This window comes from Hermetia illucens, chromosome 1 (assembly GCF_905115235.1).
Source record: "Hermetia illucens chromosome 1, iHerIll2.2.curated.20191125, whole genome shotgun sequence".
NCBI lineage: Eukaryota > Metazoa > Arthropoda > Insecta > Diptera > Stratiomyidae > Hermetia > Hermetia illucens.
Genome location: NC_051849.1, coordinates 73,066,709 through 73,210,887, shown reverse-complemented (window position 1 = coordinate 73,210,887; position 144,179 = coordinate 73,066,709). Strand labels below are relative to the sequence as shown.

Genomic DNA, 144,179 nt, shown 5'->3' with positions numbered 1-144,179 from the left:
AGGCGTCGTCGTGGTCGCGTGATTGTTCGAAATATTTCGTATAAATCCACGGAGGAGGCTCTCCGAAAGCACTTTTCGCAATACGGGAATATAAACGAAGTTAATATTTTAAAACGACCAGACGGGAAGCTGGTGGGGTGCGCCTTCATCCAATTCGAGAAGGTAAACGAGGCGGCCAAAGCGATTTTGAAGGCAACCAACAAAGAATTCCTGGGACGTCCAGTGTACGTGGACTGGGCCGTGGGCAAGGATCAATTCAATAAACAGAAGGAAGCTAAAGTAAAGGATGAGCCGAAAGTTGAGAAAGAAGACGGAATGGAAGAGGACGTGAAGAGCGAGCCCGAGGAAGAGCCGGACAGTGAAGCGGAAGTCAAAAGTGAGGCTGAAGATGAATCTGTAGGCGAGTCCGACGAGGATATGGAAGCCTCTGGGGAGGAAGACCATGATTCTGGCGAAGAGGACGGAGAAGGATCCGATGAAGAAGATGAAAAGAAATCCAAAATCAAAATAGAGGATGATGGAGAAAAGAAACCCAAACGTATTTCAAATGATGTCAACGAAGGTTGTACAGTCTTCATCAAGAACGTTCCTTTTGACGCGACCGTTGACGACTTACGAAAGTGCTGTCGGAAGTATGGACCCCTATACTACGCCCTAATTAACACCGACCCCGTTTCCGGCCACTCGAAAGGAACTGGTTTCGTAAAGTTCAAAGCGAAAGAGTCAGCGGACATGTGTTTAGCCGCCGGGGAAGAATTCGTACTGTTGGACACGATCATGGAGCCAATGCCCGCACTAAGCAGAGAGGAGCTTCGCAACCAGAAAGATGCTACCAAGCGAAAGGATCCAAGCGATTCCAGGAATTTGTATCTAGTCAAGGAAGGTCTGATCATGGCCGGGTCCAAGGCGGCTGAAGGCGTATCAGCTTCTGATATGAATAAAAGGCACAAATTAGAACAGACTAAAACACAGATTTTGAAGAACTTGAACAGGTTCGTGTCTAGAAACCGCCTCTCTGTGCATAACCTTCCATTACACTATGACGATGAGAAACTCCGAAAAATGGTAATCAGATTCACGGGATTCACACCTCATGAGTGCCGGGTCATGCGTGAAAACAGATCTTCACCCGGATTTCCGCAAGGCAAGCCAAAGGGCTTTGGATTTATATCATTCAAAACTCACGAAGACGCACTGAAAGCGCTCAGAAAGCTGAATAACAATCCAACGGTGTTCTCTCCCCAAGCAGTAAGTAACCACGAATAATTTTGCGTCAAGTTGCCCACAAACTAATTGATTTTATATTTACAGCGTCCCATCGTCGGCTTCAGCATAGAAGATCGATCGGTCCACAAAATCAAGCAGAGGCGCACACAGAAATCGCGCGAAAACAACCCCACATACAAAGAGAAACTAGAGAAACTGAAAGCCAGGAGAAGCAAAAAGAAATCTGAGAAGAAAGACGACAAATCCAAAGTCCAAAACAACATTAACAAGAAGGCGACCTCCGAAAAGGTTCCCAAAGCAGATGATAAAGAATTTGAGAGCTACGTGGGAACTGCTGCGATGCCAGGGGCGGTTGTAAAGATGCGTTCCAGCCGGAAAATCAAGGAACAGGCCAAGGTCCATCTGAAGCGAGTGTCCGACCAGAAGAGGAAAGAGAAACAACGCAAGGAGAAACTTTTGCATCGTATTGAACGGAAACAGATTGAGAGACCGAAAAAGGGCAAGAAGAAGGTTGACAAGGATCAGTTCTCGCAATTAGTCAATAAGTACAAGCGATTGTTGGATAAAAGAAATGAGGCTTCGGCTCCTGGAAAGGCCGGGAAGAGATCCAAGTGGTACGCAGATTAGGAATTTAAAGTGAGATAGGAAGTTTATGTGATTTTCGTTGGTTTTGTAAATAAAGTTTATTATTTCGAATGCGATGCATTTTTTGCCACGAGTTGCGATGGTTTGGTCGATTGGATGGCACTTTCCAGCAATTATCGATGGGTGGTTGCACCCAGATTGGAGATTTTGCGTTTGTAATGAGTAACGGGAATCCGAAGTCTTGCCAAATATGACAAGGTTTTCGATTGTTCCTTAGTGCTTCTACTGATCATTGCAATAAGGACACTCGAAGCCCTATCAGCACTATCACGGACACCAATTTACATTAACTGGCCTAATTCCACTTCATCCCTTATATACGGCTGTCAAACATTCTAGTAGTGAACTATTATTCTCTATCCTTGGCATTTTTGGAAAATGCCCTAAGAAGTCCTTCAGTTCGAAGCAGTTCACGGAGGAATGTGATACAGCTGAACTTGTAAATGAAATTGCTATTTTTTAATACTCTTTTTTTACATATTTCTCTCAGAATTTTATGTTAATAAATTAAAAACCGCCGTATTGAAGCAAGAGGTAAGTAACCTCAACAGTTTTCCAGGAGAAAAAAACAACAAGTCAATGAGAAGAAGCCGTCACGAAGGGAACGACGAGTCAGCCAAAACCAACACCATTTGCTCGTACGCAGCCATTTTCCTTTGTCTCCTGTTTAGCATCCTTTAGCACCTCCATATATCGGGCTAATATGAAACGCTAGGTATTTATGGGTTGCTATGAAAACAACTGATACTACGGGAATTTTTGCAGCCAACTCCCGGTCAATTTCTTGTGCTGATGGCGTACGATCGACGTAAATGTGGGCATACCATTTCGGGATGTGATCATCATGGGCACTTATTCAGATAAGAAGCAACGTCAGATCACTGTTAGTGAGCTGCCTGTTGGTCGTGATAAGAATATTTTAATACGTTTATTAGAAAAAAACGGAATGAGAACATGTCTGTATGACGCTACGAACTAAATCAAATAAATATTTATGTTTTTCCCTCATTTTCCTTTTATATTTAATTTTGGAGCTCTGGGAGGAAGGTTTAAACTTTTCTTAGTTTTATTTCCTCGTGTTGCTAATTTTAAGTTATTTTGACTATTATTTTTATATTTTACTCTTATGTTACTTCCATTTTCCTTTTCTCCCTACCTAAAAATAGATGGTGTGGTGGCCAGTGGTAGGTTAATGATAGAATCCATCGAAAACTGCCCGCAAACATTAACAGGTGTCCACAATGGTGTATTTCTGCATGGTTTAAAGCAGACTTTGAGAGTCCCAGGTCATCAATCTCTTGACTTCAAATTTCTTTAATTTCCCGAGCCACTAGCTTATAGTTCACCTTCTTCTCCACATATTTCCGTTCAATGTTGCCATTATCTGAGATATCAACATCAATAATATATGCGAAGCGACCCGTCTTGTCAACTAACTGTACGTCAGGTTTGTTGTGTGGTGTATGGCGATCAGTCAGAACTTGCCGGTTCCAATACATACAACTATCGAGTGTTACAAGCGGCTCATATCTGCAAACCGGATATGTCCGCGTGATCAGCCCATGTTTGCATGCAAGGTTTTGATGATTCACCTCGCATACAGCATTATGCCTGTTCGTATATTGCACCGGGGATTGGCATGTGGCTCGTGATGACCTTTGCGGATGGCTTGGATTCGACACTTGTCTAATCCAAACTCCATCCGAATATCACGGCTGAAGATGTCTATTATTCGCAACAGACTTCTAAGATGGTCGTCAGTACCAGCATACAACTTGATGTCATCTAAGTACACCCCGTGTGTCAGCTCCTACTTAGTATGTAGGCCATATTTGATTACTAAAACATGCCCTCTAGCATCATTCACTAGACATGAAAGGGGTTCAGTGTGATGCAAAACCAAAGGAAACTTAATGAATCCTTTTGGTAGGTGTCTCTACGTTTATGGATAGGCTCTGAGGTATTAGCAGATAAACGCACTGATAAGGTAACATGCCACCCTTCTATGATTGTTGGCAAAAACTTTATTAGTTTAGAAAATGCGACACAGACATAGGACATCCATTAGCCAGGTATGCGGTACGCTATCGAAAGCCTTGGCATAATCGATATAGCAACTAAAGAAGTTTCTTTGGTCTCTAGTTGCTTGTCCTGCAACTACCGAGTCGACATTGAGTTGCTCATTGCAACCCCTTGACCCGACTCGGCAGCCTTTCTGCTTCTCGGACAGAACGTTATTGGTCTCGAGTTGCGCATTGACCCTACCAATAGTAATGGTCGTTATGAATTTGTAGAGGCTTGGTTAGCAAGTAATCGGTATTGTATCCACGAGGTCCTGCACCATGTCCTTTTTAGGGTCAAGTTAGGTAATTCCCGTAGTGAAGAAGGATGGAAATTCCTCCGGCCGACCAATGACTTGATGGTAAATTTTGTATACCAGAAATTCTGCACCCGATCCAGTTTTTCAAGCTGTTTATGGCTCTTCCAACCTCACCTTCGGCAACATTTGCAAAAACAGGTCAGGCGTAGTGGCGTGCGGGTACCGGCGGTGATCCATTCAGCATGCTCACCAGCAGGCGGGTAACCTCCAAAATCCACCCCAATATTCTTTCGCTTCCGTCACCGAAAACTGTACTGTCTGGACGCTTTGTTGAGATTCGTTGAGTAATCTGAAAAAAAAATTTGCTGGTTCCTTCTGTACGTTGCATTGAACACGTCTGAAGTGACTTTCGGCATACCGTCATAACGGACTGCATACGACAGAAAGTTTCTGCTTTAGTGTGTCCAGAATTTCAACTACGTGTATTTCATTGGGGATTGCATAGTTCCTGTAAACCCTCTGCACTTTATTTTGCACTAATCTGCTAGTATTACCAGTGCTGATTTGAATCAGCTTTAATGAGACACGCCAATGTTTCAGACGAATTTTCCATGGTGGATTTATTCGGTCGCTCAAACCAATAACGCGAAAACAAATCTTCTGACCGTACAATCTGAAAGCCACAACTGCACCACAATATACAAGTGATTGTAGTCGCAGCAGTGTGCAGTGGCTATGCAAAGGATCCATTTTGCAAGAACTTCATACACGCTCTTTGGAATTCGTCCCGAACCTCAGCGAAGACTTCAGCTAGACAGTGAAGAAGAGAACTTCGGCGGGTACTGCAACTGTTGCCTGCAGTGTGGCATGGTATTGTTGATGCTGCCGTCTCTGCCCCCATCGACTCTTTGTCACCGGTTTTCCCGATGACCTCAAGTTGAACACGCTCCCTGATGATACCCGGGTTGTGTTGCTGCTAGTAATAAAGCGGTATTTGTCTGCGAAACGCTCGACGAATCTCTGGTTCAACAAGGGGCGGTAAGATGTTTTGCCCACCCCTGCCGTTATTTCGTCCATATTTGATTACTAAAACATGCTCTCTAGCATCATTCACTAGACATAAAAGGGGTTCAGTGTGATGCAAAACCAAAGGAGACTTAATGAATCCTTTTGGTAGGTGTCTCTACGTTTATGGATAGGCTCTGAGGTATTAGCAAATAAACGCACTGATAAGGTAACATGCCACCCTTCCATGATTGTTGGCAAAAACTTTATTAGTTTGGAAAATGCGACACAGACATAGGACATCCATTAGCCAGGTATGCGGTACGCTATCGAAAGCCTTGGCTACCGTTATTTCGTAGTAGAAGCGGATGATGAAGAGGCTCATTTACTCAGTCCACTTCATCCACTGCCTAGGCGAACCTGGTGACGTTGTCGCCACAGATTGTTGCGAAACGATTGCGGCAGGCGAAGCAATACTTGTGGTCATCGTAGCGCCTAGACGTCGAACCACTCCACGATTAGCAGTTTCAACACCATGCTGTCCATTACGGAAGTCCGACCCAGTCACAAAGTCAAACGAATCTCGTCGGTTATCCGAAGCGGACTTTAAAATGTTCCTTCTTCTCATTTTTGGGTTTGCATTTTATACCTAACTGCCAAGTGTGATGATAATTTGCAAAACTGCAAAGCTCCAGTACTTTCCCCACCTACCCACAGAGACACTGCGGTGGCGTACAGACTACAGCTGCCCATCCCTCCTCCTTTCATAACCGTGCTTGGGATCGTTTAATTATTACTTTTCGATAGTTTTATTTATTTATTCTTAATTATATTTATTTCTTTTCTTGAATTTACAATGAATTATAACACCATGAATTCTAACTAAATCTTTCTAATTTGAGGACTTCCTCTTCCCTTATTTCTTTCAAACAACGCAACTCTCATGTGTGCATATATATCAAAGACATAAATATTGCGCTCATCTTAAATAAACAAACGCTGTCCATTACGGCATTCTAATGCACCCGTATATATGTACGCATCCAAATTGATCTAGCTCATCAATACTCATTTCCACTTTACTCCGTGCAAAAAAGCACGTGCGGAAATGAAAAACCGTTGGTAACCAGGTATATACATGTTTATTATGTTGGTTACTACCCGCAAGCTTTATTAAATATGTATATACATACAAATATCTCTCTCTATTAATTGACACTGATATGCAAATAACTAAAAACGCCAAAAAAGGAAACCTAAAACATCCCCATGGACCCCGCCGTTCATATAAGTTCACTTCATATAATGATGACGTCTTAAACGTCTTAAAGTGCAATAAATTTACGTGAAAGTCAAAACTTTGGCCTTCTATAACTTTGTTAATAATAGTTGGATTTCATTCAAACAAACAAATATCGGAATCGGATGTATTCTGAGGTCTGATTTCATAGGGATACGTTACTATGATTTTTTCAGAATTATAATTTTACGTTTTGGGGCACACTTTTTGAGCCCCCACTCCTCTATGTTTCACCCAATGTCAGAAAGATAATTTTTGAAAAGTATTAATCAAAACCATGCATATGTTTGGAGAAAGCCAAATGAAGAATTTGAAGAAAACGATTTACAGTCAGCAGTTAAACATTGAGGTGATCTATGATGGTTTGGGAGTCTATATCAGCCGCTGGGCCAGTAAATCTGCATTTCATTGACGGGTTCATGATCCAACATAAGTATCTACAGATTCTAAAGCAAAATGTTGCTAATAGCGTCCAGAAATTAGACATAGCCGAGTGTGTCAGCTTTTACCAAGTAACGAAGTGAAACATAAAACTGTAAATGCTCAACTGTTGCCCGCATTTTCTTAATCCATCTCAATCTCCAGAAAAATTAAAAAAGCAACTCGATTTCTAACACGAAAGACTTAAAGAATGCAATCAAATACGAATGGGGATGGATTGGCCCTTCTTATTGAAAAAAACTGGTGCGCCCGAAGCCAAATAGACTGCAAGTTGTCAGAGCAAGTAAAGAGACCAACAAAATATTAAAATCTAATAAAATTCTGTCATAACAATTCATATATAAGTAGAACTTTCGAATGTTTGAGTTTCATTCTATAAATAAAAATCGGTCGTCTACACTGTTTCCTTATACTTTTAATGCTCTTGTATAACAAAATCCCTGCGTGTCTTCGTTTGTGACTAAATCTACATAAATCAGAATTTTTAATGACTGACCCCAGTGGAACAGACCCTATCACTGTAATTGTCGATAGCTAAGCGACTCAAGTATCTCATTTAATTTCTCTCAGTCAACGGTGGGCTGCGCCTTGAAACTACATCACGCAGCAGCGCAGTCTAAATGAAGCGTCGTAAATAACGATGCTTTCAAGGATTAGGACAGCAAAGAACCAGAAGAAACACTTGAAACGTACAACTTCATTCTATAAATTTATTCTCTAACAATCAACAATATTCAGCTTTTATCACGAACCAGCATGTTGTGCAGTTCCGAAGGAGACTTGAAATAATCAACGAGCAACAAAATTTTCTGTCTCCTAACATTGTACCAAGAGTCCTTCCATGGAAGAATCCCATACGGTCTCGCAGCCGCTACATCTCCTTTTTCGAAACGCAGTCGTCGCGTGCTAAAAGGAATCTGCCCCTCCATAACTGCAATATACCTTGAAAGAAGGAGCGTTATGAGCAATATCTGGAAATCGAAGGGCGATTGAACCTTACTGTTTTTCGTTTCGGTAAATCCTGTAAGGATACCGCATGACAATATATCGCATCCCGACGCTGATAAGTATAAAGCCGGCAGCGAAGTACTTGATGTCAGACTTATCGGCAGCCAAGGAGCTGGTGTCGAAGTGGAAAGGAGCTTGCAATTCGCCGGCACCGTAGATTGCAATATAAACAGCCAAACCTCCAACTATCACCGCACTCAGGCTCGTGATGTGATGCGCTATTTTGAAGTAAATCTTCATCGGAGCGCGGTAGATAATGTGGAACCCTTCTGGAATATTATCCTTCTGCAAAAGTCGAGCTTCCTTGAAGACTCGTGAGCCGATCTTCGTAACATTGGAACTTTGTCGAGGCGCTGAAGGGCTGAAATGACTTAGAATCAATGAATTTCCTAAAAGAATTGATGAAGCAAGTACCTTAAAACTTGTCTGAAGGTGCCTACATTGTGACCGAACAGAGTTTGTCTTACAACATTAGTAGAAGACCTCAATTGCGCTAGCAAAAACATTAGAGTAGGCTAGTCGGGGTAATGTTGGCTGAAATATAACCTCGAATAGAACTGTCATTTTTAATGTATGGTGGATTCGGTGGGTTTATCTTTCAATTCACCAGATTGCTGTTTTCGGGGGTTCCCCTTGGGGTATTCAATTCAACTATATAACTGCCAATTTGCTCTCCATCAAATAATAATAGTTAATAAACAAACTTCCTTTTCCATTCTTGAAATTGATTAGAAAGTGCACATTTTTCGACTGATTCGACAGCAAACTATTTCATTATACGAGTTTCAAGTCATTATTTCACAAATATCTGCATCAATTTTATCATCGTATAAAAAAATCTTAGAGCGCCAATTTGTAACTTGTGATGCCTAAGCCAAAGCAAACCTCCTTAAAATTGTTGATTATATACTAAGTGCGCTGAGGATGAATTTCAGGACATCCTTTTTTACCTTAAGATGAACTTATGATTCATTTACGGTTAATTTGTCCTTATGCGAACAATACTAAATTTGCAAATACTCGTATGCATATTTCGGCGACTACTTGTCGCCTTCTTCAGTGCTTAGGTTTGGATCCAAGCCTAAAGTAAAGTAAAAGTTTTAGATTTTTTATTCACACCAATCTGGATTTGTGTAGATTTAACTGAGGATGTGTATCTGGTGGAGGTGAATATTAACAAGAGCGAGGGAGTTTACAGAGCTAGAACGGTGTACGGAATGATTGGATTGCATAAGATAAGGGCTTGTAGTCGAGAGTGGTAATTACCATAGGAATTGTCTGTTAGATGGGATTATATGGGTACGGATGCATGATCTGTCTTTAGTTAGGAATTTCATTTTTCTATTTCGCTAGCCTTTAGCCTTTGTTCTGTTTGGAGGCAGGGTCACCTAAATTTCTCAAATCATTATCTAGCATATCAAGCGATTGTGACATGAAAACTTGCATTAAAGATTTTATTAGGAATACTTTAGGCACCAGGGCAATTAGCAAAATATGTTTTGAGCATTGGTTAAAGTGTTTTGAGACCTAGTTCTGCATATTCGTTTATGTGTATATCATAATGCAAAATTATACTCATATACTCATAGCGTTGCATCGACTCATATCTGCGGCACAACATTGGAACAACAATGGAATTGTGGATTACTATTTTTGCGAAAAATTCAGACTACATCGTAATCTATTATTCTCCTCAAAATTTGATGTCGTCTAAGACAACGTCGGAGTTCATTTTCATTATTGTGTATTGTATAAAGTAATTTCTCACAAAAAAATACAATCGGGTTTTCGATAGTGAACCCTTCGTGGGGATCTCTCTTAAGATTGTGGATTTTAATTTAAATTAAGAATATATTTTTAGCATGTGTCATTAATTAAAAAAAGTACAGTGACAGAAAAATAACAAAGGAAGTTACCGTAAAAATCATAGCATGGCTTAAAATGTTGCTTCTTATTAGTAATTCAACAGAGCAAGAGCAAGAGCAAAACAGCAACAGAAAATGCCCTATTCGCGGTACACATTCCTTGAAATACATTTTGAAATATGCGCTCAAAAACGAAATTAATTTTTCAATGGCCCGTCATACGTCCTGTGCCTGTTTCATGGGGGTCGGTAGTCAAAAATTTAGTTTTATTTAGATTCAATCTAAGACCGTGTTGCATGAGGCGATCATTCCATTTTTGGACAAGTTGTCAGGTCCTGTTGCTTTCCTCGATTTCATTCGTTTTATTGCCTTCTTGACTCCAGTTGGGCTGACAGGTGGAACTGGTCCATATGTCGGCATTGATTGTGGATTGCATTGCAATCACAACCATGTTGTATGATCCTTTTGGACGTTATTATAGCACCTTCGGGGTTGCCAACGCTCCCACCGCCAGCTCAGCGCTCTTGATGTAGGGGAACTTTGGTCCCACGCGAGAATTTTCATCTGTAATCCATTTCAGTCCTAGCGTTCCCAGCACCGATTTTCAAGATGTTTTGTTTTCGTGAAATTTAATTTTTCTGATCATCAGGAAATAAATTTTATTAAATAAAAATGCTAATTTCTTTGCTCGGATAGCTGAGTGGTTAGAGCACAAGGCTGTCGTCCGGAAGGTCGCGGTTCAAATCTCGTTGGCGACAGTGGGATTTGTATCATATGTCAAATCAGGGTAATAATCTCGGGCGCGCGTAATGCTGACCACATTGCCTTCTTCAGTATACTGTAGTGTACCGTTACGGTCTTGAATGAAGTGCTCTAACACACTTCAAGGCCCTGATCCAATATGGATTGTTGTGCCAACGATTATTATTTCGAGTTATCACAATCTCGGTAGATGCCGGATTTTACCTAATCCGTCAAGTACTCCCCGCAACATCGGGCACGTATGCAGAATGGTGTACTTCTGCATGGTTTGAACCAGAGTGTCCCAGGACATCAAGGGAAGCCGTCAGGGATTTAGGTACAATACCTGTAGCTGACAATATTATGGGAACTACAACCACCCGCTCGAGACACCAAATTTCTTTGATTGATGGGAGATAGCAACATCAATAATATACGCGAAGCGACCCGTCTTGTCAACTAACAGTACGTCAGGCTTGTTATGTGCGGTATCGCGATCAGTCAGAATTTGCCGGTCCCAATACATGCTGTAAGCAGAACTATCAAGTACTGCTTTCGGCTCATATCGGTAAACCGGACATGTCCCCGTGATCAGCCCATGCTTGTATGCAAGGTTTCGATGGATAACCTTACATACAGCATTATGCCTGGTGATGTATTGCACCGGTGCCATAATAGTACAGCCAGAAATGAGATGGTCCAACGTCTCTAACGCCGAACCACACATTCTGCACTGGTCGTTCTCCACCCGTTCTTTCATGATGAGCTTTTTATAAGCTCGGGTGGCGACCACGCTATCCTGAATGGCACACGTGAACCCCTCCGTCTCAGCAAAGAGCTCCCCAGCACACAGCCATTTGTTCGACAAATGCAAATCGACAAATGGCTGCCAAAGGCAATTCACATTGCCTTTGACTTCGATTCATCGATCCGCTCTTGGTCCGACTTCACCCCACTCAGAGGATTAAAAGATCGATCCTTCCAGTTAAGTGGAGTCAGCCCACAGTCTGCCTTACAGACAGCCGCATGCAAGGGACTCGCCTGCTCTTTGCTGTAAAAATAAGCGCGCAGCGAGTCGACTTGACGATGATGTTGTGCCGCCACGTCAACCACGCCCGTACCTCCGATGTCACGAGGCAGGTTCATCCGCTCCACGGCAGACTTTGGGTGATGCATTCGGAATTTGGACATAGTTGTCCGTATCCGCCGCTGGACGTTTTCCAGATCGGTCTTCGTCCACGGCAATATTCCGAATGCATAAGCCAGTGAAGGGATGGCGAATACATTCAACGCGCTTATTTTATTCTTCCCCGAGAGATGCGATTTCAGCACCAGCTTTACACGTCGCAGGAATTCGGACAGCAGAGCTTCTTTCAGATCACCAACTCGAGCATGGGTTCCTTGCAGAATTCCTAGGTACTTGTAGAAGTCTGTCTCGGTCATAGCTTCGATGTGGAGGTCACCAATGCTATGTCCGGCATGTGGCTCGTGATGACCTTTGCGGATGGCTTGGATTCGACATTTGTCTAATCCAAACTCCATCCGAATATCACGGCTGAACATGTCTATTATTCGCAACAGACTTCTAAGATGGTCGTCAGTACCAGCATACAGCTTGATGTCATCTAAGTACATCAAGTGTGTCAGTTCGCACTTAGCATGTAGGCCATACTTTATTGCAAAACCATGCCCACTAGCATCATTCAGTAGCCCTGAAAGGGCTTACAAAACCAAAGGGGACTCAACGAATCCAAATGGAAGATGCCCCTCCGTATACGGATGGGCTCTGAGGTAGTAGCACCCTCAGATATACGGACTGATAAGGTGATATGCCACCCTTCCATGACTGTCGCCAAAAACTTTATTAGTTTCGGATTAATGCGATACAGATATAGGATTAGCCAGGTGTGCGGAACGCTATCAAAAGCCTTGGCATAATCGATATAGCAACTGAAGAGGTTTCTTTGGCCTCTAGTTGCTTGTCCTACAACTACCAAGTCGATAATGAGTTGCTTTTTGCAACCCCTTGACCCAACTCGGCAGCCCTTCTGCTCCTCGGACAGAATGTTGTTTGTCTCGAGGTGCGCATTCATCCTTCCACCAATAATGGACGTGATGAATTTATAGAGGGTTGGTAAGCAAGTGATCGGTCTTGTGTCTGCGGGGTCCTGCACCGTGTCCTTCTTAGGGATAAGGTAGGTAATCCCCGCAGTGAGGAAAGGTGGAAATTCCTCCGGCCGACTCATGACCTCATTTATACTGCGTGCCAACCGACTGTGTATGCTGGTAAATTTCTTATACCAGAAATTCTGCACCCGATCCAGACCTGGGCCCCTCCAGTTCTTCGAGATGTTTATGGCTCGTCGAACTTCCTCTTCGGTAACATCCGCAAAATTCATGCCAGGTGTATTGGCATGGCGGGTGCCTTCGGCGGTGATCCACTCAGCATGCTCAGCATGCTGGGCAGGTAACCCCCAAAGTCCACCCCAATACTCTTTCGCTTCCGTCACCGAGAACTGTATTGTCTGGGCGCTCTGTTGGGATTCGTTGAGAGATCTGAAAAAGCTCCGCTGGTTCCTCGCGTATGTTGCATTCTGGACACGTCTGGAATAACTTTCGCCATACCGTCGTAACCGACTGCATATGACAGAAAGTTTTTGTTTTAGTGTGTCCAGAATTTCAACAACGGGTGTCTCACAGGGGATGGCATAGTTCCGGTAAACCCTCTGCACTTTATTTATCACCCGTCGGCTGGCACTGCCAGCGCTGATCTGAATCAGTCTAGCAATGTCCTGCCTTAGTGAGCCTTATAATAATAATTTATTATTTCCGAGTTATCACAATCTCGGCAGATGCCGGATTTTACCTAATACTAGCACTAAGTGCCAAGCATTTAGGCTCGGACGATCCTACTTACTTAAAAACTAAAGGGGCACTGGTGGTGGTGGCCGGTGTAGGTCAGTGGGAGAATCCGTCGAGTACCCCCCGCAACATCGAGCACGTATGCAGAATGGTGTACTTCTGCATGGTTTGAACCAGACTGTGCGAAAGTCCCAGGACATCAAGGGAAGCCGTCAGGGATTTAGGTACAATACCTGTAGCTGACAATATTATGGGATCTACGACCACCCGCTCGAGACGCCAAATTTCTTTGATTTCACGAGCCAATTGCTCATAGTTCACCTTCTTCTCCACGTATTTCCGTTCAATGTTGCTATTATGGGGTATAGCAACATCAATAATATACGCGGAGCGACCCGTCTTGTCAACTAGCAGTACGTCAGGCTTGTTGTGTGCGGTATGGCGATCAGTCAGAACTTGCCGGTCCCAATACATGCTGTAAGCAGAACTATCAAGTACTGCTTGCGGCTCATATCGGTAAACCGGACATGTTCCCATGATCAGCCCATGCTTATATGCAAGGTTTTGATGGATAACCTTACATACAGCATTATGCCTGGTGATGTATTGCACCGGTGCCATAACAGTACAGCCAGAAATGAGATGGTCCAACGTCTCTAACGCCGAACCACACATTCTGCACTGGTCGTTCTCCACCCGTTCTTTCACGATGAGCTTTTTATAAGCTCGGGTGGCGACCACGCCATCCTGAATGGCACACATAAACCCCTCCGTCTCAGCAAAGAGCTCCCCAGCACACAGCCATCTGTTCGACAGATGCAAATCGACAAATGGCTGCCAAAGACAATTCACATGTTTACCGTGCATTGCCTTCGACTTCCATTCATCGATCCGCTCTTGGTCCGACTTCACGCCACTCAGAGGATTAAAAGATCGATCCTTCAAGTTAAGCGGAGTCAGTCCACAGTCTGCCTTACAGACAGCCGCATGCAAGGGACTCGCCTGCTCTTTGCTGTAAAAATAAGCGCGCAGCGAGTCGACTTGACGATGATGTTGTGCCGCCACGTCAACCACGCCTCTACCTCCGATGTCACGAGGCAGGTTCATCCGCTCCACGGCAGACTTTGGGTGATGCATTCGGAATTTGGACATAGTTGTCCGTATCCGCCGCTGGACGTTTTCCAGATCGGTCTTCGTCCACGGCAATATTCCGAATGCATAAGCCAGTGAAGGGATGGCGAATACATTCAACGCGCTTATTTTATTCTTCCCCGAGAGATGCGATTTCAGCACCAGCTTTACACGTCGCAGGAATTCGGACAGCAGAGCTTCTTTCAGATCACCAACTCGAGCATGGGTTCCTTGCAGAATTCCTAGGTACTTGTAGAAGTCTGTCTCGGTCATAGCTTCGATGTGGAGGTCACCAATGCTATGTCCGGCATGTGGCTCGTGATGACCTTTGCGGATGGCTTGGATTCGACATTTGTCTAATCCAAACTCCATCCGAATATCACGGCTGAACATGTCTATTATTCGCAACAGACTTCTAAGATGGTCGTCAGTACCAGCATACAGCTTGATGTCATTTAAGTACATCAAGTGTGTCAGTTCGCACTTAGCACGTAGGCCATACTTTATTGCAAAACCATGCCCTCTAGCATCATTCAGTAGCCATGAAAGGGGGTTCAGTGCCATACAAAACCAAAGGGGACTCAATGAATCCCCCTGGAAGATGCCCCTCCGTATACGGATGGGCTCTGAGGTATTAGCACCCTCAGATGTACGGACTGATAAGGTGGCATGCCACCCTTCCATGACTGTCGCCAAAAACTTTATTAGTTTCGGATCAATGCGATACAGATGTAGGATATCGATTAGCCAGGTATGCGGAACGCTGTCAAAAGCCTTGGCATAATCGATATAGCAACTGAAGAGGTTTCTCTGTCCTCTAGTTGCTTGTCCTACAACTACAGAGTCGATAATGAGTTGCTTTTTGCAACCCCTTGACCCAACTCGGCAGCCCTTCTGCTCCTCGGACAGAATGTTGTTGGTCTCGAGGTGCGCATTGATCCTTCCACCAATAATGGACGTGATGAATTTGTAGAGGGTTGGTAAGCAAGTCATCGGTCTTGTGTCTGCGGGGTTCTGCACCGTGTCCTTCTTAGGGATAAGGTAGGTAATCCCCGCAGTGAGGAAAGGTGGAAATTCCTCCGGTCGACTCATGACCTCATTTATACTGCGTGCCAACCGACTGTGTACGCTGGTAAATTTCTTATACCAGAAATTCTGCACCCGATCCAGACCTGGGCCCCTCCATTTCTTCGAGCTGTTTATGGCTCGTCGAACTTCCTCTTCGGTAACATCCGCAAAATTCATGCCAGGTGTATTGGCATGGCGGGTGCCTTCGGCGGTGATCCACTCAGCATGCTCAGCATGCTGGGCAGGTAACCCCCAAAGTCCACCCCAATACTCTTTCGCTTCCGTCACCGAGAACTGTATTGTCTGGGCGCTCTGTTGGGATTCGTTGAGAGATCTGAAAAAGCTCCGCTGGTTCCTCGCGTATGTTGCATTCTGGACACATCTGGAATAACTTTCGCCATACCGTCGTAACCGACTGCATATGACAGAAAGTTTCTGTTTTAGTGTGTCCAGAATTTCAACAACGGGTGTCTCACAGGGGATGGCATAGTTCCGGTAAACCCTCTGCACTTTATTTCTCACCCGTTGGCTGGCACTGCCAGTGCTGATCTGAATCAGTCTAGCAATGTCCTACCTTAGTGAGTCCCGCCGACGTTCCAGACGAATTTTCCATGGTGGATCTCTTTTGTCACTCAAACCAATAACACGAAAGCGAATCTTCTGACCGTGCAATCTAATAGCCGCAACTGCACCACAATACACAAGTGATTGTAGTTGCAGCAGCGACATATCAGCACAAAGTCGAGATGCAATCTCATCATTGATTTGAGATAGAATTCCCGGAGTTGCTGGAGATGCATAGAGCCTGGGAATACCCGGTCTATGCAAAGGATCCATATCCGAGAATTCTATACACGCTCTTTGGAATTCGTCCCGAACCTCAGCAGAAACCTCCGCTGGACGGTGGAGAAGAGTGCTTCGGCGAGTACTGAACCTGTTGCCTGCAGTGCGGCGTGGTGTTGTTGATGCCGCCGCCTCTGCATCTATCGATTGTGTCGCTGCGAGTAATAAAGCGGTACTGGTCTGCGACTCGCTGCACAGTCACGTGTGCGAATTGCGGGAAACGCTCGACGAATCTCTGGTGCAACAAGGGGCGGTAAGATGTTGTACCCGCCCCCGCCGTTATTTCGTAGTAGGAGCGGATGATGAAGAGGTTCATTTCTTCAGTCCATTTCATCCGTTTCCTACGCGAACCTGCTGAAGTGGTCGCCACAGATTGTGGCGAAACAGCTGCAGCAGGCGGAGCTGTGCTCCTGGTCGTCGTGGCGCCTAGACGTCGAACCGCCCCACGACTAGCGGTTTCGACGCCGTGCTGTCCATTACGAGAGCCCGACCCAGTCACCAAGTCAGACGACTCCCGCCGGTTATTCGTACCGGACCTCAAATTTCTCCTTCTTCTCATTGTTGGTGGTGCATTTTATCCCTAGCTGCCAGGTGTTGAGATAGCTTCCTTAGTGAGTAATCTGCAAGACTGCAAAGTTCCTGCACTTTCCTCACCTACCCCCTGAGACGCTGCGGTGGCGTACAGCCATTCAGACTGAAGCTATCAATCCCTCCTCCTTTCACAACCGGGCTTGGGACCGGCTTCGGCGGAGTTATTTATTATTATTATTAATTCTTTTTTCCTTATAAACTTGAATTAAACATCTATTCCCTTAGTTTGTTTTTTCGTACAGGAAAATTGTCTTCAAATTATGATAAAACTTTAAATAATTACTCAGTAAATTGCAGAGCTTCCCAAACTCGATTTCGTGGTGAGAATCACCTAATGGGATTATTCACAATCGGTGGTTTCTCTCCGTCAAACAGTCTTTTTGCAGTGTGCTTCTAATGTCGGCCATCGCGCCATTAAATTTGGATGCTTGACATTTCGATACGTCATAAGTTGTTTGTTATCGGTTCCTGCCGCCGTTTGTGTACATTTTGCTTGTTGTTAATTTCTTCACTCATACTCTTCAAAAATGAGTGTCGAATTAGGGAATGGGTTTAGGGTCGCTACCCCGGAGAATATTCCACTGATCACCAGTGAAATGGTTTTCACATTCATCACAAAATTGGCTCAAGCAAACGCGTCCGCTGCATCCCTGTAGGCCATTCACGGATGATTTGAATTTCAGGTTGAATTCAATATGTTTTTTGCATATTTGCAGGGCGGATGTTGGCGATTTCGTGGTAGAAAGTGTCCAAATCCGTCGTCGAGGCATTTGCATTATAAAAGGCACAATCGGGGCGCCTGGTGCTGAGGAAAAAGCCAAGAACAACACGGCGCTTCACATAAACGAAAAGAAACCGGAAGTTGTCTCGGCACTTTGTGAGGAATGCCCGGCGAGTGATAGTGGTAGGAGTTGCTGAGCAAAGCGTTCGTTTGTGTGTAACCAAAATATAATCATTTCAGGCAGCTGCCCACACGGAATCGCCTTCCTCTTCTGGATGCACCGGAAGAGCGTCGACTGCAAAACCCCAAAAGAAAATGATGTGTGGTCTCCGGAGGCAGAAGTGGACATCGGTGTCGCCCAAATCAAAGACCTTTACTATCCGGAAACGGCCGAATACATCGACGAATCCGACATTGTAACTGAGGAGAAGGGGGAAGAGTTCCTAAACGAACTCCTCGATCAGATGGAGAAGAATCTGATGGTCGACAGCGATTTCTACCGCCACTGCAAAACAGTTATTGAGGAGTTCGAGCCAATCTACATCCACCACACGATGCTCGACGTGGCCCGCTACAAAGTCACGAACTACAAGAGCTTCCTCTTCCACATGGAAGGTATCAGCAAATCGGGTCTATTCGAACGTTTGCAGCGGGAAACGGTGGACAGCTACAAATCCCGGATGTGGATGGAAGCTCAGTATTGTCGCATTCGCTGCTCCCTTGTCTACCAAATCATCACTCGCAAAGACCAAAGCGAGGACGAGGAGATTCTCAACATGATTTTCGGACAAGGACGTGATGCTCGCATCGAGGATCGTCAGATACTGAAGGCGAACAAGCGGCAAATGCTGAAGCAGACAGTGAAGTTGCACAATAAACCGTACGAGGAATGCGGTCTACTCCTGAGCTCCTTATATCCGTACTTATGTGCCTCCCCCGACGCCATCAGCGATGACTTCATTATCGAGATCAAATCGCCCAAGACAGATGAAGAGTTCGAGGCGTACCTGGAAGGGTCTGGCACGATTTCGCCCAAGTACATGGCCCAGATTCAAATGCAAATGTACATTGCCAATGTCCAGAAAGCCTTGTACTGCGTGTTGAGTCCCTCGTTCGAGACGACCGGCGCGTTGCATTTTGTATGGATTGCGGCCGATCCACAGCAGGCCTACTCGCTTGTGAGCGTTGTCGAGGATTACTGGAAGAATGTCGTGTTCCCAAGAATTTTGAATATTTATGGTGAGGAATAAAATGGATTTAGCTTTTGTAGAGGAAATTAGAGGTTGCGTTTTATTTCAATTTGTTTTTGTTGTTCACGGAGAAAGGATTTTTCCAAACCTAACGTTTGACTAGTGGATTCGTTGGCTTCAAGCCATCGCTGTTTTGGATTGTCTCCGGGTCGTTTTCCGTCGATTAGGATGCTCAGCCAATTCTCACGAGCGAATTCTAATCTAACAGATTACATGAGAGTGTTACTTTCGCTATTTCTCGATGGTTCTGACGTTATAATGATCCGGGTGGTTCAGATCTGCGAGTATCTAAAGCCAGCTCAAGCGAAATATCGCCGAGCTTGCTTGGAGCTAGCCAATTCGGAAATGCGGTCTGGGTTTCGGAAGTTGGGAAAGATATGAAAGATGGGCAAAATACGCAAAAACCCGTAATGGTCACTCTCCACAACGTTAAAAAGTTATGGCGCTTCAAAGTGAGTTTCTTTTATGTCAACTTGATAAAGATTTCACCGGGGTTGAAGCGGGGAGACCTCCATAGCACCGATTTAATTATATAAATGCGGTTAAAGGATAATATAGTTCCCAGGGTGAAATCACAGTCGGAGCACAAAATCTGAGAAACGCTTACGCTCTGCGACCAAATCTTACTTCTACCTGCTTCTGGTGATTGGTGGGAGTTCTTTCTTTACGTAAAACTGCAGACAAAGAAGGATAAAGATAGTGAAACGAATCTCATTTCGGGTATGGTATCGAAATTTTGCTTTAAAGTTTTTAACAGCAGAGTAGGGACGGAGCCAGTATTCAGGTGATATCTCGGATTGTATTAAATTAACAATGACAGCGGACTATGGATCATCCAACTATCATTCTTACACAAAATAGTTGCAAGTACCTGGTTTGCGCGGAAAGGGATCTGCAAACAAATGTGCGTCTATGCAGATGGGACCACTTTTCACCAAATTAATCAAGTACTAATTGAACGCCATCACCACTCAACCTTCACGAATGTTAGACATGAAGTATGACAAGAACGGTACCTTGCTTACTGATCGACGAGCAGATTTCAAGGGATGAAATTGTTCATCCTCCAATTTCATAAGTACTGGCGGCATTTGGAGCAATTCTACTTGTTAGCGGCAATGAAGTCGAGGAAGTAGCCAAAAAAAAGCTGCTTTCGAGCAACTAGTTCAAAAATGGACCTTATGAATAGGTCTTAGATTGAATCTGATTCATCTGGTCGTAATGAAGCAGGCACTATTACTGTCAGTAGTAGTGACCTACCCAGAACTGAGCGATTTAAGCACCTCAGATCAATGCTATCAGCTAATTGTGTACCGCATTATGAAATTGCTTCATGCGTTAGTTCCACAACTGGCGGTCTTGGCGATCGAAAAACGGCAGTGTCGTCTATCCTGTCGCCCTCTATAATTCTGACTGTTGACCGAATATAAAAGACAACGAATGGCTCCTACTAATGGAGATGAAGATGTTGCGTTAGACTAGTGGCGTAACATGATCACATCCGAAATGACGATATCCGCCATCGATGTGGTGTTGCACCGAACGTGGAAAAATTGCCAGGGAGGCGTCCTCGAAGGTATGGTTACGTAATTTGCGCTAATGAGAATTCACTTGCCAAGATTAGTCTGAACATCGAAGTCGATGAGAAAGGACCAAAAGGCCGGTAGAAACAACGTTGGCTTGATACGCTGGATTTGGTGATTTTAAAGCTTTGTGGCTGTATCCAGATCAGGACTTCGATAGAGTAAAATGGTGCAACTGATTAAGACGAACCGACCGTGTGAACAAGGGCTGAAGAAGAAAAAGAAGAAGATCGTCTAGAGAAAACCTCCCTCATAAGCAACATTGCATTGAACGTATAATCAAGGGAAAAACTTGACCCGAATACCAAGCCAAGACAGTGGTATTCTGGTGAAATCGTGAAAGAGAAAAAATAGAGAATTTAATCGTTTCGATTCTTTTCATCGTTGAAAAACTGTGTAATTAAGAGAATATAGTTATATCGAAATGATCATTGCAATAGAATTATCAATATATCTCAGGAATATATATGACGAACTGGTTCGAATTAAAGTTTTCGCCTATGTTCTTCCAATGGTATGTAAAACCTTTTCCTGGGATGATTTTCCGCATTATTTTTGCGTATAACTTAAACGGTAGTCGCATAATTTGGTTATTTCTGTGAATTTTAACTCATTCTCTGTACTGAATAATTTGTCATGCCGATATGACGTCACACCAGCGTTCTTTTTGGGCTGTTTTTAGAGATTTTTAAATTTACACGTTTTGCAATCGATTTTCACCGTTAAAAGTGATTTAAAAATTCGGAAAAAAGTGGTATCATTAGGAAGCTGCATTCTATTGATTTCAATCTTGGCATAGAAGAAATTGAACCCTTTTTATGTAAACACAAAACCTTATTAAAATCGGTTTACTGTCTTTCTGTCCGTCTGTCTGTCTGTCCGTCACACGTATTTTTCTCGAAGACGGTTATAGCGATTGGCACCAAATTTGGTAGAAAGGTGGGATATACACAGTGAGTTACATCCTTTTACGTCGAATTTACATGCAAAAGGGGGTGTACATTTTTTTTTCATCAAATATAGTCATGTGGGGTATCAAAGTAAAGGTCTCGGTTAGTACTTTTCGAAGTCGGTCTTAATTTTGACATTTGTTGAAAAGGTGGGGAGTGCGGGAGGTTGAAAGTGTTCATTTCTTTAACGAATCTATTCTCAGAAACTACCCAACCGAAAAATCTGGAAAAAATCAAGAGGCTGCCATTATATGGTACCTAGGTTCCGAAATACCCTCCATACCGATACCTGTTCAAATAAAGTTAATAATAGTACATTACTATAATTTTTAGCGGCTCCAAAACCCCTCTTAGGTTTATCCTAAGCGCAAAGCGTCATATAGGCTGTAATATAGAGCATGATCTTCTCAAGTTTGGTGGAAATCGCACTATTACTAACAAAGTTATAATAGATCAAAGTTGTTGCTTCTTTGCAAATTCAAGACTATGAATGTCAATATCACCCGAAAGTGGGTACTCTCACATAATATATGCATATATTACGTGCTACGTACCAAGGAATACACAAAACCGTTCGTACCTGAAGCATCCTGCTTCCGGTTTCCCGACTTGTTTACTATGGCATCGGAGATTCCATTTCCCTTTGCAGTGCAATAACTTATATGGATTAGGTGAGAGTCACAAAATCATCAAGAGTGGAGAGCTATTTCATATGTCTTCAAGTCGATGTGTGGGTCCGCACCGGAGCCTGAAAACGAAACAAACATGGAACATCGTGCGTACCTGTCGCAACTAAATATTCCGGACCCAAGTGTGGCGATCGATCACATGCTCAATCGATGCTTCTCCTCCCTCAGATGTCCATGAGGCGCGGCCTTTTGGGTTCCCACCCTTCCTCAGGCCATAATTTTGGAGGATGCGACCTTTTAATATGAGTTTAGCGGGTTAAAGAAGGGGGAAAAAGAGTTCTCAAATGGAAGAACTAAATTCATTTACTGTATTTCAAAAATTCTAGCAAAAATGGCAAAATATAAACAGAAAGAAAACCAAGAATAATCATTAATTTTAATAAAAATTGATAAGAGGACCAAACTTAAAATAATAGAAGGAAAAAAATATGAGGAAGCCTAAGAATAAACTGAAACGAGTAACGTGAAAATAAATAAAAATAGGAAGATACAAACATGGCCAACAAAATTGGAAGTAAGAAGTGAAGGCTCCTTCTCCCCGACCTCTTGGCTATTTCGATTTTTTGTTACGCTTTCCATTAACAATGAGAAGTAGTAAACTGTCTAACCACTTTATATTCGAATTAGAAAAATTAGAGCAGAATACATTTAATTTCCGATAGTGATAAGTCTTTAGAATCATCAACAACCGTATTACTTTCCGTTAAACATGTTGATGACCCTGAGAACATCGTAGCAGATGGATGCACTAACCTTCAATCTGCGCGACCCTACATCCTGCGGTTCGGCAATGTCGAAGTCCTCAAGACCTTGCTCAGCTTCCGATCGCCGTTGAATCCTATTAATATCCCGTCGATATCATCCAAAAAGAATTCCGTTTTGACTTTCCTCGAAATTCAAGAAAAAGATAAAACAACGATGCCCCTTCAACCGCGATCCCGAACAAACTCCTAAAAATAAAATTTCGGTCGGATTAGTAAGAAGCTCTTAAAAATCAAACACCCACCTCCTTTTTTTCCGACACATGGAATGTATTAAATTTTCTACGCGAGCAGAAAATCTCAAGAACTTCAATTTTTTCTTTGGGTGAATTATTAACATTTCTATATAAAAGTAAATATATTTAAATTTATTTAGAAGGATTTTAGGCTTTAGTGAGAATTGTGGTGGGAAATAGGGCATTGAATTTTACGATGATTACCCTCCTTTCAATTCCCAGAGAGAAATGGATCCTGGAAATGTCGGCGAGAATCGGGGTCGTAGTTGTAAACACCGGATCCACGCCAACATTCCAGTGCCCACGTTGGGAAGGAAGCATCTTTGACGTAACTTTTCGCTGGAATATCTGCTACCACCCATTGCGAAAATTACTGACCTACGGAAGGAGTGTCATGAGCTCTGCCGTTTGATACAACGTCTACACGCCTGCGAGAAGGCATGCGCTACAAAGGCAGAGTGCGGAGGAGACTGGTAGAATCTAGTTAGCGAAGACTATGCCAGGCACATTAAATACTTATTCCTTGTGTCGAGCTCTCTCTCTTGGATTTTGATGGCTTATTTGAGAGACCACTCCCTGCTCTATGAGACGCAGAAGGGGGTAGAGATTACCTCAGGAGAGGTATATGAATCCATCCTAGAACCGCATATCTGGAGCGTTTCCTACAATAGTCTGCTAAGACCCATCCCAGGAGAGTTGCGTCCGCCCGTTAAGGAGGGGGCGCACTGTTGAACAGGCGCAAAGCAGACTTGGCATGATGTTGCGACGGGTATGCAGCTCATGGTTTCAGCTTCGCGCTGGAAAAAAGTTGAAGTAGTTACCTTGACCAGAAAGAGAATCCTGACCCTGAGAACCATATCAATCGGCAAGTGACTATAGAGTCGAAATCAGCGGTTAAATACCTTGGTTTATTTCAAGAGGAACTTCTTCGAGCAAATCTGACAATTAGCGGACGTTTTGCTCTACTTCGCGAAGGTATGAAGTGATGCCCTTGTCAAGGAAGCGTATCGTAAGTGGTTTGCTTAAGTGCAGAGACGGTGAGCTTTGTGAGTGACGTTTGCTTATCGATTTGTCTCAGAACTTACACTATGGACGCAAAGTTCTCATTGCATTGCAATGCGTTTAGTCAAAAGTCCCTTCCATGTCCGTGTGCTCGCATTTCAGAGTAGTGTCCTACATTTTTGGAACCAAGGAGTGAAGAGCAGACTCACAGGGTCTTCCGCGTTGGCAAGCACGATGTTTATGTTTACTTATTCTTGGTTGAAAGTCAATCTTTATCATATACCCTACTGTGGAAAATAGCATTGTTCTGCAAGCCCCGTAATATTGTGTAGGGTGAATGGTATTAAAATGAGGATTTCCTCCGTGTCTCTTCTTTGTTTTGTTGTCTGTATTCCTTTTTTTCTTATTTGAATTTTTTTTATAATATTCTTAGTCAAGTAGTACTTCTCATCAGACCAGTTTTTTTTTAACGGTAAGATTCAATGCTCAATAATGGAATGGTTTTAGGTAATATGCATACCTTGCCCTCTCTTTTTCTTCCGGATATCGTTGTTTTTTCAATTATCGGAATAGGTACAATCCCAGAGTATCTAAATTTATCAAGTGTAGTTCCTTTAAATTAAAATGTAAATCTGATTAATGCTTTTTTTCTTGATGTGCTGATAGCGAAAGTAATCTGTTTACAAAGCCTTTATAGAGCGTTTGGGTAAAGCGATGATAACTAAAATTAATAATCTGAAACCTTTTCATTTTTGCTTTACTAAACAAAATTTTATTCTTATCATTTCGGAGACTACTTGTCGCTTTCCTCAATGCTAAGGTTCGAGAAGATTTCGGATTTTTAAGGGGTCATTCTATAATTAAGAATGAAGCCAATAAACGGCTTTAGAAAGTTTTACTGTGGAATATTTTGGTGTGTGAAAAAATGAAACGAAAATGGTTGGTTGTAAATTGTTGTCGATTCTGCTTTGATAGTTATAGGAATTCATGAATAAAAGTCGTCAATTCTTACCAGAGGAAAGTGTTGTATTCGCTTCACTATTCTCTCACAGATAAAAAATGCTTACAATTAGGAAACAATCTCATCACTACCTTCTAATTAGAATAATAACAAAAAAGGTCAACCTATACAGAAGTTTCAATTTCATTCATATGAGACTAGATACACACATGAATATATTTCGTCAAACAAAAAGGAAAAGAGAAAATATTAACTAAAAACAAAAAAATACAAAGAATTGAAAGAAATATGTAGGAATGAAAGATGGATCTTTAATCTACGATGAAGTTTATATAGTTTTGTTCCAGATTTCCTTCTATTGTTTTCCAATACGAATGTAGTTGATAATGAACGAATAACGAGCGTACCTAGTCGACAGGTAAATTACTGAACTTCACTTTCCTCAAATACAATGTGTTTAGTCCATGATAAGAATAGTAAACAAATTTAAACACACTCTATTTTTACAAAAAAAAGTTCGCAGTATAAATCATGGGAAAAAAGTTTTTTTTTAAATCTAGGTATATCAAGACGCATTTTGAGATTTTTCTCATAAAAGATTTAAAAATAATGAATAAACGTTGGCCTGGACTTCATAAAATATTTGACTTTAATAAAAACGTTAAATAATTTTGATGCACTTAATATTCATGACAACCACTACATTTGCTTACAACTATTTAGTCCTATGAAAAGTGTATCCTTATCGTAAAGTTACGTAACGATGTTCCAAATTAATGGAGTGAAGTCCAATTCAAAAATCATCGTCATCACTTTCTGGATTCATGGCGTTGAACAAATCATCCAGTTCATCCTTTTTCTCACTGGCTATATCTCTTAACCGTAACTTGGGAGCTTTCATTTCTGATGAGTCGGTCCGTTGCAGAGTCCTTATATCAGGCTGTGAAGAGAAATACAATTGAGCGATGTTATCGTATGGGAGAAAAACATGGATTCAGATAAAGAACAATTTTTGACCTAGTAAGTAACAGAAGATTGTGCCTTAAATCTTGTTGGTGGCAGATATGTGATAGGCTGGATGCCAAATATAAACCGAATGTGCATCAAAATCAAGCGCGGTAAGCAAGATGGAAGCGCGATTGATTACTGATATTCAAGCAGTGTTTGCCAAAGCAGAGCCTACCATCGAAAGTTACACCAAGGTCTTGGATGAGCTCCGGTATGATAAAGAGTGATTGCCAAGATAGTAAGAAAACAAGGGAAACGCTTATTTATACAGCACAAGCGAACGACAATATCACAATGAGGGGCAGTAGACCGACGTTTTATCAAGCCACGTTGTTCTTCAGCTATAAGGCGGTCAAAGTAGCAGGTAACCAGTCGTTGACATACCTCTCAGGAATTGGAACAGGAACGTTAAAACGCGGCGAGTATATGACCCACATTTTTGTGTTTAGAGATAATGAAACCATCTTCCACAGGATAGAAAAATTATAACCTTCAAGGCTTTGAAAATTATACAGGAGGGAATGATTTGCTTGGATTTTTAGCAAAACGAGGAAGCGGAAGTCAGGAGTCGAAACAACAAAAGTCTGGCAACATCAGGGCTGCAGGGAGGTTGTGCAATTGTTGAGAGCTTCCAACTAGTCACAACAATAGACAAAACTGGAGTGGGATGAGCTTTTTACTATTTGGTATTAATAACGGGACCTTAGATATTGTTAAATATGAATTACCATTGTTTATATTTTGCTATTATTATCCAAGAAGCTTTTAAGAAAATTTTTAAATATCCTTTTGTGTTTTTCCCATATACACTTTCATTTGACGTGCAGTTTGTTTGCGTTTGAATGCCACTTTTGAATTTATACCATTTGTGTGTGTGTTTGAGGTGGGGAAGAGGCAACGCCTCTGAGAACTCAGACCCTTAGTTGTTAATCGAACCCCATTCCCTCTTCTAACAGAATATCCGGGATTCGTTTATGTATCGCAGTATTTCCATTAGTGGATATGATGCTACCCGATGCAGTTGTAGAACATCACCACCAAAAATCTGATGTCTGATGCGTATATAGGCAGGGCATTCTCATAGAAAATGTTCCGTGAATTCCGCTTCCTCATTACACGATGGACACGTGTCATCTTGGAGAATTCCTATTCTGAACATATGCCTAGCTAGTGGATTATGGCCCGTCAGAATGTCCACAAAACTTCTGCAAATTTTCCTGTTTTGCGACAGGATAAGCTTTGCAGTAAGTTTGTTTGGTTCTGACAGGGAAAATTTGGTGTTTTTAGCAGCATTAAGGCTCAGCCACCTGTTATTAGGAAAGCTTGTTCCCAGTTTTTGAAAGCAGCATTAGTCAATGCTACTGACACCCCGATTGCTGGTTCTGGTCCGACCATGGGGGAAATTAAACCTTCTTTTGCAAATATCCGAGATTTAATTTCGGTCTACACCACAATGACCGGGTACCCAAAGTAATTCCACCGTATTGAATCTAGAAACAGAATTTAATCGATTTCTACATTTCCGAATGACTTTTCAAGTGATCAAAGGGCTGCTCAACGGGCTCAATGCAGCTAGGCTATCGCTGCCGATTGCGTTGCGCCTGCGCTTCAACCGCTCGTCAATCATCCAGGTTACCGCCCTTAGGGTCGCTTAGTCTGAAAGACCGTTGTATATTATCCCAGGGGAAAATCCCACTTCTCGTTTCTATTCGAGAGGTAGAATTCTGCTCTAGAACCCTGTTCTGTTTTTGAGCCAACGTTGTGGAAGACGTCAGTATATCCTGACACGCATTCTTTTAATTCAACCCAGTTTTCTTTGCGTTTCAAGATCATCATATCTTCTACCAAACAGTTGTATGGTGATCCGAGAATTGGACGGCATTGCAAAAACTAGATTCAGTTCTCCCAATGCTCTGTGCCGTCCACGTCCATTGTTTCCCCATAGATCTAATCGAATTAGTCTATGAGCTGAGCTATGAGTTCTCATTGCAGTGCTCTGGATAAACAAATCCAAGGGCTGTAAATTGAGTAATGCATTCAGAGCTGCGCCAGATGTCGTGCTCATGGCACCGGTGGTATCCAGACACACAGTTCTTTGCAGTGTAGCTAGTTTAGAGTGAAAATTCTTGTGTTTAACCTTAACCTTAACAAAGGTCTGCTTACACAGCCCATAATCTGTGAGAGCCCTTTTCATCTTTATCTCTACATGTTTGTTCAAGCTTCTTGTCTAGAATAACTCCCAGATATTTCACTTCTTCGAAGAGTTGGAGGGATGTACCCTTCATCTCAAGAAGGCAAAGACCATTCAGTTTCCTGCTTTTTGTAAATAATACCGTACCATACCATTTTATTTTGATTTACTGAAAGTCCATGCCTGAGACACCGACTGTCAATCAAATCAACGGCGCGTTGTGTATTTCTACACACCATTCCGACATCTCGACCAACAAACAGCAGAGCCAAGTCATCCGCATAAGCTTGAACGTGTATTGACAGATTTTGCAGTTCGCATAGTAGTGAGTTGATCAGCATACTCCACAGAAGTGGCGAACATACCCATCGCGTATTCGCCTTTCAGAATTGTGTCCTCTGTTTTTGAAACTAAAGAATGAAGAGCAAACTCACAGGACTTGGAGTTGGTAAGTATGCTGGTTTTCATTTGGTGGGTGAGATCTTAGCGCCTTCTCGCGAATGTGGCGCTCAACCAATCTCTCCGGATATTTCAGCGAAAATGATGTTAAGCTGATTTGGCTGAAGTTCTTTGTATTTGAATAGTCATCTTTCCCAGGCTTTGGTGTGAAGACTACCTCCACTTTCTGCCAAGAGGAAGGTACGTAGTCCAGAGCAGGACATCCTCGAAAAATATTTCTCAGAATTTGCTTTAGCATTGCTTGGAAGCTGCCATCCATGCGAGGTGCTTTGAAGTGTTCGAATGATGGTATAGTAGCTCTTGCCTTTTCATTGGTAACAACCGCTCGCGCAGTTTCGAAATTCTTCTTGCAACACTTTCGTGTTGAAATGTTGGCAGAAACCTCCAATTCTCTTCTTCCCACTTCTGAGACCTGTTCTCCCGGGTGGTGTACTTCTAAGACAGTCTGTATAGACTCAACTCTGGAGTTCGTGAAAGTACCATTCGGTTTTCTAAGAGAGTCCAGCTTGACTGACTCATTCTTATTAACGACTCTGCACAGCCTAGAAGTCTCCCTTTCATCTTCCAGTTTCTCACAGTATGTTCTAAAAGAGTCCCGTTTCGGAAGTTTTATGAGCCTCTTGTATTCACACTGTGAAATTTAATCAGTCTTCATCCTTAGTGCTTTTGCTTTGTTCCCCCATGGAACCGTTTTACCGCGTTGGCCCCGGAAAATAGGAAAGCCTCTTCAAAGCACTCTAAAAGTGTGCGGTTCAGAGTTTCCAATTGATCTTCTATCGCCAAACGAGTCAGTCGCCTATGGAGCTCAACTTTGTCGCCAAGAAGTTCACTGAACTTTGTCCAATCCGTTTTCTAGGATTCCAACTTTGTATTACAGACTGTTAGCCTGCATTATTCAGACTAAATTCTATATAACAGGGATCTGAGAGGGAGACTTCATCTAGCACTCCCCAGTTTCTAATCAACTTTAACAACTTTGAAATGCAGATTACTACTTTGTCGCCAAGAAGTTCAATGCATTTTGTTCAATTCATTTTCCTAGGATTCCGTCTTTGTATCACACGCTCGGCTATCGGTCTCGAGGATGTTGGCTCTTGAACCAGAAATATATAAGGACAGTCCTGAAACTTTACCAGCCTTGTCGTCAGTAGATAGGAAGGGGCTTTGGCATGCTGCAGGTTAATTTAACTAACTCTTGTTTGTAGACATAAGTGTAGTCTAATACGAAACACGCAGCTAAACTGACAAGTCTACTGCGTTCAGTGTGGATCTCACAACTGAAAGTTTCGCTTTCTTGCACCCAATTTCTCTGGGTATTGCACACTTAGTAATTTAGCAACGCCCATATTCTCATTCCCAAGAAACTTCGCCTTCTTTCGCAATGCTTTTTGTTGTCGTCTGCTGGGCCTTTCTAGGTTCACGGTGTGCAAGCTGCATTGATCTGTTTCCACATATCGGAATTGGATCAGTTGCGTCCACAGCACCAGACTTAATTTGCAGATTAGTCCAGTCGATGGCTGGGTCTTGTATAACGACGCCAATCCATCCCGTTACGATACTGACCAATGCGAATAGCTTAGGAGGAAATTTTTCCTAGTTGTAAGAGCTTGCATTATCGCAAGGCATTAAGCTTCACTTTTAATCGGTAGGGGTATACCGTAAAATGTTATGGCTAAACTTCGTCGAGGAAAGCACGAGTGATGGGCTCAGGCAGTGTTACTCCTCCTTCAATGGTGTGTGAACCTAGTTAATCTTGAAGAGGGTCTCGGAGCTGCCACAGTTGAAAAGTGTCTTCATTTGGCTTCCAGAGAAAGAGCTTAAGGACACGGAGATTCTGGAGCAACGTAGGGTTCAGAATAATTTCTACATTTTGACCTGGATGCTGCTAGGCTGCAAAGCAGAGGAAAGCCTATAGTTCGGGAACTTTCCTTACTACCGGCGCTCTAGAACCGGATATTAAGGAGGTTCGGAGACAAACGGGCTGTTGGCTCTACTAAGTGCTGGCTTGGAACCGTCACGTTATAATTGTCGGTTCCTAAGACCAGTAAAGGAACCTGCAGCCAACGGAACGTCTGAAGCATAGATGACATGGTATAACCCATATAAGCGGCACTTCATTAATCAGTCGTCGAATTAATGGCTACAAGACATTTAAATACCTCATACGGGGACCATGGGTTGTTGATGTGGAAATCAGGGGCCTAAACTTGATGAAAATGGAAGTTCTGCATGAGGATTTCAAAAGACATCCAGCCTATTTTGGTTGACGTCTTGTATAATGGTAACAGTACAACGGTCAAACTAACCATAAAAAAACCAAAAGGGAGATAAGGAGATTCTTTGGGGCTCGGTTTACTTCCCTCATGACGTGAATGAAGTTCCCAGTGGAATATTTATTAGAGCTATCCAATCTGGAGATAATAGCAGGATATGATATTAACGTCAACCATATATGTTGGGGAAGTTCTAATCTCAGCACCAGAGAATCGAGACTGTTAAAGTATCTGTTGGAACTGAATTGCAGGTCCTCAACTTGGGTAAATTAACTCTATTTCTTCAATGGGGTCAGTTGGGAGGTCATCGACATGATGGAGGCATCCCCCGTCACGGCAGCTCCTGTCGGAAAGTGAAGAGTATCAAACGATATCATGCTCTAGGATCAGGACCTCCAACCCCTCCATTTTGGAATCTGCGGAAACAGATTCTGCGAAGTACAAACCAGAGTTGAGCACTGGTATTACGATCCCTGGGAAGCGCATTAGATCCATTGTTGGAATTGATACAACAACCCAAATGATCACAAGTAGTATGGGAGAAGGTTTCAAAGAGAGCCGTCCACCCAATACGCTAAAGAAGATGAAAACACTATGGTGGGCTTGGCAAGACACGGGAGAATGACAAGGGTATTCCTCAACCGAGCTCTGAAGTTCGCTCGAATCGGAACAAAGAGGCTCAGATAGTTTCAAAAAGAGCATAAGGTTGGCTAAATGAACATCACTGGGAGGCTTTTGAGAAAAAACTAACTTGCTTGAGGCAGCTTCGAAGTGTCGAAGTGAATCCTTGGATTTTGCACGATACATTAATAGCGCTAGATACACTTTTGCCGCCTTTTCTAGAATCTGGAAATGTAGTTACATCAACAAGATCAAGTTGAGACGTGTTCCATGCTAGAATTCTTTCTGTATTGCTATAAGGATATAGCACAAGGAAAGTCACCCCACTGTCATTTGAAGGCTCCAAGCCTTCGTCAACTTCTATCTTCGTCATATCATCAGGGTGCGTCGGCCTGATACTATTAGGTGGTCACTTCACTGTAGGTAACATGCTTATCGGAGGTAGCATTTCACTAGCTGGCGGTAAAAATTGAGAAGACTATGTCGGAAAAGGAATACGCCTTAGACGATCCTCCATGCTGGAGTGAAGAAAAAAATCCACATATTAGTCGGACAGAAGTCTATAGAGACAAGATGTCCTCCTTCTGTTATGGCACCTTGTTATAACTCCTGGAGGACACAAGGGACTTCGTGCAAGCATTTCCGGACGATCTAGCCACAATAATTATTGGCAAGTCTGCGGACACAGTATGTGCCTGAGTGCAATTCTGCAGGTAATACACAGCCGGTGCCTCCGTAAAGCACCCATGGCCAACGTTAGGACGACTGCATACAATATAACTAGGTTTACTACGAACATTCGGTGGGGTAGCTACATGCGCGAAACTATCTTAAAACTACCCTCGATCAATTCGGGGATGAAATCGAAAGCAGCTAACGGCCATTGGCGCATAAAGGGGCGACCAATCATACATGTCATGGGTCTAACTAGAAACTCCTGCGCAAACATCAGTTTGCTCTGGCTCCTGTCCACCATATGATTTCTACAGTAATCACCAAAAGAGAAGACTGGTTGGTAGATGACCGCAAGTCTTTTGGGAGACATGATAATTGTCTTTACCCAGATGCAGTCATGGAAAACGGATGGAGTTCAAGGATGCTTTCTGAAAAACCTATTATGGAACACGCCCGACATCCTAGGAAAATAATCACCAGACGGAGATATGTCTTTTCATTGGCAACAGAAGAATGTCTGCGAAAAAAATGGCGAGATCACACTATTCCAGCTTGTTCCACCCATCAAGCAGCGTTACCACCAGTAACACCGTAACAACTGTCACTTGTTACTGCTGAAATCTGGCGTCTAGAGTGAGACTTTTTTCAAGAAAGGGGTTAGGAAAACACTAGTATAGCTTTTAACGGGACACTGTCATTTTAATTACCACTTGCGAAAAATTGGGGCGGCGTTCTCTGTAGTCAATGTGTGGCGAAATCGCCCTGAATTTCATATTCGGCTGGACCACCTCTACAGATTATAGACAAATATACTTCAGAAAGGTTTGCTAGAACGAAGTAAGTGCAGACTATGATTGAAAAAGAGATTATCAGATTCGCGAAAGTAGTCGAATTTGCGATTTTAAGGGGTAGTAAAAAGGGGCCAAACCAAATTCCTGAGTGCTTGGAGCTGTAGCTCTTCCAAATTTCTGCAGTAAAAAATAATTACCTTTTCCTCTTTCTCTTCAAGTTCCTTTTCACGATTACGATCCCAATTCCTTGGGCCGAAACTATCACGATCATCCTCATCAGCTTCATCATGATCATCCTGAAGATAGCTGAAATCATCTATTGAATTCATTCTGTCGTACATCAATTCAGGAGCTGGAAAAATTGATTTTTAATCATTATGACGGTCGATTAATGCCTTGACAGATATTTGTGCTTACGTATCTCATCATCTTCCTCATCATTCGACTCTGGATAGAAATCATCACAGAAAACATCAATTGGTTCATCTTTTATTTGTGTTCCTAACAAATCAGCTTCGTCCATGTACTCATCCATATCATCATCTTTTTCAGTTTTGATATTTACAATTGGTCCATTGCCAAGTGGAGGTGTAGGTAACTCTCGATCTTCACCAAACTCGCTTGAATCATCTGAAATATGAAAACATTTCCAGGTAAAATAATGATTAAAGATTTTAACAATTTCATTAATTCAACGACCAACTTTACTCACCATCTTTGTCCAGAAGTCGCCGCATCAGCCTAGCTGCCTCTCTGGAGACATTTTCCTTCGAATCGACGGTTGCATCATCGTCGGTCCTGGACTTCTTCTGCAAAACTCCATCATCTTTGACAATCTCACAATCGCTATCATTATTTTTCGCTTTCTTTGGATTTGGCGTTTTCGAATCACCCGGCAATCCAATATTTCCCTTTGTTCGTCTAAACCGCACAACCAAATTCCTTTTGTCCAGCATTAAATTGATAGTTTTCTTGTACGCTTCCATCGCTTCCTCTACTGTTGCGTACTGGATAAATGCATAGCGAGTATATTTCATTTTTTGCGCGAAACCAACGTCAATGTACGTTGCAGTGGGGAAATTCTCTTTGATTTCCGCGACTGTTATGTGAGGTGGAAGATTTCCCACATATAGAGTGTACGGGTCAATGCCGTCGGGACTCGTCTGAAAATATAAAATTGTGTGATACGTCAGTATTTGCTGTACTGAAGCATTACTTCCTGTTCGGGCTTACCGATTTATTTTGCTGCTTTATATGTTTTTCCTCAGCCTTGAGAAAGCCTGTACCAAATGGAATTTTACAAATTTCCTCACACACTTTTGAAATATCAGCTCCTGGCCTTAATTTGACGAAACAAGAACGTGCTTTGTAGGGAATCTGAAAATGAACTGATTCAATCTCCGGAGAGAATCCTTTGACCATGTATGAGTTCAGTTCTGGATCCGGAAACCGTATGACAAGTGTTGGAGCAGTTGCAGTGCATTGATTTTCGAGCGCCAGCACTTTATCAGCATCTTCACGACACCAGGCACGTTTTCGAGTGTAGCGCGAGGACATCGGTTTGCGTTTCGGCTTCTTATGCACTTGAACTTGGTGAGGGTCTGAATTCACTAAAAAAGATAGAAAAATCCATGTAAATTAATTGGAAATAGTGAAGCCTGTAATCTTAGTTACTTTTCAATTCAGCAACGTTTCAACGTGTGTTTAGAGTTCTTCCATTAAAATTTATAAACAAGAGATAAACTCGCCTGAACAAACAAAAGAAACATATGAATGTTTTGTTTGTTATCGCATGGCAAGCGTTGGCTGTGAGAAATTATTGGCGCTAGGAGTGGCGGTGAGCATAAGACGGGACCGCGGAACAACGAGTTTTGCGTCGTGCTCGGCGTCATCCAGTCGTCGGCCCCCTTGGGAGAGTAGGTTCCACTGCATGGAATTACCAGCAATGGGATTGTCGCCCCTTCTTATCCATTGCGATTTCCGCCTTATGATGATCTTCACGATGGCCAGAGTTTCGGGTAACAGTGGAGGTCACTTTCAATGGGTTACTCCCATATAGCAACGCAGGAAGGACATTAGCACAGAGCAGTCTTTTCTTGATCTTGGTATTGAGATAACTGCCGTTTCCAGATTTTAGACAAGGCAACGAAGGTGGATCTAGAGCCGTTAATGCATCGGGCAACAGTTAGCTGGGGCCAACGTCGGCAGATTAATTGGCCTTCGATGATCTCTCGATTAATGCAAATATGGAGTTCGTGATGACTCGTCAGACATAGGACCTTGGTTTTGTTTGTGGTTATCTTCAGTCCAACTCTGCGTACTCTTTTGGCCAAGGCCCATGACTTGGTGAGAGAGCAAACATACATCATCAACATACTTGAAATATTTGAGGAAAGATGTCTTTGTCAATTGAACTCTTTCAGGCCCTTCAGACAAATTAGTCTGAAGAACGTCACTGATAACAAGAGCAAATAATATTAATGACAGGATGCAATCCTGACTGACTCTGCTTTGGACTTCAAAATCGTCTAAGAGTTTGCCAACGATGCAGCACGTGTCATTTTGTGCCATATAGCGACATATAGCTTTAATAATAGCTGTTAGTTTCTCGGGAATGCTCATCATGCGTAGAGCACACCAGATACACTCCCTGTTATCGGGATTATCGAGCGCTTTCGAAATCGATAAGGGCGAGTGAAGCGAAGACCTGAGCTCCGCACACTGTTCTAAAATGATCTGCATAGTATTGGTGTGGTCAATGCGGGACTATCCAGAGCGGAATTAGCCTGCTCTCTGTCGATCAACTTTTCGAGGTGTTCCTTAATGCGTTGCAAGATTATTTTAGACATACTCATTGTGACAGCAAGGAGCACGTAGATACCCCACAAATTATCGCACTTAAAACGAGTGTTCTTCTTTTGAATCTTAACAATCATCTCCTTCTTCCATTCTCAGGGAAAGGCCAGAGTTCCTAGGATTACGGATTAAGTAGAACTTGAATACCTTTGCAGAGGGATCATCGAGACCAGCAACTCTACTCTGTTTGATGGCCAAGATGATTTCTCTCCTGTTACGGTGACTAACCATTTCATTCCCTGATCAGTGCTAAAACAAATTCTCTTTTGGTACGGCACACATTACGTTCAATTTTTCGGGATTATGCACGGTATCGGATTTCGAGCGCGTCACACTTGTAGTGGCCAGTTGAGTATTCAATCCCTTCCGTTCATCGATTCTCTTCAATGACTCTGCTGTCAGTCAAATCTTATGACTTCCCTTCGGAACGTGGCCGACGACTTGAATAGAACCCGAGAAAAGAACACCTTTGATTGCTGCTCAATGTTCATCAATATTCTCCTACGGCTTACTCAGGATGTGTGTTGTTCTCTCAGCAAGATAGTTTCCCCAACTGTCGAACGACAGCTGGGTCATGTAAATGGTCGGTGTTGAACTTGCTTTAGCAATTTTCATTTTCTTTTACGGCCAGTGGATAGCCAGGATAGCTGAGTGGTCAGAGCACAAGGCTGTCATACGGAAGGTCGCGGTTCTAATCCCACTGCTGGCAGTGGAATTTATAGCGTGGTTTGACGTCGGATATCAGTCGACTCCGCTTTGAGTTAGTACCTGAATAAATTCAGGGTAATAATCTCGGGCAAGTGCAATGCTGATCACATTGCTTCCTATAGAGTACTGCAATCCTATACTGTTACGGTCTTGAATGGAGTGCTCTAACACACGTCAAGACCCTGATCTAATTGGATTGTTATACTAACAATTATTATTATTATTACTGTTACTCAAAGTACAATTAACAAGTAACAATTCCCTCTGCTACCAGCGAGATTTGAACCACGACCTTCTGCTGCGGCAGCCCAGCGTTCTAACCACTTGAGCTATCCGGGTCCCTTTTGATGAGATTCTTAACAGCGAAGACAGGAATTCCATCACCACCCGGTGCTTTACGATTTTTCCATCTTTTAATTATAGTTGTTAAGTCTCTGGACTTAGCGGGACGACAATCGTTAATCTCAACATTTTTTAGTACTCTTTGAATGGCTTGTTGGACAATCTTTTCATTGATTGAAGACATCCTGCTGGTAGTCAATGTATGAGCTTCCATAAAGGTTTTCTCAACATTAGAGTAGCTCAAGCTGTTTGAATGATTTCCAGTTTACAAAAGGATTCAACAAAATTCTTCTCAAAAGAAATGAGCAAGGGAGGTACTTGGGTAACCCTCTTTCGCTTGAACAGTCTATATAGCCTCCAGAATCTGGCTGAACCCTTTTGTAAACTGGAAATCATTTCGTTCCCTTTGGAGTTCTTCTGCGCTGGTATTCTTTTATTGATTTCGAAATATAACTTATTTATTCTACTCTTAATTGCCGCGTCTCGATTTCTTTGCTACTGTCATCTCAATTTATTTCGCTCACACATAATGTTTCGTGTGTAAGATTCTAGCTTAAAGAAACATGATCCCTGATCTTCATAAACTTTGCGTCTCGTTTTTTGAAGTACTTGAGTAATACTGTCTGTAAATGTTGCTACCATATTATCTATTTGTTTAGTTTCGTCGACGTTCAGTCTTCGAAATTCTTGCCAATTTGTGTCTTTGAAGGAGCGTTTTGTTTTGGGGAGAGGGGGGGATTGAAGGAGGGCATTTTTCCTTGTTGCCGGAAAGTGACCAGAATCGCGCTGATCAGCAAAGGTAGAGGAGATCCGGAGCTCCCGGAGTCTGCATACCGCCCGCTGTGTATGCTTGAAAGTGTTCGAGAAGCTTATCAGGAGTAGACTCGCTGAAGCGATCCACACTTCCGGGGGCTTATCTCCAAGGCAGTTCGGGTTCAGAACAGGGAAATCCCAGTGGGTGTTATTATGGCGGTCGTGGATGCGGTTCATCGACCCGAGGCACACAGCCACCGATCTCGACGGATAGTGCTCCTCATAATGCTTGATGTCAGAAATGCCTTCAATTCCGTAAGATGGATAGATTAGAAAATTCATTCCAAGTGCCAAGCTATCTCTTGCGGATATTGAGGGATTATCTGAAAGACCGATCCCTAATCTATGAGACGCTAGTGGGCCGGAGGAGGATGAAAATTACGTCGGAAGTGGCACAGGGATCCATTCTAGGGCTGGACTTCTGGAACGCTTCCTATGATAGTCTGCTGAGGCTCGATATGCCCCAAGAGTTGCGCCTGGTCGGGTATGCAGACGACGTTGTGGCACTTGTTGTCGGGCGCACTGTTGAACAGGAGCAAAGTGGACTTGGCATATTGATGCGACGGGTAAGCGGATGGATGACTTAAGAGAGCTAGTTGCCCGCGAAGAACTTCAACGCACCCTTACCGAGTGGCAACTCTCTTGGGAAATAAGCCAAGGGGCAGATGGGCTGCGAGACACATCGATAATTTAGACCCGTGGCTGCACCGAACGTACGGTGAGGTTGATTACTTCTTTACACAACTTCTAAGCGGGCATGGAGGTTTTCAGTCTTACCTGCACGGAATTGGAAAGGCACGATCTCCTGATTGTGTGTTCTGCAATGGAGTGACGGACGACGCTGAACACACCTTTTTCTCTTGCGAGAGGTGGCGCGGCTTTCGTCAGCAGCTTTATGCAGACAAAGGAGAGCTCTCTTCAGACAACATTGCCAGAGAGATGCTGAAGAGCGCTAGCAGCTGGAATTGTGTTGCGTATTATGTTTGGACTCTTCTTATTCCGAAGAAGATTGAACTCAACCGGAGGAGGGACTGGATGGTAAGGAGTTCCCTGAACTAACAACTCCCTTCCTCCCTTCCACCCTGTTGGTGAAAGGGATTTCCTGACTTGAAGGCTCCCAAGGACACGAAAGCGGGAGGGTTCGCCCAAAGTAATGTGTCAAACGGTTCCAGGCTAGTTCTCTGATGATAGGGAGGTGTTTAGTTGGTAGTCCGACAGCGTACTGTTGGGAGTCCAACACTCTGTGTAAACGCATTCACTTACCCTACTCCCAAAAAAGTGCACTTGACTTGTGATATGTTCACGTTGCCGTTCAATTTCAATTTATTTTTATTTTATTTTTTATTTTTATTTAATTAACGGACAACAAACAGAAAGAATTCCAATTAATTATTGTCCTCAGGAGGAGGAGAAAGCAAAAAACTTATCCTACGTTTAAAACTACTTAAAGTAGGGAAGTTAAAAGGACCAAGCTGTTTTGCATTATAATTTCGGCAAAGCCTGGGAATCGGGGAATGAAAATAGACTTCGAGCTCCGCGAAAGGCACATTGAAAATATCTGCGTTACGTGTGTTATAAGACGCAGGACGGCAGGTGATCTCGTCAGCGGCGGAGCAGTCCATCAGGCCCGAGGAAAGTTTAAAGAATGTGCATAGATCCAGATAGGATCTACGCTGTTGTAGGAAGGGAAGGTTTAGAAAGCGGAGGCGGGAGGGGTAATCCACACGAGGGAAGCTTTTCTTAAAGAAGAGAGAACGGGTGAATTTACGTTGTACATTTTCAAGGGCAGGACAATCACAGTTACGAGTGGGTGACCAGATCACGGAGCAATACTCGAGGGTATTCCTCACAAGGGAATTGAAGAGAGCTGTTGGATGGAGTCAAAATCAGAGGAGGAGCGAAGAATAAAGCCTGACAATTTTGCTGCTCGATTGATCACATCGAGGCAATGGGTGTCAAAGCGGAGCTTATTGTCGAAAGTGACTCCGAGGTCTTGAGTGGAATTTAAGCAGGATAAGGAATGTCCGTTAAGCGAGTAGGAGAAAGAAGTGGGTGAGGATTTTAGGGAGTAGCACATAGAGTGACACTTTCTGACGTTAAGCGCTAAACCATTAGTCGAGCACCAACGAACCAGAGTATCCAGGTTATTCTGAAGGGAAACACAGTCCATAGGCGACGATATAGCGGAAAACAGCTTAAGGTCGTCTGCATAGAGCAAACAGGGACAAGTAAGGAGGGAAGGAAGGTCGTTAATATAAAATAAAAATAGCAAAGGACCCAGAATAGACCCCTGTGGGACGCCAGAAGAGGGGGAGAAGGAGCGGGAAGTACAGCCGTCAAAAGAGACGCGGCAGGATCGGTTGGAAAGGTAAGAGGCAAGCCATAAAACAAGTGGTATGGGAACGTTTAGGGACGAGAGTTTGGATAGAAGTATCTTGTGATTTACAGTGTCGAAGTCTTTCGCGAAGTCAGTGTAAATGGTATGCACTTCTTGCCGTGAATTTAGACATTTGGCGACAAAGTTGGTAAAGTCAAGCAGGTTGGAAGCCGTGTTGTTGAAAAGCCAGGAGGAGAGGAGGGAAATGGGACGGTAATTCTCGGCAAGCGGACGATCGCCACTTTTGTGAATGGGGATAATGAGAGCCTCTTTCCACAAGCTGGGAAAATGATTCTCTTCAAGGCTTTTGTTGAAAATAAGAGATAGGGGAAGGAAGATGGACTTACCAGTTTTGATCAAAAAGAGGTTTGGAAGACCATCGTATCCAGGTCCGACCTTGGCATCAAGTTCGCCAATGAGGTATTCGACAAGGATAGGAGTAAGAAGGGGAATGGTGGGCGATGCGGGGCAGGCTACATCTACTATCGGGAGGGATTCGGAGGAAGGAGGAGGAACATAGACTGACGAAAAGTAGCGGCAGAGTAAATCACAAGATCGTTGGGGGGAGTTAGCTGAGAAGCCAGAGAATTTAATGGAAGGAGGGGATAACTGGGCGGGGCAGCGGGAGTTGCGAATGTGGGACCAGAAAGGTTTCAGATTTCCGCGTTTTAGTGAGTCTTCCACGCTGGACAAATATTCGTGTCTGGACTTACGTATTAAAGATTTGACCGAGGAACGAAGGGATTTGAAAAAAACTAAGTCAGCAACATTTCTAGAAGACAGGAACTTCTTTCTCGCAGTCTGTTTTTGACGTAGTTTTTTGTGAATTTCAGTGGTGAACCAGACGGGGTAAGAGCGTAAGCACTTAGGAGAGGAGGGAACGTAACAAGGAAGAAGATCAGATAAAATGGTATAGAAAGTGTTGAGTGCTTGGTCACATGTAAATGGAGAGAGCAGGGGGACCCAGTTGATTGACGCCAGGGCTGAGTTCAGACCTTCGAAGTTCGCCTTACGAAAGTTGAACTTGGTAGGCTTGCGAGCGACAGGAGAGTGGAGTCGGGATATCTGAACATCGAACTCGAGAGCAGGATGATGGGCGTCAGGGGCAACGTAAGACGGAGCATGAAGCGATTGGGAAAGATAACGTACAGGAAGGTTAGAGAGGACAAGGTCAAGAGTGCGATCTAAGTGGTTTCTAGAAATGTTAAATTGGAGGGCCCCACAGGTGTACATGAAAGTGGATAGAGGAAGGGAAGGGTGGGTCGAGTTATTAGGGAGGGAGGGAAGGCCAGGTGTAACGGGCCAGGAGAGCATAGGAAGATTAAAGTCACCACAGAGGATGAAAGGAAGTGAGGGAAACAAAACGGTTAGGGCCTCTGATAATCTGTCGAAGAAATCCTCGTACAGAGAAGGCGGGCTTAGGCAGGGAAAATATACATACGATATGATAAAGGGACATACGTTTGGCGGAAGGACACGTATGGTAACAGAATCGTAGGAGGAGGAGGAGGAGGAAAAGATGATTTCGGCACGGAGAGGGGACTTAACAGCTACTAGGGCACCTCCGCCAGTTGTCTTGCCAAGCGCAACGCAGTCTCTGTCACAACGAAACACAGAGTAACCTTCGAGGAGCTCAGAATCTAAAATCCCTACATCCAGCCAGGTTTCAGAAATGCAGATGACATGATGTTGGAATGCTAAGGCAGACAGTTTGAAATCCGACAGCTTGGTCCTTAGACCCCTTACATTTTGATAAAACAGCGTATAGTTATTGGTATCATTCAAGTTCGGCGAGGCAGGCGGGCGGGCCGGAAATTTTCACGAATCTTAGACCTCTGATAAGGCTTAACGAAGACCCCCTGTGGCCAAAAGGAGGATTGGACGATAGCATTGAAGTCATGGGGATATGTCACTTTGAAGGAAGCTATCACTCGGTCAGGAGAGCCATCCTTCGTCAGCTTCACACAGGAAAGAGGTGACAAAGTTGAGTTGCTTTTGCTTCTGATATAGGCCAGAATTTCGTCGGGCGTAGTGGAGTACGCTAGCCTTGACACGAACAGCTGTTTCGGTGGCGAGGCGACGTTCAATTGGGGGCCGCTCGGACGACATGTGGTCGGAAGGGCCTGCGGTTCAGTGGTGGCGGGCGTCGATGATACACAGGAGGAAGCGTGCGGTGGTGCTAATGTAGCGACTGTAGGATAAACGCCAGAACTTCGTTGCGCATCCGATGTTGCGTAGGGAACTTGTCCCTCGGATGGAGGATTTTTCAGTAGGCTAGCGGACGTCATCGGGTTGATACCATCTTTTATGGACACACTGGAATTAAGCGAGGCAGATAGAGGCAGAGAATTAGAATTAGTCGACCGGGGCGACTTAGGTATGGCGCCAGTTTTGTTGGCTGCAGTCGCCGGCGAGGTATAAACAGAGCCAGTCAGCGGCATCTCAGGAGCTGAGACGACACTGGTGTTCGATAAAGCAGCAGCTTGCGGGGGCAGAATTGTCGGCGATTTTGAAACTGCAAGTTGAATCGATGCCAAAGTCGCTCCCTCTCTCCCTTGTTGGGATCCGATGCAGATTTTCGCATCGGTTAAAAGGACACGTGAATTTTTATATAATCCCACGTGGGAGATCAAAGCGCTCAAACGACCCGGCGGGTTATCAGTGAAGAGCTTAGTCAGCATAGGGTCCAGTTACCAATAGATGTATTGGCTAGAGGGTGGAAATCGCAGCTCTTAGATCACGAATTAAGAAAGGTCGACAGCTGAATTGTTGTCTATAAAATGCAATGGAGTCCACTATCCTAGAGTGGTTGACGAGTGGGTCGCCTTAGAAACACAGGAAATGGTTTTTGGGAAGCCTTGGAGGGAGCTGAGGTACATTTCGTCTAACCGGCAACGAAGGCGTGTAGGGGTAGTTGACCATCTATGCGATATTGACCATGGTCAAGGGACTGACGATTTGATACTAAACATTCAGATCGCCAATTATCGAGAGTGCAAAATAAAGAAAATGAACTCTAGGGATTGGCAAATTTGTATGAATTAACTGGAAATGCGAATAATCGGGATTCCACTGTATTTGCAAAGCCATGATAATGCCAATGTAGGGATATCACCTTATCAACAATGAAAAAGGAAATTACGAAACGGAGTTAGATACTTTGTAGGTACATCATGCTCGACAGGTTTGAATGGAGAGATATATTGTTAAACAAAAAAAGGACATGTGTCGACACCTCAAAGTTCTCCCCATTAGAGAAAGTTTAATCCTTCAACCAGAAGTCTCCGAGCTCGGAGCGGAAATTGATGATTGAAATTAAGAAGATTCATTCTTCTCCTGTTTACAAAATTTCAAACAAGTTAAAGGGCTCAGAAGTCCAAGAAATATATAAGCGTCATGTGTGTGTGTAGATCTTTTATTCCAGGTGCAGACTTATGACGTCTGACTTGAAAGCTGTCCTGGGCCTCATTAATTCTTCCTAATTACGTAAACAAATCTTACCTGCGTTCGATGAGGTTTCACCTTCTCCGTTCATGTTTTGGGGACGAGCAGCCGTATCCTGTGCAGGGTTTGCGTTGTTGCCAGAGTTCTGCCGAGTGGGTCCTTTGAAACCGTTGCGTCCGCCTCGTGGGTACACGCAACGGCCACGTCTTGCTGCATTATCGGGTGGTGGAGGTGGAGGCATTTTGACCACTGGTTTAGGCAGTGGTGGCGGCGGCTGCCCAGGATTAAAATTTGCTGGCAATTGCCCGCCAGAAGGCGGAGGAGGAGGAGGCGACTGCATCATCATCGCCGGCGGAGTGCTGGAAGTCTGGGGGTACGGCCACGAGTTGTAGAAATACGCAGGGTTGGGGACGACCCATTGCTCAGGAGAGTTGTAATTCCCGTACGGATAGTACCCGGTATTCATTTGTGAGTTGAACATGTTTCCATTGTTCTGTGGAGGTGGTACATTCTGTACATTTGGCGGCGGCACTTTAAACTGATTTGGCGAGTTGTGGCCTATTGCTCCACCGAACGGTGGCGTTGGTTGGCTCATTTTACTAAAAGAGAAATTATAATGAGGCCGAGCAGTGGATCAGTCGTGAACTTTCCGCGGTGATCTATTTATAGCTATTCAGAAGTCATTTTCAGGAAAACACTTGAGCAAAGTAAATACTTTAACATTTTGGCGCGCGCAGAACGTACGCAACAATGTTTTTGGCGTTTACTTGTGCAATATAAACTCACAGCGAATAGCCGAGAACAACACAGACAGTGAGTGTTTTCGTCACTGAAAAATAGAAAATGTCAATATAAATCCGCTGACATAACTTACGAAAACGCAACGAAGTGTTCGTGTACATGATATTATCTGACCACTAACTACAGTTTGCTGTCATTTAGAAAGCTTCTCAAACTGTCGACGGGAGTCTTTTTATTGAAAACATCACGAATTAGATTTGAAATTAATGTGAAAAATGTAGTTAGAATAATTTCATTTTTATTCTCTATTTGGAAGTATATTTTTCTTTCAAAAAAAGGTTACAAAATTAAGATTTTGTGGTTCCAAAATTAAAATTCAAATACGTGATGAGGGTAGAAGGTAAGGACCTTTAAGGGAGAAACCAGATTAGATTTTCGGAATCGAGTTTCGTCTTAACTTGGGTGTGATGAGGGTAAAGTGTAGCAAGGATTCTAATGTATGAATGAAGATGGAAATATTATAAAAACCACGATGTAAAAATGTCCGGATAGCTGAGTGGTTAGAGCGCAAGGCTGTCGTACGGAAGGTCGCGGTTCAAATCTCACTGGTGGCAGTGGAATTTGTATCGTGATTTGACGTCGGACACCAGTCGACTCAGCTGTGAATGAGTACCTGAGTAAAATCAGGGTAATAATCTCGGGCGAGCGCAATGCTGACCACATTGCCTCCTAGTGTACCGTTAGTGTCTTGAATGAAGTGCTCTAACACACTTCAAGGCCCTGATCCAACATGGATTGTTGTGCCAACGATTATTATTATTACGATGTAAAAAAAAAGGAGTCCGGAAACTGGAAGTTTAGACGCTTTAAGTATGAATAGTTTGGTACGTAGCCCGTAATGTGTATGTCAAATTACTCACTTTAGTGTGATATTAACATTTAGTATTTCGGGTTGCAGTAAATTTACATGGAAAAGATAACTTTGAGCTACTGTAACTTTATTAATAATACTACGGTTTCGATCAAACTTGGGGATATAATGTTTCATACTATAGTCTATATTAATGCATGGACAACGCAACATATAGAGGCAGCTTCATGATTTTTTTCCGATATTTAGGTTGGGTGGTTTCAGAGAATGGGTCCGTTAAAGAAGTCATCATTTTCGACCCCTCCCACTCCTCGCCTTCACAACAAATGTCAAAATTAAGACTGGCTATGGATGGTACTAATTGACATCTTTGATTTGATTTGATACCCAACTTAAATATATTCGGTGAAAAAAAAATTTTCACACCTCCCACTTTTGCATGCATGAGGACGGTCCTTAAACTCAACGTAGAAAGATGTAATTTACTACATTTATAGGCGTTCAACGTTTCTGCCTTCTCACCAAATTTTGTGTCAATCGGTATAGCCATTTTTGAGAAAAGTGCGTGTGACAAACAAACAGACAGACAGATGGACAGACAGACAGGCAGATAGGCATTGAACTGATTTTAATAAGATTGTGTTTTACAAACAAAACCGACTTGGATAAGTCGGAATACCGGAAGTTTGGCGCTTCAGGGATAGATATTCATATCTCATCTCATATATTAATAATAATAATCGTTGGTGCAACAATCTATATTGGATCAGGGCCTTGAAGTTTGTTAGAGCACTTCTTCCATGACAGTAATGGTACACTATAGGATTACAGTACCCCATAGGCAATATAGCAATGCGCTCGCCTGAGACTATTGGTATCCGATGTCAAATCACGATACAAATTCCACTGCCACCAGTTAGATTTGAACGGTGACCTTCCGTGCGACAGCTTTGTGCTCTAACCACTCCGCTACCCGAACACTCCAAACAAAATATGCGTATGTACATACAAATTAAAAACATAAATGTTGTGCACAAAATGGATCTAACGGATATTCACGGATTTCCACTTTACACGCTAGTCGTCGGGCGGTTCCGCGTCTAAGCGTCACGATGGCCAGGAGCATTGCTCCGCCCGCTGCAGCGGATGAAGTGGTCTGAGCAATTGAACCTCTTCATCATCCGCTCTTACTAAGGAAAAACGGCGGGGGTGGATACAACATTTTACCGCCCCTTGTTGCACCAGAGATTCGTCGAGTGTTCCCGCAAATCCCCCATGTAACTGTGCTGTATGTAACTGTTGCAGGCCTGGATCGGGTGCAGAACTTCTGGTACAAAAAATTCAGTACACATGTTCGGTTGATACACAACATAAATCAGGTCACGATTCGGCCGGAGGAATTTTCAAATTTGGCGTCCTTCCTTCTGAAGGATTTAGACGCCACAGAAGAGCCTAACGAGGTGTTCGCATTGGAAAATTTCTGGAGACTAAGTTTTCTTCCATTGTATGGACAACACAGGTAGTCTGTGTTGATGAAGTAAGTTTCACGCACTTCCTCCAGGTATGACGTGGATGAGCTACTAAGCTTTACACTTCGAGCGTCTGTAGCCATAGCAACCCACTTTGCCGCGCCAAAAATAAGAATTTCAATATCGTAGAAATAATATCCGGCTTCGTACCATGGGTGTTCTGCATATCCCAAAGTAAAGACCATGGAGCAGCAGGTTCCCAGTTTGCATGAAATAATAATAATAATTCTGTTAAAAGAAATTGCATTGCCCCTTAAAAGAACTGATTACTGGTATACCTATAAACTATAGTACTTTTAAACCGGCAGAAACTTTATTATGTTCCCTTCTTCTAATTGTATCAACCAGTCATCTGGTATTAAATATTCTCCCAGGCGCCTGAATCTACTTTGTAGAAGTGTCGGACACTTTCTCAGAACATGTGTACCCGTAGCTTTCCCAGTTGATAGTTAAGCTTGCAGTGACCAATGAGTACTGTGGCTATGATCCGGGGGCTCTTCTTGATGAGGTTTAAATAAACTTTCGAGAGCTTGGGTTCGTATCTTGCCATGAGCACCGGACTGTTTCATCCCTGGTAAGTTCGCCCAGTAAAGACCCCTCATCCGTTATTCTTCATTTTCCAATGTCGTTGCTGCATTGCCAACTCCACAAAATGGTTCTGACTCGTATAGCGGCGTCGTTGTTATTTTCCTGACCAGCGCGTCCACTGCCTTCACCTCCTGATATGTAATCTAATGGGTCTTATTATTTATGTGCATCTCCGCCTTCCTACACCAGTTATTAGTGATTCGGAGCCCGGTTTGGATTCTGTCACATAACGTATCCTCATATTTGCCTATACAAATTAAAACAATATCATAAGCGTAACCCTGGGTCTGTATTCCAGCGTTTGTTAGCTCTCCTAGGAGTTTATCTACTCCATCTTGTGGATAACTTTGAGTGATGTTGCTTCACGCAAAAGCCGATCGCATTGACTGTGCTGAGAGGTAACACCCCTCCGGCGTCCCCTTCTCCCCTTCTCGGAAGTGGTTCACATGTTTTTTAACGTGAGTTCTGGCCATTTAGGTCTAATTCCGCGGTTTTTTAAGAGGCAGATTAATTTTGTGACCACAATCATTAGTCTATACTAATTGTATGGCTCAGCATTCATAGTGGGGGATGCAAGACCTACCCAAATCTCTATCGAACTAAGGAGTACGGCACCCGAGTCGTAACTCCATGTTTGAGTCCGAAAGTCTCCTGTTCGCTTGGACGTTACCACAACCGCCAACCGGCCAACCGTTAATAAAGCTGAAAGCTACCGCACCGTCAGTGCAAAGTCTTCATGGCGGATTCGGATCATCTGTTAGCTATCTACATCTGAATATCTTAGCTTGGAATAAACTGATGTATTTTGGAGGGTGACGACTTGGCTACACTGTACGTATCTGTAAATAGTCCCGTTCCCACTACGCACGCCACAATTGATCTATCGGTAAAAAGTATCGTGCCGTAACCCCGCATCATATCGCCAGTCTTCCATTCTGCCCTGGTTCAAAAGTTCGGCGCAAAATTCATCATCAGAGTTTCCATTTTACCTTGTCTGAAATGTTACTATGGTTGTAGGGCTCCGCTGAATCCAGACATACACGATATAGCGCATCTAATATAAGGGTCTATAAGGAGAAGGTGTTGGGGTTCATTAAGGGCATTTGCCGGGCAGGACTTCATAGCCCCGGTAGCACTTGTAAGTGCAGTTCATTATATCTTATTAAGCCTGGTATATTGCATTTTTTTGGTCAGTGCCGGTCACCATATCGTACGTCATAATGAGACAGTTCATGTCTGTGTACGTCCAAAGAACCATCTTTGGCTAGATACCCCATTTCCTCACGAAGGTCTTCTTGTAAGCATTTTTGAAGTATCTTCCGCGAAGCTCGACATCTACTTTCACTCCCCGACCACGACACTATCCTGGTCGTATGACGAAATACAGCTTGGGTCCTTTAGCTCTGCCTCCTTCTTTCGTTTTAAGCGTAAGTTAAGCCATTTACTTGCTCCGTCGTCTGAGGACAATATGTAACTAGGAATTTACTTTCCGTTTATTGTCTTTAATTAAATTAGTAAATAGAAGGTTGTAGGGCATTTTTAACCTTCAGTTCTACGTTTAATCTCCAATTTGATTTAGAATTTAGGTTCACACTTAAATAGACTCCATTGGAGGAAAGTGACAACCTCTCTCTGTTTAGCCACTGGAGTAGAAATTCAGGAATCTTTGTTTTCGTGGAAAATAACCTCGCCCGTTTTGGTTGGATTTATGTCGTATCCGTATTCAATAACCCACAAGTACACCTTTCCATAATCGCGCTGATTACGGAGGGAAACATCCTTGACACCAATATTACCAAGACGTCGGAATGCGCCACCACCTTCACTCCTTCCTTATTCAGTATCTGTAGAATTTCATCTATCATTATCAACCAGAGCGCCAGAGAGAATTGGCTACCATGGGGAGTTGTTCTATTTACAGCTGTGGTCTAGTGGCTACTTTCCAGAACTGATTGGATTAAATTTGTTCTTAGCATTGGTACCATTGTAAGACCCCCCTTTCCTAATCTGGTTAGCCTATTTGATGGCTTTGGTACTAACGCACTATACATAGTTAGATGTTTCCTATAATTATCTCGTGAAGGTGCGATAAACCTCCATAAGCCACGGCACAATTCTTATTTGCTATTTCTGGAGAATGAATGGCATTATGCCGTCCAGACCCGGAGATTTATGTGGGGAAAAGTTGTTTATAGCTCAGCTGATTTTTTTGCCGGTGATAATCGATTCGATATTCTCAACCTACTGTGCCTGTGCCTTCAAGCAGACTCTCTCGCTGGCGGGGAAATGTGTCTAGCAATCCCAATGATTTCGTCCAGGAATCCTCCGAATGGGTTGAATTTCACAGAATTATTGATACTGTCGCAGTTTTGACAATAATGCAGCCAGGGACGCGTCCTGGCAGTCCCGATACCCGATTTGCATCTATTTATATTCAGGCAATTCTTGAATGGCTGCCGTTATTTGTGCCTGTAGCAGACGTTGAGGACTTCCCTGGCCAGCTTCCTCAGATTTAAGAGGAGTTCATTCTGCCAAAAAGAGATACTCACCATTTGCATCGACATCGCAGCGGCACAGAATCTTCCTGGCGAGGATACATACTTTAGGTCTACCCCAATAAGTGTCTCTACTGCTGTGGAATGAATTGTAATACTTGTTTTGAAGCTTCTTCTCATCCAGGTGTCTTGTATGTTTCCCACAGGCGAGCAACAGGTGTGAAGGGAATTTCGACGTATCAGATAAATTTTAGCTTCCCGCTGTTCTTAGCGACGCTTGAACCGAGAAAGTCCTGGTGAACTGATCCTCGGATGTTATAATGGACTATCTAGGAGAAAGCAAAGCAGGTCACACATACCCCTGCTTCCCTTTGCTGCCCAGGAGATGACGAAGACCAGTTCCGACAGCCTCAACGCTGGTCCATATTCTGGTGAAAGTTCGCGGCTAGTGGGATTGCCAATTGGCAGGATCCGTAACTTACTCCTAGCCACATCGTTCGTGCTCTGTAATCTAGCCGTTGATGTTTCGCTGTCGTAACTATCTACATATATCGATAAATAATTGTGAAAATATAATTCAAGTTTCGCTCTGGTTTGTATCTATGAGTTCAGGTGAGTGTTTCCAAATAAATAATTTGCAGGACAGAAAGAGGCTCTCCGAGGAGCCTGAAACAATCAGAGTATCCCAAATTTAGAAGGAGCCTTTACGTACGAGTGATTTGATCTATTCGTTCAAGGAGGGTATTCTACATAATTAGTTAGAAAGGTAAGTTTGCGGTCGTTTTTCTAAAGTCCTCAGTTCTCAGTTGGGCTGATGTAGAAAACATAAAGAACGATTTGTTTATAATAAAATACATTTTTATTTCGATTTTCCTTTTGTAATATACAAATTACTATCGAAATTTAAACATTTAGATCTAAAAATTCATATTTCAATAGCACATAATTTTCATCAGTATTTTAGCTGTTTCACTCTTTGATGATGATGTTATTCCTCTTCCTACCACTTTGTTCATTGGAAAAACTGTAATTACATTTCAATTTTGATTCTTCCTCATTTTGTAAAATTATTAAAGCTTAACGTTATAACAAGAGATAAAAATTATTTAAAAAATCTTAATGTATATAACTAGATTAATAAAGTCACAAAAAAAGTACGTATAGCTAAAAACTAAAAAGAAATGTAGCATAATGTATGTGAATATATAAAAAGCATGAATTGTTTCGTTTGGATGTTTCTTTCTTGTTTTTTGTTTATTTTGAATAATTGAATCTAATGATGATAGTATTATAATTCGATTTCGTTTGTTTTGCTCACTATTCAAGGCATTCATTTCAAGTTATCATTAATATCAACACATCGACACTTTCATCCAAATATTATTCACTTAATTGCATACTCTTTGCGCAATTCAAATCAATTACTTTTTATATTTATTTTAGGAAAGGTGTTTTGCTTTGTGATTAAAAAGCACACACTCATAACATTTGTTCTAATAACGATTCAATAGTGTGAAAATAACTATCATCGCACAGGAACCAAATTATTTATACTTTTAAAGTTCGGACCACTAATAAGGCAAATGACTAATTAAGTATTAATAATATTATGGAGATGCTTTCAACTGGAATGAAAATTATTGCTTTCAAATGACTTTTTCGTTGGAAAACTCTTTTGTTAAAAACTTCTTTAGAGGCTTCTTTTGATAGAAAAATATTCCTGGTATTTTTTCATAGGCTTCCAGAAAGGCACTAAAAATTTCAAAATATATTTTATATTCTTGGAGTGTTATTTTTTCCAATCCATTCGCTTCTTTATGTGTTTTGTTGAACGTTTGGCTATTTTCTTTGACAACAAAATTTACACATTATAAATAGTTACTGTAAAATTTATGATTTTCGCTCGGCGTTGTAAAAAATAATAATAATTTTAATAATATACAAATTTTAAATAATATTTAATAATTTTTTTTATTTAATAGTATTTTCTAGCAATTTAAAAGTTTTGTGACGGCAATCAAAATTGCAGTTGGCAGGAACACATTTGTTATGCTGGTTAGAATTCTACCTCCAGAATTACCACCATTTTGTTCATCGTGTGCAGGTCTGTCATCGGTGTCGGCTGGAATAAGAGAAAAGTTCAAAAGAGGGAAGAGGTTAGTGATGTGTTTGTTTTTTTCTTTAAATTTGTTTTTAATTTAATGTTTCGTTTATGTGTCATTAAAAATATCTATTGTGGTTCTTGACTTTAAAGCTTGTAAGCTTCGAAATTTGATATATATATGTAAGCATATTGAATTTGAAACTGTGATGTATAATAATGAAATTTTGCATGATTTTCAGAAAAAAATAGGAATATGTTCTACAATACTACTCTATAATAATATCCTATAATACAATTTTTTAATACTATTTACTATCAAAATTATTCTCAGAAAATTAGTTTATCACTTTTGATTGTGCGTTACATTTCTAATATTTTATTTTAGTATTTTAATTATAAAACGTGGGACAAATACAAGGAAAAATCAACACGAATTTAAGTAATCGAAAAAAAAACTAAATATTATCTTAAATGTCTATCAATTTATTTGATGAAAAATAGAATTTTAGGTAAAAAAAATGATTTCGAGGGAAGCATACTGAATTGTGTCAGCGTCGGAAATGTTTCATATGTATAGCATAGTATGTTCACGAAATTATGAAAGGACATAAATTTCTCATGGTCAGCATATTAAATATTCATTGTGTTTGCAAAAAGCGCCATGAGAAATAAAGTCGCAGTTTCATTCATTATTGGCAGGATTGGGCGATAATCTTCCCGAACTCACATACTTGTAATGTAATGCAAGTTTCTGGCAATGTTTTTAAAGCCCTAAGGGCTTTGAAATCGCCACTTAGCGGTATCACGCCATCTAACTTTCTGTCTGTCTTTTAGTCGATTTTCATTCGAATTCGATATTCAGTGCAACCTTAACAAGAGATCATCGCTTTGTGTGGTTCGGACTAATTTGCTCACACTCTGACGGAGTTCATGAGTCAAGAACTCTTGCTCATTTCTTGACAGGACCGACACCCACCCTGCTGCCATTTTTCCGAGGTATCCTCAATGGGATTATCATTTTAGTGTCAATTATGTTTGGAAATTAATGCGTTTATCATTTTTGGAGTGATGTCACTGTAATGGCGGGGACTATTTTACAGTAATAGTAATTTTTCTCATATTCAGACTTAAAAGAAAAAAGGTATTTGTCTGCAGACAGAATTTGACATTGTGTGTGTGTGTGTGAATGTGACATTGTGATCAAAGAGCCTAACATCTCTCTACGGGGATTTTCATATAACCAAGAGAGCAGAAGGACGAAATTATGACTGGGAGAAGTAATGAAAGTGTCAGTTGTCCCTACGGCCTGACGAGAGGGGGGAGGTGGAAAGGGGAGATGTTTGACCCGGAATATAAATTTCAATGCGAAAAGGATAATGAGGGGTCGCATTATTTTGATCCCGAGCCATGCCATGCCCTTGTTCCAAAATGAATATTAAATGCTTGCTGTGAATCCTTAGGTGGAACAAGCGGTCAATGTCGTATTTCTAACCGGCCAAAAGAACTACTTCTATAGTTCGGAATGTTCATTTCATTTGTATCTTTGACATTCATGAAAAGTTGGTAGTTATTGTAGAGTTAAAAATCCAAGGTTCAATCGGTCGAAGGGAATGAAGAAGAATAGCTACTAGGAGTTGCGATGGTTTAAAGGGCTTTCTCTTTAAACAGTTATTCGATCGAAAGATTTGTTGGTGCTTATAGTCGCACCAAGGTCATACCCTGCATTCTTTGTAATTGATGTATCAACGGATGTGTCATCTTCATCAGTTGTTCGCTTTGTCGCCTTCTATAGTTCCGAATGTAAGCCGACTAGCGAAGACAATGAGCGTCACCTCGTAATAATGCAAAAGAAGAAGTTGTGTTGGATAAGTGGCGTAAAACACTATGATCGCGTCCAAAATCTGATCGATATGTTGTTACACACATCGTGGAAAACTTGTAGCAGAATAGAATCTTCGATGGCATAGTATTGTAATCCGGACCAGCGACAACTTGTTAGTAAAATTGGTCCGAAGATAGAACTCTATGTAAAACTACTCATAGGAACAACAGTTGAGTTGAGTTGAGCATGAGCCTCTCAATTTGGTTGACCTGGGTTTACATTCCGAATATTTGGTTTTGTTTGTACATATGTAGTTCATAGTGTATGTGCCTTTGGTATGTGGCATGATTCACTTCAATGTGATGCTGAGCAGAAGCAACTTCAGCTCATTAATAGTAGCAGGAAATCTGCTAAACTCTCCTGGATTCCACTTTATATTATGCCTATATCATTGAGTAGTGGGTTGCAGTAAACTAACAAAATATGATAATATACTATTATTATCTTTATTTTAGGAGATATCGAGGTGAAGAATCTTTTGATGTCTAGATAAAGTATACAGACACAACCGTGATTTTTTTCAGGTTGTTTGGTTGCGCAATTTCTGAGAATAAGTCCTTGACATACGTAAACATTTTCTAGCACTTTTAACTGACGCACTGTAATAGAAACCCTTCATGTGATACCCGGGCCAGATTATATGATATTACATAGAGTAAAGCTAAGGATATCTATTGCAGGAAGAGAGAAGTATGTGTGTGATCAGACGCAAAAAGCCACCAAAATTTACGGTTTTATGATTTATACATTTATTTTTATGTCACGTGCCAATCGTACTTTATTGTGCGTAAATTTTGTGTCTAATTTTTTCTGCTGCCTGTCCATAGTTAACTTCATGGTAGGCGCATTCAATGTGACGTGTGAGGAAGTTATGGAGGAGTGGTTGTAGGCCAGATCTGTGATCAAGAGGTGAAATAGCCCGAGGTAAATCCACCTTTGCACGTCATATGTTCCAGTAGCTCTACAGTGAAGAAGGCAAGAGTGGAATTGGTTTCAGTGGGTAAAAATGTAATGCTAACTTAGATAAATCTCTGAAGACTTGGTCTTGATTACGCTCTTCCTAATTACGTAAGTCAAAAAAAGTCGTCTCATTTACTTGGCAAAAATTGGGTAGTGCTTGAATCAAATAAAATATTTGGAGCTTAGTATTTCGCCATAGCAGGCGATTAGAAATGAAGTCCAGAATGTCTGGAGAACGGAATTTGGATCCAACGTACCTATGTTGGTTGAGTCGAATTTAAATTATCACTCTATCTTCATAGTTGAACATTCAGATTGTATGGATTACGTTAACGTGTACAAGTGTACAGCCATTTGAAGGATCTCTGGCCATGAATTTCATTATTCAGGTACTTTGAAAGGGAGGCAGATTGGTGGAAAGTTCTCCAGCGGAGTGAAGCCAATACAACCAGCAGATAGCTTTAAAAGGCATCTACCGGAATTTTCGAATCGGTAGAAGCTGGCTAGGGTTGCAAGTCAAACCGTTATGCTATCTTAATAATACATAATTTTAGATAGGTTGAAAGGTTGGAAACATGGCATGGCATGGGATAGTTAGAGTAAGTTAGGTTAAGAGATGGAGACCCATTGTATTACCGTCAACGGTCTCTTGTCTGCGTCTTTTGCAGATTTTACGAATTTCAGAATCTACTCTAGATATAGGAAGTACACAGATTCTTCGTTGAAGGAAACATTTCTAGGTATTTGCGTGTAAGATCTGAGAAAGCCTGGCAGTAGTAGCTTCAGGATTAGTGACGTGTTGGATGCCCTACTAGGGTTTCCATGTCCTCCTCCTTAAACAACAATAAAAATGCCACTCCTGAGCCCACGAGTTCTTTTTTCTTACAAAAATTTTCATTCGCCGGCAGGAATTCAGATGTGTAAACTCTTTTAATTTCAGGGTTCAGAGTAGACTTTCCAGTGGATGGCTTAACGCCAAACGTTGGTTCTGGTCCCGTTGTGATGCAAGACACTTGGGGAGGTAGTCTGTTAGTCTCCTCATTATAATTTTTGAGTTTTTCAATAGAAGGAATATTTTTTTTTAGTCAGCCAAGTTTCAGCAGTAACAGGTGGCAACTCCGACTGTTGAGAAAAATATCGGGAAATGCGACCAAAGGAAATGCGTATACTATTTAGTCAATTGCCAATTCTCAGTATTTGATGCTCTTCACGATGTTATGAGACTGGAATCCTGTTTCATACCGAGAATCACACATCATATTTTTATGAAAAACTACTTCTCGAAATTTCAAAATGAATATTAGATAGGAGCTGCTCTTATACCTTTATTCAAATTGACTAGCGGATAGGACTTAAAGTTTACAGATATATGGACAGATAGATAGATATTCAGAAGGAATTTGAGATGCTCTTGAAGTCTACACGCAGAAATTATTCGGAATTCATTTGAGAGATGGTCATCATAATAATTCGTGAGATGGTCATCATAATTGTAGTTGTTTTTTTAGAAATTTTATTTATTTAGAAAATCTATCTTCTGTGTTTTCGTAGTTAAGCAGTTCGTTGAGAGCCTGCAGTCACGTTACAGAATTGAGAATCTGGCCTAGATAGGTTTCAATTCTCATTTTCATAAATTGTACACTTAAACGTTAAATTTCTCGTTGCAATTGTACAAAAATTATTTAATTCAATTTTCAGAATTTTCGCAGTAAAACCTTGCATTTGGAATATTTGGAATACGATTGTCTGTCATAAACTTTTACATAAAAGAGAAAAGTGAATAATGAGATGAAATATAGTACAATGAATTCATATGTGCCTATTGGATTTTTTTGCTGGTTTTGTTTGGTTTTTTTGCTTTCAGAAAAATGTTCGTTAGCTTCACAAATATATTTATATACTTGTTTTCCCTTTCCGAGTAGGAACAAAGGAACATGTAGATATATGTATGTTCATAATATTTGTACAAAGCATTTCGTTTTATGTTGTTCCCAAAACATAGTGTACTGTCTGCTATGTATGTTATCACTTGGTAGATATAGGGTATAGGATATATATAATTGCATATTATTAAACCAATTTTGTTAATTCAAACCTTTGATAATTTTTTTAGTCACATTATAAATGTATGATAAAATAATTTAATTTGAGTTGGTATTTTCCCGTATTCTGTTTTTTGAATGTTTGGAAATGAAATTCATGCAAAATTTTATTATCACTCCAAGCACGCGAATTCTTGGTTACTTCTTTTTTAGGATAAAACATGAATATGTCAAACTTTATAAAACATAGAACCAATCAAAAGTAAATCTTGGGCATAAATAAGGAATTAATGTTGTTAGGAAATTGATTTTTAAAAATCCAAACAGAACGCATATTTCAAAGGAAATATCATAATTTGTATTGAAGGCCTCTGGTATGAGTCAATTGTCTAATATCATGAAATATTCAGTTTCTTATGTATTTTGAAACACAATTTGAATATAAAAATGATTTCTCCAAAAATAATGGAGAAATATATACCTTTCTAGGAAGAAAAAATATTGTAGAAAAACATTGTTTCGAATATTACTATTCACAGCAGAGGTCTTAGAAAAATTAAAAAAATAAATTAGATTAAATCTAAAGTAAAACTGAATTGAAAATAAACCTACATTGATAAAATTTCTCGGAAATATGTTCGTATCGAATGTAAAGTCGTCATTGTTTATAGACATGGCAATTGTCCTGACACACGATTGTGTTTTTCTTTGACATAAATATAACAAATGGCAACAAATGTGTATGTGTATCGTATTCTTAATTAAAATACATATAAATAATAAAACTGATATGTAAACGTTTCGCATCGAAGAAATCAGCAACCAGGATATGATGGGAACATATCACACCATGGGTATTTTGGAGTTCTTGGAACGGTTGGTCCTTTTATTTATAAATAATTGAAGAGATAACATGAAATTATAATTAATTTCACAATGAATTAAAACAAATATTTGGTTTTAAAACGATTCAGGAGTTTGAAAATAATATGCAAGCAATCAATATTTACCTTCTTTACAGAAAAGTAGTAAATGCAGCAAACACAAGTTATGCAAAAACACAAAATTCCAAATTGTATTGATTTTGCAGAAGGAATTGTTTTTTTTTTTCAAATGAAATTCAAGGCCGAAACTTGTAATACTTGCTAATTTTGGAAACAATCCTTCTCCAAAAGTAAAAAGAAAAAATACTTCACAAGAAAGAATATTATTTTTCCCAATTTTTTTCACTTGAAGCTATTTCCTCTTTTAAAATGAATTATTTTTAACATTTAAAACAATTAACATAAGTCATAGTCAAATACATAAAATTAGGCATAACAGCAAGTTCGAGGAACATTCAGTTTATATAAATATAAAGGAGAGGGTTAACTTCGGGTTTTATTGCCTGTAAAGAATATACACATTCAACATGCGAGAATATAGAAAGATTCAATTAATTCATTTTAATATATCTCCAAAAATGAAAGGAGTAAACGATTTGTTTTTAAAATATAGGGACTCGTTCAAACGTGCGTGATACAAATCCAAAATCCAAAATGAGGGTGTTGCTTTTTGTTGCAGGGAAATTGGGTGGGTTCAGTTTCCATAGTATACAATACATACACAAACATTTTGTTGTTTAATTTAGTTCGTTACAAAAACGTGCAAGATCGTGCAATATTTTGAAGTTAATTAAAAACCATGCTTATTCTAAACTTATATTAGCAAATGTGTAATTCGATTGCCAGTCTATTTATTTTTTGGGTCCTTTAAATTACACATTAGCACATTAAAACACAACACATTATTATTAATAATGTGAACTAAGTTGGCTAAACTACAACCGCTTGTTTTTATATCATTAATTCATTCTAATGATCACCTCATTGGACGAATAATCTAAAACCTTTAAATTTTACCAATTTCAATTGGTTTTCTTTAATTGAAAACTTGATAAATGCATTCTAGTTGGATTTTTAAACCAATGATTAACATGAATTTGATTAAATGACAATTGATAGTAAATTATCAATTAATAAAATGTGTTGAAAATTTGATGAAGTGATAAAAAAGTATTTGCAGTAATTTCATACTTTGATTTTAAAGAGATGTGGCATATGAAAATTGTTTTAAAGATCACCAGAACCCAAAAAAAAAAAATTAAAGTAATATTCATGCAAATAAAGCTTTTGATATATAAAAGCTGTTTGCAAGCGATTTTAAAATTTTCTGCAACCACAATCCAATCTTTTTTTAAAAGGATTGGTTGTAAATAAAAAAATATATAATGTTAGCACAAAACTATTAAATATAACCAAACTACCTTTGACATGCATTTAAAATAATTGCACTAAGTTATTAAAATCATGCAAAAGTGTCGTGCTATTGAAATTGTTTCTAAAAAGTGTGAGGAATTTAAAAATATATATAACTTCAAATATTGATGTTGGCTTGCAAAATTGTTTTAAATGTAGATAGCACTTGATTGCTTCGTTTAACACTTTTTGATAAATTCATTTTGTTAGTGAAACCGACCAATATTGTCAATATTTACTTAGTTTCCGTTCCTTGTGGTTTTGTTTTACTTAATGCTGGAATTAATTATTTTATTTGATTATATATTACTGCATATTAGAAAGGTTCAAGTTGAGGCTTTTAGGTACTATAGTACATAGTTTTAATCTTGTTTGTAATAACTTGTTAAAAATGAATATTTTCAGTGGTAATGCGGACTATAATTACTGATACAAATCTACTGTATTAATAACAGTGTTTATATTAATTTAATATTCTAAAAACAAAGGCATGCAATTGACTTGGAAAATAAATTAGTGCAACAAATCTGCGTGAGATTAATACCAAAAACTCAATACGGTTATATGTATGAAAATCTGATTTACGGATTATTTGCAATCATTGAACTTACCTATGAAAATCTTGTGATTTTAGGCAAAGTTATTTGTCCTTTGCAAATCATGGAAGCAAACCAACTTTCGAATATACGGTACAGGAAATAACTACGTAAGTTAACTTTTATTCAATTTGACTTAAGTTGATTTCCGAGCAGCTGCAGTGCTTTTAAACTGCGTAAAAGCCATTTGCAACTATAATAATTATAAATCAACTTATGTTAGTTGAATTGAAAATTTACTTCTTACTTATTCCTGATAATTATATCATCCATGTATTCTATTATCTCTTTCTTAACTATAAATTTCTCAACCGAGATGGATGGCTAATTGTCGTCATCGGTGTTGTTGTGTTCTATACGAACACAAGTCGAAAATTGTTAGTGGAGACAATGAACTTATTGTGAATAATTTTTAATAATTTGTAAAATTGAAGCCTGCGTATTTAGGAAAATTATCGATGATACCAATCAACGAGAGAAAAGTTATTTTTGGCTTTTTCATTCCCATTAGAAGAGCACAGAGTTATAAGATTATGAAAAGTCCTTCTGGAACAATAATTGCTAACTATGTAAGAAATTATTACATGACCAAGAAACGCCAGTAATTCATATTGACTTCTTTGTGCAATTATTGAGAAATGGAATTGAAATTGGAGATTAAATGGAGTAAGTTGATTCACTATCTTTACTATCGCTTTCATATCATCCAAAATATTTTTCATTTAAAAATAATAGGGTTCCATCCAATAAAAAAATAAGAAAAATCTCAGAAAATTAATAAATAATTAATAATTATAAAAAGTAAAAGAAATGTAAGCAAATATTCCCAAACATCAAAAAAAGGAGGCATGCAAATAACTCATAATACAATGCATAGAGAAACATGGGAAAATAAAGGAACTTTCTAACTAATAGACAATTTAAAAAGAAGGCTCCTACGTTTAAAGTATATTATGTACCGCCGATTATTACCAATTTTACTTGTAAATTGTGTTTCAGATAAGGCTTGAAATTTTTAGTTTGGATGGATAGATGCTTGTATATATGGTTCTCTCCCTAAATCTCCAAACGAAAATCTTCAATTTCTTAGAATTAATCACCATAGATGTAAAGAAGCAGAACATATAGATGAATATTTGTTTCTTATATTTCTCACCGACACCATATACCAAAAATGATGATTTATGATATTATAAATAAGACAGAATATGATGTAAATGAGAGCAATGGGAACAGACAAGGAAAATAACAAAGAATAACAGATGTAAAGTAATTGAAAAAACACAAAAGTGTTTTTGTTTTATTCTTAAATAATGTATTAGAACAAAATATGGCATAACATGTTCTAAATAATATTTTTAAAATACATTTAAAACACTAAAAGTGCAATATTCGGACATTAAACTCAAGCATTTTTCTCGCAGAAATATTTATGCAAGTGAAAATTCTAAGACTACGACAGACATGTGCTGAACACAAACAAAATGTGCTCCTAAGGTTACCAGAACTAATGTGACAGTCAAGCTAATTATAAAAAATTAACATATAGGTTATAATTGCAATTTGTTTCAAGTAATTATAAACAAGATATCATATCACTGTGAATGAATTCGCTAACAAGATTCATATTCATTCTCGAAATTTCATTTTTTAAGAAAATATAGTGGCAGTTTTTATTATCTTTTCGTACTAGAAAAGATATTAAGTTCAAAAGTTACTGGGAAGTAGTTTTGTAGTTTTGTTCTTATTGTTCTTATATGTGGATTTTCCTTTATTAAATAGAATGTTTATCAGAAGGACCCTGTACGAGTTCTGCAAGTTTAATAGGAAAATTGTTTTTTTAAGAAAAGATATACCAATCTTTTATACGAGATTTAGTTTCGCGTCTTTTTTGTTTTTACTTTTTTTAAAGAGAGGTTTAGACAATACTTGGCCGGTGTCACTTACCTGCATCAAATACTAAATCATCAATATCTGAATGACTATTTGACAAACTTTGTTCTTCGGCTACTACGTTACCTAGTGGACCGAACGTTGATGGCACGTTCCTGCAGCCGAACCACCAGTAGGCTGTTGGGCGGGGGAATGGTGGATTCACTTCATCAACCTGAGCAGTTGGTAAAGAGAAGAAAATAATTTATTAGAAATATTACTTCTTAGACTTATTGTTTATATTTCTCCTTAATTCTACAATATTTTAAAGCTTTTTTGTTTTGATTTTCAGCTTAGATTAGAGAGGTCCAGAATTATCTACATGTATTGCATCAATAATGATTGAGGGTGAATACTTTTCATTCCTTTAACAATGCAAACAGATCTACTTGCAAGCGGAGAAATTAAAGACAGCACATGAATTATGCTATAGGCGACATCAGGACGAGCTTTGTACGAGTATATAAGAATTGAGAAAAAAACTCTTAGTGAAGTCTGAGTGAAATTATGCGGTGTTTTCAACGATTAATTATCTGAAATAATAAAAAACTTGTTGTTTCGTTTTCGTTGGTGTGGATATTTATTCTTGCAAATACCGATATTTCGGGAACCACTTGTTCCCTTCATGAGTGCGAAACTTGTTAGCACGAAACCAACGAAAAAGAAACAACAAGTTTTTTATTATTTCAGATCTTAGTGAAGTGCCAGAGCTCGACAATTTTAGACTCTTGCCAACATTTAGTAAGAGATCTCTTTATCTTGGCGGTCAAAGGGTGGTATAGGATTTAGAGGAAAAGCGGGGGTTGATATTGGCAAAAGCTGGGAAACATCCATTGAACCAACATTAACAACTCTGCTTTCAAACCCTATCTCCATCTCTACGTGGTAATTATTCAGAGTTTTTTCTTAACGGAAAACTGTATAACTGCACCTGATGGTCTTCAACGTTGCTTATAGGACTGAGAATCGTATCCCGAAGAACTATAGCACGAAGGAAGCCTCGGGTTGGATTGGACATACAATTACGAAACTGGCAATAAAATAGAACAGACGAAAGAACTTGTGCGCCTTGTACAGACCAAAAGTTGGCCAGTAGTTGGCCGATAGCCTATCCTAACACTGGACAGGGATACCTTTCCTAGTTTTCTTGCCAGCAAAAAAATAACCCCCTCTTATCGGCTTTGGAACAACATGGGAGTGGCTATGTATCATGCCCTGGTAAACATCAAGCCTCGTAAACGAAGAGTCGGAATACAACTTAGTTATACTTATTTTTCAATAGGCAAGTAGCAAAAAAACGAACTACGGATCATCTAACTGGCACACCAAATGTTTGCTAGAAGTATCTGGTTTTGCGCAAAAAGAAATCCTCAGAAGGAATTAGTTTCAATCAAATTGACCACGTGTTAACTGAATGCTGCTACCTTGAATACCTGATCAATGTTAGAATATACCATACAGGGTGGCCAATATTAACCTGGATAACTATCTGGTCGGCGGTACGCTCGGGCTCGTATAATAGCACTACCTCAAATCGCCTCTGACAATCGGGTGAGAGTAACTACTGAAGCGTACCATAACAAAGTTCTCTGTAACACACGTCTAGATATCATACGCCCTAAAGATGAAGTATCACCAACTGACTTTCACAGCCACCTGAATAACATCAGTAATGGTTTAATAATGATTGTGAACTAGCAATGAAACGGAAGAATGCTGCATAGTGGGTATCTAGGTATCTCAAAGAGCACAAATTATCGCAAGCGGAAAAACGACTTCACAAATAGTAGAATGAAACTTGGAAAAACTAACAAGTTAGCGGGAAACTATATACACCTCGATGCTCCTCTTGCTAAGACAACGACGAAAATCTGGCTTCCAGATTATTTAAGGATTTAAGGGATCATTTTGTGGACTTCATAATTTAATATGATGTAGCATTTAACTAATATAATAATTTACTACAATGTTCTTATATTTAAAGAAAAAATAACTAACAGTATCAACTTACCGAGAATGTTCTATCGTTAAACCGATAGTATTTATCACCCTTGAAGAAATATGTATAACCATTTGTATACTGTAAGGCGGCATCTAAATTATTTGGCAAACCCTCCCAATTTGAAATTGGTTTTGGGTATGTTTGTTTAACTGGTGGTCGTTTGAGTGGATCAAATCTCCAGAACTTTGTACCCTTATAGAAGTAAATTTTTCCATTTCCACCCCACACCATGGCCGCATCAATATGATCCGGTATTCCAACGAAACCATCACTAATTTCTTTAGGATAGTCACCATCCATTTGTCGTCCATAATATCGCCAATATTTTGTGCCTTTGAAGAAATATGTTTTACCATTTTTATATGTAAAAGCTGCATCGATGTCGCCTGTAAAGAAGAAAGTTGAATTGGATTTATTTTATGCTTTTGTTGATAGTTTAATTTAGTAGGATGGATGACTTTTTCTACGATTCTAAAGGTACCTTCGATTTAGTATTTGATAAAGTGTCGGATGATTTGTATTTTGAAGATACCTTTAATATGTTACTTCTCACAAATTCAGTAGAGTGGAAAACTTGAAAATGACATTGTTTTCAAATTTTGAAGAACTCACCTTCCAAACCAGGCCATCCTTCTGAAATCAATTTTGGATAACCCTCAGCAACAGCATTTTCCGTCAGTCTATAATATTTATCACCCTTGAAAGCATACGTGAATCCCTCGGCAGTGTTGAAAATTGTGTCAATTCGTGGATCTTTACACAATTCGTTATCCTCTGCACGTGGTACGAACGAGGGTTTCCTTGTGCTTGGCGATGTGGGATAACTTGCTCCCCTTGTTGTTTTCTTACCGTATAGCGCTTGAATAGCATAAATATCGTCGGAGTCTAATTTGAAAACTGGATCAAAACCACGATAGAACGGTGCCATTAAAGCTGATCGAACATCTGAATGACTTAATCCTAATGAATGTCCAAATTCGTGCGCCGCGACTTGGAACAAATTTGTACCACGTGGACTACCAATTGTCCAGAGCTCGGCATCGTCAAAATGGGCATCTCCACCATAAACTGGGAAATAGGCATGAGCTAGAGTACCACCTGGACCGTCAAATGGATCACCGTCGCCGTGTTCGTTTTCTTCAAATCTGAAAGATATAAAAGTAGATTTTAGATGATATTCGAATAGATTTTATAGATTGCAGAATAGTATAAGTATTGTGCAAGAAGACTACACATAGGAGAAGAAAACAAAGTTCTCGGGGCACGGCATCATTGCGTATTCACGGGGTAGGTAGGAGGTAGCTAAGTAGCCCGTGGCTTTTGTGGTTCATGTGAGTTTTTCCATCTCATGTGCTAAGCCACAAACAGCTGGGCCTGCAGTTCGGAACCACTCGGCCGCACACTAATGTACTGCGTTACATACACGACACTAATACCGAAGTAAATGAACAAAGAACGTCGAACATGTGTAATGTTTTTCTTCCACCATACAACTTCATGCAACGCCTCGTATGGATTTTTCAAAGACTTGTTTTTTAATGTGGAGTTACATATATTTGGAAATGAATTTTCTATTTTGCTGAGGGGGTTAAAATCGAGCATTTCTTATTATTTGAAAATGTTAGTTTTCCCACTGTTTAACAATTTTCTCGAATTTATTTTTTCTCAAATTAAAGATGTTAGATATTCATATGTTAAAATTTCAGGTTCACTGACTAAATCATCGTGTAATAGTTGTTTCTATCACCACTGGATATAATAATGCAATTGTGAGCAATTGCGTTCTTAGAACAATAGAATGAGTAATTACATTCATGGAGTATTAAAATAAATTGCCTAGGGCATTGGGATTTTAGCAATCGCGTGTTTAACACTAACTAAAATAAATTGAAGTATCTCGTAAAAAGTTCTAAATCCAGGAAACTTAATACTTTCAGCAGTAACATCAAGGCCAATTATGTTCTATTCCTCGTATACTAAGTAAATATTCTCCGGGATTGATTCTGCTGGGAAATTTCTGTTACGAATGTAATTAAGTGCAATACGTACAGTATTTTCGTGAAAAGGTAACCATCATTATCAATGGCGACGCGAGCGGTGTCCGGTCTAGGTCTACCTAAGTAAGGAGCTCTAAACATTCCGGTGTTCTCAGGTCCGATATCCTCAGTAGCTATCTGAGGTCTGGCCCCACGTCATCGCCCCATTTCAGACAGGGTTTGCCACGTATTCTTTCGTCTGGATGAGGCAATTTGTATATCTCGGATTGTTTTACTCATTTTGTCGATATCGTCCGCATGGGCGAGTAGTTGGGTGTACTTGGAGAGGATGGTGCCTCCCCCAAAAACAGATGATTTCTTCCAAGGCTAGGTTAAAAAGTGTGCATGTTAGGGCATCCCTTTGTCCCAAGCCCGCCATCCACTGTCGTTGATGGCGAGAGGTCTCTAGAATAGCCTTTCCACTTTTATCTGGGCTCGCACATTGGTTGCGTCATCCCAGTCAGACCTATCAATTTAGTCGGTGTACTGAATTATCTCTTGCTAGACTAGCGTGGGGAGGCTTTATAATCGATGAAGAGATCGTACCACTGATGGAAATATTAAAACAGTTTTGCATCGTCGGTCGCAGTGAGAAAATCGGCTGCTGATATGCCTATAGTGACATTTTCATAGTTCACTGCCCCAAATTTCGAACCGTTTCGTGTAATTGTTCGCTCCCATATATAACCATTTTGAAGGTAATCCTCAGCTATATTACAACAAGCTCCTTTAATCAAGTAAGTGACTATTATATTTTTTCCAAAGCTTAGGTAGAGATTACCTCTTATAGCAATTTCTGTTCGTGTTGAACTATGTTAGCACTTCATTCAAGACCGTAACGGTACACTACAGTACCCTGTAGGAGACAATGTGGTCAGCATTTCGCTGGCCCAAGATTATTATGATACCTCGATTTGACTCAGGTACTCTAATCTCTCTGCAACCAGTGAGATTTGAACCGCGACGTTTTAATTTTTGCATTGACTGTAAGTGGGGAGGAGTTGGGGAGCTAGGTACTCGATCGTAAAGAGGCGAAATCGGCAGTGAGTAGTTTTATAACTAGTCGGAAAGCCAGAAGCGGAGCGCTTCAAGTATGAAAAGTTTTGTGTATTTCTTAAATAAAAACATTTGAGTGGACGTTTGTCCCATTATTACTTCGCACGTAATATATATGCATTCAAATTTTTAAAATTTGCCCTAAAGCGATAACTTTGACCTATTATAACTTTGTTAGTAATGGTGCGATTTCTACCAAATTTGATAGAATCATGCCTTATGTCATAGTCTATATTGCAGCCGATTACTAAAAATTATAGTAATATACTATTATTAATTTTATTTGAATAGACATCGGCATAGAAGGTATTTCGGAGCTTAGGTACTATGTAGTGGCAGCTTCGTGATTTTTCACATTTTTCGGTTGGGTAGGTTCTGAGAATGGGTCCGTGAAATAATGACCGCTTTTGGTCTTGGGAAGAGTTCCTAATATCCGTTACCTTTTCTTAACTGCATGGACGTTGTTTTTCAGGTTTTGTTCGCAAAACAAAACCTTATTAAAATCGGTTCAATGTCTGTCCGTCTGTCTGTCAGCCACAGGCACTTTTCTCAGAAATGGCTATACCGATTGACACGAAATTTGGTGAGAAGGTGGGACCTGCGGATCCCCAGACATGCAGTGAGTGATATCTTCCTACGTTGAGATTTAGGGGGGGTCCCCATACATGTAAAAGGGGGGTGTACAATTTTCTTTCACCAAATATAGTCATGTGGGGTATCACATGAAAGGGCTTAATTAGTACATTTCGAAACCGGTCTTAATTTTGAGATTCGTTAAAAAGGCGGGGAGTGGGAGGGGTGGAAAGTGATGATTTCTTTAACGGACCCATTCTTAGAAATTACCCAACAGAAAAATCTGAAAAAAACATGAAGCTGCCTCTATTTGGTGCCCAGGCCTCAAAATACTCTCCATATCGATATCTGTTCAAATTAAGTTAATAATAGTATATTACCATATTTTTGGGGAAATTGAGTAAAACCCCCCCCTGGGTTTATTCCAGAGTTATAAAAGTTGGTAGTAGTATAAAATATAATATGAAGCATATTATCCCAGAATTTGATCAAAATCATACTATTAGTAACAAAGTTACAGTAGGTCAAAGTTGTCTTTACCGTGTAAATTTACAACCCGAAGTACAAAATCTGACATGCTAAATGCATATTCTTAACGGGCTAGGTACAAATGGGATAGTTCTACACTCAAATATACTCACACAAGAAGCAAACAAAACCTTTCATACCTGAAATGCCCAGCTTCCAGTTTCCCGACTTATTTACTATTATTCAAACAAAAATTTATCTTTGACTTAGCTTAGGTCGTCTAAACTTCACATCCTTGTCGTGTTTTTGCGATTATATAAAGAAGCGTCTTCCACCTGTTGCCACTTTCGATCACGCTGTGTTCAGGGCAGAAGTGAGGCAACGTCTGATGAGTTGCTTCTGCCCTGCACGAAACTGGTAGTCTTTCTTTTTGTATATGTGGGTGCTATACCGTAAACGGGGGGTCTGGGGACCATAAAAGGTGGGAGTGAGTTGCTCCTCATTTTATCCGGTCCAACATCAAGCTGATGTGGACTTAGGACCCCTCATATCCTAAACGAAAAGCACTTATCTTGCTATCTTGATAGGTCTTGGTTCAGCATGCCCATTATATAAGATTGTTGCCATCCAAATATTGAAAATTCTTTTCCGCAGACAAATAAGGTCGGTATATCTGTGATTACTTAACTATCCTCCCAAACAGTGTGGATAGGAAAACGAAAACAAATAGGATATATTGAATGAAGATCATTACTAACCTGATTTCAATATGAACTGGATTGGTTGATTTTGGCGTGAACGTAAGGTCCGTATATCCACTCCAGACAGCAAAAGCCCTAGCTAATTCAGCATCAACGTCGCTTCGCTTCAACCGTTTTGGATACTTTGATATTCTGTATGTTAAGTTTTTAACCTTCCATCGACTTCCTTGTAGTGCATATCGTTTTGATCGTGAGTCAGAGCCGAATCCAATCTTATCTCGTACACCACATCGTGGCAATGACATTAGTTCTGTAGTTTCTGAATCCAATTCACCAGTCACATTTAAGCCCGCAAATGATTGAAAATCTCTAATAGCTCGCTCCCATGTTTCCTGATCAAGTAATCCACCACTTGATGGATTTTTGGCTGAGGCAGGTAAATATCCAAATTGCGATAGGTATATCTGTAAAAGATAAATGAAAATGGACATTAGCTTTAGGGCCGTGAATGAAGTATTTTAAGGTTTTCACCTTTGACCGTGCTTGACATATACCTATTAGTGCCAGGACTATAAGTATGAATGAAGCATTCATCGTTTTTGCACTGAATAAAATTAAAGAGTAGGGAGTGAAGATTCGGTCGAAATTTCTTACAGAGTTACTAGGATAGGATAGGCAGAAATCACTGAATGGTATATCTGATATTGTTCTAGTGTGTATAGGGAAACAGTCGCCTAAACAAACATATCCTAGCGCACTTCACTTGTACCGTGGAAAATCACTTTAATCTTGCTAATCAAATACACTATTATATACATATATTGGAAGAGAATTACAATAATTAAACTATTATTGAAAAAAGTCAGGGAACTACCTCTTAGCAACACTAACAGGTAACTATTACTTAAGGTGTTAACTTCGATAATAATTCAACAATTCCTCTGATCATCATAATGAATAAGAATAATCGGCAATCGCATTAACAATGGAGATAGAACAGTTTAAAATTCACATCGTCTACTATAGTGAAATATGTAGATTCGAGGGCAGTAGACGATTTTCGTCTGAAGCTTGGAGTAACGAAGTCAGCACAACAGATGAGACTTTGCTATACAGTGGGGATGAAAAAGGAACGGTTTTAGATGTAAGACAGGAATGGGAGCTAGATAAACCTAGAGTTTTTGTTAAATTAAAGAAAAGACGAAAGGGATGAAGATACGGGGGAATTGAAGTCTTAACAGTTTTGGTTTATCATTGAGAGCAAAGGAGGAAGTGAGTGATTATTCTTTGGAATGTTCAAATAGTATTTAGTTAAATATTGGGATTTTCATGAATATTGTTGCAAAATAATGAGGACAGAGTGTCAGTAGTACTGCATTCACTCTTAAAGGTGTAGATATCGAATAACTGAAGATTTATTTTCCTCTTAGTTTCGCTCTTTCAAACATTTTTCAACGAAGACTGTTCATCAGCTCTTTATTCTAATAATTATTTAAATTAGTCATTCAGAACACATAGTGCGACATAGAGGCTACGTCATCGATCAACATCAGGCACCAAAATCCACTATTCGCTGATATACTGAGCCTGAACTTGGCGGCTAGACTACCTAACAATTATAACAATAACTCCATCTCAAAGGTTCTTCTCCGAATGTTAAGGTTCTTAGAATATTTAATTCAATTCAGTAAGTTTACAATATCTGTATGTAAAGATCTTGGTATTGAAGTTCTAATTAAATCAATGCCAAGCGGAATTGTGATGACGGGTGCTGGCGGCATTTAGCTTTAGTCGGTATGTCGACAAAGTAAGAATGCAATATCAGTGATCAGTTTGATTGAATGGTCATGCATGCAATGCAGTTTTTGCTGTTTTGTTATAATTGGTGTCATATGAGAGCGAGACTGAGTAGGTAATACAGATAGGAGAGTTGCTGGATTTGTGCAGTAGTCCAAGGGCAAAAATTATTACTTAGTTGCTCCTCTGAGAAATGCAGTTGAAAAGTGTAAGTGGTTTTTATGAATATGTTGAGAAATATACAGCAAGACATCTCTTTATCTTAGATCCTTGGATCCTAAAAAAAATAAAGGTGAATAAATGCTAAGTATCGTGGTTGTCATCCTCATGAACCCCGGAGCCAACAGGCGTAACAGTATGAACAATTTCGTTGATACCTGAGCTTTCGGATAAAGTGAAATATTAGTAATAAAACTGAAAGATTTAGGGCTAATTTGATTATAGTTAATGAAGTTAAATATTATACATCTGGGAGCTCATTTTGTTTATTGAATAGTTTGCTCTTTTGTATGTTTGGGCGCAGAGGTCTGATATTACGAAATTGAACAGCGAACAGTGAAAAGGTTCATTATATTGTATATCGTTGTATACCTTTCCACTTCTACAATTTTTTACACCAGAATAGCTTTGGATAATAATGAAGCAATAGAAGTTGTACGTCTTTAGAGGTTATATGTGAAATTATTCATAAGAGGGAAAGGAACTACTCAGTAATATGGTGTATTACGTTGGGTTGCTAATCTGCTAGTAATGTAAGGAATTACAATTGAGAAATTGAAAACTTTCCGATAAGTGTTGAGTCTTTTTCAGAAGATGCAGTGTTGTTTTCGGAGCCCGGGTTCGAATCGTGTTGTATAGCAACAAGCATAGTAAGTAATGTTTGTTGGCTTAATGGCATTTGCCACCACATGGGCCAAATGTTCATCAAAATATGAAACAAATCGATCGGGATGCTTAAATTGACTTGAATTGAACTTATCACAAGACCTTAAATAAGCAATTTTTGCTTTGAAGGACGATTTAGGTTTATCTGCTTTTTGAGAGTTAAATAAGACCCCCTTTTTAACATCTATCAAAGACTGATGTTGTTTAATTCAATTCAAATATTGTCGGGTATTAATAAGGTTATTCTAGGTGCGGCAAGAAATAGGTCTCAATGTCATGTGCTACATTGTATGTCTCCTATTCACTCTATCGTGGAGTATAGGATATCCGCACAGCCTCTTTATTGTTATTACTTTTTGTACAAATGCAAGATTAACACAAATGTTCATGATGCTCATGATTAAGTAAAAAAATCAAAAGTCACCTCCATCAACTGCTTTCGGTAGGTACTATTCATTTTGGGGGGAAAAAAGTGTCTGTGGACTAGAAGGAAGTAGCAAGCTGCTCCTCAAAATGTGTGTGATCTATCAGCAAAGTAGAGGTCGGACCGATAACATCTATAAGGTATAGGTGAGGCCTCTATCCAATGACCTTACCTGAATTTTCTCACAAACGTTCAATTTTTTAGTTTCGTAATATAACTGATCAAATACTGGTTGCGGTTCTATGCTCATTGTAAGCCCAACGGCATCCTATCGTTCCATTCTCTGTGGAGACAAGGACATGGGAGTATATGAAAGAAGATAAAATGTTTGGTCGCCCAGCCTGCTCAGAAGAGGTAGAGGAAAAATGTAGAGTAGCACAAGCAGTACAGACAACTGATGTCTCATCGGCGGTTTCTTATCAAATGGGTCCTTACAAGTGGAGAAAAAATGTAAAAATTGACATCCTCTGGCCTTATTTAGTTAGTAAAAGTGTCCAGTTTGAACTATCAAATTTAAAAAATTTTGTCGAATTCCACTATTCTATACTGGACGATATCACTACATCAGCGAGAACCCTGGACCGTGCTGACATAACGGTCGTTGGTGAGACGTCCTTTTTTTCGGCTGTTGCGGTTCTAGCTCCCTTCGTATGCATGAATAACTTCACAACAACTATCGTAACAATCATAGCCAATAAACACTTATCTGCCCTGTCCCAGGGTTTGGTTTTATGGTTAACAATAAATGGGTATTATCAGATGTGTGCGACCTAGAAAGGGATGTAATGTTTTCGAGTTGTGAAAGGTTCAATTGTTCCATGTCCAGAAATTCCTAGAAGTCATGGATGATGTCAGATGACGCTTTTTACAGCTTAGTTACCACTGACTGAAAGGCACTAGCTTTACTTAGTTTTCTTCTCGTTCCTCCTTTAAAAGAGATCCAAGAAGGTTTGAGTTTCCTTTGGAAGAAGAAAATTCAGAAGACTGTGAGGATTCAGTAAGCTTGGGTGTAAGTCAAAGAAGACATTGCCTTCTGTGAGGAGAACTGAAAAATTGTGAAACATGACATATATTGAAAAGAAATAAAACCAGAAAGGAAAATATATTTTTTTTGATTCATACTTTATCTGTGAAAACTTGCTAGAAACGCTCTCACATACATATGACTGACAAAGCTGAAAACAAAGCATCAAACATCACTTTGACTAAGAAAAACCATTGAATATATAATCTAGGTTGCCGTCGGCAGGAACGGAGAAGGAAAAATTGTGAATCTTAATGACGAGTGATATCAAAATGTAATGGTTGATTTTTTGTCAAAGGTGCGATGATTTTAATTATATAATTACTGACTGGTATATTGTATCCCACTATTAATTCCTGATATTTTACGAGGGGTGTTGATAACATAGAGCTCCCAAATCGGTAGAATAGGAGGAAGATGCGTTAAGTGAAATCCAGAAACACTGATGCACTCTCCCCCTCTTTACCGTATCTGCCTCGCTACACCGTTCAGTGTCGGCTTAGCAGCCATACGAAATGACGCTCCCCGCTGCCGTTGTCGCCTGATTCGAAAGCCGTGCTGTGATATGTTTCTTAACCGGTAGATATTCATTGTCAGTTAACTGAAGTTTATTGAGGAAAATGAACAGTTATTCAACATGTCCGTAAATGGTATAAAGAGTCCAGTGAAAGTTGTTCGGAAATTTACGATGAAGAGCGGAATGGAAGAGCGTCAGTTTCAAACGGGGTTGTTGACAAATTTTAGTAAACAAGATCGAAGGATTACTCTTACCATTACCTGAGAAGCAAGACCGCTGCCTTTCAGATTCCTGGGATTCCCAGCAAAACAATTCACAAGATTTCGACCGAAAAATAGATCTATCAGAAGTTGTCAACGCCCTGGGTATTGAGAATGTGCCTAGAAAACTATAAGCAGGAAAGCACCGTTGAACTTCGTAATAAAAAAACAATCATTCAAATGGCGTCAGTCAACTTCGTCGAAGTCAAAAAGCAAAACTCGGTATATTGGTAAAGTTATGATCACCATCCTTTGGGACAAGAAAAGGCTGTTGTTGGTTGCCTTTATGCCTCCAGGAACAGAAATAAACTCTGGCAGATATTATGGCATACTTAGAAAATTCAGACGGGTGATTAACACCTGGAGGCGTAAGGACTCCATGATAAGGCACGACTTTACGTTTCCGCTGAAACGCAAAATTGTTGACAGATTTCGGTTGGACTATTATTGTCCACCCCATGCCGTCTTGGCTACCACTTATATCCAAAATAAAAGGAATATTTGGGGAAATGCGCTTAAATACCGATGATGAAGTCAAAGAAGGTTACTCGATATAATAATGGAAATGGGAATTCGGTAAAAACTGGGGGAAATTGTCTTAAAAGCGTCTACTATACAGCCCTGACATTGCACTGTTTGATTGCTATTTACTCCGGTCGCTTCAGACAGGGAAAAAAATGATTGCGAAAGGGAAAAAAATGATTGCGAAAAACAATTGTTGGCGTTTTTCCTCAGAAATCGGAGGATGAGGATGGAATCAGCATCCTGCCCCAAACTTTCATTGAAGGTTTCTTTTTAAAACAGGGACTTTCCCAAAAGCATCCATTTTACTTTCTAGTTTTGAATTTGGAGTAAAATGTAAAAACAATTATATTATTTTGACAAGTGATGTCACGCCGATAAATTAATAATTTTTTTGTATATATTTATTATTGTTTATTCAAGCAAAGCTCCTCCGTCAAGAGTTTTCAAAAAATGGTAAGACCTAATAGCCAGCCTGATGGGCTTGATTCTCCAGCACTAGGTCTGCGAGCTATATTCAAAAATCAATGCAGCACGGTAGCGAAACCTAGTTAAACCAAAGATAAGAAGTGAATCTTCTGATGGAAATTTGTTGTCAGGTCACCATTTCAGCACAGTGCGCTTGGCCATGGAATGGTAATAATTATTTGAACAGAAATATTTTGATAATGCCATTGAAATAATCAAAAAATAAATCGTTTTACTGGATTTTCTAACGTTAGCTGTAAAAGATTTGATAAAAAGGGTCATAGAAAGTTGAATCGGTTTTGTATTGGTGAGTTTATGGCAAAGTGCGGCTGAATTTTTATTATTTAGCAAAGAGAGTAGAGTAGAGTAGAGTTAAAAATTCATAAAGGGGTTTAAGATGACAACAAAAAGTTTTTGAGATCTTTTTCGGGAGATTTATCCCTTACAGAATTTTTATTTCTATTTTCGTTAGTCAGTTGGACGAATATGATGTACAGACTAGCTAAAAACCTATAAATTGTCCCGTAAGTCTTGAAATTAAGTGAATTGTTGGGAACTATGCCCGGTTCCACATATCCAGCAATTATAGAGACTGGGAACGAAAATAAAACACATTGGGGGCTATTCGTATTGAAAATGAATTATTAGGTAGGTAACCAATTCCATCTTCTCATGATACTATATTTTACACCGTTGTTAATGAACAAATTGTGATCTTTTGAAGTGAGTGCTCGGATGGGGAATCAACATGAATTATAATCAACCGATATAAATAGTCTGAATTAATAGATTATAGCTATGTTTACTAGCTACATTATTGTAGTTCCTGCATAATTTTGTTCGTTCTTTAGCCATCCTTATGATTTAAATATTATCATTCAACTTTCCTTCAAATCGATTACTTTGTCATCTAGTTAATGAACTTGGAATTTTATATGGTTCAATATACTGCAATCTGAAGTGTCCGTAATGCACAGACAATTCAAACAGCATAAATAAGTATCATGCAGCCTTGAAGAGATCCACCATGCATTGAGTTATTATACATTTTGTAGAGATTCATCTGCACGAACGTGCCAAAATTAATTCATACTACACAAAAGCTCTTTTAATAAAACACTCTTCACCTAAACGACAGACACAAATAGAACATCTTCTTCATCCTCGCAATCACTTTCGTTTTCAACTCACCACTCAAGTTAAGAAAAGTTTTCTTTTTTCGTGCTTTTCACATGTCACACTTCTAGATTTAGTGTAAACTTCAGACGAGCGAGAAAAGATGCTTTTGTTTATTTAAAAATAAAAGAAAATATTACTTGACCATGAGTCAAGTGTAAGTTTACGAGAAGTGTTCTTGTACTACTCATCTTTTCGCTTTTGTTAATTATCATAGGAACATTGTTTATATGGGAAAGAATGTGGTATTGTTGTTATTCTCAGCTGGAGATAAGTTCTGCAACTTACAATACTTTTATGTAAATTTGTATATCGAAAAGGTGCGAACTGCTGCGGTTTGGATAGATTCAGAGTGGCGATTGATAGTTCTTTAAGCTGTGGCAAATAGAAGTTGCTAATTGTTTGTTTATTTAAATACAATGTGAAGGCAGTGAATATTGTGCATGTGCTGCAGGCTGTACCGCCTTGAACTGCGGCGAGTGGCTTTTGGTATTTCCGGAAAACCTCTTAAGGATGGAATTTATTAAAGTAATCATTTGCTATCATAAAAAGATACAGACGCAAATTTAAGCAATTCAACTTATAATTTGTTGATATAAAGGATTTTACAAGTTGAAATGACGAAAAAATATATTGTAATCTTAATTCAGCATTTTAAATTGGATTACTAATATTTAATTTTGATATAAAGCCTAGAAAAAAATTCACAGGAAAATTATTTTTACGGTGGACTAAATAATGGCATTGTAATATGCTAATTTTCATCATTTTGGCTGCTACTGGAAAATCTACCACTCTGCCATAATTTATTATGAATTATCTGTGCTCACTTACGAACCAAAGGGAAACTAATCAGTTCAAACCAGCAACTTCATGTCTGCTATTATATATTTTTTTAATGAAAGCTAGCGTGTCATGCTTATAACCGTTTTTGTTTCGTTCTTTTCACATCAGTGATTTCAAAAATCAGTTTTTCGTTGGATAATATACATATGTACATTTTATAGATTTGTTTGTCTATATTAAAAAAACATTATTTTCTCGTATTTCCACATAGAGGCATACTCCGCTAGTTGCTTTTATTGCAATTTGTTGTCTAATTATTGAAGGTTTTATTTCATGTTATTTTCGTTATCTTCAGATCAAATGACATTCAAATAGAAGTCACTAGTGTTAATATATGTACGTATGCAGACGAAGTTTTTGTAGGCAAAGTCAAGGGTATTTAATTCTGAAATAGCATGGCATAGTAATGGCTTGACCATAACTTTGGGTCATTATTTAAACGGTTTAGGGGTCAAACCTAATGGTTCATTCAGGATGCTCTCCCACTATAAAATAATTTTCAAGGTTATGCATTTGGTTAAAATTTTCATATTCATTATAATGGCATGCAGAGTTTTAGAGTTTTAGTGTCCACTTTTGTTTATTTCGAATATATATATATATATAAATATATAAATCTTGTTTAAAATATACATATTAGGGTAATGAGAATTCCCTGATATGGACTTTGAACTCATCACTTTAATATTTTTTGGATTTCTCCAAATAATAATTTCAAACATCAATAGTATCTATTCCGTTGAAATTTTCAAAATAAAATTTATGGCTTTTAATTTTGCTTGACCAGTAAATCAAAAATTAAAAATTTAAATATAAAACGAATAATATTATCAGAATATTTTCCGTGGATTTGGTTATATTTTATTTTATAATAAAAATCCAAAGCGTAAACGTCCAATTTGAACTTAGGTCTTGAAGGTTTGGTTATTCAAAATTTGAAGTTTTGATGGGTTAGGCTCGTCCCATAGGTCCCATTCTATTAATATCATTTTTATAGTTTCAAGGTGAAATGCAGCAGGAATTTCAAATTCAAGTTTCTGGAGTCTTCAACACGAAAGGAAGCGTTTACATCAAAGGGCTTCTGTGTATTCTATTTCAAGTAAGTGGTTGACTGCCGCTTAAATTCGGCGCTCTGATCCTAAACATGGAAATTGCATTCAATACCCAAAATCGACAGCATAATTGGAAAATTATACAATATGAAATCCATAATTTTTTTCGAATTTGTTAGTGGTTCCACTTTCTTTAACAATAAAAATAATCCAATTCATTAACATTGTGCCATTGAAACGGGACTCTCGTCAACCACAACCGAATAGAAAATAATTCTGCTCGGCCTATGTAACCATATCCAATCGTTTGAAATTCACATCTAAACATCATTGAACCTTTTGCTTTCTCAGCACATACGTTTTCGAACGCAATATTTGTAACAGTTTCAATGGAAGTGAATAATAATGTAAAAATAAATACAAACTCCGGACCAATACCAAACGACAGAAATGCAAAATTACAAGTTCAACTGCGCACATGCATTCACAAGTTATCATTATTACAATATCTTGATGTTTTTTTAATGATACCATCTTTTTGTTTGCCAATACGAAGGATACATTTAGATATTCTATTAAAATTCAAAACGCATCTCCTTGCATCGTATGCAATCTGTTCTCTATTCTCTAGTGAAGTTCATTGCTTACATTATTTATTTTCTCAATTTTTCACTTGATTTCTGTTGCAGGAAAATAAATGCCACCATGGGAGTTGGAATTGAAAGTTTTATAGCTTCTTCTTAAACTTCATGCAACATTTTTATTGCACTTTCAACAATTTTAGAATATCCTTTTCATGTTTCAATAAGTCGGCGGCAAAATTCAAAGTTCAATTATTCTGTCGTGCGTATCAATAAAAAATGGTTTTTTAAGACCGAATAACATTAATAATTTGATAGGAACGTAAATTATTTGTACTAGTGGCAATTCAGTTTAGCATACAATGTGAAAATATAAATAATCTTGTAAACATGCTCTGAATTGTAAAATTTAGAGTATGTGACATACACTTAAGCTTCGGGTCCGTCGCATAGGCGACAAGGGTCCATTGAATTTCATGTTTTTATTAAAATAGCTTTTGTAAACATGAAAGTATGCAAGACGTTGAATAATTCCGTTCTAATGCTTTCCATGAAAGTAGAAAATGTAGTGCAAATATTTAGTTGGGTGAGATCGATTTGAATAAAATGTGTTGGTAGGGAAAATATAATAAACTTTGATTGTGTTTGTATATATTTCAATTAGGATATGCTTCTTTAATATTATTAATGTGTTTCATCTATAATTGAATTTATATATATTTGATTTATTTTTATTTTTCATTTCTCTTTTTTTTATATAATTAAACATATTATTTTTTTGTATATTTTGAAAGTTTTATGTGCAAAAGAAATTCAAATGGTCTTTTAATTCTACTGAACGTGTGGACGAGCATAACGGAATTTACTTTAAAATGTCATATAAGCTAGCCCTATGAAACAAAAACTGAAACTGCTACATAAAAAAATGATGCCTCTCCATTAAAAAATTCTCCCATTCCCATATTTTATTTGTTTTCATATTTATTTATATAAATATATATTATCAAACATGTTACAAGTCAATCCAAATGTAATTTTATTTTTAGATTAACAAAATGGTTAGTTTCGTTTTATCTATGTTGAATTAGAATTGAGTCCATTATCTCCTTCTTTTTTTCTTTCCTACTCTACAACTATTTTTCCCTTTTTGGTTAATTTTTTGATTTGGTTCAGATATAGGATGTAGATTTTTCGATTTAAGTTTTATAAGGTTGAATACACCTCTGAAAATTAGCATCGAGCACAAAATTTTTAAGTTAATATCCTTGATATATCGATGCCGATTTTTAAGAAATAACAAATTTATATTTCTGTGAACTCTTAATAGCGATCACTACATTCCGCTGTTCATTGAAGTTTTGTGGTTTTTAGAATACGCCAAAAGGAATAACATTATTTTCAAGATATTGTGATTAGTAGGTATTTCGAAGTTAGTTATAGAAATTTCCAATCGCTTCCGAGGGCGAAAGAAGATCTAGGCATTCTTAGCAATCTAGACTTATTTATCTTCTCGTTGGATGGTAGCGTGGATGATTAATTGGAACTGCTTTCCATAGAATCCTACGTGAGTTATTGCGCGTCTAAAACATGTACAGATGCCAACGTTGCCAATTTTTGGCTTAGTGCAAGGACTAGCGCTGGAGACGATGCCTAATTATTCATCATTGTTGTCTACAAAGCTACTTCATTTGAGCTGATTTAAATGAAAATTTCAAACCTAATCACATACATACGATTTCGTTTTCTCACCAGCTCCACGTCTTTACTCTATAAAAACTCGTTAAAGTTCAACCCCCTTCTTATCATTCATCTAACCCAAACTAATAAACAACAATTATAATTCTCACATCAAATTTTCTATGGTCAAACCAAGTATTTATATATTCGCAACTTATCTAGTGCCGAGCGTCAATGTGTATGACCTCGAAATATCGCTTAATGCATGACAATCAGTTTGGATCGTTCACCAAATCAATACTACTGTTCGATGAAACGTTCAACCGTTTGAGGTGTTGAATATCTTTCTAAAAAAATCGTTTCTAGATTTTTAATACGAGACACCATCATCATTATCACGCCTGACCATTATGGGTATAAAACATTTTCCTTCCTCATTTTAACTGGTCAAATATATCGACTTACGAATACAGACCTGTCCATATAAATTCGATTGGTAAAACTTCAGCACAAATACACTTGATTTGTACCAGTCAATCATTTCGTAGACGATGAGAATGCCAACAATTGAATAATTGAAGTGTAAGATGCTTCTTAAACCTATTTAATTACATCGTGTCTGCTTGCTTTTAGATGGTTAGTGCTATTGTGATTTTTTGCTGAGAGTAGGAAGATGCTTGATTGTTTAGTTGGTTGTTGAGGTGGTTTTTTCAAACTTGCTTCTGGTTTAGTTTATTGATTTAAGTGAATCTAATTTTGCTTAAGTAGTTAAGAATTTAAATTGAGTTTTTGATAATTTTCAAGCTAAATAGGGTTGATAACCATTAATAATGCATTATGCAAACTCTTAATTCCATGATTTGCACGGAATTTTGAAGAATCATTTTATATTCTTGATGGATGTGAGCAAACATCGCATTTGCTCGATTTGTGTTTTTCCTTGAGTAATTATTTTAAACTTAATCGCATTCACTTAAAAAAAATGTTCCGAGGATAAACTTGTGGATGCGGTCTTTTATAGAATCATGTGTTGTTTTCCAAATTACGTTCAATAATATTTAGTGCAGTAACACTTGTATTTTAGACGGATGAAGACGGTGGAGGTGGGCATGTGATTTCGAGCACTAATGTGTAATGTGGTCGGCGTTATGTATATTCCTGATTATTACTCTGATTTGGCTAGGCTACCCTCTCATAACTGAGTATATTAGTATCATAAATTCGGTTGGAATATATGCCTGTTTCTGTTACCCATGAACTGCGAACCTCCATTTCCATTCAGCATTCTAATCACCGAACGATGTTGATGATGATGTTGATCTCTAGCTACACAAATTCAAAAACAAACCTGCAAGATGTCTTAACTGATATAATCAACAACCCATCTTAGACTTTACTTTTAATGATAAGATCCATTTTCGACTGGGTCAATATCATCAGGGATCCAAAAGTTACAATTACTTTTTGAAGTTAGAGCTTAGCTGCCGTTTTGTTTGGCTATTCTACAATTTACAATAATTACTGGGTGACCAATTTTGCAATTGAACAATAATGTCTGTTTGACCAGCTATAAATGTGTTTAGAATTCGTTAGTCAATCTAAGCAGAACATAACATCTACCTACCATTGAAATCTACCAGCCCTACAGTTGCAAAATTTATCTTGCAAATAACGATATTTTGGGTAACTGTTAACAAGTAAAATTTATTGACGCTGATCAAGGAAACAAGTGGTTCCTGAAATATTGGCATTTGGAAGATTAATAAATATCACTAGCGAATAGAAAAAACCAACCAACCAATAACATTAAACCGCACTGGTCAAACGAGCAAAATAAAGATAGGAGAATATAACTTTGAGACCGTTGACAATTTCTCCTATCTAGGGTCGAAAATCACAACCGATAACAGCTACGATGATGAAATCCACGCACGGTTGTTGTCAGCCATTTCAGCTTACAAAGACTGTTCCGCTGGAAGCGTCTCATCATAGGGTCAAAGCTCTTACTGTACAAGACTATGATCATGCCAGTCCTCATGTATTCCTCGGAAACTTGGGTTCTTAGCAAGAAAAATTGCGAACTTTTGGCCGCGTTCGAGAGAAGAATCCTCCCGAGAATTTTTGGCCCCCTACATGAGGATGGACGATTCCGTAGCCTTTACAATGACGAAATCTATGAGCGATACCATGACCGTCCGGTTGTAGATAGAATCCGGCTCAATAGGTTACGGTGGGCGGGTCACTTAATCCGTATGGATAAGGATGATCTCACCCGGAAAGTCTATAAGGGCATTATCTATGGTAGAAAAAGAAGACGTGGCAGACCCTGCCTAAGATGGAGCGATGGCGTAGGCCAGGACGCCAGACAGCTTTTCGGGATATCGAATTGGTGGACCTCGGCGCAAAACCGGGATGTCTGGAGTTCCTTATTAAGGCAGGCCTAGACCGGATACCGGTTGTTGCGCCGTTGATGATGGTGATGAATAGAAAAAAGTAAGTTTTAATTATTTCAAACAGCTTTTTCTAGCTCTACAGAAAAGTCACTTAAGATGGATGTTTTAAAAAGTCGGAAAATTAAATTTTTATTTCTGGGATTCTTTTTTATGTGCTTTTGGTAATTTTATTTGCAAAAATGTCCTTCTTATTTGTTGTACCGTTTTATAGGTTGAACTAAGAAGTGTAAGTAGATTACATTAAGGAGTTTCAAATAAAAATTCGATCTAGATTTTCCGTACCAATCGAGGCTGAAATACCTTCAAAATGTCAGATTATTAAATCTATAATTGACTAAATTTGCTACCATTAAGGGAACCTACCAAAAATAGGATAACATGTATATAGAAAAGTATTCCGATCTTCATTTGTTCGATGTATTGTAGGGTTACCTGTGCATCATCAAGAAAATTGAAAGAACATACATCTAAGCCCATTACTATACAAGATAAAGTTAATTTAGTCCAAGCTACCTAAGGAAATTTGGCAATAAAATGTTGTATAAAGTTCTTAACGGTATGGTTAACGGATCAAGCTAGAGAATAATTAGTTCATCCATTCTATTGTGGCCCTGCGCTCTTCCAGGTAACACCGTATAGAATGCTTCAACTCATATTGGTAATACCTTCCACATCTTTTGTTCACGGTGTTGGATTTCCAAATATTTTTGGAAGTGGCATTTTTGGTTTACATTTTTATTTCATTTCGAAAATGAAGGAGAGAGGACTACGAACTTGAGCAATAAATAAATTCTAATCCAGCGCCTGGATATAATAGCGTATGCGCTGCCAGTTTTCATTAAAGACCTTCCGAAACAGTGGGGTCCTGCAACCGAATCAAGACACTCCAGTATGCAGAAAACCAAATAGTCAAGTAGTGAGGTAGTCAGACCATGAGACTTCAATTTCAACTATTCGAATTTTGAAAGGAAGGGAAGATTTCCTTGGAAAATATAAAGATAAAAATGCAGTTGCAAGTGTATTAGGTTATGCCCTAAAAATTCCTAAGGCAGAGGTAAGGAAACAAAAGGCAAAGTCGTATAGGTGGAAGGAGAGGGTTACCTTAGTATGGTATAGACACTAATGCAACAATAATATAATATATATTGAAGAATTGTATTAAATAATGAATATTTTATTGCTCATTTTACTTTATTATCACCTAATAATATTAATAATAGAAAATAGCAATTAATAAATTCAGCGTATGTGGTAAATTAAAACTTATCGATTTTTGAAAATTTATTTTTGGGGATTTCTAAAGATTATGGTGCCAGTTGCTTTATTGTAAAAGAAATAACAACAAAACAGTATTTTTTGAATGCTTCCAGTAGTGACCCCCTTAAATGGTTTGCTTAGACAATACCTCATAGTGGTAAGATTTCAAACTAAATCATTTTTGTCCATTTTATAACAAGTATGGTGGCAAAAAAAGAAGAAAAGCTTTAGGGATGCTGTGGAGAATTTTGATTATTTCTATCAAGTAAAATTCTGTTTTCAGTTTGTACACAATTCCCAATAGCTCCTAGTATCCCTCTTTACAGGATAACAGAAACATTGGCTATATGCTTACCTTGCATGAGGGAAGTAGTTTTGTGATTGAATTATTTTGACCTTTGCTAGTGAAACCTAAAAAGGGACATTATTTCGGAGATAACAAGTAGAGATGAAGTTGCGTTAAAAGTCAATGGACAAGCTTCCAAAAAATCTTCAATAATTTTATGACTCATAGTTTATCAGATCACATCAATCATACCGTCACATGCGTATGTATATACATACGTGTCATTAAATCACGTGAACAATTTTGAATGAAACATTCTTAATTTGTTCCTCACGTACATAAATTCGTCATATTGATATCGAGTTTTTTTATTCTTTGCGACGGGACAATAATAGCGATAACAATGCCGATACTTTATCGGGAAGGGTTCAGCAACATTTTTTAAAAAGATAGGGTGGTCAATTGAATTTAAATTGGCATTCAAAAGGTATGTTCTCTGTTTGTCTGAAGACTTTATTGCTTGTTTTCTTTGGCAGTGAACAAGATCATTAGAGGAATATAAAAGCTATATTCTTGTCATAAGTGTTGTCTTGTTGCATGGGCATTATTATAGAAAGTTTAGCTGCTATCTTTATTATTATATTAATATATATCTTTGTTAATAAAAGCAGTTCTGGCTGAGAAACGTTTCAGTCTATGTTTCTATTCAATGATTTATATTGTTTGTCTGCCACTATGACAATTGGGGCAGAGAAGGCTGCAAAATATAGCTCTCATTGCTTATTTGTTGGAATTTTGATGGCTTATTTTACCTGATGATGAACGATCAAGCATTAAATATATATTTTTTATAATAACAATTCAGCAATGAAATACGTTTGTTCAAATGCGAATGAAATGCAATTATGTATCCGTGTTTAACAAGCCAGCAAAAGGGTAGCTACACATCAAACGTTTTTATTAACAAATTATGTAAATTATCAACAAACCTATGCAAATTATCAAAAACAATTTCAAATTCCTACTACTCATATATGTTTAAAGATCAATAACATCAACAATTTCCTGTCCAAAAATAGTTCTTCTTCACCCTCTTCGTCAACAATTTGTTCTATAAATTGATTTTCTCTTTCTAAATAGCTTGTTTATCGGTATTGTATGCATATTCGAATTACAACGTTTGTTAACCCCGGAAAAAATGTTTGAAGTGAAAAATTGAAGAACAATAGCCGCCCCCATATCCTTTAGACAGCGAAGAATCAAATCTAATAAAACCACTCGTAAAAAAAGCTAATGTAAAAGCGAGTCAACAAAGCTTAGACAAAAAAAAAACAGAAATGTTTTGTGTTTTGATTTTTTTATATTTGAGAGATTCCATGTGGTATTTTCTGATTCATTCGACAATAATTTGTAAGTGAAAATGTTCATTCATTTTTAAAATTTGGTTTGTAGATGATGTCAAGATAATTTTCAAATGGAAAATAATTCCAAGATTAATCTGAAATTAGACGTATAACTTTTAGATGCGCAAATTTCCTATAATTGATGGAAATTCAGTAGAAGTATTTGTCGCGGTGAAATATTTTTGTGAAATGAATGCAACACGTGGATTAGAAAAAATGTATTCTGAATTTAGATGCGCTATAATTTCTTTAAAGCAATTGTTGTGATTGTTAATTGTTATCCAAACAGATACGCGCAATAGAGGTTGAATAAAATGGATAAATTGAGCATTTATTTCAAAATCAATATGCATGCATGCGCCATTGAAAGGTTGTTTTCCTTCCATGGAAAATTACGTTTAAAATTTCAACCAATCACAAGGAACACGTTTTGATGATTATCAGGTGTTTGATATGAAATTTATTAATTTTAATCAATTTGATGATGCGCGGTTAGGAAAGTATGCACATACAATGTAATTGCAGAAATTATAACTGCGCACTATGGTTACATTGTTTCTTGAATTTTTAAATTACTGAAGTGGTTCAAAGTACCAATTATGATAATGACGAGTATATATAAAAGTCTCTAATTAACTTCGTATTTATTTGTGATGATTTTATGGAAAATTTGAATTCGAGATTTCTTACATTTCTATAATATTTACGATTAAGATAAACAATGAAACTACAAAACATATCATAAAACCAAAATGAGTTCACTATCTATGAATACATTTTCTGGGTGTGTGCATGTCACATCATAATTTTCTATACCGCAAGCCGTATATATATCTATGTACTCTATGTATAATTCTATAAATTATTTGTGCTTTATCCATCAGAAAATGGCATTGACTGATGCTTAATGCTCAATGCTTAATATATATGTATCAGTTATAGTATTGTTGCTATGAAAATCCGTATTGCACTATTGGATATGTGATACGAGTACACATGACATGCAGTAGTACACAAAATTGAATGAAAAAACATGAAAAGATAGCATGCTAAACGCATAATAGTACACTTAGAACATATTAATTAGCCTTGCCAATGAAATGAAATTTTTCCATGACATAAACATGTATAAATAAATACAGGAGACTATGAGCGGCGATCGAATAAAAAGCATGTGTGATCTGAGCAAATAATTTATATAATATAAATCTATGTCCTTGTATTATGATCGCGAAAACATATGACCTTAAATTTACTATTGCATATCGTGCATATCGGAATGGTATATTCATAATGTTGGATTAATGTGTCACAGTGAAAAGAGCACTGGTTAGATCGTTGCACTCATTTGTAATGCAATTGCACCACGCGCATGGTGAATATATTAAACTGTATTTCACATATATGTTTATATTTCTGCCATCATTTTGGCGCCATGGACATTAGGGGAGAAATATAATATTTTTAAGATTAAAATTTGTCTTAAAATCACGACATTTATTTTGAATAAATTGTTCATAGTTGATACAACTGTTCTGGAATGATCATATGATTTTATCTAACTAAATTTATATCATATATATTTGGCTTTAGTTGAAGATTAGATCTGGTATTTTATGAGGGATTTAGTTGACGGAGGGCAGATAAAGGTTCATAGAAACTGATACCTAATGTATCTAACACATTGGAGAAGATCAGAACATTGGGGTCAAAGTCTCTTTGTTTAATCAGCTTCGACATTTGGACATCATAGTTTTGACGTAATATTTGAACATTTGAACACTTCTCTGGCTTTCAGTTAAACTTGATCCCCATTATATCAACCGACTATTCTTCAGTAAAACTGACTAGAAAGATGAAGACAGATGTGCAGTGGGAATCTGGAAAATGCAAAATTATCTACGCCTTCACCAAAGAAATATTTTTTATTTGAATTCCAAAATTCGCCATGGTGAACAAGGTGTAGGCAGAGTCTGAAATAAACTTGCGGTTATGACCTCATTGCATGTAAAGGGTTGATGGACTTTTTGTTATTTCCCGTCGTCCACGTCGCACGCATATTCAAAGCACTTTTTCGGTTTAACAACTATTTCAAGATAAGGTCTTAAAAATGCAATTATTCCTTGAAGCCTTGAAGTCTATTGCTTTCCCGTTTTTGGTGTCAAAAATCGCACCACACTAATTAATAAATATGGTAATACTCCAGCACCAATTTGGGGTTGAAAAAAACTTTGATTGAGGTCAACAATTTTCTTTAGCTACGGTTTCAGATATGGTACTAGTATTCCACAAGGAGTAACATACTATAGAATGCTGATTTTCAAAATTTTAGAATTTGCTTGAAGGATAGGCACTTTAATGAACCGCTTCATATTAGTGGATATGTGGTTTAGCGAACAGGCCTTCTGTGTTTGATTATCTGGCTCGAAAAGAACGCAATTCCACAACGAGCTCAACAAGCTCTCCTTTGCGAGTCGGGACTTGTTTAAATTTTATTTGGGATCATACAGTTAAAAAGAGTACTTGACATTATGAAAAGGGGATGGTTCGTTTCCATCTCCAACGTGAAGAGATTTTTTTGGCGGAGAAAATCCATGAATATCTCCAGTCGGAATTCGTCGGGCGGGTTCTGGTCGATAGTAAAAGTACGGTCTACATACCTCGCCTAGAAAGTTGGTATTACTCCTTTCTTTTTCATTTATTTCTGTTAATTTGCTCATAAAAAGTCCATTTCATAATTGTTGTAGGAGATTGCTGTTTGCGGCTCCTGAATGCCTCATGAGAAAGCTTCCTATAAAAGTGACGTGTATTTGTTTTGACGGCATTTGTTTTTACATTTGTGGAATTCCTCCTCCTTCCGCAAGAGTTTTTCTTGCAGATAGCTAAGACCGTTTTTGACCGGGACCCCACCATACCCTCATGAATCTCGTTCCCCCGGTTCTTATTGCAGTTCTATTAATGGATATTTTTGGTTGTTCAACGCTTGCAGCGTGTGATAGAAGCAAATTTCATGAAAAATGGAAGAAAAAGGAAAAGAAGAAAGGATCACTGGGGTCCTACACCTTATAAAAGAATAAACATATAACATATTTAGTTATAATTTGTGATTTCAATGCTGTGTTTGTCGCTTTTTCTGACTTGGCTATAGTTAGAAAGGCAGACTAAGATTCACTCATGAAGGGGACAATTGGTCCTCGAAATATCGAAACATGAAAAATAAAAAAAATTGTGTTGGCATTATCGGAAAAATTAGCCTTTTTTTCTTTTTATTATTTTTGATGAAATTTTATCTTCTTCCTTTTATTAACTTTCACAAAAATTATATTTCAAGAACAGCTAACCATTCGTTCTAGGGTTGAATGTTTTATCAACTAAATAGCGTATTATCTGAGAATGTCATAATTATTTCAACACATCCACCATCAAGGCTATGAATACGACCTTTGCTCTATCGTTTAGTTGCTCAGAAATAACTAGATTCATTATCCTCAGAAATGAAAAGAAACCATTAGATTCTCTGAAGGTCACATCAAAGTGTGGCTAATAAACAAACAATAGTTAGTCGTATCGTTGGGTAAATTAGTAGGTAAAGGTTATTGAATTTCCTTCTAATTTCGATATGTGGACGTTTTAGTTTTCCCATTAAACCACTCCCGGTACCAGAACTTCGGCAAACATAGCAACAAATGATTGTAAAATCGATATCTGAAGTTCAAAATATGCATGCAATGTTCCATAATTAAACCTTCTAGTGAGCGGCGATGAGAAGCTAACTCCTAGACTAGAGTACTAGAGTTTACTATTCCGACACAATTACATCCACTTTTTGTCCTTACACATTCCGCTTGCTTTCCCGTACTTCAATTTTTATTTGCAAGGAAGGGAAACGCTTGCAAAGTGAACATTGCGTGACAATTTCATAGTCGTCTCGATAGGAATGGCGGGGCTGACCATGAGCAGTAACTACCTACGTTCTCAATTTGCACTACTACTTAGTCTGTGCTATCTGGAGCCACACTTGTTTTTAAGTGAGCTTTTTCCTAAGCAGTACTCGGAGTGGTTTAAGGGCAGTCACGTGCAGATTGTGATAAGGTCAACTTGGTGGAATGGTTAACCCTTTTGTCAAACTCCAAATAGTAGCTTAGGTAGAATGAAGCCAGGGGGATGTTTTGAAAATACTAAGATAGTGTCCCATGAATTTATTTTTAATAAAAAATTGGCAAGTGCATTACCGGCATGTCCACACTCGTGAGCAGCTGTAGGACTACATAGAAAATCTTTTTCCCTTCAAGTTCCTGTTTTTAATGCATATATGGGAAAAGAAATTGAAAAGGGGTTAATGCTACTCTTCTAAAAACTGTAAATTGCGTGTTACACATCATTATAGCAAAAAATGTGTGCAAGAAACTCTGACTGCTCTCTACACTCCTGGCACTAGATCCCTCAACTGTTTCCAGTCGCATTCCCGTCAACGTCTTGAATTAAATTCCTCTATGGTGCCGCAATAAATTCTTGACTTGTATTAGAATTCTACTTTATTCCATGCCCCCAACCAACAATGTCTGACAACAATAACTATAAATAATACCGAAGTACGAGTAACTTAGTTTCAACATAGCGGGAAGACATCCTTGAGAATCAATTAGAAAAAGTATTCCTTTTCTTGAGAATTTTTGCATATCCGGCTTTGGACTTCTTGGCTAGTTGGGCTTTTTTCTGTCTTCCTTATCAGCGTGCAATCGATTTCATCGGTTGCTATTGCATTTCCTTGTTATGACGAAATGTTTTTAGACATGGAATATGGGTTTTAGAAACTCATTGCATAGTGCATGTAGCCTGTGTATGGTGCCGTTCAGAGAATAGAGCAAGGGAGAATCGTGATGTGATTCCATGATTTCGTTCAAACTAATATAATATGTTTCCTGGATAGAAAATGGCATGAATAGAATATATGAATAATTTGTTAGATGCTTGTGCATGTTGGTGGTTGTCATTCCATTGAAATTGTGAGTAACGTTCATTGGAATTTCGTTTTTTGTTCTAGTTTTATAGTTTTAGTCCAATTTTGAGATAAACGAGGAAGGATTTTAAATATGTATTCCATACAGCGAGGCCTTCAGCGGTATTCTTTGATAGATACAAAATTAATACCTTCTCAATTACAAAACCCAGCTCTTTAGTGTTGAATTTACGTTCACCTCTAGGTATCGTTTCTTGTTTAATTTGATTTACTTTCACTTTGTCTTTTCGTTTGTTTTCAATGGCTTGACAAACCGTACCATCCTAGAGGTTAAGGACTCTAGGATTGCTTGCTTCCAGCCCTCTCGTTTTAAAGACCATGCCATTCAATTGCCAAATATCAAAGGCGATCTGCTGTTCATGTCGATTAAATTTCCATATTTTTCATGTAGTGCGTCCACTCCAAGTCCTTTCCTTGGACCCTATCCTTTAATATGTAGCTGACTATTTGGCATCCATCTATACATTGTACATGGTCGGCTCATTCCAATTTTGAAATCTTTTTTCCTTTCATCGGTGAATAAACATTTATAGAAAACAGGCGAATCACAATATATTAAGGCAAGAGTCAATGCTAGCCGCCTTCCTTGAAAGTCATTAGTCACTTTGCGAATCATGTGACTCAGAACGAGCTTCGATTTTGATCCTCAAAAATATTCAGCGGACTTTAAACAACTGCTATGAAGAATTGCCAGTTCCTATTGGGTTTATCCTTACAAAGTCGGGATCTTCTCTCAATTTTGATTTAGCGTCCAAATTCAAGTTTCATTACAAGATAGTTTATCATGATCTTCCAAATGGAAGCAGTTCCGGTTGATTCTTTAGATAACCTCTTTCAATGTCGATCTAAATTGCTTCATGCTTGGTATCAATATATGCCCTTCTTCTAGAAAAAAATCTCTCTTAAAGAACAAGACTTCATATTGAACCTAAAGTAATTTGGAAAAGACGAGATGTCAACGTATTTAATGTCGGCTAATCTGGTTCTAAAAAATTTTAGACAGACTTCCATTCTTGACAATTATATTTGACAGCACCAAAACGTAAAGCCTTTTTGAAATGTAATCAGCCAACTTTGCTTTTCCAGTGTAAGACATTTGCCATTTGCATTTGTTTGATTTTTGTTATGGGTCATGGATTTTGGGGTGGTCCATCGTGCAATCTCATGGGGTCATTTCAAATGGCGTCCAACTTGGGGTACAATGATCGCTCCGTTTTATTATCATAAACTTTAGAAGACAGCCTTTTTCGACTCCCAACTTCATTTTTGTATGTCGAATAAACAAATATTCGCTTCTTTTTTCAAATTTGTGTTCTTCAATTTTTTGAAAACTTTCATATTTCTTCTTGTTAGTGGGGATGGAGCGACGAGTGAGATGAAACTTTGATGGAATACGGAGACAGCCCATTCTGTCCCTCAGTGCTTCATCCTCTTTTTCGTTCTTGGATTCTAAACGACGAAAACTAAATTCTCGCTATTTGCCTTTGATTTTATTGGCCATTTCGTACTCTACAACGAGATTCAACTCAACTAATGCTTTTCCGGCGTGAGTTCTGCAGATTGAGTGCTTTCGGAGTCGAAAATTCTGGGAAGAAGATCCTCAAAGTTTCATTCTACTGCACCTTTAGTATGCGAAAGGTTCAGAAACTTGGCCTTTGGTTGCCATACGTGTTAAGCCAAAACAACAAAAATCATGCACCAATGTTGCCAGTTTGCTTCCACATCATGGGTAGAAAATGATTCCCCGTTTCTCCCCTATTTTAAAGGTTTTGTGTGAAACAAAAAAGGCCGATTCAATGTCTGTCTGTCACACTGGATTTATTCGAAAATGGCTAAACCGATTGACACGAAATTTAGGAAGAAGGTGTGGCCTGCGAATCCCTTTACATATAGTGTTTAAGTAAGTTAGTGTTAAGTAAATTTATTTTCACCAAATCTGATCATGTGTGGAATATCAAATGATATTGGGCTGAAACATAGAGGAGTGACGGCTCAAAATGTTTGATCCAAAAAGTGAAGCAGGTCTCATTCTCAATGTGAGTAGAAGTTTCTCACATTAAATGAACACAAAACCTTTAAACCCGAAGCGCGAGCTTTCGGTATTCCAACTTGCTTTTCTTCTTTCTCAGCAAAGGCTTTTTATTGCTAGTAATGAAAAATGATGTCTCCACATCAAGTATGGAACAACACAGAGAATGGTTCGACCATGGATAGAAGGCGACCGAAGGGAGACTTTCATCTGCGCGAACGATGTTGGGCGCGGTGAGGACTGAGAAGGTATAATTTCCTATGAAGCGTTCGATCTGAACCAAACAGTGAATGTGGAGCTTTGCGTTCCGGAAATACCATCCTGCCATCCAGTAAAAAGAGGCTCATTGGGGTCGTAGAGTCATGGTCTAATCCGATAATGTCCATTCCTCACACCGCTTATATGGCAGAGAAAGCAATTCAAACGTTCGATTGGGAAGTGCTCTTCATCCTCCCTATTTTGCTGACTTACCGTCATCCGATTTCCGTCCATTTCTACATAATGACGAAACCTGTAAGCGATGCCATGAGCATCTAGTTGTGCATAAAATCCGACTCAATAGGTTTGGGTAGGCGAGTCACTTAATCCGTATGGATGAGGATGACCCCGCCCGGAAAGTTTATGAGAGCATTATCTATGGTAGAAAAAGAAGACGAGGCAGATCCTGCTGAGATGCAGCGATGGCGAAGGCCAGGATGACACACGGCTTTTAGGGATGTCGAATTGGTGGGACTTTTTGCGGAACCGAGGTGTCTGCAGTTCCATATGAAGGCAGGCTTAGAGTGGATACCGGTTGTTCCGTCGTTGATGATGATGATGATGATTTTCATCTTTTCCGATCGCTTTCTAACGCTTTGCGTGGCGTTCTGCCCAATAATGATATTGGAATGCAGGTTTGGAGTGAGTCATAGCTCTGCCTTCGCGGTTACGACATACCAATCCAAATACTTCATGTACAACTCAAAGGCAAGGAAGATCCTTTTCCGATAAATTTCGTATTCTATACACATGATTCTCTTATATTGGATTGAATAAGAAGTTCAGGCACTATTGGGGTTTTGGTATATATGTTTGTTATATCTCGTTGGACGGTTTTAGCTTCTCCAGAAAAGTTGGGTGATTAGTAGAGTTTTAGAGCTTTCAAAACAAGTCGAACATGAAAGGCCATACTGTGTGTTTTCGCCATTATTTACTCATTTGTTTCTGTAAAGATAACAACGCAAAGTCCAGTGTAAAATTGTATTTCGTTTAAGGAGACAATGCTCAGTACCAAAACTAGTTAAAAAAATTTCGCGTTGTTAAGTAAATATTAAATAGATATTAAATACGCTCTTCGGTCAGGACGAAATTGCAACAGCGCTCAAGTTAAACTTACCTTATACGACGCGAGGCATTCACTTCCATTTGGAAAAGTTCGATATTTGAATGAACTCAAAAAGTTGATTTGACGTGCAAATATCGACTATATGATGCTGAGCCGCCAAGAAAACATTCCTTTTTTTAAAAGGATGATAACTGGTAATGAGATATGGATCGTTTACATGAATATGCCTCAAACGACTTCAAAAAGGTTGGTTATGCTCTCAGTGTGGTCGAATTGGGAGGGTGTGATCAATTTAGAGAGCTTGAACAAATGTCTCAATCAGAAACGTCCAGGATTGGTGAATAGTAAATAAGTTAATAAGTCATCAATGCGAAACCACATTTTTGGTGACTGGTCAACACACTTGTCCCATTTTGGGCCGTTAGACTTCCACTTGTTTTGCTCTCTTCATAATTCCATGAATGGAGTAATTTTAAATTCAAATGAGGCGGTAAATTAGCACCGTTTTCAGCTTTTCGCAAATAAAAGCAGATCCTTTTACGAAATGGTAATTATGAAGCAATCCTAAAGATGATAAACCAATAACTGCGTATCGCTGCGATTTTATGAAAAAGGCCAGACACCACCAACACCTTTCTAATATCTTGTAGATACTCCAATCTTGTAAGGCTTCTTATTTAACTTGATATTAATACAGTGGATTCCCGGTAATTCGTCGACTACTTCTTATAAATTTTCCGGTCACCAGAATTAATTTTCTTTATTTCGTACTCCCGATAATTCGTATCAAACCGTCAGACCCTTGATGATACGAATTATCGAGATTCTACTGTATATGTTAGTCAATTTCAGTTGGATATTTTCATCAAATTGATTTCTATTGAGGATCCTTCACTAAGCCGTAACGTTTCATTGTTTCGTTGTAATCTTTCTGTTGACCACATACATGCGTACTTGCTTGATTCATAGTCTGCTAGTTATTAAAAATGGTCTTATAAAATTAATATAGCGCACATACTGCCCACAGTACAGTGCTGTCAGTATGTGCACTAAGATAAGAGTCGGAAAAAATTACAAAAATTTATCATAAAAATACATCCATATGCGCCCATTTTATCAATCCAACAAAGTCGTAATCGTTCAAGGTGTCATTCATTACATTCTCTGATTTTTTTTCCAATTTTTATTCACTTTTAGTCACTCTATTGACTTTCAGATATCTATTTACTAAAAGAACGGAACGCCTCTTCTTTATCTAAGTAAAATGACTGGAATTCTTAACAGTTGATGCACTCTATCTTTTTGTATTTAAACAACGGTTTGATAAAACTTTATACTAGCACTGGAAGTTTTACTAACAATTTATAAAAGTCTGTAGTTTGTGCGTAGATAGATACTAATCGCACTCAATAGAACGATGAATGAGTAATATCAACAATTAGTGTTATTAACGTGTGTACACCAACTTGCACGTTTCTTGGAATATGTACAGTGTAACTTTGGATGACTTCTAATTCCGATAATGAAACCCGTCAAGCTGCGTTCTGTTTATGGTTTTTATAAGTTTCTCAGAAAACATATGGGGATTTTATTGATTTGAACTTCTAGTTAAAGATTCCACTTGATTTAATGTAAAGCTAAAATCTCCAATAATTTCATTAATCGTATATAATTTTTCTTGTTTACCATCTACTACACTACTTCCTCAATTGTATTAATTGGTCAATTAACCTCAACAATGCATTGCGAATACATATCTCTTAGTAGTCACAAAAGTTACTCATATATGTACATATGCTCCAACGACATCTTGACCGGTTTGTTTAGATAAAAAGAAAGGAAAACCGCAAAAAGATACATGCATCTGTTTGGGTCCATTCGACGTACCATTCAAGATAGAAATTATTACAGATGAATCATTGAGGCGCGATTTATCGAGGAAGCCACCTTTAGTGACTAAGCTTGAACTCAGGTGGATAATTTCATTGGAATTGGGCGGACAATTCTTGGAACCGGGCATTCGTCAATGTTTTGGAGAAAATACCGGTCAAGTAGAAAAAATTGCGGATAGTAGATAGTTGCTATGCGTATACATGTTGGTCAAGAGATGAATGAAATTTTAATTTTTTTTTTATGGTTTATGAATAAGATTGAAAGAATGTCATATTTTGGACATTGTAAGAAATTTGATTACTCAGCCAAAAAGATAACTGAACGTTTTCTCCAAGTCATACATCTGCCAGCTAGAGAATGCCTTAATTTGTCTTTTTATTTCGATTTCTTAAAAACTGGGTGGTGAAAACCCGTCATCTTAAAGGAGGAGAAAATCTTTTTTGAAGCAATATTAAGATAAAAATATTTATAGTTAATAATAATGAAGTAGAAAATATAATTTTTGTATTAAGCATAAGATCAGAGACAGTAGCAATCAGTAATTAATTAATAATATTAGTTTTGGTTCCTTCACAATTACATTAAAAACAATGGCGTTTTTTAAATACGAGTTGCAGCTGTTTGAAGAAGTATTTCTAAAAACATCCGCGTATTCCCAAAAATTTTTGTCATGACCGCAAATAACTCAATAATATCCACAGCATTTCAAAAACAATTTAAGCAGACGGTTCTGTAATTAAATATTAGCTTCACCTTTATAGAGTACTCAGGTGCATTTAAAAATGCATAAATTGCGCTAAAATAAAATAAAATGGATTACGGCAACATGAGTCATCGATTAAAAGACTTTGTCATAGTATTTAAAAATTCCGGGATATTTACATTTGAAATACCTTTGCTGGTTGTAATCAACACATGATATTGATATGGCCATTTAAGTCGATCAATAAACATAATTCAACCGACGGTCACAGCAGTTTTAGGTAGACATGCATGCAAACAAAATAAAGGACAATCTATTTATTAAAACATTTTGCGTGATGTTGATTCTGTCTTCTCTTATTTTAGATAACAGTGTCATTCTTGCAAAATATTGTCACAGCCACTAAGGTTAATAAACTTTTTAAGAATTTAAGTTCTTTTTGTTTAAATTTTGACATTGACAGGAAGCTTTAGGGGGTGCATTTTATCAGAGAGTGATGATAAAAAAAATTACGTGAAAATTGCTATTACGTATTTGCATGACGATGACTGTCACTGTATCTGATATTACTGATAAAATAAAGTGACGCAATATGTGACTTGAGTCGTAGAACCCTAGAAATTTCAATGAATATTTTGATGCTTGATTTAGGCTGTGAGTATATAATAATTTCATGCCAGCTAACCATTAACCAAATTTCAATTAAACGGTTACAGCAACCTGTTCGGAACTTTTCTTGTTCCAAATAAAAGTAATTTTGAAAAATAAGTGGGTAAATCGATTTCCGCTTCTATTTTAAGCCAGGATAATTGGATGAACCTACTATTTATCAAGCCATGAAATTTTCAACACAACACAATATAACACAATATAAAGCATATATCAACCATTGAATGAAAACTACTTTCTAGGAATCTGCTTCACCTTATCGCCACTGAACTTAGTATAATCGTGTCTACATACAATTTTGAATTCCTTTTATAATAAAATCGTCACAAAAAGACTTTTTAATTCATTATGCTCTGCATATAAGGGATACAGACGTGTGCCTATCTGTGTCCCCCTCTACAGCAGTATTCTCATAGTTTATGCTCGGACTAACTCTGAAATCAATATTTGAACTGTGTCATTGTGACGATAGCGAAAAATGTCCTGACCGCGAAGTAGACCGAACAACGGCCAGGGGTCAAGTATTGAAACTGTGTGTATATACTTTTTCGTAGAGTAACGTTTAGCGTTTGTTGATGAGGTACTCGTACACTGATGAATAAATTTCATGAGTGCATTGTCCTTTCGCATTTTAAGGGATCATCCATGTCACTTTTTATGGTTAATGGAAAAAATATCTTCTTCATGAGTAGCTTTTATTAAATATTAAAAAGGGGAGAGTATTTCTCATCATGGAGTGGTTATATACTTTGATGTGAAAATCTGGAATCTTTTTTCTCTATATGAGTGTTTTGGACTGACTGAAAATGAATGGATGAATGGCTTCAAACAGTACGTCAAATGGAGTATATTCCTTTTATATTACACTTGGTAACAAAAATTCAGTTCGGAGATAGTTTTCTATTGTATGTTATAGCGGGTCTGAAAAGAGGTGGCATATTCAATCCAAATAGATGGCCTTTGTTAGATATAATGAATATAATGTGGAGGAATATTTTGATAATATGGAACCTATAAGCGATGGCAGTAGTTAGGCTTCATGATTAGCTTGAGATTCTTTTTCTCTGAAGTTTAGATTTGATATAGAAGGATATTTATTCTATTTTAGAAATTTTTGATCAAATAACTGATTAGAACGAGATCTTTTCCACTGTGAAATGCACACTATACTACTTTTACAACTGCTGTAGCAACTACTCCAAATCATTTTCAAGTAGATTGCTAGTAAAAGAACACTAAGATATTCGGATAATTTAGTGGTTAGAGCCCTAAGTTGAAGCGGCTGAAATGTCATGAGTGCAGAGGGACTTGCATTATCATTGCATGTCACTAGTCGGCTAAACTGTGAATCAATCCCTCAATCAAATTAGTGAAATATCACTTTACCATCATTGACTGCGATCCAAATCACCAAACATCAGAACGTCACCAGAAATTGATGATGATATTATTCTTGTTATCAGTAATACTTTGTAATGTTCAGCTGATGACGAGTTTCTGCAAATCTGGTACTCTTATGATTCCCAGTTGTTTTGAATAGTTTTTGGAAAAATGATTTCGGATTTGTGTGAAACTTTTTACTAGAAAGTGATGTGTTACCACGGTGCCTATTAAGGTAATATTTGGCGCATCGCTACTTCAATACCTAGGTTCAAATTACGCGCCATCGATTATCATTTTAAAAAACAATAAAGCAATAAAATCGCAAAGTTGATTTCAGTGAGCAGTAGCGTGACTGGTTGCAGAGTTGAGAAGCAGAGTTTTTTAAAAGCGTTGACGACTACTCTAATTGATAACTCTAGGCAACGAATAAATCAGTCTCAAAACAAAATTTTGTTGTTAGGTTCTATATTATTTCCAGGTGGATATGCGACTGAAAGAGATGAGGATGATTTGATATTTACCAGTAACCCAGTTATACCTGCCATAACTGAAGGAGGTTTTTGAATATTAGGTTTTACATGTGTTTTACCGTTGGAATTAGGAAAGAAATAGGTGCAATGAAGTCTAAACTGAATATCAGAGTAAATATATAGACCGTGAAATGACAAGAAATAAAAAGAGCCCTACCTTGTGCGACAGGATGATTGCCGTTGCATTCACTATAGTGTTTGTTTCATTGACACTGAATGAATGAAACTGAAAAATTTGAATATTTGGGACAACTCAACTAGGTAAATATACCTAGATTAGCATACGCAGGGACGAATGAAGTTAAGAGCATTTGTCGGAACTATCTAATTCTACCCCAATTGTATACATTCAGTTAAAGTTTAGATTGAACCAAGCCAACAATTTTAATAGCATGCGATTGCCAGACTTATCCAGTTCTAACATGTAATCTATTCCTGGTTGAAATTCTAAGCAAACCAGCCCAGATAAAGGAGAATTATTTGAGTCAATGCCCTAATACTATCCTCAGCAAAAAAGAAACAAAACGTTAAGATTGTAGAAATGGCGAAGTGAAATATAGGTGGGGTTACTCTACTATAACAAGTTCTAGCAGATGTCTCCTGGTGGCACGTCCTGCTACAAATCAAGCAAGAAAATGCATTGAATATCATTAAAAAAAGCAACAGATCATACTAATTTATAATATCGTATCTCGGGAAGTATTAGGGCGCCCACCGCAATTGACAAATGACGCATGGACGGGGTGCAAAACGTAATCAAACTAGTCGGAGAAGTATTTTTACGCTAAATATTGGTAAGATGGAAGAGGTGGCGATAATCCCTCGGAAGAGACACATCGATATCTTCACTCTACAAGAAACTAGGTGGTGTGGCATCAAGAGCAGCAAAATACAGTGTGAACGTGATGAAAATGGCTGTAAATGCTTCTACTTTGGTACTTCACCTAGTAAATATAGTGTTGGCATTACAATCTCGGACGGTTTCCGTTGTGCCATTGAAAAGTCGATTCGATGACCTGTTGATATAATTCATTATTATCTCAGCCAGCCAAACTACTTATTTAGTTCCAGATGTCAGACAAAGAGCTAGAACATGCCTCCCAGAGACTATTTCGTTATTTCCGGTGACCATATGAGTTATGTTGGTAAAAAGGCAGACGGCAATCGTTGCCATTAGTGAAAAAGCTTTGACACACGCAATGGGGGCGCCGCGCGTATTGTCGATTTCACCGACATTCACGACTCTATACTTGTCAATACATGGTTTGTTGAATAATTGCACTTCTTTATTCTCATTAGACGTGGCCATTTTTTCACTCCGACCATCGGCTGGTGATTGTTGTCCTGTGAATCAAAATACTAATCGAGGTAACTCATTAGCCGAGATGCTTCGCTTTTGCTTTTATAAGTTTCTCGTCGATAAAACATTGGATCAGCTTCGAAGCAGGAAAAAGACAAATAAATCGCTGTTACTCGATTAGCCTCAAGTAAAGATTTTCCTGAAAGGGCAACGGAGATCTTGACAAATGGGTCAAAAACCAGCATCAATGCACACAGGTAATTCACTACTTCCTTCTTTGTTAAAAGAAAGAACGGTATGTCGCTTGCCGATTGGTGATGGACAGAGGGCTGCGGAAATGAAATAAGGGCCTTGGGAAAACGGGATTGGAAACTAAATCATATGGATCGAAGGTGAAAATTATCCGACCCCCTTAGTATGCCCTTTTTTATTGCAACTTCGGTCCTCCCTCCCACTCGTCAAGCCTGGTGAGAATACTTCGGGCAGATTTCAAGTAGAGATTTTGAGTGCCTTCGGTTTTTTAGGTATTGGTGTGATTTTCATAGAAAGCCACAGTATTTATCATCGAAAATCTTGGCTACGGCTGAGCAATATGTTGGGCTCGGTCTAGAACTTTGGGATTATACTATAGTTATAGGTTGTGCCACCTCAAGTGACCGAATATATAGAGCCAATCCTGATGGTTTAAAGCTCTACATTTCCCATTCTTTCCGAATTGATTTCACACTTCAGAAGACATTGCTTAATTCACATAACTCGTGCAACTGAAAAATTTGAAAAAAATCATGATGATGCCTCTATATGATATCTAGACTCCGATATGGTCTCCATACCGATATCTAATCTAATAATAGTATACTAGTATATCTTTAAAATTTACTACGAACCTATCTTAAGTTCGTCCATTTGTAAATAGAGGCTTTAATGTAAAACAGCATACTGAAAAGTTTGGTGGAAATCTTACTGTTCTTAACAAAGTCACGGCAGATTAAATTTGCCTCTTTTAGGTCAAATTGATACCCCTAATAGCCAGTACCACATGTCAGTACCACATCGAGTTGAATATCGGGTATGTTCAACGGATGTATACTACGAGGTACATATAAATGGAACCATAATCTACCCAGATATTCATACCTTTTTAACTTTTCGAAAAGATTAGGAAAGCTTGTCTGAAGTTGAAAACTCGTGAGGAAATGAACAATAAGGGGATTACGAGATGTTGTCCCTTAATTTTAGCTACAGAATTGTTACATCCTAAATTGCTTCAGATTTCCCGAATATTCAGATTGTTTTTTTTGTATGCAAGCTAAGAAGATATTAGAAGAACTCGTCGTTTGATCGAGTTGCCAAATTTTAAAATTTTCTAAAGATTAACTTACCCTGAGCCCAGGCTGGAATAATTTGGCAATGAACAAAGATTAGATATGTATCCTGTGTATATATTATCTTACACATTCATTTTTTATCACAGTTAGGTTGATATAATAACACAGAATAACTCAACTTTCAATGATATGGAGTTCACTAGGAATTTTGTGCTGGAAGGTTACCTCCAATTTCAGGTAGTTAACAGTAAACAAGTTGATCCCTATTACAACAGAAATTCCTTCTACGCATCACTTTACCTACAAATTTGCATAAATATTCCAACTTTCTATACATTGCCCTGATTCGAAATTTATATGTTAATCAACAAACACGTCTACTCCTACAGACACCTTGTGTGAGCCTTTCCACACACTCCCTCTGGTGAAAATTAAAGATTTTTGTAGGTCAATAGCCTAGGATTCGTGTTCATAATGAATTCTCAGCATGTTTTTTTGGGTAGAATTTCTGATTTAAATTGTAGTTTAGAAAGGATAGAATCGAATATAAGGGTCGGCGAAACTGTACGATTGAAGCTATGGGAAATGGAGCAGAGTGCTTGCAAGTGTTATAGAAGGATAGGAAATAAAGTAGGTCTAATGGTTAGTTTTTTGTTGGACATTGACATCTAACCGTGTTCAACTGTCGGTAATAAACCAAATTGCTGTTGAATTTATTGACATCCGGAATTTGTTAGTAGATTTGAGGATTAGATTGATATTTTTTGTTGAACTGGATTTGGATTAGAGGAAATTATTACTTACGTGGAAATTATTTTAGGAGTAGTTTTTGGGTTTGTTTAATTGTTTATCGACTCACCTGAAAGTAAAAGAATAGAAATGATTATTATTTTGAAATTCCCCAAATATATTTATGAGTTGCATCAATATTCTATGTACTTAATTACATCCATTAAATGCTGTGTAATATTTAATTTGGGAAATGTAATCCTTAGATAATTTCATTTTTTGTATAGTTAAAGTTAAAAATGTTACAATGTTTATTTATTTATATTATTTGTTATAATAAATTGTCTTTAAATGAAATGTGCATTTCAGGTCATTTCCTTGCAATTATCAATCATATTTTATGTTAACCCTCAGGATAATTGTCACTATTGTAGTATTCATTACTAAACTAGCAACAGAAACAGGCTAAGATTCATGGGCAAACTTGAAGATATTCTTGAATACAAATATATTTTTTCATCAGCCTTCTTCTACCAGGATATACATTTTTCGTATATATATTCATACATGTGACTCCGTATGGCTTACTCATTTAATTTTGGTTGAATTTGACTGAAAATAACAGTACTCGTGAACAGAGACAGATCAAACAAGAGATCAAAACAAATCCGCCTAAGTATGACTCAAATAACAATTTATTCATTTTATTTGGTATTGCATTTATTGAACTGTAAATTTATATGTAAATACACACACATCCATTGTTTTCGAATTTATTTTTAAAAATAGTTTGGCATTTGCCACTTTGAGTGAAATGATAGAGAGCACGTGCTTTAATAATAAAAAACGTGAGAAGGAAATTTAATCGGTGGTCTTTTTGGTTTGCCAATAATTTATGGGGAAGGTATGGAGGAATTTTTGAACTTTGAAGCCCATTGTAAAGAAATATCAATATAAGTTTTTCAGGGTTCTGAAACGGGAGAAATGTATAGAGAAATTATAATATATAATATGTGGTATATTTAGCGCGATTTTGGCTAGAACATAAATGGAATTTGACAACGAAGGCAGAAAACTTGAATGGCCTTAGAAGAAGGTTGAAAAATAAATAAGAGGCGACAGTAGGGTCTGCTTTATGAATCACTGTCAAACAATAGTTTCTATTGAAGTTGAAGCATTGAGCATGGAATAAATCAACACTAATTTGGAGAAAGGGAGATTTATTTGGAATTATTATTAAAGAAAACGAAGAAAATGGAATTATGGGTGACAGCGAGAGAAGGTACAAAAGCGATTATGACAAATTGAAATTAATAGTTCAATAAAAAGGGGGGGGGAGGGGATAAAATTAAAATTGTTTTGGAACTTCTAAGGGCGAAATGTGCACCGTTTAAAAATAAACTGAACGTAATTTTGATATCTTATCAGCGCCAATGGCCAATGTTATCAAAGTCGCATTTTTGGAAACAAACGATGAAATAAATCACCGGGAATACATAATAAAATCTGGAAGCAGTTTGGAAATTTGGTTCGCTATTCAGTCCTTTGTGGAGTATAGAGCATCCACATAGTCTCTACGAATGGGTAAAAGAATTAGATTACATTTTTATATACACGGAAGCTTCAATATCAGACTACTTGACATTGCCCTGCTACTAAAAATATATTAAAATAAATTCACCACAAAATACTGAATCCAAATTGCATTTTTCACCTTATACCAGATGCAATCCAAGGAAAAATCTCAAATTTATGAAGTGCGGCCAACAATTTTCGAAATAAATTTCCATGGCCCCCCACAGTAATGTTTAATATTAGACGCCACTCAAGCGATAATATAATTTTTATAGGTAACCAATAGAACTAGAAAAGCGGCCATGTCATTGTATAGTTATGACACTATGCGGTCGGCAGATTGTTCAAATAATAACTTTTTCAGTCGACCATTTATTTCCGGGAATGTTCTATTGAGTTTCATTATAATGATTTGGTATCAGCTAAGCGTAGAGATTGGCTGGGTTTTTGTAATAAATGACAAATGATTGCTTGCTTTCATCTAGAATTGTTTTCTTTTTTTTTGGTTTTCTATTTGAAAGGAAGAGTCATTTAGAAATGGAAAAGGGAAAGTTGCTTTTGCAGCAAATCAGTTCGGAAAGAACTTGAAATTTGTGTTCAGTTTTTATGTGTACTGTAGGTGAGAACTGAAGCCTAATGTAACGTCGGTTGGTGTCGGGATGCACCATGTAAAATTTTCCCATAACCTCTTATTCTCTCTTTCATCGTCTATCTGGTTCTAAATATTTTTGAATTGTTTTATTGTATTTTCCTCTTGGAGTTTTATACTTCAAATAAAATAAATGAATGATCTATAGTAAGCTTAGTGGCCAATAAACAGATAATAATGTCAGGAATTAATTGTTGCCGCAGACTAGACCTATTGTTGCTAGCATTTTTCAGCAGTACCCTCGACCACTTGCCGAGTAGGTTAGGGGCTTAATCTTTGATTCAGGTTGGAAGAAGAAATTAATTTGTTTATCTCTTCTTTGCGGATCATTAGCCTCTCGGTCACGTGTGGTTTCGTGTTCGTCTTTCTGCTGTCCAGCTGCTGTAGGCTTATCACTCGCATATTTTTTTATGGGGGCTCTATATTCCACAAATGAGTAAACAGGAGACAAGCAGGGGCTGTCCCAAAAGTTTCTGGAATGTTCTTTTGTAGCCGACAATGCTGGTTAGAACAGGGAGGCTGAACTTCGACCGGAAAAGTTGGTAGGGTATCCAAGCCGTGGAATGAGTGAGGTCGGTACTAGCAGCCTGCAGGCAGTTGTTGAGACAGGATTACGCCCCGTACAGAGGTATCTACTGCACAGAGAAACATGGAACATTTTTGAGTTGCGCTATGCAATCAAATTTTTGTGCGAAACTGGGTTAAAATGGGTCGAAAACGCTCGAAATATTTCGAGAATCCTACGGTGGCGAGGCGCTAAAAAAGAGCCAAACTTGTTGCATAAAATGTTCTAGGAGGGCCGGGATTCCGCCAACGACGATTAGCACTCGGGTGAGAAAACTGTTTTGGACAAAAACCGACGGCTAGGTGTTCGAATGATTGAAGAAGAAGCTGGGATACCCAAACTAATCGTTCATTGCATTTTACCAGATGATCTTCAAAAAAGAAAAGTTTGTTCGAAAATTGTACCAAAAGTTCTAATGCGTGAGATGAAGAAGCAGCATTTATTGAAGTGCCAGGAATTTTCTGAATGCTATGAAGAGTTTTTGCACAGAGTGAAAACAATCACAGTGCCAGAGCAGCGATTGACACACTAAGTATGATATATAAAATTAGGCTAATTCAAGAAATATTTTCAAGCTGGCATGAAGTGATACATCCAAATAACGTAAGCAGAAAAAAATTAGAATACAAATGAGGAACAGGTTCCAAAAGTTACCAAAGACACCGTCATATAAGGACCTCTAAATAGGTATCCATCACTACAACTACAACTACAGGGTCGACTTTCCAAATATAGCTTGCTTCCTCGAGATAAGGCGTGTATCCTCGAAGCTAGAAGATGAAAGTGATTGACATCATGTTTATCTAACGAACGAAAAACGAAGGCCGTAATATTAGTTGAGTTTCACTTTAATGAATTTTGGGGATTTCGGACCCCACGCTGGGCGCCATCTCCTTAAATTTCAACTTGAAGCAGCAATAAAAAATTAAAAAATGCCCATAAGATGCATCAATTATAGTTGTATTAGAAGGAAGGACGGGGACTTGACAAATTAGAGTTCAACAACGGCAGAGGAGAGAGGAGGTACGAAGTATAATCCGCTTTTTGTTTTCTCTCCCTCGATCACTTCGTTACATCTGGTTCTATAGACACAGTGGAGCCTTTAACTTTCTTTCTCTTTTTATTTTTCATTTAAGCTGTAAACGGGACCTGGCCGATAAAAAATTCACCACTTTTTACGTTTTTTTGAATAGTTCTGGCCTTGTTGTTAACACCCGAGAACTGGTGTTCAGTTTGACCATCCTCAGTTTGCGGAATAGTGGCGGTTGTCATATAATCTACAAAGTGCATATCTTATACAATATAATAAACAGAACAAATAATGGAGACCGACGGCAAACAAATAAGTTCAATTGACCCAAACTGTCTCAGGAACACTATAGCAATGAATTACGACCTGAAGAAAAGATTCCCACTCTTCTCACTCTCTTTTCAATTAGTGTTCTTAGTTTTCTTCATATCAATTCTTGGCTTTTGCCAATATTTTTCACGAAAAACATCGACTAATATAATTACTTCATCCATAGTTGAAGCAAAGAGTAATTTTTTAGCGAATGGTTAAGAAAAAAATATAAAAGAATTTGCCGTTAATGGGTTTTGTAGAGTATTTCGCGAACATACCTTAGCTAATAAAGCAAACTCGTCTTTTATCTTTTTGAGCCTTTTCTGGGTTTTCTTTGGCTCTTTTGGGAAAGGAAAGAAAGCGGTTTAATATAATAAAAGTAAACGGAAACAGAGCTCATTTGGATGAAGAAATGTAGTGACGCTCTTAACACCAATTACTTTTTTTGTTGTGGCAACTTGGCGACAGTATCTTAGTACTATGGAATTACCAGAGCTGCTTAAATATATCCCCAGAAGGTTAATTCTCCAGAAATCCATAATTAGAAGGGCAAGGCTATGCAGGAGGAGTATCAGAATTTTTTTTTAATGTTTTGAGAAGTCGCAAATATAAGGTACTCGTTTCTGGATCACCTTGTTCATGTCCATCCCGAACAGGAACATAAAACGGGGAAACTTCGAATATTAATCAAAAATATAAATAATTGCCCTGACAATTCGTCGTTCTAACTTATTCTTGATTTCTTTTTTACTATATTTTGATTCAACGTTTTCATATTTAAAGGTAGAATGGGGAACATCAGATTGTAATCCAGAGTGAATTTACTTTAATTTGCTAGATGAAAACCCGAAATTGATTATATTTGTTGTATTATAGGTGTGCCGAATTTGGTACATCGAATGATTTGGTGAATGTGGTAAAATTCCGCAGCAATAGAGTCGCCGAATGGGAAAAGTGTGAGTCGCTGTACATGCGAAGTCAAGGGGAAACTTAAAAGGAAGCACATAATTACTTCTTTGGATAAAAAGAAAAAAAAATGGTAGGCTTTTCAATTGCTAGAATTTACTTTGTAAATTAAATTAATAGCGAAGCCCTACATAAAGAGAGCTTTAGATTTTTTACTACTACAGCAAATACTGAATATGTTGTTATGTTTAGTTCTGGATTCTCACTATCCAGAATACTGTTTACGACTTGAAAATGCACACAAAAACAAATTACCGGAGTCAAACAATTGCAAAATTACTTCACGAAGAACTAATTGTTCAAAATTCATATAATTCATATCTACTCCCAATGAATCCCTCGCTAACCAATAATCTACAGCACCATTGTGTGCTGGTGGTCAATTAAAATTAATTATAACAATTCATTATGCAATGTAGACGATGCATACGATATGGACTACGCATCACAGCCGACCACAATACGTTCTTCAACTTTGAAAATTATACTTCCGCCTACTATCCACGCATTCCTTCTCATACAGAATATTAATGATGCTAGAATCAGCTAATCTACTACTTCTAGTCTGGCTTCTACCATTCTGCACGGAATTGATAAATTTCTTACGTGACGGGGACTATGTTAGACACTGAATATTGAATTTTGATATATTTATGACTGTTTAATATCAATTAGCAATATAAAGATGGATATCTTCAATATTGCAATCTAAGATATTCCACCAGAGTTTCTTAGACAGGTAGAATCAACCGACGATGACCAAGTTGTCCACTCTGTGTAGTTCCGGAAATTGTCAAGTGATGATTCAAAACTGCCATTCAAATGGTACCAGGTAGTGCTGGTACCTCTGGGTCTATTACACGCGATTCACTAAGTGATGATGGTGGTGATGATGAATCAAAATCAAGCATATAAACCGTTCATTCTTTTCTACATTCGTATGCCAGTCTATTCGCTAAAATTTCGTGCGAACGACCGACAGATTAAAGAATGAGTGTATGTGCGAAAACCTAAAATTCTTATTGTTAAGTTTTGGATGTTTCGCTTTCCTTTTTGCAACCATAAAATCAGTAAGTTTTTAAAACGAATTCTTCTTTTCCAGTACACTGATCTTTGAGTACATTAAAAATCAGTAGGTGTGATTCATGCATATGTTAATTGGTTAAGCTAAAAATGTTTGTGGATTATATATTTTTTAGTCTATTCAATGGGCGGTGTTCGGTGGCACAGATTTGTTGTAAACAGAAAAAGATTTGAGCTCCCCACAATTACTACTTTCGTGAATCAACTAAACACGTAACTGTGTTGATAATTTCGGCCAGCAGGGCTTACTTTGAATGTATTAATGATTAATTAGTGAGTGAAAGCAAATAGGATTTAGGTTTTTATGATTCTTTTATATTTACGTGTGAATCACTCTCGTGTTCTATTCTAATTTAACTTATTGGCTGTAATAAAATTCGGGTGCGCCTACTTTTTTAAAAAGAAATTTTTTAATTGCCTAGTTAACGATTGATTGGCTAAAAGATAACGTATTGAAAGGTGGGCGTATATGGACTCATGTGAAAAAAGTGTGTGTTTATTTACTTGCGGAACACAAGCAATCCCGATAACGGACGAAAAATATTTCCTTTAGTAAAATGAAAAATCATCAAACAAATTCACATCAAGCAACCATATCGGCGTCTATATTTGCATACAATCTTTTAGGCTTATTTAAAAGCTGACAAATCAATGTTTACTGTCTGTTCAGTTACTCATAGAGGCCATAAACTTGAGCCTGACTTCCGACTCTTCACCAGTGCGATTATAATGATAGTCATGAGTACGAGTAGATATAAAAAAGTATACCACCTACAATAAATAAATAAATTGGCAATTGTTGCGGTAATGTTGTCTTGGAGATGTCGAATTATCGATTGAATTAATTCGATAATGTCGTCTGGGAATTTTACTTATGTAGGGTGATGTTAACAATAACGAGACATCATATGCAAAGATTTGTTGTTAACATTTTATGGAAATTCTACTTTTGAAGAGGTAGTAGTGCAACGAATAGATATGTTTTACAGTTTTGATAATTCTATCTATTTTTTGGTGAATACATCGTACAACTGAGGAACCTTTAAATATGTAGAAATCTGGAAACTACCAAAAAGTATAGGGTTTTACAGAAAATATTTCTACGAATGAAGTTATTAAAAAATTTTAGGATTTTTTTTTCCAAAAAGCATATATTGGATACGGTTTGAAAATTCCGGAAAAAAATTCTCAACGAAAACATTGTTTTGAACAAATGCAATTGGTAACATTTTAAGGTTAATAGAAAGCCAGATTGTCTATTGAAACAATTAATCAAAGGTATATAATTTGTTGTTCAATTAACAAAATCTAATTAAAGCTTTGAGTAAAGCCTTTTTCAGTTTGAGGAAAATAAAATTTTAGTAAAGTAAAAACGGCAACGGTTTTCGTATTTTTATTTTAGTTGTTATTCAATGCAAATATCTTAGGATTAAAATCAGTGTTATTTAATAAACTACCAAATCCACGGTTCACCCTTAACTCAGATTGCGCCTATCTGCGAACATATTAGCAAAATGTTAAGATTATTAGCTGAAACGATATGTTTCCACTACATTTACACTTTCGATGGGGGTACTGTTTACGGTTATTTTATCTGAATCACTTTTTGTTTTTTTTTCAATCACAAAATTTTCAGAGAAGTATGTTTCATTAACTCAACTCAAGCGAGATGCCAATATAAGTATGATTCATGATAATAAAGTTTCATATTTTCAGTGTGCAAATCAAATAAATTTAACTGATAAAGTATACACTTAGAATTTAGTGCCCTAGTTTCATTGAAACTCTTTTACAACCGACAATCCTTTTCAATCTGCCACTTTTGTAACTCAAAGAATTTTATGTTAACATGATTACTAAGTCGATAAAATGTCTACCTTCCTTGTTGATAAAATTGCAAAATTTATGCCGATTTTTCAATAAAGATTTATTGTTTGTTTGATCAATGTTGTAATTGAATGTTAATCAAATCATGCATTGACTGACTATGGCATGAAAATTGTTAAATTGCAATATGCATTTGCAAATATTTAAATTTGCCTTATGCATTTTATTGTAGTTTTCAAGATTATTATGTTATTTATGTGTGACAGATAAATGAAGAAAATTCCTTCTCATTGCTGTTGACTTACATGTTCAGGAAATTATGAAATCTAGCTCGTCACACATGACAAACCTTTCATATAATGATATAAAAAAGATCCAAGACCTATTTTTCACATTGAGGAGGGGTGACTAAATCGTGAACCAACAATCGCAAATAGCAAAAATCGAGTATTATTATATTACATTTTAATCGAATAGTACATTTTCTAGCATTTTTTAAAGGGGCAGGAGGGGGTCAAAACACGCCCTCTTGTGGAGGTGAGAACACGGGAGGGGAGAACTGAAAGTTTCGAAAGCAATATAGTTGAAATATTACATTGTTTATTATTGTTTGAGAAAAATTGGTTACAGAGTCATAGCGTTTTTTTGTGAAAATTATCAAAAAGCTTGATCTTCCCAAAAAAATAACAATTTCCCACCCCCTCCATCATTTATTCCTCCACAAACCAGCAAAGTTGACAAAAGTTGCCTTATTATATTACTTTTCAAATGACATGTAAATGATGGGGTTAGTTTTGGAAAATTTAGGAATATCACGCATTAGATGGAAGAAAATGTGGTCAATTCATTCCATGGACCAGTTCCTCACAAACCTGTGGTACTACCTACTATTAAAAGCCTAGCATCCTAGTGGGACACCCTGTATAGTGTTAATGAGACGGTGCAGCTCTCCAGATCTACGTATGTGTACCTTGCTTAATTTTTCCAACCTTAGACAAAGGCTTGAACTTTGTAACCTAATTTCAATTCCACGAAATCGAAGTTTTTTCCGGATGACTCTTTCTGCCTGGGTATGTATACAGGGTGATGCACTGGAACCTGATATCAGTCAAAATATTATAATTGAATAATAGGGTAGATATGGATAGGACCCCAGTAAAAACTGACATTATTTTCTCGTCTGGAATTTTTGATTAAAGTATTATAAATCATCCGTTTGTAACTTGTAAAAATGAGGAGTCGAGCTCCGAAGTTTAAGACATTACTCTTGTAATACAGTTTCTTTCTACTACTGGGTGCAGGCAGTTAGGTGAATTATTCGTTTTTATTACTATATATTCGAGTTACATACTTTATTGTAGATTGGACAATGTCTCATTGAGGGCACCACAAAATACAATATTATATCTAACCAACTCCCGACCACGTAATGTTGGGACAGGACTTTTTCGACCAGCGCATGTCAAAAGTAAGGGTATTTATAACAAAGAGGGAAATCTGATTTCCGCATGGCATATTGGAGCTCAAGACATTTTCCACTGTCAATATTTCACTCTAGTGAATCAGGAACAGGTCTGGTCTGATTTGACCTTTGCGACAACGAATGTTGGTGGAATATGAGCATCAGTTGCACCATATTTTCATCGCAATAGCATAGCCAGGGTAAAATTGTGCACGATCAGGAGAGAATCCGGTATCTCGACTAAATTGATGATATTGACTAAGCTGACCCTGACCAATGTGTGAAGCCAGATCAAAGCAGCAGGATCACTCTCGAATATGGGGATGCGCTATCATGCATCTTTTTTAACCTGGCCTTGGAAAAGGCGATTTGCGATGCTGATGTAAGTGCGAATGGCGTCGAGCAGGTGACACGAGATCTTGGGGCACACATTCATCAAAGCAAGACGAAATATATGGTGGCAACGTCAGCGCCAAAAATAAAGAAGCAACGACATCAAATCGCATTGGTGAAATGGGGACAATAAAGATAGGAGACTATAACTTTGAGACCGTTGATAATTGCTCCTATCTATAGTCGAAAATCACAATCGATAACAGCTACGACGACGTAATCCGCGCACAGTTGCTGGCAGCCAACAGAGCCTACTTTAGTTTTTCAAAATTGTTTCGCTCGAAACGTCAAACCATAGGGTCAAAGCTCTTACTGAACAAGGCAATGATCTTGCTAGTTCTTATGTATTCTTCGGAGACTTGGGATCTTAACAAAAAAAAATGGGAACTCCCGGCCGCGTTCAAGAGAAGATGATGTGAAGAATCTTTGGCGCCCTACACGAGGAGGGACCATTCCGAAGTTTTTATAACCACGAAATTTATGACCGATACAACTACCGTTTGGTTGTGGATAAAATCCGGCTGAAAAGGTTGTAGTGGCCGTATCCGCATAGCTGAGGAAGATTCAACCCGGAAATTCTATGAGGACAGTATCTATGGTAGAAAAATAAGACGTGGCAGGCCCTCGTTGAACGCCAAACCCCATGGACTATTCGGGGTATTTCAATATTTATTGTACTCCGGCCGCTCTACAGAGCATCTATGTTTTTCTATTTAGTCAGAAGTTTAGAAGTTCAGGGCGCCTTAATTTTTTTTTATGGGTACTGGTGAAAGAGATCTTCTTTTTCCAATGAGAATCCTAGTGCATTGAAGGACAATGTATCTAACCCTCTTTTGAATTTCTGGTGTACATGGCCCTTTTAGCGCATAATGTATAGATGCTGATTTGGTTTGATTGTTAGCAGAAACATAAAATCAACGTTTCTGTTCATAATCTTCTTGATGTGGTTAACTAATCTAGAACTGAAGAAAGAAAAGTGGATCTATTCGAGAATTATTATTGATGTTTTTCACCTTGGCGCTGCAATATTTAAGGGAAGTACATTAAAAAAAAGCGTTAATACAGATACTGATGATAAACGATGTGAAGGCCATTTTTCATCTAAAAGCAAATTTGATCAAGGTAACCACCGAATACAACGTAGTTTACAATTTATCATTGATGTGCTGGGATTTTCATTGAAGCCATTGTCTACTACCTAAAAACTACATTTTGCTAACAAAAATTCCATCGAAGGAGGTCAATTCATCAAGATTGCGTCATGAAATTCATAGTGAAGGCTTCAAAGGATGTGTGGATTCCCCATCGTTTTAGAATACGTCCGCTTTATAAACATTCCACTTGCTCTTTCCAAAAAAGTTTTCGTAGAATCTGCCCGTTTCCTGTTTATTGCAAAAATGATTATGGGTATAAACAATTAGATAAAAGGACCTTCAATTGTTTTGTGGGTATACCTCTTAAAAATCGATCTGATGAAAATATTGGCACCTATATGTGGTGGTAGAGCTCTATATTCTACAAAGAACTCAGTATGAGAAATTTCGTTATCCCGACGAAATTAATAAGACTGACTAGGCTGACCCTGACTAATGTGCGACGCCCAATAAAAGCAGCAGGATCACTCTTGAGACCATCCAACATCAACAACGGCCTTAGACAAGGGCTGGCCTACGCTGACGAAGAACAACCCGAGATGTACAGTCTACTTTCATCCAGATCGAGCAAGACTAAGTACATGTTGCCAACGAAAATTTCTCCTATCTAAGGTCAAAAATCACAACCGACAACAGCTATGACGATGAAATTCGCGCATAGTTGTTGTCAGCCAATAGAGCCTATTTCAGCTTACAAAAGCTGTTTCGCTCGAAACATCTCACCATAGGGTCAAAGCTCTTACTATACAAGACTTTGATCTTACCAGTACTCATGTATTCCTCGGAGAATTGCAAACTCTTGGCCGCGTTCGAGAGAAGAATCCTCCGAAGAATTTTTGGCCCCCTACATGAGGATGGACGATTCCGTAGCCTACATAACGACGAAATCTATGAGCGATACCATGCCCGTCAGGTTGAGGATAAAATCCGGCTGAACAGGTTGTAGTGGGCGGGTGACATAATCCGTATGGATGAGGATGATCCAGCCTGGAGTGTCTATGAGGGCAATATCTATGGCAGAAAAAGAAGACGAGGCAGACCCTGCCGGAGATGGAGCGATGCCGTAGGTCCGGACGCCAGATAGCTTTTAGGGATATAGAAGGCGCAAAACCGGGATGTCTGGAGTTCCATATTAAGCCAGGCCTAGACCGAATACCGGTTGTTGCGCCGTTGAAGATGATCAGAGCATACGAATCTAACATCGTAGGATATCTTTCTATCATTGTCTATTATAATAAGTTGGTGCTTTTAATTATTACCTCGTAACAATGGCAAAAGTCGATGAGAAATAAATGATTAACTCTTAATTATCGTGTTTCGTTTGTTCTAGTCCGACCTTAACGGAATGCAATAAGTGTAGTTTGCTGATCTTGAAAATTACTTAAATTATTTTAAATATATATTTCGAATGGGTAATACAGTAGTTTTCCCATAGAGTGAGTTCTCGATTTACATGAAGTGTGAAAGATTGTCAATACCTTCTCTTCTTACCTAAAATACTAATATAATTGTCATTTCTATTAAATTACGGTTAAACGAGTGGTCTCTTTGTTATTTTTTCGAGTCGATAAATGTTCTGAATGGGAAAACATTGAACAAACATAGTTTGAAGGTCAATGTCAACCAACTATGTGAAATATCAACTAGTTCTCTCCTATCGGACAGTAAACATACTTTAGCCACAGACATTATCACACAGTTTTATTAATTAGAATTCCTCCTGGCAGAGAAAATTTATCATTTCTGGATACTCGTTTGTGACATCATCCCCACTGTAGTTTCCATTAGATAAGCGAACATGTAATTGCTTCGTAGTTTATCGATTCTTTACTGCCTCATAAACTAATGCAATCAATTTAACACTGCTGTAATCAATTCGCTTTAGATGGCTCTTTCTATCATAGTAATTATACATTGGGTAAGTAAACAACAAGGAAGAAAGGAAAATATTTTTAAAATAAGGTGGGCGAAATATTGCCAAGGTGATGAACTAAGAGAAATTTACTAAGCAAGTAAGCGTGAAAAGTAATTTAATTTATTAAGTACGACATGGAATATATTAGCTTAAACGATTATTATCCTGCAAATGTGGTATGAATTGGGGACAGAACTAAGAATCTTTATCAAATTATAGTGAACTTTCGGTAGCATTCAGGTTTCGAATTTAATTTTGCCATTTTTACTAAACTTATAATTGTGAATCATTTGATACCATTTGATATATTAATTTTCTAAATTGAGTTTATGATAATAATAATATAATAAAATAATAAAAGGTAAAATATTCATCCACGCCCTGTGGAAATAAACCCGCGAAACCCGGTAAAATACTGGAATTTTCAAACAGTTGATCAGTAACGAATCGCAAAACCAGTTATTAAAACTTAAAGAAAGAATGTCTAGTAATGTTGTGATTCAAAACATATTCATACTTAATTTTCTTTTTCCTTTCCTCCACTCATTTCTATGATTTGTTTTGCATAATGATGTAAGTAAGACAGTGGGTATAGTATGGTTGCTTGTTATGGTGTCTTTATATTTCTTGAGAAATGAGTTTAGTCAGCATCGTTACTGATAACAATAATCTCGTAGAGCAAGTCCATGATTCAGCGTCATAGATAGCCCGGCATAATCTTGGCAAGGTTCAAAGTTGTTTGTAATTCATTACGGCTTTTACAGAGGCCATTAGAGTCACAGGTATTGGGTAAATTTACTCAAGAATGCGTAAAGCTTTTTTCGAATGAAATAAAATTTGATATCAGGTGGCAATTTGCTATTGAATATCTTATAGAGCTTAATTGAGTATTTGCTGTTCGGAGGTGATTACATAGTGAGTCAGTTCAATTTTTAGCTTATGACAACGCTAAATGAACGCTAACTAAATAAAACGCGAATAAAGGTAAATGCGATTGATTGCAATTATGCGAGGAAAAGTTAAGACACAACTGTGAAAAATATTTATTGGAGTTTTTTAGAAAGAAAAATATTAATAAAATAGAGTACAATGTGATCTATATTGGAATTGTCACTTTTGATTTGATGCTTCAGGTGTTGCTGTAATGCTCCCCATATTTGTACTACGAAGTGCCCATGAAGTTAATCACATTATCAAGCATACCAGTAATTAAAATTTCCATTGTTCTCCTTACTTTCCGATGTCTTTCCATTCACAGAAGTTCTTTCTTGTCTGGATGACGAGTACTATATTTGGCTTACCATATATGGGACTCCTGCACGAAAAGTCGTAACTTAAGAGGTAGATACCACAATTGAAACATAGTTCAGTGCCACCAATACAACATTCCTATCTTCAAATTTATTCGAGATAGATGCGCGTTTGTTTTCCGTGCGTGGCGCAAAATTTCCTACAAGGTATCGCCCTTTTCATTATAAAATCCATGATTTTGTTAAGCATTTTGCACAAACTTTTCCCGCGAAATTTTTGGAGATTTCAAAAAGGTTATCTCATTTTATTAACTTCCAATTGGTAGATTAAGAATGTTTGTTTTTGCTGTTTCTTCAACATTTTAGTACAATTATTATATAAAAACAATGCCCTTTAAAAAAGGCAACATTGAATATTCTGTCATGTTCTCTATGGCACTTGAAAGCCCATACGAAATTAGAATTGCACGCTGGTTAGGTGCGCCATTGGAAGGGTGCCCCGCTCAGCACTGACTAGTCCCCATTGAATGTTTAAATGAGAGAAATTCTCAAATTGTTGGTTTGGAAGGAATGGGTGCATGGCATTCTCGACTAGAAACCCAAATCTAATTCCTCTTGATTATCATTATTTGATTACGTGAAAGCAGACTTTATATTACTTCACAGACAGAGAGAGTTTTGACTGTGTGCAGGGATATGAGGAGGGAGGGAGCAGAAGCACTTGAAATAACTGTGAAGTTTGTAGTTCTGTATTGTCGTCTGTGTAATCAACATGGACAAATTGTATCATTTGGTCCTTCAGATTGGGGGTTGGCTGATAACTCTATATGGAAAACAACATGTTAAAAAGCCACGAAAAGAATTACGGACTGAATTAATTAAACAACTACGGATCAGGCAACGAAAACTTATAAACGATTTGCGCATTTTCTCGTGGAACCCTGCTCAGAACAGGAGCTGCCCAAAAGATGGTCGATAGACTGCCCTATATAAGTGTGATGTTACAGTGTTATAAGAGATGCGCTGAACAGGGGCAGGTTTTCTTGAGAATATTATAGATATTCTCTGCTGTCTTGCTAGGCCGGATAGCTTGATACTCATAGAACATACCAAAGATGTTTTATTCCATGCAAATATGACCAATAGTTGCATCCTCTTTCCATCGACTTCAAGGTCGCATATTATAGCCTATGCTAATAATATGGACTTCATGTCAAGAACAAAGAGAGATGACCAGTCTACCTTCATCCAGACTGAACAGGTGGTGTAAGATCTTGGACTACATGTTAATGAAAGCAAGACGAAGCACATAGTGGCAATGTTAGCACCAAAAACCAAAAAAAAGCAATGACATTAAATAGCTCTGGCCAAAGGAAAAAGATAATGACAGAGTCAAAAATCACAATAAATAGTAGCTATGACAACAAAATTTGCGGACGGTTGTTGTCAGGCAAGAGGATCCATTTCAGCTGATCAAAACTGTTCCACTCGAAATATTTCGCTATAGAGTCAAAGTTCCTATTTTACAGGACAGTGACTGGAATCTAGATATAATTTTAGAAATGTAAGGAAACAAATTTTGAATGTCAAAATTTGCCAAAAATTAAAAAATATCGCATTTTAGAAAATGGAGGGACCACAAAAAAATGAACCGGTACTTTGTTAGTTAATAAGTCTAATTAGATAAAACTGTACTGTGGGTTCGTTCCTTTTAATTTTTCAACAAACAAGGGGTTTCTTATTGAAAATTTAACGCAGTTGGAATACCCCCCTTAAGTTTAGATATTCCGTTCAGTACCACTCTGTATATAAAATTAGAAAATTAGCTAGATCTCGAATCTAATTACTTAGACTGCGGGGGGGGGGGGGGCAGGATCTATGATACCATTGACAGTTTCATCTGTCTCTCTAGCATGTATTTGTATCAATATCAATATACCAATATTTGGTAGCGTTTAGATATTTGGGATTAAAAATGTTTTGTATTGCAGTATTTTTACTGTGTTAAATGTTACTAGAGGTGCCTGGAATAGAGCAATGGTTAACACTCTTCTCAATTAGCTGTAATTGTGTGTAGTATTAGAAACAGTTGCTCCAAGCCTGGTCAGCGGTAACTACAGAAGCGCCACTTAAAATATTTTTGTTAACTAGAATGAGATAAGAATTTAAGCTATTGGGCCTTTAGATACTAATTCTAGTCCTTCGCGTTGGTACAAGTAAAAGATGAAAACTTTAAGAGATGTTTAGATTTTGGTGCAAAGCAGGTGTATGGCAATCGTTCAGAAATAGAAATTGTGTCTATTATTTTAGAATTGACAATCACTCTATCAAATTAAGCTTCAGTTCTTGTTTGTTGATCCAATTAACTACTACAAATCTATAGGATATAACTATAAATATTGTTTCATTTCCACGAAATTTATCCACTAACTTTTTTTCTCAATAATTCACTTGACACTAAGCTATAGTTTGCATTATCCTTACAGTTCTATTTTCCGCATATGCATAAGAAAGAGCACTCTCTTTAGCTCGCGTGATTAACATTCAATTTCTTATTAAAAGTGAAACACTATTTTATATAGCTTGTCTAGCACTTGTAGCATTTGCATTACCATATTATGCAGAAAGTTCCGTTGAGTACCGAGAAGGAAGTGGTTAAGTTCACCTAACTGCTATTTGCATTGCACATAAAATTGTGGGGCACTTCAGAAAGAACTCATGTCTTTATTTATTGCTTGGACATATATTTAGATATTCACTTTTAGGATTGATTATTTTTAGGAAAATATTCTGGGCATGTGATTTTGATATTTAGAACTTGGAGTGATATAGTTGAAAAATTGTTTCTAACCATGAAAATCGGATTTAGATATGATAAAAATGTTTGTTTAAGCACTATAGATAAGGCTTTGATTGTATTTCATTGTTCACGAAGACATGTAGTAGCCAAAAGTCCCATTGGCCGATGAAACAAGCGGTCGATAAGTGCAAAGGAATGCACATTGATTTCATTTCAATTTTATCGCAATTTTTTTATTTGTTATCGGTCAATCAGCATTTGCTATAAAATGAACTTTTTTCTCAAAAAAAAAATATTGTTACTCACCTCAGCTTGGGCTGTTTTCTGTACTGGTGCTGGTGCTGGTATTACTGAGCTTACTATTGCTGATAAAACTATCATCAGAGTACAAAATATGGTTGCCATATTGTGTCGTCTAACTGATGGTACGTTGTTGCCGCCTCGAAGCATTTTTCATTCGGTTTGCTCTAAGTTTTTCTACGTATTTATAAAAATCTAATATTCGTGACTACGAATTTTAATTACAATCTATGTACAGCTCCTTAGACTAAATGATGAGATGTACACGTTTTTATCTGAAAAGAGAAGGGAAAAATGTTGATTGATGATATGAAAAACGATTTCTAATTGATGTTAAATGAATGTAATAATTTGCTACAGGTATTTGTAATAATGTTTACAGTTCTGATGATAGCGTACTGAATAGTGATGATTTGAGATATTCAGTTGGGATAAGACAAATGAAGGTGTTTATGATTTAAGCAATAAGAACTAAAACCAGAAATACAGGATTCATGCATCCGGGAAAACTTGCAAAATTGTAACCACCAACCATTTTAAATGTCAAAGAGGGAATGTTATAAAAATATTAACAATGGAAGACGTAAATACTGTAAGTTCAAATATAAACTATGATCGACTGATGCTTGCCTCATATTGAAGGTAGTTTTGCCATATCTGAGAGAGTTTGTATATGTAAATATGACAGCAAACATTTGCTCCAACTTCCATTATAGCGTTAATGTTCCGAAAGGCAAAAAGGATGGGTGCTCATTTCAAAATCGATTTGGAGCGTATTTTCTAACCAAACAGGAAGGTAGTTTGCAGTAACGATGGTTTTTGTTAGGAGATAGACTAGTAAAGTCAGGCAGGGAAAGACTGAAACAAATGACAGAAATATTCTAGCAGAATATGGAATGGACGCATCTACGTATCTCTGAGCATAACAAGGTGTCAACTTCTCGAAAATGGAGTGGCACACAAAAGTAATCTAAAAAATCTTTACTCTTACTGAAGCAGGCGCAAAAAAGGCTGCATTGGGTCAAAAGAAACATCTATCATAACCACGGCATTTTCACAAGTAAGCTCTTGGCAATCTACAATGATGAAAGATGCATGGTCTAAGAAAAGTTAGATATTCCTTCAATGTGGAAGTCGATTATGGTTATTTCTCGGCATAAGGCTGCTGCAAGTTAATTTGCTTCACCAAAATATTAGTTGCGTTTACACAAATCCGGTTGGCTGAAGTTTTGAATTTAGTAGATGGGTGACTGATGTGACCGGCTGAAAGTCTTTAGGTTTTAACGAATTTTCAAAATAACCAACCAATCACACTCTTGGGTTAAAAAAAAATATGGCGAAAAATTAGCCAAAAATTGTTAAGATAAATGCCAGCTAATTATCAATGATCAGATACGGCAAAAGTTAGCATTATCAGACGTTAAAAAAATTAAAGAACGGCGGCCTTATGTTATTTACAATCGATTTTCCCTAACCAAATGAGCAGTTTATCACTATGGACTGTGTGAAGGAAAATTTCCGTGAATAGATCTATACTTTATGTATTTAATGGTACAAAATACTCAACTCATAATAGGCAGTCAGAATACTTAGCTCCTATTAAAGGAACAAAAATTTTGGATCCCGCAATTGTGGACTTTGAAATATTCTTGTGGTAGACATACATCGAAACCGGACTCTTAATTAGGGTAAGTACAGCAATATTAACGATGGAAATGCTTAGATAATTGAGCAACACACATTTTCTTAGTAACAGTGAGATTTTACTTGGCCTTGAAACCACATTATTCAAATTTGCAGCACGTATATGAGAAATGTGTGCATTTTGTTTTGCACTGAAGCTCAAACATAAACCAAGAATTTGTTCGCCCATTAAAATAATGAGTGTCCGGATAGCTGAGTGGTTAGAGCACAAGGCTGTTGTTGCGGTTCAAATCTCACTGGTGGCAGTGGGATTTGTATCGTGATTTGGCGTCGGATACCACTCGACTCAGCTGCGAATGAGCACCTGAGTCAAACCAGGGTAATAATCTTGGGCGAGCACAATGCGCAAGGGTACTGTAATCCTGTAGTGTACCGTTACGGTCTTGAATTTGCTCTAGCGCACTTTAAGACCCTGATGCAATTGGGTTGTTGCGTCAACGATTATTATTATTATAACAATAATGAAGTGACTTATGGAGAGTATATATGGTCAGGCTGGATTGCCTGCTTTGATGAACGCTTTTGAATACTTTCATGAAGCTTCCTTCGGGAGTCGTAAACGACTTTGAGCAACTGATACTTGGGGATAAGTCCGATAGGTTCCAACAAGAGCGCTCAAAGAAACTAACAACTTAGTTCAAGGATCGGTCTATCCCGAAATAATTGTTGTTGTCTAGATTCAGACTAAGCTAAGATCAATCGATCTTTTCCTGTCAATATGATTCATACCCATGTCGGGTTTTCGAAATTATGCATATATTCGAAGCTAACAACATTTGTAACCACTTTCGGTTACCCTACTTCGCAGAGCAAAGATGGGGTGACTGATAAGCCTGTCTTTGCCATAACGAACTAAACCACAAGCAAATAGTTTAATTTTTTGAAAATATTTCAGATATTCACTGGAACAAGTTGCTCCTCAAAATTAAGTAAATGTTGGACTTAGGACCACTACGTCCTCAAATAAAAATCTGTTGTCCAGCCAATGATACTACTCTTGTTCATGACACTACTAAACTTAAAACAGCAGCAGCTTAAAACAAATGGCGCTACGTGCCAATCTTCATACTTTCGATGTAGTAAATTATTCGTATCGAGGGGAGTTAAAAACAAAGTATTTTTGCAAAGCGCTACAAAAGAAGGCATGTAGAAGCTAATACCTATGTACATACATGAACACCAGAGGACCGATTTTATTGAAAATTGAACAGTTTATTAAAATCACTTCCCTCAAACTGCTGATGAATGCTGTTATCACTTTTATAATGATCCTAATTTGCTAAGTCAGTCGTAGGACCATCCGTAAGTGATAATTTTCATCAACACACGAGTGGTTCTAAGACTATTTCAGCACATCAAATTTATTACAATTTGCATCCAATGCGGGTTTTAGTTATTGCGAAGATGTGTTTTATCTTTAGGGTGCATTTATATGGTGAAAGTCCTCAACTATTACGCAAAGGAAAAGCCTATTTCAAAAATTCGAGAAGCTTAGTCCAAGATATTCAAACCATGTCAGGTGGATAGTTTAAAATATTTTTCGATCTTTAGATAAACTTCGAAATTCAAACATTCGGATGTAATATTTCTGTTCGATGCAGCACTGTTGACAAATCCATCCAGGATTTTGAGATACATGACAGTGATTTAGACTAAGACTCCCGGAAATAGTCGAATTTTGCTAGAAACATTAAAGGGTGAATGTGTCGGGAATACTTATGGCAATGAACGATAAGATAGTCAAAGAAATTGGATCGGCTTTGCAACTTCTGCATTATTTCCTTTGCTTAGTTCGTTATTCATTTACTTATATGCAGCATGTTTAGTTCCCTTAGCGTCTCTGTTACACTTCTAATAATTTTAAATGGTAATAATTCTTTTTCTAATTTACTTAAAAAACTCTCCCACCTTTTCATTTCCTACAAAACCCTAACATTCATTTAAATATTTTCAAGTTTAATATACATTTCGAAAACGATCAAATTTTTTTCGTCCTTGTATGTACATTAAATACTGTTGCATATTCTGAAATGTACTACTAACGTTTATTTCTGGCTAAGAAGAAATTTTCCAATGATAGGATATAGCGGGACTTCTGGATGCCGATTAAATGAACGGTGATTGAGCCGATGAAGGGAGTTAAGTTGAAGGTGACAGCGATTGTTTCTTGCAATATTTTACGAGATACATGCTAAATAGTCCGATGTCTATATGAACCCACTTTTCTTTAGGCTGATGTGAGTTATTCCGTAATATTGACTCGAGAGGATCCACGTACGTAGTCTAATCTTGCGATCCCACCGTGATGGATGAAGGCAGCAGCAGGTTTGACTTTGTTTGGGTACATTTCTGCGTGACTGCGCGTGAATTGGCTTCTGCCAAATTTTAAATAAACAGCGACAAACTGAGTTTTTCTTTTACATGAGTAGTTAACAGAGTTCTAAAATTATAAATGAACCAGTACTGCAAAATGGATCGGTAGTCACTAAATCAAACTTTGTCATTACAAATGGCGCCCAACGTGGGACTCGATGATCTGCCTGCGATTACTGAAGGTCTACGGATGCATTTATAGGAGCCAACTGAATGTCGACCCATGGAACAAGGAGTTACAAGTGGCGCCCAACGTGGGGCAATATATCTCTATGTCCATGGCTCTAGATTAGGTTGGTTTCGATAAGCCAATCAATGGAGCCGAGAGTATTTGCGGCCTGATCTTCACGGTCATGATTTTTTAGGCTTTTGTCCATATTTACCGTAAGTAAGTACAACGCCTACATTGGCCAAATAAAAAGTTTGGTACAGGCTCGTGTTAGGGATCATTTAAAGGAGGCAGAACAACCAAACGCCGCAACAGACCACATAGCAGGTCATCCTGAGCGAAGCATATAATGGAAGGATGATACACAATCGAAAATTTGAAATATTGAAAGAGATTAAGCATTCAAAGCTTGACAGTCTGACGCGAAAGCCTTTTTATACATAAACATACTCCGGACATCCCTGTGAACAACTATTTCGGAAATTCCTTGCTCTTCGAATCAATTTCTAGTGGTAATATGACGTGTATAAAAGTGGCAATACATGGACTAAATAGTTAAACCTGATCGAAGAAAGTAGGAAGAAGCTACCGCAATAAGTATCTGGGTAAATATTCAATCAAAATCACTGACCTTAAGAAACGAATTTTAGTTGTTTATTTTAAAGAATTAAATAATAGTAATGATTGCATCTCATGCTTTCTCCAAATACCTCTCAAAACAACATTGTCATCAAATCTTAGATTAAATCCTTTATGTTAACTTTAGATTAAGTTAGCTGTTAAGATTTCTGTATAGTAGGTTAAGTATATTTAAATTGTTGTGCTTTCTATTTACATGTGGTCGCTTGGGTTTTTCAGCATGCTTCAACGATTAATTCTGAGAGTGGACTTAGACCGATGCATTTGCTTTATAGATAAAGATTTCTATCTTTAAAGTTAACAATAATCAATCCGTGGAGGTCTTTTAACGCCCATTTGCTTCCCCAAATTTTCTACAATGTCATGCTTTTGATAGGAAAATAGTGCATTTCCTCAGAGATGAAACTATCAACAAAAACAAAAATTTGCCCAACCTAGATTATACTGACGAATAATGACGTAAAAACCAGAATACCTACTTTAACTGAGAGGAATCGGTTTATTTGCCTTTGTCATCCCATTCTCATTAAAAATTTGAAATTTTCTTATCAAAAATTCGGCAAAGAAAAAAAACCTTTTTACGACAAAAATGGAACATTCCGTGATTATCATGTTGCTGATAAGGCAGATAAGCATTTTGCAATCAGCAATTTACACTGATAACATTCAATGTTCATTTCCCCAGCGTACAGATAGTGTAAAGATAGTAGGTTCAGATATGTGCACTTATGTTCTACTCTAGCTACACCCAAGAGTTGAATACCAAATCAAATAGAAACCACTCGACAATGGCGTTTTATATCTGGATTACTCATTCAAGAACAAACTGGGAATGACCAATACTTTTCAGCGTTGTGTAGGCCCAGCAATCTGACCGTCGTCAGGTATATTTATCGATCAGTATAACGAATTGAAGATACACAAAGCATACAATGAACAATGATTTGATCGTTGAAAATGTTTCAAGGCCCTTACTATCAACAAATAGACACAACTATAGAATTTTTATTGCTGGAGTCTATACATCAATTTACCTATGCACATGTGTGTAACATAGTAGCAGTATGTTCCGGGGACCTAATCAAATTAGATGACGAAGTTGTCATTGGTGGGGTGTTTGTTTAATTCCATTCCATGAAGTTGGAATTTACTTATTTTCCCTTATTAGTTTGTCTTTTGTACAATTTGTCACGATACGAATCAACTTTTCCCAGAAATATCTTTTGTAGCGAAGTTTTGCATCATAACAACGCAATACAAACCTTTGTACAGATCTCAGAGTATACTATATACAGTGCACTATAAATAATTGCGACAAAAGTTCTCAAGCATTTCCCCATACATGACTCCCGCTAAGTGAAATGCCATAAAACGAGCAATAAGTTTACAATGTATGAAGATATGAATTTACTCTCCCTTTCGTTGACAACAAGTTTGAGATAAAGATGATTCCGCAAACATGTAGTGAGTACACTTTTGTCATAAATGGCGCCTTAGAAAATGAAAATATTTATAAATAGTTTATTCGTGTTCCAACATATTTATAAATAACTGTTGGAAGCCATCGATGTAGCATTAATTTTTCAAATACCCCAATCAGTACTTGAAAAGTTTTCGTCAATTATGTTCTCTTGTAAAATAGTCATTCTATAATAGAATTGGTGGAATATGATCAAAGGAAGTTCTTAAAATATCTAGAATTTTGGGAAATACACATTTGTACCCTTAAGGACAGGACCGTTTTCCTTTTTCTTATTTTGAAAGGAACGTGGAACTGTTCGTATGCACATGTATGAAACAATCTTTTAATGTCGATGAACTCTTTGTTTACAAAGCGAATGTAGAATATATCTAGTACGTACATACCCACCCAGACAGTAGTATATTTATGAAAATCCTTGGCATAGCCGACGCACATGTCTAGCAAAAACAACTTAGTCAAACTCAGATAAGCAGATTTCAGATTTTATTGTGATCATGGATCTTTTGAGTTGCTCCAGACCGTTCAAAAGCCTTGACTTTGACTTTCCCATTCTTCGGTTAAGATCACAAGCATCTGTGCATTGATCATTGAGCAGAAAACCGCCTAAAGGTGATTCACGATCATTTCTCTGGAACTATTGATGACTAACTGAATCTTGAAGCACTCATGAATCAAGTTCCACCAAACATGCATAATACGGTAGTGTCTGGCATCCCATGGCATGAATAAGATGGAGGAACTAAAACCAGCATGAATGAATGAAAACATGCTTTCCTATGAATTTGAAATTAATACTATGGTGGTCGGCTTTCTTGAATTTCCAAGCCACAAAAGTGGGTGTGTAAATATGGATGGATGGATGGTTTCATTCAAAATTTCGGAAATAAAATGCGTCATACGCTTTTACTACGGGCACTCATCGTAATCTGATCAAGCTTGAAAATTCCCACCGCCAAGTGATTATCCCATGCGTACATCAGAGCTTCTTAGGAAAAAACATCTAATTTGCATCGAAAATATTCCATGAGTGGCTTGACGACCCCATTCTTGTACGTCAACATCTGGTGTGAATTGAACTCTTTTTACAGCAAATTCCTTTCCGTTGTTATTATTTATTTTTTCGCACTTGGAGTCTTTGTGGCCGGCAAGCAATCTTATTATTATTATTTTTGGCCATCTGCAAAATGCTTTTACTTTGTCGATCCTTGGCAGTGGCTTGACTCCGATTTCGCGGGTACATCGACATGTGAGACTTTATGGATTTCAGCGAAAACGTACGATGGGTCAACGTTCCGACCGCGTTCAAATAATGAACTTTTATGAGGCCTTTGGGCGCAATCTTAAAACTTCAGATGGATATCCAAGCGGTGGACATTGCAGTCTAAACTATCAAAAAAAAGAGGAAACTTATAACGTGACAGAAGTGCTCGGAATACTAAGTGTACTGTAGTTTATATGGCTACCGAAAATTGCAAATAATTAAATTTATCTTGATTTCGCCTAGTAATTTATAGCTTTTTTGTTTATAGGCTGAATGTAAAAAAAACGCAAATGAATGCTGATATGCTTTGATTCGAAGATGCGATACGTGGTCCGTGTCTAGTACTCCACAGCAGACTTAACACTTGGAAATCGAGGGGCAAGGAGGGTGTAGATCTAGGTATTCTTACAGGAAGGACATTATGCTCGGATGAATCTGAAAGAAACGATATCTTTCCAAGCACGTAGAAGATATAAAATTGATAGTAAGAGTAGATAAGGTTAATATATTTGCAATTGTACAAGCAATTATTGATGTTAAGCACGGCTGGGTGGGATAATTCGTTATGATAATCAACCGCATTATGAACATCTTACACTTCGCCTTTTGTTTGAGTTTTTCTTCTATTCTATTCAAGACCTCTAACACTCAAGTTTTGCATATTTTGTTCTTTCTATCAGACACCGAAAGAGAAAAAAAAGAAGACGCTTTTATAAATGGCCCTTACAGAGAAGAAAATGTGAAGATAGTTTACAGAATTTCTAATTAGAGAAATTCAAATTTTATGTCTATGAAAATTGATCTGACAATATATAGTATAATTATGCGTCTAAAAGTCGGTATACATTTTATAATCCCGCCTTAGACTTAGATTTAGGCGCTGCTCGCCTTCTTGTCATTACTTTTTGGGCCGCCTAATCAGGACAGATCCTCCTGGAAGGAATCAGTTCATGTTTACAGTTTAGGCTGATATTTTGTCTAGCAATAATTGATTATTTTCAATTGCCCAAGGATAAAAGATGACTCTCGTTCGATTTAAATCTCATGCACATCATCACAAAAATTTCTTACTTGATTGTCATGAAACGTGGTTCACCGTTTTTATTGAACAAGGGATTGAGGGTGTGCTACGTTTTATTTTCATTTGCGAATGAAGCCAACCTTCAAGCTTTAATGCCGCCTTCTAGCAAGTGCGACTAATTTTCGATGTGAAGTGCCTAGTTTCTCTTATGCTAAAGTACGGGGTTCACTGATTGAGAGTAGGCTGGTTCAGTAGCTTCCTGCCTCTCACACACTGACCCCAGGCATGAAAGTTACTTTTTCATCTCTTCGGTATTGCTTTCCATGATCAAATAAACGTTTCACAAACTAGACTATGTTGTTGAGCTTCTTTGGTAATTTTAAGTCTCACAGAAGATTGCGTATTCCAAAAGGAGTGAGGAGTCCATGTAGGCATTAAACAAACACAAGGGTTTTGGGCTGAGTGTTTTTATGGGGTGAAGCAGATGAACCTTTATCTGCGCTGTCTACCTTTGTGTGAATTTACTCGTCCATCTTTAGACTCAGACGCTTTGTGTTCTTTAATGTAAAGGAAATTACATATATATGTCCCTCCATAATGATACATTCGACCATTTGAATGAAATATGATAATCAGCCGAATGGAAATTTAACGCAATGTACACCTCGCTGCTCTAATTCAAAACCGCTGGGACCGTTGGGGGAAGTGACAACAACAAAAAAAGGTGACAAAGGATTACCAGAATTATAAAATACAACATTTTCAAAAAAAAGAGGGAGTGTCAATTGAGGTTTTTCCGGTTTACAATCAGAAGAGAAAGAGGGTTCGAATTTCCCATCATTACCACCCAATTTCATAGTAGTTGGCTAGTTGTAGGCTGTTCGATTAACCTCTGCGGGGCATACAGATTTGTTGACAGTGGTACTCGTTTTGGCTGCCTTCAATGAAAGTAACACCGGATAATATTAAATAACAGTCTTTAATGTTGGACTTTTCGTCTGACGGCAACCGAAAAAATTTAAAGGCAGAACACTCTCAAATCAACGATATTTTTTTAAAGGTTTTGTATAAAATAAAAGCTTGTTAAAATCGATTCATTGTCTGTCTGTCTGTCTGTCACATGGACTTTTTTTAGAAACGGTTACACCAATTGTCACGAAATTTAATAGAAAGGTTGGAATTGTGGACTCCCATGCATGCGTTAAATTACACTGTTCCAGGCTCAACTTAAGGAGGGGCCCCATACACGCCAGGGGAGGAGTGTGGGGGTCGGAAGAGGTTCAGTTACTACAAAGACCTGTTCTCAGAAATTTTTATTATGCAGGTATTGTGCAATACGAATGTGTTAAGGCAGCTCAGACACGATTAATAATTGAGATTATGTTGAAATTCTAAAACGGTAGGGAGATGCAGTGAGAAGGAAATTACAGCATTTTTTTCTAAGCGTTGACTGATAATACGCTAACCTTCCAGCAGTTTTTAACTAAAGAAAATATAGCACTGTTCTTTGTTTGCTCAAAGGACACCGGTTTGACGACTAAGAGACGGTTGAAGCTAATGCAACAAGGGTATTCAAGACTATTTCAAGACTGCTTCTGGAAGTGACATATCGTTCAATCAAATGGGGATTAATTCGAAGGATATCACCAGCCCGATTACGCAGAATAAACTTAGCGCAGCGATATTAAGGCAGGTCGGATACTTTTCGTATATTTTGATTTGAGTAACAAGTGATTACATCTTTTGCAAAAGATGTTTTTGGTCATATGTCGTTTGATAGCTGACGGTTTAAGTTCGTTCTTTAAGAAAAGTTGGATGATTTGGTTAAGTTTTAGCGATTTCAAAAAGTTCAAAATTGAAGGCTAGACTAAGGCCAGATTAAACTCCTCAACTTCTGTAAAAGGAAGAACACCAGCGAAGGCCGTGAAAAGTTGTGAATAGGTCGCGGTGACATAAATGGTGGCTCCTCAACTTTCTGAAAATTGTGAGGAATAATCCTTGCCAGCCATTATTACAGTCAAAAATAAGCTCACACTTTTCTAGGGTGAACTGAGGTTAAGCATACCTCAGGCAGCGTTATGTGATTTCTGGAATGGTTCATTCTGTTCATTGCCCAGTTTGTTTGTTTTCTCGCATTTTACCCGCGTTTTAGTCGTATTTTGAGGCCTAGAGGTTACATAGGGCATAATCATATTTTTTTCCTGATTTTCGGGCCGAATAGTTTCTGATTATGGCCCTTCAAGAAAATGCAAAAAAATGTTAGTCACTGCATGCATGGGATTTCGTATCAGTAGGTTCCCCATTTCTGAGAGTGCGTGTGACAGACAGACAATAGGTAGGCAAAAGGACCGCCAGGCAGAAAGTCAATGGATTTGAATAAGGTTTTGTTTGAGATACATATATACCAGTATATTGAAGCATTAAATATGAAATTTATTCGGTTGACTGTCGATTTCAGACATATCTTTCTAGACTATTACGAGGAGTGATCTCTGTTAATTGGAAGATGCCTGCCAAATCGCATGACAATACCTGTGAGTGTTCAAGTCCCTGTTTTAAACTATTAAACTATTAAACACTTAGTATGGAATGGGCCACTACTGGCAGTGAAGTGTAGATTTAATCAATACTGAGTGTGTACCGGGGGATGGGGAATTAACGCCTCAATCAAGAGAAATATTGAAGAAAGCTGCCCAAATTACGCAAATATAATAAAATATGTGTATGATATATATATATATATAGGTTGCATGCATCTGGCAAGCTAATAGTGTTTAAATGACCTTTCAAGGATTTGGTATAATTCGATGAAACTCTCAATAATGCAATCAAAATCAGACAAATTAATCGAACTAGGATAATGGATATAATGCCGAGGGACATTAAGGTTATAAGGTCACAAAGAAATTATCAAATTCTATTAGCAAATGCGTGATATTTAAACGGCAGTAGGAACCATTATATCATCCACAGTAAAACTCAGAAGGCAAATATGTCCATTACCAGAATTCTCATAGAAATATCGAAGGACACATTTTTATCAACCAGCTCTACCAACATATACGCAAATACCGTACACTTCCTTGATAATCTAGACGATATCCTCAACGAAAGCACGTCCGTGCGCATTATTATTACATCAAAAACATAATGCAGACTACAGGGCACCCTTCCATCGCCAAAATACAGACAGGAAAAAAACTGTGTCACTCAGTCGTTGGGGTATGGTATATGTGTATGTATACCATAAACAAGCTTGGGGGTAGGTTTCTACTGAAAAATATATACCCAAAAGTACACCGATAAATCCTACATATTTACGGATATATCATTTATGCTGATGCCAACATTTACCGTGCCCAAACCAGTAGTGGAGGAATACATATCTCCAAAAGAAGAAAATCAATAAATTCATTGAATGGCGCTAACATTCTTTATTCGTTTCCCAAATTTTCTTTCCTCCCTTGTCGTTCTCCCACCCTTTATTGGATTTGGACAATAACAACTCCGACAATAGTCCTGCTTCATACAATTTCAATGTCATAGGTGTTGGATAGCCAAAGATTACTATCGGCCAAAAAAATATTCTTGGTCACATGGTGTTTTAATGAAACAATATATGCAGTACCACTATAAGGGTAGTGGCTTATTTGAATAGACCTGGAACCAGGAAATTTATTACTTGCTCAAATGTTAGAATGAAATGTCGAGGACTATTTTAGATGCTTGAAATTAGAGTAGATGGAATAAGCCATGCTTCCCGTAAATACTGCAATAGTTTGTAATGGAACATATTTGCTAATGTGGCTACTGCCCCTGTTGGAGCGTTTATTTTTATCTGCATCACTATACAGTGGAGTGGGCACCATATGCTATTCTTGAAAGAAATGCAACTCTGGAGTGATAAGTGCATGAGTGTTCTTAATGGAAATATCACTTATGAGTGTGGGCAAAAGGTCAAATGTAATTTATGATCTTTTAATGGGGCGCATGTAAAGTTGAATATAGGGTGGCTTGCTGGTCGTACAAGAAGTATTTTTTGCAGTTAGCGGACCTAACAGGCTATTTATGTTACAGATGGGTTTTTGTTATTAAAGCAGGATGGTTTCCTATATAGAATTGCTTATTGTATTGGAAATAGGTTCGAAAATGATTTTAAATGGAATTGTGGATGGGCTTGAAATATGTGCATCGGTGGTACTGAATGGTAATTGGGTTAGTCGACATTTACTCAAGTTGAGTTAAGTTGATGAACGATTAGCTGAAACAGTGCCTAAAATCTTTGTAGCTCGAATTTATACTGATAAAATATAACTATTGAGAATGTCCCGTTGGGGACTTTTTCGGGAGAATTATGAGGACAATGGCTAATTACATTTATATGTAATCAAATCCATTTTGATTATCATTATTTTGTTTTTCCCTAAAAGTTTTTCCAAAACACTAATTTTATCCTGTAATTACGTATAGAAAGGAGATCACTAAGTTTCAATTTGATTTAATTTAGTGTTTTGGAAAAACTAGGGTATACTCTGCGCTTGTCAAGACATAAGAAATGCATCTAGAATTCCTAGTGATGATTTTTTTCTATTTAGCTGCACACAATTTCAAACTTAGAAGACAAAACATTTCAGAGACTCTTAAATTACGCCCATATGAAATTAAATATAAGAAGCTCCAACACCAAAAGGTAGATAGAATAACGTATTTAAGTGCTGGTCACCTGATTTGCTAACATTTTATCTCGAAAGAATAGAATTATACATGAGATGAATTAAAGATTCTTACACGAAATAATGTTAGGAAAGCTACTATTTTGCGTTATTTTAATGACGGGCAAATGATTTAACTCAGGTTGCTAGTTCAAAAGGGATCGGAAACTCAACACAATGTCTGCAATCGTTGAAATTACTGTATCTAATGAAATAATAGTTGGAAATGTCCAACCACGAGACGCTATGAAAAGGTGAATCGACTGATTCTGCTCTGATGTATAAAGTGAACATAGAACATAATGGTGCAATTATTGCATTATTTTCCATCTAGTTAGGTTTTTGACCTTTCAACGGAGGTTTTTTTCAACTCACAGAATTTTGTTAAACCAAAGATTCAGAGGTGGGTATGACAATTGCAGTATTTTTTATTATTCTGGTCTTAGAAGCGCCATGAGTCCGGCATTTCGACCATAACTTGGAAAAAATGCAAAGGGCCAGCTCTGCAAAAAGCTGCTTAATGAGGGCCCTTTGATAATTTTAGTGGGGCCTTTTGATATTGAATATTTCTAGATAGAATTGTCAATTTGTGTTTGCAGGTGAATCGTTGGGTCGCTGGCATTCAATCCATGAATCTCTTGAGATTTTGGGAGCTTATAAAGGAGAAGATTCTGCTTAAAAATATAGCAAATTTATAATTGGTTTAATCAATGTATTTTCAGTGTTTCGAGTAGCAACCACAATTTACGATATTTTTGTTATTGGTGGTGAATACTTATCACTTACCCAGTGTTATATTATGATAATGCAATCTAAAGATCGTGCTATCATCAGCAAAACGCACAATAAGGACATTAAGAACACCCACAATTTAAGCCTTTAAATTTTTATCATAAAAACAAACTGGTGGGATTATACAGTCTTAAATATCGTAGAATCGAAGCCACATGGATTATTCAATGCCAAGATTTTAGTTTACTTATGCGATAAGAGTACTGTGATAACTAATGAGACTTTTTGTTAAATTTTCATATAAAAATAAAATGGTGGAGTCAATAAAATGATCAGATACCACAAACCATGATAAAGAGAACTGCGCTAAGTTGCATAAAAGTAGAGCGATTAGTAAAGACAATAAATCTGCGAAGGATTATTTCTCCACTTCAGGAAGGGAAAGGGATTTGAGGCAACATCACGAGTAAAAACATGTTGATGGAATAATTCCACGGCTACACCTCAAGCTGGCCAAGAAAACACGTTTAATATCGATTACCTATGATCGTAACACTTAGAAAGTTTCGAAACAATGCTAGGACGTCAACCTGTCGTTGGTCCATGACAATACCACCGAAAATACCTCGAAAGGGTGCTAGCGTGTCCACCGGATCTGCTGCGAGTAAGGCGGGCTCGTTCTTGCTTAAAAGTGGCTTCAGGAATTGAATAAAGTAGTTCAAAATAAGAAAGGCATTACAACCAGCAGCACCATCACACTCAACATTGGCATACTTTAGGCATAGGCTAGATGGGCGCTCTTGCGTGCCTTTTAGAAACGTTCAAATATGAATTAAAGGAGGAACAAAGCGCCAAAACCTAATACTTGGCAAAAACTATCACTCAACAGTTTTTTTCTGCAACGTTCGGGTTCGGCTTTTCGGATTCAGTCTTTTCCCCCTTCATCATAACCACTCGCGCGACAACCGGTGTTCAGTTTAGGTCTACTTTAATCGAAAACTCCAAATATCCTGGTTTTGCGTCCACAAGCTCGATATCTCTAAAAGCTATCTGGTGTCCTGAAGGTGGGAGGATCTCTACCATAGTTGTTGCCCTACACGCTTTCCAGGCTGGATCATCCTTGCTTATACAGATTAGGTGACGCGCGCAGCGGATTTTATTTCGTTATCGTCGTTATATATGCAGGGAAATCATCATTCCCCTGCAGGGGGATAATCATTCTTTGGAGGATTTTCCAATTTTTCTTTCTCCGAAGAATATATTAGGACGAGTAAGATCATTGTCTTGTACTAGTTTGAAGAAAAGTACAGGTATAGATTTAATTTGGGAACTATCAGGAAAGCGGGAGGTTTACAATCGGCTTGATAATCGATAGGGAATCTAAGTCGGACATTATTGGCTCAGTTTACTTATGAATATTACTGATTAACGGAATGAAAAGATACACAGATAAGCATATTTCTCATCGAACTATAAAATTAACATATTTCCAAAAAAAAACATCTAAAAAAATTAACTGGACATCTCCAGATTCTACAGTCAGGACATCACTTTCATTTCCTGTAATATTATTTAATGTTAGACCGTATCAAGGAAATAACTGCGATTCGACCGCTACCAGATTAAAATAACTTACACGACAAAATTGTTAATCGTATTTTGTGAGTACTTGGGTATTAAGCTCAAAACGAGGGGTCCGTGAAAGACGTGGCAAGGTAAACGTCTCATTGCAGAAAAAGCCGGTTGCACTGGATTTGTCCAGGCGTACTTTAGATTTGTAAGACTTATAAATGATACATTGACTGAAATCAAAGAACTGGAAAAGGCAGAAAAAGGATAATAGGACAAAAAAAGAAAGTGCTTTGACTACGAATTGAGGATAACTAATGACAATTTTGTGATTGATATCACCAGGACAATCTGCAAAATAGTGAAAAGTCTGAGATGCGGCTTCCATTCTGAAGCAATACTTTATAAAAGGAGAGATTGTCAGCATCGGCATTGTAACCTAGGAGCGATGGGTGCTATATTTGAAGTAGAAATAGGCCAATGTCTCATCGAAGCACTATGCTGCAGCTAGATTATACTAGATGTACCACGCCCACGCGCCATGGTTCGCAATTCGACGAAATTCGCTTTCACAAGGAGCCTTGTGATTCTAGAGCGACCTATTCGTTAGCGACTCTGGGGAAGTTGTTTCCATTAGATTCGTTACTCTTTTTTAAAGTATGACCTATCGGCTATCATTTCTACCCTCTGACTGACATACCTGCTAGTACCTGGTTGGAATACTAGAAGATGTATAGTTTGCCATTAGGTGGCAAAAAACAAAAGAAACAGAGTGTCGATGACATTTCAGTGAGGGTTCCAGTGGAGTAGAAATTTCACCCATAATAAAGTGGGGATCAAAAACGTATTCTACTGAAGTAATAAGAAAGGAGGCGAGTTCCATGAGGTATATCAGTATGTGCATGAATGCATGATTAGAATTTATATCATTATGGCAGTGAATACCAAGAGAGTTTTCGCTGAACTGGGCAAGCGAGTTGACGTTGGCGTTTGAATACCCTAAAGCACTACTCGAATTGGAAAACTCCAGGATGATAACGAAGAATTGTGATTGAGGCAAAGCATTGTGAAGTAGTATAGTATAGTAGTATAGCCTAGTATAGGTTGTCAAAGTTGAACGACAAAATTAAACTGGTAGTAATCAATAACGGGGCAAAATATTCGCATTTTAAGTAAGAAAAGGAGAAATTCGAGTATATTCATACCTAATGGAAGCTGGTCTGTGACTACAGAGACGGCATTGATAACATTTAGGATTTACTGTCGCTGTACTTGGCCGGGAAGGGTAGTTATGGAAATGATGATGGAATGGGAATGTGTTTGTTCCATATGATATATTTTTCAATATAGTTCGTTTATTTGTGACAAATTCCTTCACATTCTCCAAGTTATTGATTTCTTCTCTGAAGACTCTTGAAATAGCATTTATTGCCTGTCTAGCAAATGTGACAACAATTTGCGCCATGAAAGAAGCTTTAGGGGTATTTTCTAGCAAATTTTCCAAAATGTCGCAGAGCACTACCATTATGATGATATCCCCTTTTCGTAAACAGAGAGACCTTTCTCGAACTTAACGAAAAAACATGCCTTTCACCCGATATTACCACCGTATTTCGTGACAAAAGGGACGTTTATTATGCAATATATAGGAAGTAGTCCGGATAGCTGAGTGGTTAGAGCACAAGGCTGTCGTACGGAAGGTCGCGGTTCAAATCTCGCTGGCGGCAGTGGGATTTGTATCGTGATTTGACGTCGGATACCAGTCGACTCTGCTGTGAATGAGTACCTGAGTCAAATCGGGGTAATAATCTCGGGCGAGCGCAATGCTGACCACAGTGCCTCCTACAGTCTACTGTAGTGTACCGTTACGGTCTTGAATGAAGTGCTCTAACACACTTCAAGGCCCTGATCCAATATGGATTGTTGTGCCAACGATTATTATTATTATATAAAGGAAACTTTCTGGATTTGGATCTGGGGGCAAAGAAAGTTCAGCCAACGGAACAAAAAAATCGTGATCCAAACAAGAGTCGATGGATCACTCAGCCACAATCTGACTCTGGTGGATATAGTATATAGAGGGAATTTTCCTTGGGCTTAAGGCTGAGTGCCTGGATGGCTCAAATAGTTCGAGTACTGGACTATCGTAGCGGATGGTTGGGCTCAAATCTCACTGGTTGCAGAGGGATTTATTATTGTGACTGGATGTTGGATTCTCTTGACTCAGTTGTGAATGAGTTCCTGAGTCAAATCAGGGTAACAATCTCGGGCGAGCGCAATGCCTCTTACAGTGTACTGTAGTGTACCGTTATGGTCCTGAATGAAGTGCTCTAACACCCTTCAAGGTGCTGATCCAATATGGATTGTTGCGCCAACGATTATTATTATTACTAAGGATGAGACTTGCTTTGACGGCCCAGTATAGTCAACAGATTTTATAATCGAAACTTCAGACAGCGTTATGCCAGATGGGCCAAGTGGATTTCAATAAGGTTTTTGTATTTCTACAAAGCTATATTAATACGTTAGCAGGACATAATAAAGTTCTATCCTTTATAAGTGACCATAAAAGGTTCACTCTATTCTATTTTACCGGCTTTCTAACATAATAGTGTCGATATGATCATTATCATTTAGCACTCTAGAATATTAGAAAGGGATGGTCAACAGAAGAAAAACTCATTTCTCCCAATTTTTTCCTATATTGCCAAAAACTCGAAGAATAATTTGGAACTACATGTTTGAAATCCCTAAAAAAGGACTTTTATAAATTCGAAAGTCATTGTGTCAACAAATCAATCTGATTTGTCGGTTCATATATAAAACGAAACCACAAGGAGCGTTACTCGAATTCTATGATAAGTAATTCTCACAGGAAAGAAAAGTGTATACTACATTCTTTGTGGCGCTGTATGCCAAAAATCTTATGGGTAGGCAGCTCTCTATATATACTATACACTATGCAGAAAAGATTTCCATTAAAAATATATGACAGTTAGAACATCATTCCACAACCACTACCTGCAAGGATACATTTTGAATCAAAAAGTGACCATCTGGCCCGGTCCAACATCAAGTAGATGTAAACTTGGGATCCGTTATATCCCTAACTATAAGTATTGCTAGAAAGGGGTTGGTAAGAAGTACCCAGAAGATGTTAGTAGTTCGGCTAGTCCTTCTGATTGGGCTGATGGCGTCGACTAATTTGGTTGAGTCATCATGCCGAAACAGGACACGTGAAAGCGTAAGATCATCCAAAAGTTAATTCAAACTCTACTTTTCTACGTGTAAAATCTGTTTGAGGTATCAATCGTATAATCTCATCAATCACGAAAGAAGTCACCAATGACAAAGTTAGGCTATTTTCTCATTACCCTTGAAGTGAGATTTTCGGATGCCAATTTATGTTTGCCACAGTGATTTGCTTGCCAAATGGAAAATTTTCAATCAATGCAATCACTCATATTCAAATAGGGGTCATAATTGACCGTAAGTCATAGTATTACTCATTACATTCTTGAAATCGAAGATGATTTTCTGATCAATTCATTATATTAATAACTTGAATCATTCAGTAAACCATAAAGGACAGATAAATACATCATTTGTAAAAAAATCAGAATTTATCAAACTACAAGAGGAAAATACCATTTGATTTCAACCTAGTCACTCATTCTGCCTATTCCATGCACAAGCCATAGCCCCATCCACTCCTCGATCCTCTCCCCGTCATCATCCAAAATAATAATCAATTAATGTACTATTGCGCCTAATTGAGGATATTTAAATTCTGAATAAATTTTAGTAAATTCATTCTAGATCTTCTGCACTTGCCTAGCAGCACGAAAGACCCTGAAATCCAAACGAAACAGATGAGTTTATAATGTCTTTGTTATGAATACGCAAGTGGAATCGGCTCCGTAACCGTCACCATACACAAAAGCGTACAAAAGCATGAATCGTCGATGAGAATTTTTAATAAAACATCTAAAAGTGATTTTTAGCTAAACCGAAGAATAAAACCAGCACCGATAACTCAATTATTATCGAATTGACGTTGCTGATAAATTGTTACGCTTGGCACGCAATTATTGAGCATTATTATTATCGTAATGTTTGCATTTTCCGTTTTTTCAATGCTGGCGGTTTGGCACGAATGATGGTCAAGTTATGAATTTGTTCCTATAGATATTTTTCAGATACTTGTCAAGAAGAACGATAGGAGCGCAATCAGATAAGCGTAAGAAAAAAATTGTAGCCAATAAAATGTTAGAAGCGAGAGTAGTGATTAGCCCCGGCAGTGTCTCAATAGGGGCTAAATGAGGCTTGTGTTATCTGTGAGTCATGCGAATGTGGCCCCGGAAGTTTACTTACCTCATTTGAGATTGTCCAAAATATTGTGTATTCAGGTCATCAATTTGCTGGATAATATGAAGTATTGTTTGGCTGAGTGGATCTAGACGTCACTTAACACGATTCAAACTCTCTCACTGAATTGAGCAACGAAACCGAACAAACTATGCTAGTGACCGAAAATCTTCTGTTATTTAGAGTCATTAGTGAGCCACAATTAAATGAATACTAAACGCTGCCGTACGCGGGTGTTTATGTATAAAAATCTCAATTTTCTTAAACTTCCGTTTCTTAAAATATCGGACTTAAGGACAAGGCGAACGCTTTCACTTTTGTTTGGCTTGAGAAAATGCACTACAATTTTCCAAAGATTTACTTTCTACTTGGTCGGATGTGATCTTGAAATTCTCTCGCTATATTCAATTGCTTGGACTGTATCTTTGCGAATAAAGACGTCCCGCGGTATCTTTCACAATGTAGTGTGTATCTAGTCGAGGAGCGAAAACTTTAGAACACCTGAACGGTTGACTATCGAAAGCTTACTAATCACCTGCCGTAACAGTCGTTAGCTTTTCTGAATGCGACACTTTTTCGCGACGACTGAAAACACGATTTCTTGAGCAAGTTCCTCGCCGGTTTCGGTAATTGCTTTATCTTTCGGTTGTAAGCAAAGGGGTGTCTTTATCTTATCGGCTGGCTTTTGGATGTGATCTCCACCGTTCGAGGGGCACTAAAAATAGCTGAATGATGACTGCAAAATATCTCACAACACGCCGGATTAGAAGGTGTTGTCGACTGATTGGAGTGCCTAATGCAGGTATCTTATGCACTAGTCTGATGTCTTTGTCACTGGAAGTATCTATCTTCGGGAAATGCTGATTACGTATCTTTTCTGCTGTAGACTGTATCTGGGCGACTTTTTATCCTTGCAATGGCAGTGTGCTGGACTACGATGAGGACTTTCCCTTCAATGGTCACACAATAGCGAGAAGACTCTTCGAGCTCTTCGTTCAACTCCGCGGTAGTGTTTAAGTACTTAATCCAGCTCGGGATTGTCCGGAGTTAATGGAGCTGTTCGAGAGCTACTGGAGCTCAACTGTTGTATCCAAAACGTTCGACTGCGACTAACGAACAACAATCTGCTATGCTTCGACCTCACTTGCGATTCTGTCTGCTGGCTGTTAGCTTTTCGATGTTTTTCCGTTAATTCTGATAGTATGTCGTGTTTGAGCTTTTTCGGTTGCTTTCTTGCACGGCCCAGAGTGGGATGGGTGGGTGGTAGCGAATGTTGAGTTTTGAATTTAAAGCAAACAGTGAACTACGTTGACAAAACACTGACTTTTATGCTGAAGATCTCCACGAAAAGTATTGAATGATAGATGTTAAACTGAAGTTACAGAGCTTGTTCACGTCACGGAAATAGTTGACTCGAACGTCTCACTAATCTATTGCTTGGTATGCGGAACTATGCATGAGACTCCGACGACTCTGTTAATAGTACGATCTCGTCGCGACTGAAGGTATGAATTAGTCCGATTTACCTTTTATAGGTGACACATGAATACACAACGTCGTGCTCATCAAAAGTTGCGGTCACTTTCAGGTTCAGGTATTGCAATTCGTATAAGGTGCCATAAAGCACAAAGAGACACAACCGCAACGTAGCATGGAGACTACTCAGAAGGGAGACACCCCAGTCATCACCAAGGTAAATCAACAGTCAACACGTTGATTACGAGGAAGAAACGTGAGTTGGGGTGGCAGAGCTGCAGGAGTGCCTTCGAGAGCTATTCATATGCGTGTTTTGAGTAAACTTGAGATAACAAAGCAGTGAAAAGGATAAGATATTCTTCTATTATGAAACTTGGGGCGGGGGGTGTGTACATAATTCCGGGAGTACGAAGAGAATTTACAAGGATTTAGTCTTTCTTTATTTGGAGTATGCACATTTGTTCAGGTGGTATGGAATGCATTGAAAATTAGAAACCAAGTCAGTTGGCTTTTCTTTTAGTTCTATAAGACAGAGGTGGAAGAGTGGAATATCCACTCGTACAAAAGGCATACTCAGTGGGGGGTAATATATACTTTGGAGAAATTTAGTTTTCACTCTTGGATTTTTTGGGAACAGTTTTATTTTGTTTTATTCTTGCCTTTCGGCAGGTGGTTTGGTTCACATTTTAGAACTTAGTAAAGGAATCTCATATATTCCGTTTGAAATTTGGTGGATAACTTTTCTATCATTCTTTTTTTGGGACAATTTGGATTTGAGTTCCACGCAGATTTGGCCAATCTATTTCAGTTTTCAATGATTAGTCACGAATTGCTGAATAGTAATTCAATTATTCATTGAGGAAACCATTTATTAACAATATGACGAATGTTGATTGCCCAGGCGATAGTGAATAAGGGCTAGATAGATTTATCTGCAATTAAGGCAAAAAGGAAAAATAAATGGAAATACGGAAAGGAAAATGTAGATAGAATATAAATTCTTCTTTTTCTTACCCTGAAGTAAACTTCATGGTGTTCTCTTTAAACTTCACTTAATTGTGCCAAAATCAAATCAACAATATCTCTTGTGAAGTATATTTCCTTTTGAAATCTATTCTATGGATGGATGTGGATTCTATTTCAATACGTTTCAAAAGAAAAGAAAAATTAGTTTAGTAGCGCAAGTTGGGAGTAATTAGACTTTCTATGAGTAAACCGTGAGCATACACATAACCAAGAATATAACTCTATGAAATTTTCGGTACGTTATGTCGTCTAACTTGATACTATCGAACTGTGATATATTGGCGGGAAGATATTCTCCATTTAAAAGACCTCCATTCTATGTCTAGGGTAAATCCACACGAAAGAGGCAACTATGACGTACTATAACTTTGTCAACAGTAGTAGGATTTTCACTAAACTTCGCAATATAACGTTTCATGATTTATATTACCACATTCTGCCTCTAAGCGTTCAAACTGTAGTCGTCCATGGTAGTCGAAGCTTCCATCTAACGGAACGAATTCCAGTTGCTGGTAGTAGTAGTAGTAGTAGTGCCACCATATTAAATCTAGAAATAGAGTTCAATTGGTTTAACATTCCTGAACGATTTTTGAGAAGATTAAAGGATTACTTCAGTACAACTTGACTATTGCTGTAGATTGCGATGCCTCTATCGAAAAGAAGGATTTTGCTCCATAATATTATCGGTTTAGGAGTATGTAGGATAACTTCATATTAACTACCAAACATATGTGCTGGGATCCAAGAATCAGTAGGCATTACAAGAACTTGATTCAGTTCTTCCATTATCAAATATATAAATCTATGGGTCGTAAACTGGGTAGTGCATTTAAAGCAGCCTCATATGCTGCCCTCATAGCACTGATAACGCCCAGATTTTACGGTGAGGCTAGTTTGAAACGAAAACCCTTTTGTTTTACCTTAACTGATCACATTGTGGATGCGTAAGCGGACATCGACCTAATGATAGCAACATATGTATCACCACATTACTCCATAATGTCTAAGCTCGCATACGAGGCAAACATTCACCGTCTCATTTCATTTTTGCTCCAAAGAAACTTTTATCTCCAAAGAAACTTTTTATCTAGAATAACTCCAAGATACTTTACTTCACTTCTTTTTCTCCTCTTCTCTACAAGGCAACAATCATTCAGGTTCTTCTTTCTTGTAAATGACACCATTGTGCTCTTATTTTAATTTACTAAAAGCCCGCCCCTGGGACACCATCTCTCACCAAAATCAACGGCACGTTCCGAGATCCCGACTAACAACTAGCATAGCCATCTCGCCAGCATAAACTTGGACTTCTGTTTGCAAATTTTGCAGTCCGCATAGCAGAAAGTCTATCAACATACTCCACAGAAGTGACGAAAGCCTACTCCACAGAAGTGACGAAAGCAGGGGATGGTGGGGACTGAAAAGTCGTCATTTCTTTCACGGAGGCATTGTCAAGGACTAACCAATAGAAAAAATTGCTGGTATTGTACGGTACCTAGGCTTCGAAACACCCGCCATATTATTATCTGTTCAAATGAAGTCAGTGATACTATATTACTATAATTTTTAGTAGTTGACTCCTCCCTTAATCTCCCGCACCTAAAAACGGGACAAATTGTATCAACTGGTCTTTGGGGTTGGAGGTTGGGTAAAGCTGACAACCATACAGAGAAAACCTGGCCTCGAAATACTGCCCAGAAGTTAGCCAATATCTTGTCTCAATATAGGCCATTGTAAGAGATGCGGTGGACAGGGACCGGTTTTGTAAAAGAAAGCGCCAACACCGTATATTACAGCGGCCATCCAATAAACCACTTGCTCGGAGTAGGGATCCTAGTCGCCAAAAAATGAAACCTGCTGTTATCGGTTTTGAAAACTTAAGTGAACGGCACTACATTCTGCGCTTGCGATTTCGAAATATAAGCCTCATGAACGTTCATGCCCCTCTATAGAGGGGACGGAAGAGTCAGAGAAGGATACCTGCTACGATGCAGTAAAACGAACCCTCGAAGCCTGCCCCAGGTATGATAATAAAATCTTATTTAGAAATTTTTATTGTAGACTCGAAGAAAGAAAAATTGGGAACTCTTGGCCACGTTCGAGAGAAGTGTCTTCCGAAGAATTTTGGCTCCTTACATAAGAATGGACGATTTCTTAGCCTCTAAAACGATGAACTTTATGACGACCCTCTGGTTGTG

The 144,179-nt window shown here is 38.2% G+C and overlaps 5 protein-coding genes across 9 annotated transcripts in view; 2 read left to right on the top strand and 3 right to left on the bottom strand.

Moving 5' to 3' along the window:
- LOC119646770 (RNA-binding protein 28) overlaps window positions 1-1,923 on the top strand; it is a 2,188-nt gene extending 265 nt beyond the window's left edge. Inside the window, exons 2-3 of the mRNA XM_038047352.1 lie at window positions 1-1,248; window positions 1,312-1,923. The exon at window positions 1-1,248 is cut by the window's left edge and continues 87 nt beyond it. Coding sequence (XP_037903280.1) covers window positions 1-1,248; window positions 1,312-1,854 — 1,791 coding nt within the window. The 3' untranslated portion in view covers window positions 1,855-1,923. The remainder of the gene's footprint in view (window positions 1,249-1,311) is intronic.
- Window positions 1,924-7,628: 5,705 nt separating this feature from the next.
- LOC119659445 lies at window positions 7,629-8,518 on the bottom strand. The gene is made up of 3 exons (XM_038067533.1): window positions 8,361-8,518; window positions 7,939-8,307; window positions 7,629-7,880 (listed from the first exon to the last, which is right to left on the bottom strand). The coding sequence occupies exons 1-3, from the start codon at window positions 8,450-8,452 to the stop codon at window positions 7,673-7,675; spliced, it is 669 nt and encodes a 222-aa protein (XP_037923461.1). The 5' UTR covers window positions 8,453-8,518; the 3' UTR covers window positions 7,629-7,672.
- Window positions 8,519-17,422: 8,904 nt separating this feature from the next.
- On the top strand, window positions 17,423-19,047 carry LOC119646575. Its single transcript, XM_038047068.1, has 3 exons — window positions 17,423-17,699; window positions 17,764-17,951; window positions 18,009-19,047. The coding sequence occupies exons 1-3, from the start codon at window positions 17,575-17,577 to the stop codon at window positions 19,016-19,018; spliced, it is 1,323 nt and encodes a 440-aa protein (XP_037902996.1). The 5' UTR covers window positions 17,423-17,574; the 3' UTR covers window positions 19,019-19,047.
- A 6,197-nt stretch (window positions 19,048-25,244) lies between these two features.
- Window positions 25,245-44,624, bottom strand: LOC119646392. Its single transcript, XM_038046836.1, has 6 exons — window positions 43,816-44,624; window positions 34,452-34,828; window positions 33,931-34,381; window positions 33,636-33,848; window positions 33,416-33,570; window positions 25,245-26,140 (listed from the first exon to the last, which is right to left on the bottom strand). Exons 1-6 carry the CDS (start codon window positions 44,351-44,353, stop codon window positions 25,994-25,996), a joined length of 1,881 nt encoding a protein of 626 aa, XP_037902764.1. The 5' UTR covers window positions 44,354-44,624; the 3' UTR covers window positions 25,245-25,993.
- Window positions 44,625-50,822: 6,198 nt separating this feature from the next.
- Window positions 50,823-140,974, bottom strand: LOC119646152 (matrix metalloproteinase-2). Of its 5 annotated transcripts, XR_005248697.1 has the most exons (9): window positions 139,486-140,974; window positions 119,455-119,723; window positions 68,689-69,095; window positions 64,410-64,942; window positions 63,807-64,183; window positions 61,883-61,970; window positions 57,981-58,357; window positions 57,583-57,853; window positions 51,966-52,104 (listed from the first exon to the last, which is right to left on the bottom strand). XR_005248697.1 is itself a non-coding variant. In XM_038046521.1 (7 exons), the coding sequence occupies exons 2-7, from the start codon at window positions 119,596-119,598 to the stop codon at window positions 51,971-51,973; spliced, it is 1,755 nt and encodes a 584-aa protein (XP_037902449.1). In that variant the 5' UTR covers window positions 119,599-119,723; window positions 139,486-140,974; the 3' UTR covers window positions 50,823-51,970. The 5 variants fall into 5 exon arrangements, 3 of the variants coding, with proteins under 3 accessions (XP_037902449.1, XP_037902450.1, XP_037902451.1); XR_005248696.1 differs by lacking the exon at window positions 57,981-58,357; XM_038046521.1 differs by lacking the exons at window positions 57,583-57,853; window positions 57,981-58,357 and having other exon boundaries at window positions 50,823-52,104; window positions 61,811-61,970.
- Window positions 140,975-144,179: the final 3,205 nt, after the last annotated feature.

What these genes read in the sequence shown, in the direction of transcription:
- LOC119659445 (XM_038067533.1), bottom strand. Translation starts at nt 8,452, where the DNA reads ATGTTTTTGCTAGCGCAATTGAGGTCTTCTACTAATGTTGTAAGACAA. An exon ending in ACCTTCAGACAAGTTTTAAG is followed by an intron (nt 8,308 to 8,360) that starts GTACTTGCTTCA and finishes AAGTCATTTCAG; the next exon opens with CCCTTCAGCGCCTCGACAAA. An exon ending in ATTTACCGAAACGAAAAACA is followed by an intron (nt 7,881 to 7,938) that starts GTAAGGTTCAAT and finishes CCTTCTTTCAAG; the next exon opens with GTATATTGCAGTTATGGAGG.
- LOC119646575 (XM_038047068.1), top strand. Translation starts at nt 17,575, where the DNA reads ATGAGTGTCGAATTAGGGAATGGGTTTAGGGTCGCTACCCCGGAGAAT. An exon ending in AACGCGTCCGCTGCATCCCT is followed by an intron (nt 17,700 to 17,763) that starts GTAGGCCATTCA and finishes GCATATTTGCAG; the next exon opens with GGCGGATGTTGGCGATTTCG. An exon ending in ATGCCCGGCGAGTGATAGTG is followed by an intron (nt 17,952 to 18,008) that starts GTAGGAGTTGCT and finishes TAATCATTTCAG; the next exon opens with GCAGCTGCCCACACGGAATC.
- LOC119646392 (XM_038046836.1), bottom strand. Translation starts at nt 44,353, where the DNA reads ATGAGCCAACCAACGCCACCGTTCGGTGGAGCAATAGGCCACAACTCG. An exon ending in TGAGGAAGATGATGAGATAC is followed by an intron (nt 33,571 to 33,635) that starts GTAAGCACAAAT and finishes CAATTTTTCCAG; the next exon opens with CTCCTGAATTGATGTACGAC. An exon ending in TTGAAGAGAAAGAGGAAAAG is followed by an intron (nt 26,141 to 33,415) that starts GTAATTATTTTT and finishes TTCTCTTCACAG; the next exon opens with CCTGATATAAGGACTCTGCA.
- LOC119646152 (XM_038046521.1), bottom strand. Translation starts at nt 119,598, where the DNA reads ATGCTTCGAGGCGGCAACAACGTACCATCAGTTAGACGACACAATATG. An exon ending in AGAAAACAGCCCAAGCTGAG is followed by an intron (nt 69,096 to 119,454) that starts GTGAGTAACAAT and finishes TATCTTTTACAG; the next exon opens with ATATACCTATCGCAATTTGG. An exon ending in TGATTTAGTATTTGATGCAG is followed by an intron (nt 52,105 to 61,810) that starts GTAAGTGACACC and finishes CTCTTATTCCAG; the next exon opens with CCGACACCGATGACAGACCT.